Source organism: Meriones unguiculatus, chromosome X, assembly GCF_030254825.1.
Source record: "Meriones unguiculatus strain TT.TT164.6M chromosome X, Bangor_MerUng_6.1, whole genome shotgun sequence".
Taxonomy (NCBI): Eukaryota; Metazoa; Chordata; class Mammalia; order Rodentia; family Muridae; genus Meriones; species Meriones unguiculatus.
In genome coordinates this window covers 38,536,653-38,680,831 of record NC_083369.1, presented here as the reverse complement: position 1 = coordinate 38,680,831, position 144,179 = coordinate 38,536,653, and the positions used below count along the sequence as shown (strand labels likewise).

Sequence of the window (144,179 nt, the reverse complement as noted above, 5' to 3'; positions counted from 1 at the left end):
CATCTGGACAGTGTCTCTAGACAGAGATGGCACAGACAGAGACTCCCCTGTCCACACTTGATCTGTGTCCTCTGACACAGCTCCCTGCCAGCTCTATCGTCATGCTTTCAATCGCCTGAGCTGATTGTCCCAGAGACCATCAAAGTCTCTCCCTTCCTTCCTGATTATGGGGAATTCAACATCCCATTAGACATATCTGTAAATTTGTTCCTTTAGAGCTCCACTTATATCCAGAGTACTTAAAATCTCCCAAAAGGAAAGCTTAGGATTCTGTAATGAGCTGCTTCGATTGGCACCTCGGGTACTATGGGCAGATATCTTAGACCCATGGTCTGGACCCATGTTGCTTCTTTGCTTCTTCTGCTTGTAAATAAGCAGCCCAGGAAGGCTATATGTTGCCCATCTTTTTTATCCCAGTGATAGATGATATTAGAAAATGCTTAACAACCCCTCCCCTGACTCTCAGAATGACCCATCAGGGTTAAAAACACAGGACCCCAACTCTCAGATGACCCATCAGAGAAAAAAAAACATAGGACCCCAAAAAGGCAGCACTAAAATAAAAAAGACCCCCAAAATTGTCTAGTAGCTGACTTAACTGCCTTTAAAAAAGCAATGATTTTAAACAAAGCAACTGATTTATTTAAACAAAGCTTACTTCTCCAACCATCTCTATGTCACCCTCCCCCCACCCAATTACAAGTTTTCACTGGCCACAGAGAACAAAGACCCTGACTTTTCTCCTTGGCAAAAGAGAAAAAAAGGCCTCACTTTTGCCACCTCCACCTGTGGCACTGTCCCCCATAAAACAGCTTTGTCATCATAGAGACCAAAGTGCCTTTAATTTCAGGGTTGCTTGAAACAATTGCTCTTAGAGTGAAAACTATCATTCCACCAGCCACTCCAGCCTTAATGGTCTAGGACCCAGGAACCTCCAGCAGTAAAAACCTTTACCTGTTAATTTACATTTAACTAGGCAATCCCCACCCTGGTACCTTCTCCCAGCTACAGATTTAAAGGAGCTATGCCAAGCTTTCCATGAGAATAAGATTCATGCCCCATGGACCAAATCTACTTTAGAAAGTTTTGATAAAAACTTTTCAACCCCTCAAGACTGGAGAGGGCCTTTCCACTGGCTATCTTGAAACCAGAAATCAACTGAGGAGACTCTCCCAGATTTTATACAAGCCAGTTTAGACAGAAAAATAATGGACCTTTTTCCAAAGCAATGCTCCTAAGCAGTTTTATATGGGAAGGAATGACCCCAGAGCACAAGCAAACCTGCCAGGGACTAAGACATAAACATTATGACATAGGGATTATACCTCAGATATTGGGAGTGCCTCCTCCCTGTCCCAAGCTTTCACAATTACAACACAACCTAATTCAAAATGTTTTGAATATTAAAAAAAGAAAAAGAAAAACCTATACGCTGGAAGAAAAATTGCCCAAAACAAAGATTTAGTTGCCTTCAAACCTCCTAAATTAGCTAAGTGAAGTCACATGTCCAGCCTTCTCCTCTGCCACTCCATGGCTGCCAATAACACTAATGCCTCAATATCCCTCCACAGCTTGTGCCAGGAGCTTAGTCCATGCCAACTCATCATAACATTGTTTTAGAGGAAAAATGATTCAGATGAAAAACACCCTACTAGTCAACAATCTTCAAACTGATGCTATTTCCTTCAAGAAAGCAAGACTCCATTTTTAAAGCCTCCCTGCCTTATACAGTCAGTTTCTAAAATGTTACCAAGACACACAGAGAACCCTTTTGCACAGGTCACACAATGAACATACAGTTTCATCCCTCAGCTACGTTAAGTAAGTGACATAAATGATAAGGGATGCTGGGCCAGGATTGAGATTTCTCAAACACTTGACCCCTACTCACTGCAGTGCTCACCCAGTGATGCCAATGCCAATGAAGCAGAATGATGACATTCAACATGTTGTTGATTCCTTTCCTTCATTACCCATTCCAACATCTCTAACCTCTCTCCTAGGCCTAACACATCACTGATGCACTGTCAATCAAACTGCTACTAGCTTAAGTTGTATATTACTTCCTTTCTCCCTACAATGTAGAGGAAAATAACTTCCTGCAGAGACACCCTCTGCAAGGATGTCCCCGCCCCCCCTTGTAATTATTTTACAGACAGAGATGAGAGATATTCATTCCTCCCTGGACCTGCCACCCTTCCTGGATTTGCTTGGACCATGACAGATACCATTATCCAGATACCTGACCAGAGACCCTTAAAACAAATGCAACCAGGAGGTGAAATCTATGAAAGACATCCCTGAATTTCTCCGGTGACAGATGAACTCTCTTGCTGGGGAGTTCACCAAAACAAAAGGAAAATGGATTTAATCTGTTGTAGGGACTTGCATGATGACAAAAAACAATGTGACTTTTATATAAATGTATCAAATGCTTTTAAAACCAATGTTAATACCCTCAAAAAAACTCTGTACACACTATTGAGATTTCAAGCCACTAAAAAATTAAGTTGGTTTGATACTATTCTCATCTCCTGCCTCTCCTGACTTCATGGGCTGTTGGAAGGTAATTCTCATGCAGGAGGAAAACCACAGATTAACCCAACCTAAGACCCACCCCATGGTAGAGAGCCATACCCTGACACTAATAATGATGCTCTGCTATGCTTGCAGACAGGAGCATAACTTGACTGTTGTCTGGTAGGCTCCAACCAGCAGTGGATCAGGAGAGATGCTGTGATTTGCAGCCAAGCATGGGGCAGTACTCAGGGTCCTGTGGAAGTGTTGAGGACCTAGAGGAGAAGTAACCTCACAAGAATACCAAGAGAGACAGCTAACCCAGAACAAATGGAGGCTTTCAAAGACTAGGATATCAACTAAGGAGCAGGCATGATCTGGACCTAGGCCCCCCGAACAGGTGGCTTGATCTGCATATGGTGTGCCGGATGAGTGATGGGAGGTCCTGTTTCTGACATGTTTCTGACATGGACTCTATTGCCTGCTTTTGGATCACTTCCCCCTGGCAGGGCTGCCTTGCCTGGCCTCAGGCTATGAGAATATGGTCAGTCCTGATGTGACTTGATGTCCTGGGGATGGTTGATACAGAGGGTGGTCACCCCCTTTTTTTAAGGGGAAATGGAGAGTGGAAGAGGGTGACTTGGAGGAGAGGAGGGAGGGAGCACTCTTGGGATGTAAAGTAAATAAAATGAAACTTAAAAAACTCAATATAATATGCACAAACTGAATCCAAGAACACATCAAAAATACCATCCACCATGATCAAATAGGCTTCATCTCAAGAATGCAGGGATGGTTAAAAAAAATTCCTGACTGAAAGAAAAAAAAAGAGAGATGATCATCCTATTAGATACTGAAAAAGCCTTTTACAAAATCCAACATCCTTTCATGATAAAAGTCTTGGAAAGACCAGGGATACAAGACCCATACCTAAGTATAATAAAGTCAATATAGAGCAAGCTTATAGTATATATCAGACTGAATGGAGAGGAACTTAAAACAGATCCACTAAAATCAGGGACAAGAAAAGGCTGCCCACCTATTCAGCAAAGTAGTTGAAGTTCTAGCTAGAGCAATAAGACAACTAAAGGAAATCAAGAAGATACAAACTGGAAAGGTAGAATTCAAAGTATATCTATTCACCAATGATATGATAGTATACATAAGTAACCCAAAAATTTCACCAGAGAACTCCTGCAACTGATAAACATCTTCAGCAAAGTGGCTGGATACAAAATTACTTAAAAAAAAAAAAACAAAACAAAACAGTAGCCCTCCTTTATACAAAAGACAAATGGACCGATAAATAAATTAGGGAAACAATTCCCTTCACAATGGCCACAAATAGCATAAAGTACCTTGGTGTAACTCCAGCCAAGCAAATAAAAAACCTGTAAGACAAGAACTTCGAGTTTCTGAAAAAAAGAAACTGAAGAACATGTCAGAAGATGGAAAGAACTCCCATGCTCATGGATGGGTAAAATTAACATAGTAAAGATGGTAATATAACCAAAAACAATCTACAGATTCAATACAATTTCCATCAAAATATCAACACAATCCTTAACTTCATATGGAAAAAAAAAAAACAATCCTGTATAATAAAAAGTCTTCTGGAGGTAGCTCCATCCTTGATCTGAAGGTATATTATAGAGCAACAGTAATAAAAACTGTATGACCGGCAGAGAAACAGACAGGTAGGTCATTGGAATCCAAGAGAAAACCCAGAAATAAACCCATATACCTAAGAACACTTGGTTTTTGAAAAGGAGCCAAAACCATGCATGGAGAAAAGAAAACATCTTCAACAAATGATGCTGGTCTAACTGGATGTCTACATGTAGAGAAATGCAAATAGATACAGATTTATCACCCTGCACAAAACTCTGGTGGCCAGGCAAAAGTGTCAGTGCCAGAACTTAGCAGCATTTAGTTGAGGTGTTGGCTGAGAGGGTCCTGTGCAAATTCCCCACACAAGCCAAGTTAACCCTAGGACAGAGGGTTGCTTTCCCAAACCTAACACTTGGCTCCCCACTGCCAAGAACAACATCCACACAACATATGGGACATAGAGAGTTTGGGCTAGTGCGTGCCCGGAGTGTTTTCAGTGCAGAAGGGGACTCTGCAAGGTCCTGTCCCCAGCTGTGATCAGGATGTACTGTATAAGAAAAGAATCTATTCACAATTTTTTAAAAGAAAGGAAATACTAATTCAAAAGAAGAAAACTAATATTTTAACAGTTCTGGTTCTGGGTTACCTCACTCACAATGATCTTTGGTGATTCCACCCTTTTGTCTGTAAATTTCCTGCTGTCATTCTTTTTAGCAGCTGAGTGGTATTCCATTGTGTAAATGGATGTGAGGGTTGGCGCATTTTTGATCTCCCACCTTCATAGAAGCAGGAGACACTCACCGTCGGGCATTTTGCAAATGCTATACCCAACTTCCCCTCAGACTTATCATCAGTGAGGGGGACAGGGTAAAATTTCACCATGTTTTGTGTCAGTAAGTACACTCCCCAGGTGCAGACTCTTGCAGCTTGAGGAAACGTTGGAGTGGAGGGATTCTATCCCTTCATGGAGAGGGACCAGGTAGAGAGTGGCTTTTCCTTCTCTTGACTCAGGCATCAACTATGGTGTGGGTTCAAAAATATCCTTGTGTTGCTTGAGACATTTTCTAAACTTCCTCACTGCCTCATCCTATTATCCTCTTTCTTCATCACCCCCCCACACAGCATTCAATTAAAGGTAGAAAAAAAATGCTTACAGTTGTGAATGAATGAAAAACTCATTGGGAAATGTATAATCATTGAATCCTTGGTATGACAACTCTTCCATTGCAAAACATGTAAGAAGGGTAGGCATGGCCATTAATGAAAAACTCATTGCATACTTGGTATCAGCAACTCTTCCATTGCAAAACTTGTAAGAAGGGCAGGTATGGCCTACCTAATATGCCAATACGCAAAAGGTTCACATAAACACCAGCCATGGTATTTAAGATCATGTAGAATGCTTGTGAGAGCTTGTAGAATCTCAACAGTTGGTGAAAGACAGGGCATTCTGACTCTTTTTGGAGTTTTGTGTTAAAACAGAAGATAGGGCGAACCATCTTGTCTCCGGTATCCTGATTATTCATGTTCCTCCAATGCACAGTTTTCTAGACTCTTGGACCTCTCACTTTTGCATCTATCTCTGCTCTACAAGCAGAGGAGCTACACCTCGTGGAAAGAACACTGCACATTTCAGCTTGAGATATTACACCTTTGCTGTTTACTCCTCATCCATAATTGCGTGCATTCTTTTTTAATGTTTTAGAATTTTAGAACAGTCTCTTCATAATTCTCTGAATAAACTTTTCCCACAGTCCTGATCAGTGGCAGTGAGGAAATGTCTGTGACTTTCCCAGGCATTTTGTGTAAAAAAAAAAAAAAAGAAAAGAAAAAAAATATATATATATCCATCATAGCCCCTCTCTGCCCATTCACCTTCACTCTCACGGTCATGAACTTTACCATGTTTGTTGATGCCTTGTAAGGCATGAAAACAGGTTGTTCGACAATAACCCCCTAAGAAGAGGTAGGATGTTCTTCTTTAAACAAATAGCAAAAGGAGGAGGATCCAGAAAGGGTGTTCAGGAGCAGCATAGACAGCAAGGTCCCAGCCAACCAAAGAAAGGACAGGGTGCAGGTCTGATCCCCCCCCTTTTTTTTTTTCAGGCCTGATCCTTACATGGTTAGTCTTCATTCTCAGACCTGCACAGAATAGAAAAGAACAGGATGCTCATCAGGTGCCTTGATTTCTCCTTAACAAGTAGCATGAGATAGATAGAAATGCTACAGGCTGAGAGAAGCCAGAGCATGTAAAATGACTGGGACTGGAAGATAAACAGATCTGTCTGAACATAAAAACCTCTTGTTACTTAAGGCCATCATCTACTCTGATGATCTTTTCATAAACATGCACACAATTTTCTGCAATTTGGTCAGCATTGACCACTTTTCCTCAGAGAAGTATTTGGAAATATCTTGGGAGGTCTAGAAAAGAAGGAAATGTACATTGTGCCAGCCACTCTTCTGGACATGTATGCTATTCAGCCCAGGCTGCCTTCTCTGTTGAGAGACTTCCATAATCTACCCAGAAACTTGAGATTATCTCTCCTGAAAAATGTTAGGAATATGAGAGGGACATGAGCACAAGAGCTTTTCCCCAAAAACCATTCTGGTTGAGTTAACAAACGAATTTATTACCAGGTCACCCATCTATTGTCCTCAGGGATGCTTTAGACAGACAAAATGAGAGTGTATGTGTAAACAGAGATACAGTGAGGCTTCAGGATTTCCTATGAGACTGCATTTCTTGTCCCAAGCACCTTTGTCTCCACTTTCTGAGAAAACTTCCTACAATGGCTCTTGTTCACTCAGTTGCCAATGGCCAAGTCCTGCTTGGTAACCTCACCTTACATACACTTTTTTTGTTTATGAATATCTTCCCCAGGTCTATTTGAACAAGACTGATTAGTCTTCACAGCACTAGATATAATATTATGTGGAAGAACCAGACTTATTATCTCCAGGCAAGGCCACAATGTTCCTATAGAGGAACACAGCATGGAGGAGCTGGAACAAACAGCCAGTACCTGGAGTTGGGCTGTACTCTACTTCACCCTGGTATTACATTTCCCCATGACAGTCTCCAGGAGAGCTAATAGTTAGAAATGACAGGGATTCTATTAGAGTGTAGAAAATTATCTTGAGACTGTGAGAGTGTGTCCCATGCCATGTATTTTAAAAGAGAAATAAGCTAGATTTCAGGCCCAGATACTACACGTTCTCACCCATATGAGGAACAAGAAATCTAACTTCATAGAAATAAGCATTAAACAGTTGTCAGTGGAAGTCTGGCATCAAAGAGTTCAATAAAAACACACCAGTTGATGAGCATCAAGTATACATAGAGATGATCAATAACTTCTAGGTTTTTTCAGTACATTTACTTGATTGTTCACAATTATTTATGATAAAATTTTCAAGTAAGAAGAAGACAGGAGAGGTGTAGACTCCTGGGCTGATAATACAAGGGTATTTCAAGCAGGAATTTCGTATGTTCCATACTTTGCTGAGCTACAGTACAAGGTCAAAGGCAGTCTGGACAATGTATAATGATATAGTGCTTCAAAAGGATGGTTGAAATGGAGCTGAGTACTTAGTGCTCGAGTACTTTGCTTAGAATGTGTGAGATCCTGGGTTCAATCCCCAGTTGAACCAGAAAATAGTAGAAGAGGGAAGTCACGGAAATGATAAATGGTTGCATGCAGAGATATTAATTATATGCATTTGATGAACACACAGTTGCATACCTGTAACTACAACAGGGTAATCCAGTAATAATCCAGCATTATGCGGTAATGTAATATGTGATCTAAAAGAAATCATGGGCAAAATTCAGAACAAATTCTGTTAAGTAAACTAGTCTTAAGGTAAACACCTATAATCCTAACACTTAAGATACTGAGGTAACAGAAAGGCACATGGTATGTACTCACTAAGTGCATTTTAGGATATAGTAGTGGACAAGCACACTAAGAGGCACAGACCCGAAGAAGATAAGAAACATAGAGGATCCAAGTGAGGATGCATAAATTTCACTCAGAAGGGGAGATAGAATAGACAGAGGTAGTGGCTGAAGACAGAAAACAAGGTAGGAGATGGGGCACAGATCGTAGGGTGGAGATCAGACCTGGGGAGATTGAGCACAAGAGGACAAAAGGCCTTTAGAGAAAAAGAAACTGAGGGTGCAGGGATTTCTGTGAAAAGCTGGAGACCTAAATCAGGTTAGGCTCCTGAGAGTATGTGGAGGGTGGGTACTCAAGCAGAGACTCCTAGTCGCAGAGGCCATAGAGACTGAAGAGGACTCTCTCTAACTATACAAGTCTCCTAGCAAAGGATGGGGAACACCAACCCACCCACCAAAACTTTGACCCAAAATTTACCCTGCCTAGGAGATTTGCAGGGATAAAGACAGAGCAGATAATGCAGAGATGGAGGGAATGCCCAACCAGCGCCTGGCCCAACCAAAAACCCACCTGATGAAAGAGTGCCAACCCCTGACACTATGAAGGATTCTCTGCTAAGCTTGCAGATAAGAGCCTGTCAGAGTTGTCCTCCGAGAGACTCTACCCAGCAGTGCCTCAGAACAGATGCTGAGACTCACAGCCAAACTTTGGGAGATGCATAGGGAGCCTTGGGGAATAGTGGGAGGAAAGAAAAAAAGACCTGGGGATGACAGGATCTCCACAAGAAGACGAATAGAGCCAACTAACCAGGGCCCAGAGGGGTTTGCTGAGACTGAAGCATCAACCAAAGATGTTGCATGAACTGGACCTAGGCCCCCTACAGAGATGTAGCAGATGGGCAGCTTAGGCTTCATGTGGGTCCTCTAGTAATGGAAGTAGGGACTGCACTGGACAGGGACTCACTTGCCAGCTTTTTGATCACTCCCCACTGGTGGGACTGCCTTGCCAGACCACAAGGAAAGAGGCCACGCTCAGTTCTAATGCAACATGATGAACTGTGGAAAGGGGGGGATAGAGGGAGGGAGAGTGGGGCTGGCAGGGGAGGAGGGATGATGCTAAAATAAGGATATAAAGTGAACTAAAAATAAAGGAAATTTTTAAAAAGATGCTGAGGTAAAAGAATAGGGTTTTCAAGGATATCCTGGGATCCATATAAAAGACTTAATGAAATGGAAGAGCAGCTAAAGACAAACAACTCTGTGTTGAAGAGGCAACAAAGTGACTGTAAAAACACAGTATATTATTTTAGTTACCTTTGTACTCTGTGTATGTGTGTCCACACACTTACATGACATGTGATGTATGTGGAAGTCAGAGAACAATTTGCAGAAGTCAAGTTTCTATTTCCACCATGTGGGTCCTGAGAACCCAATTCTGGTTGTCAGGCTTGGTGGACAGCACCCATGAAAGATTTTATTCGTATTTTTACTAAACAGGAATGCTTTCCACCTATTCATTCTATTTTCTTTTTTTGAATGTATTTTTAAATTATTTTTAACATTAGCATCTAGGCAGCTGGCTTTCATGCAGCTCTATTCATACATGAGCATTAAATTAGAAGTTTCTGGTTTCCTTGAAGACTCAGTTTGGTCATGAAAGGGTTAGACTAACTGTGTAACCTATATGTCTTCTAAAGCCTATAGTTTTGAGTTTTAGGTCCAGGTTAAGCTAAAGCCTCTTAGTACCTTCCCAGAGAGTGAAAGAATGTGACCCTATCTGTGAGAACAGATATAAAAAAAGGGCAAGCAAGCAATGACCTTCACTCAGCAAAAGAATGACCAGACCCTTGCCTTTAAGATAGTGTTTCTTAGCAACAAACCTAGACTTCTTCTGAGTAGCTTTTGACCTCCAGCCAAAAGTCTGTAGCCCCTAATCTTCAAGGATGAGCTAACCACCCCCACCTTAAATTGCAGCTGCATCCACACTTGGCAGGACTGCCAAGCTTGAGCACCTAAGACTAACCAATTATCTTACTTTATAGCTTCTTCATCCAATCCTAAATTGCCAAAACTACAACTTCAAATTTCCTGCAATTTTTCTTTTAAAAACCTAAAGGCCTTTGTCTCCCGGTGCCACTCTTTGCTGACCGGCGGGGGTGACCCCGTTGTACAATAGTTAATAAACCTCTTGCTTTTGCAACGAGTCTTGGTCTGGGGGAGTTTCTGGGAAGGGCGCGATTGAACTCCTGAGCTGTGAGACCCCAGGTCTTACAGTCATGAGATGTTTTGTTACAGGTTGAGGATGTGATGTTTGGCCCCGCCGGTTGGCCTGTGAAAGGGCACGTGGTGTTTTGCTGTGATCCCTCCCACGAGAGGGGAATGACATTGGCCAGCTGAGAACAGCCATGGGTGGACTCTGAGGACAGGACATATATAGAGACCCAGGCAGAATGACACAGCACTTTTTAGATCAACATTACCGTGCTGATCTTCATGCTTCAACACTTGACTTTGCAGAGAGAAACATTCCAGGGAGCTTCTCTGGGCAATCCAATTGAGTCTTGCAGCTTTCACTGACTTTGTGTTGCTCCTTGGTGTTGGTCTTTGGACTGGACTGCTGGTATCCTGATGTCTGAGTCTGGTAATTCCCTAACGATCCATCAACCCTGATCAACAGGAAGTAGATAAAAGAGGACTACAGCCCTTTCCCCCCACTAATCTCCTACCTAAGGTTGCAGGGTAGGTGGCAGGGAGGTAAAGGTGCTTAAGAATCCTAAATAAAGTAGGTTTGGTGAAAAATCTAAACCTACAGTGCATCATCATTCTTTTCTCATATTTCAATTCCTATTATTCTTTCCTGTAGTCTCTTCTTTCTACGGGCTGTCCCTTAAGTTTCCCCTATGGGCCCCTTTCTGTTACATTTGTTAGCTACATTGTATTAAATATAGGTTCAGTGTGTGAAAAACAGCTCAAGACATTTAGCTGTCTTTTTTATCACTGAAAATACATTTTCATCTCTCAACCTTCTCCTTAATTTATAATGACTTTTTTAACAGTTCCTCTTAGGATATAGTATGGATGTGATGACAGGACGACAGAGAAATACTGGGCTCAAGGTATTCTCCTGCTCTTCTCAGGTAACTGAGATTACAATCTTGTGCTCCAGGATCCAGATCCATGTGTAGTTTTTGTTTGTTTGTCTGTTTGTTTTGTGGGCATGTTCTGATACTGTAAGACCTGGGGTCTCACAGCTCAGGAGTTCAAGATCACGCCCTTCCCAGAAACTCCCCCAGAAAGGTGAAATAAGTTTCAGTGGACTCAAGCCTACTTGTCAATAGGTTGACTAGTTGATAATATGTTTATTATCTAGTCTAGGTTCCTAGGAGATAATATGTTTACCACATCTTCCACATGCTGATGGTGCCTGCACTGCTTGTGAATTCTGGATACATTACTCTCCATATCTGAGGTCGGATTGGTTGTCTCCCTCTCTGTTCTTGTCAATTTTGCTTCTATTTCCATCAGACTAAGAACATTTTGAATTATATTAACTGCCCTCCTGGATAAGCAGACTAGGTTCATTAATCCCATCTTCAAAAGCTTGTTCCAGAAAAAGGTGGCATTTCTAGAATCCAGACATTATGGCATAACATATGCCATCATTTAGAATCCATTTCCCAATACAGTATATCTAATGAGAAAGTCAAAACCTTGTCATGATGCTCAAAAAAATCACTGTGGTGGGGAAAAGGAAGTGGAATTATTTTATATCTCACAGTTAGGAAGCAGTATAGCCTGGTAGGGGGGAAAACACAACATAAGATTTGACATTAGAAACTTTTGGATTTGTGTCCCAAATCCTACATGGAACAGTGACATAAATACATTTAATTTTCTAGAAATTCATTTTCTCTACTATGAGAATACAATCAGAGAAAATAAATACTAAAGGAATTTCACTTTTAGAAACAAAACAATTAATCTTTTAAAAATAGCTTTATAAAATTTATTTATTCCTACAGAAATTTTACACATACACTTTTTTTTAATATATATTTGAGTACCCACACTGGTCTTCCCTCCTTAGGCTAACACTCTCAGCCTCTCTTTTCCTAGACCCCTTAAATTTTCAGACCTTAAAAAACATACTAAAGGGTGTGTCTTATTCCCCATAGACTGTTGGATGCTCCAAACAACATATATATTGGTTTTTCAAGACAGGGTATCTGTGTGTAGCCCTGACTGTCCAGGAACCCTCTCTGTAGACCAAGCTGGCCTCAAACTTAGAGATCCACCTGCGCAATTCAATGCACAATCCACACCCTCCTGGCCCTATTCAGTTTCTTTGTGTGGCCTTTCTAGTGTGAAATCCATAGTTTAACCTATCTTCCCATCATCCTTTGAAGAGTCACAGACATGTGTCATTGGAGTAGGGACCACTGCTGGGAATAAGATAAATGACAACTGTCAGTTTGTTTGGACAGTGAACAATAGTGAACACTAGATTTACAACTGGTCAAAATGCTGAGAATAAGTACCTAAAGTTCAAGAGTGTCAGATGTGACAGTTGAAAGATTATAAGACTTCAGGGAAGTGAGGAAAATGGTATCTTGTAGACATGGAATGACTGAGGCACTCCTGGACTCACGGAGGCTTTGGTAGCCTCCATAAGACCCACACATGATCAAGCCAGTCACCATTGAAGATGAGGAGCAAATGACATTTGACGGTCTCTGAATGATAGAGGGTCATGTTTATTTAAGGGTATGTTTCATTCTGAGTTGATCATGACCTAGTGGGAAGTGATGCATCCCAAATTGGAATCAGTGGACTATAAAACACAAACATAAACACACACACACACACACAGGACACAAAGTAAGGAGTAGGTGGGATTTCAAACCTGCCTGGAATTTAAGTTAAGAGACTATTCCAAAACAAAGCATCACCAAACATAGAGAAATACAAATGGTATTTGGTACTCAAATACAAGTTTTGCCACTACATATTAGCATTCATAGCACTGCTGTGCTGGCAAGCTTGAACATATTATTTAAAAAAAAAAAAGTAGTCATCTGTCGCACCCATCCAGCAATAATAGCAACATTCCTGAAAGATTTACCAAGTGACCAAACAGTGGCATAAACATTACTGGATCAACCAACTATCTTTTGCTTGAGTTTGAGGCCTGCTCCAGGAGATGACACCCATAATTTTAAGACCCTTTGAGGCTCCCCCATATTCTAGGTTGCTGTCTTCATCTCTCCCTATAGATATGGAGAGTGGACAGCCTTGTCTTGTTCCTGATTTTAGTGACATTGCTTTAAGTCTCTCTCCCTTTAATTTGACATTGACTACAATATCCAGGTTTGCTATAAATGGTCTTGATTATGTTCAGGTATGTTCCTTGTATCCCTGATCTCTCCAAGACTTTTATCATGAAGGGGGGGGGGGGGTTGGATCTTGTCAAAGGCCTTTTCTGCATCTAATGAGATGATTGTGTGGGTTTTTTTTTTCTTTCAGTTTGTTTATACAATGGGTTGCATTTATGGAAATGAACCATTCCTGAAGCTATGGGATGATAGGCCTACCTTCTTGTCAATATTTTCTTGGATGTATTTTACTGAGAATTTTGGCATATATATTCATAAAGGAACTTGGGTTCTTTGTTGGATCCTTATGTGCTCTGGTTATTGGGGTAACTATGAGCTCATAAAGTGAATTGGGCAATGTTCTCTCTGTTTCTAGTTCATGGAATAGTTTGAGGAGTACCAGCACTAACTATTCTTTAAAAGTGTTCTAAAATTATATACTAAAACCTTTGGCCCTGGATCTTTTTGATCAGGAGATTTTAATTATGGCTTCTATTTCAGTGGACCTAGTAGATCTGTTTAAATTTCTTATTTTTTTTTAGAATTGCCAATTTAATACAGTAAAAAATTTTTAAAGTATGTCATGATTTCCTGAGTGTCTAATTTTATTTTCCCCATTATGTTTCTAATTTTGTTAAATTGGTCATGTGCAGTAACAGGAACATGGGGGGGGGGGGGTGACAGGCACAATTGCAGCACTCGTGAAAGGACAGCAAAAGTATAAAGAAAAAGAAAACCCAGAAATTCAAACAGAAAAAGGAAAGAATTTAAACAGAAAAGACAGAGAGCAAGGAAAGACAATGAAGCACAGACAACAGTCTGAGAATGTAAGCATGGAAGAAAGGAAGGGAGCCATGATATACAGGGATGAAGGAAAGAAGTATATATATATATGTTTTATATATGTTTTCTTGGTGGAATTCCTGGGGACCCTTAGGCTAGAAGCCCTAAGGCAATGTTTTATTTCAATAAATAATGGGTAGGTATAGGTGAGAGTCCAAAACTTACTCATGAAGCCAAGGACTCTGTTGTGCCCACAGGTAATTGGGAAGTCTCTTTTTATTATTATTAAATTTATTTATTTATTCAGTTTTGAGAAATGGGACCATCCCAAATTAGAAAGAAAAACAACTGGACCTTGAATAAGGGCCAGCTAAAAAGAAAGAGCAAGTCAGGCAATTTAGGGGAGGACTGTCCTTGAAGCTGTAAGCGGCCTGCTACAGAACCGAGAGATGGGAGAAGAGGGGAGGACTGTCCTTGGAGCTGAGTTCCCCGCCACAGCTGCCAACCGCATAACTGCTATCTTTTCTGCTAACTAATCAATGTAAAGGCCTGAAATAAAAACTCTGTGCTTTGTATGCTCGGGGTCATCTCCTGCTTTGAAGGGACGACCCCCATCGCGATCGGAATAAACTGCCTTGCCTCTTGCTTTTGCATGGAACCGCGGTCTGTGAGTCACTTTGGGGGAGGGAGCGGTACGGACCCTGCACCGGGAGTGCAGGTTTTGCATGTGGTGCGTCGCCCGGGAAACCAACGCGACCCTTCCCCCACCCTCACCAGACGAGTTTGGAGGTCAGGTTGAAACAGGTTAGTCATTTTGTTTGTTTGACCTCAGGTTTCTGCAGATTCTGTTTTGTTCTGTTTTTCTGGTTAGGCGCCTGTCTGAACCGTCTTGGTTGTCTGATTAGGCTATTTCGATTGACGGGCATGTCAGATAGTCGAAAAGCCGGGAAGCTGGAGGACGCTCCAGGTTCCATTTGTTGGGAGGTTGGATCAGAGACGGTCCTCCTCCCGTCTGAGTCTGATTTTCGTAGGGACCGGCTGGGGAGCCGTTCCGTTAGGGCACTGTGGTATCACCCACAAGGGCGTCCTTGTCTGATTTCTTGTTTGGTTCTTTTTGTCTCTGTTCTTGTTGCCTCTCTGACTTTTCTGACGGACGATTTCATTATGGGACAGACGGTGGCTACACCCTTATCTCTCACCCTTGACCACTTCTCAGAAGTGAAATATAGGGCACATAATCTCTCAGTGGAAGTTAGAAAAGCAAAGTGGCAAGCCTTTTGCTCCTCGGAATGGCCTGCTTTTCAGGTTGGATGGCCACCGGAGGGCACCTTTCACCTTGGCACGATTCTTGCTGTTAAGACTAAGACTCTCCAAGCGGAGGGGGGCCATCCTGATCAGGTACCTTATGTCCTAACCTGGGAGGATATTGTTCGCCATCCACCCCCCCTGGGTGCGCCCCTTTGTTCTCCCCACAGAGACTCCATCGACAACTGTTTGTGCTGTTAAGGAAGAGGAGAAAAAGAAAGTGCTCACTTCTCCAGAAGCAGACCTCCTCCTTTTTGACCTTCTGCCCCCTTATCCGCCAGCCATGGCCCCTACCCCTGCCAGTTCCCTGGCCGGTTCTCCTGCCAGACCTCCGACCGTTTCCCCTGTCAGTTTCCCGGAGGCTGTCAGTTCTCCCTCGGGGCCTAAGGCGGGGCTAGCATGCAACTTTCCTAGTCCCCTCTCACGTCCCTCAGCAGGAGCTGTCGGTCCCGCAGTGCTGCCACCGCAGACACCATCAGCGCCGCAGACACCGCCAGAGGTTCTGCTGCACTCACCAGCTGACCCTGCTCAGAATGAAAGGGGCCCAGCAGCTGGAACGTGAAGCCGCAGAGCAACCCAGCTGGACGCCGTGGCTCTCCCGTTGCGAGCCTATGGATTTCCAGAGGGGGATGGGCAATACCCCCTTCAGTACTGGCCTTTTTCCACAGCTGATCTCTACAATTGGAAGGCTCACAATCCCCCTTTTTCTGAGAACCCCCAAGCCTTGACTGACTTGTTTGAATCTGTCCTTTTCTCTCACCCGCCCACTTGGGATGATTGCCAACAGCTTTTACAGACACTCCTGACTACTGAGGAGAGGGGACGAGTTTTTTTAGAAGCAAGGAAGAATGTCCTGGGGGCAGATGGGAGGCCTACAGTTCTCCCCGACGAGATTAATAATGGGTTTCCTCTCTCTCGTCCTGATTGGGATTACAATACACCAGAGGGTAGGCAGCACTTGAAGGTTTACCGCCAGACTCTAATGGCGGGTCTCCGTGGGGCTGCTCGAAGACCCACCAATTTGACTAAGGTAAGAGAAGTGGTCCAGGGGCCGGAGGAATCTCCTGCAACCTACTTAGAATGGCTGATGGATGCATTCCACCGGTTTACTCCCTATGACCCTGCTTCAGATGAGCACAGGGCAACAGTAGCTGTATCTTTCATAGATCAGTCAGCTAGGGATATTCGTAGAAAACTTCAGAAATTAGAAGGTCTGCAGGATAAGTCGTTGAAGGATTTAGTGCAAGTAGCAGAAAAAGTCTTCTATAGTCGAGAAACAGAAGAAGAAAAAGAAGAAAGGAAACAGAAAGAACAGGAGATAAGAGAGAGAGAGAGAGACAAGAGGCAGGATAAAAAATTGACTAAGATTCTGGCCACCATAGTTCAGGAAAGTCTGAAAGGGAGAGAGTTCCTGGCAAACGTAAGGGCCCTTTGTCTAAGGACCAGTGTGCCTACTGCAAGGAGACGGGACACTGGAGGAGGGATTGCCCCAAAAGGAAGAAGAAGCAGCTGAATTCTCGAGCCACAGGGACCAGGGTCCTGACCTTAAACAATGACAGCAATTAGGGAGGACGGGGTTCGGTTCCCCTCCCCGAACCCAGGGTAACCCTCAAGGTGGAGGGGAAGCCAGTCCATTTTCTAGTGGATACTGGCGCTCAGCATTCAGTTCTGTTGCAAGACTCAGGGGCTAAGAAAGAAAAAAAAATCATGGGTTCAAGGGGCCACTGGATGTAAGCAATATACATGGACTACCCGAAGAACAGTGGACCTTGGAGTGGGCCGGGTATCCCACTCATTCTTAGTCATGCCTGACTGCCCATTGCTGGGATGGGATATCCTGACCAAAATAGGAGCCCACATCTATTTTAACCCAGAAGGCCCACAGGTTACAGATAAAAGAGGGGATCCTATTCACGTGCTTACAATTCACTTGGAAGATGAATACCGGCTATTTGAAAATTTAAAAGAAGGGGAAAAAGACATTGACTGGTGGGTAAAAAAAATACCCTGAGGCCTGGGCTGAAACAGCTGGCTTAGGGAAAGCAAGAAAGCAACCGCCAGTCCAGATAGAGCTAAAACCTCAGGCAGCCCCAGTTGCAGTGCGGCAGTATCCAATGTCTAAGGAAGCCCATGATGGGATTCGCCCTCATATACAGCGACTCCTTGACCTAGGGGTTTTGAAAAGGTGTCAATCTGCTTGGAATACTCCATTACTGCCGGTCCGGAAGCCTGGGAGCAACGATTATCGGCCTGTGCAAGACCTGAGGGAAGTTAACAAACAGGTTATGGACTTACATCCAACAGTCCCCAACCCGTATAACCTGCTGAGCTCCCTTCTCCCTGACAGAGCCTGGTATACTGTTCTAGACCTTAAAGATGCATTCTTTTGTCTTCAACTTAGCCCTGCCAGCCAAGACATTTTCGCTTTTGAATGGAAAGATCCTGACTCCGGGGTCTCGGGCCAACTAACATGGACTCGACTTCCCCAAGGATTTAAGAATTCTCCTACCATATTTGATGAAGCCCTGCACCGAGACCTGGCACACTTCCAGGCCACAAATACTCAGGTAACTCTTCTCCAGTACGTAGATGACATCTTACTAGCTGCAGATTGTCAGAAAACCTGTCTCAAAGCCACTGGCCAACTGTTACAAGAATTGGGCGAACTCGGCTATAGAGCATCAGCAAAGAAGGCCCAGATATGCCGGAAACAGGTCAGTTACCTGGGGTATATACTGAAGGAAGGAAAAAGATGGTTATCGGAGGCTAGAAAAGAGACTGTGTTTCATATTCCCCCTCCACAAACTACAAAACAACTGAGGGAATTTCTTGGTACAGCGGGGTTTTGCCGATTATGGATTCCTGGGTTCGCTGAAATGGCAGCCCCTCTGTATGCCCTTACAAAGGGCAATGACTCTTTTTCCTGGGGAAAAGATGAACAGGCTGCATTTAATAATATTAAACAGGCTTTAATATCGGCTCCAGCCTTGGGACTTCCTGATGTCACTAAACCTTTTCATCTCTATGTGGCCGAGAACCAGGGAATGGCTAAAGGGGTGTTAACTCAAAAGATTGGACCCTGGAAGAGACCGGTAGCTTATCTATCTAAAAAGCTTGATCCAGTAGCAGCAGGATGGCCGACCTGCCTTCGGATAATAGCAGCAGTCGCTGCATTGGTAAAGGATGCTGACAAGCTGACCTTGGGACAAGATCTTACTGTTTATGCCCCTCATGCCCTTGAGAGTGTTGTCAGACAGCCACCTGATCGCTGGCTCACGAATGCGCACATGACTCATTATCAAACTTTGCTTTTGAATAATGACAGGATTACTTTTGCCCCAGCAACGGGGCTAAACCCTGCCACCCTGTTACCAGATCCAGAGATTCAGCCCCCAGAGCATGATTGCTTGCAGGTGTTGGCGGAAGAACAGGGATGGCGAAAGGACTTAAAGGACCAGCCTCTGCCAGATGCTGAGGTGACATATTACACAGATGGGAGTAGCTTTTTGGAAAATGGAAAAAGAAAAGCAGGAGCAGCGGTGGTGGATGGACACAAGGTAATATGGGCCCAAGCACTGCCTGAAGGCACCTCTGCTCAACGAGCAGAACTAATTGCCTTAACTCAAGCATTAACTTTGGGGAAAGACAAAAAGATAAACATCTACACTGACAGCAGGTATGCCTTTGCTACGGCCCATGTGCACGGGGCCATCTACCAGCAGAGAGGCCTATTGACGTCAGCCGGTAAAGAAATTAAAAATAAAAATGAAATCTTGGCCTTGCTCAATACCTTACTACTGCCCACCAAGGTAAGCATAATTCACTGCCTGGGACATCAGAAGGGAAATTCCAAGGCAGCAAAGGGAAATAACATGGCTGATCAGGAGGCTAAAGCAGCTGCTAGAGGAAGTCCTGCTCCAATGATATTAACTACTGAATTGCCAGAGAAGGAACAGCTAAAATACTCGGAGGATGACCTGGAGCAAATACAGAGAAAACAAGGGACATTTGATGCTAATGTGGGAGCATGGATTGACTCCAAAGGTAAGGTCATTTTGCCACAGGAAGATGCTAAGAGACTAATAGCACAAATGCATCAATGGACTCATTTAGGGACAAGAAAATTGACTGAAATTGTTCTCCAATCTCCTTACTGAATACTAAACCTCACTGCTCTAACCAAAAAAGTGACTCAGACATGTATCCCTTGCCAAAAGGTAAACATAGGGAAGAATTTCCAAAGCTCGGGAAAACGGTTAAGGGGAACTAGACCTGGAATGCATTGGGAAGTGGACTTTACCGAGATCAAGCCGGCCAGGTATGGAAATAAATATCTTCTAGTCTTTGTAGATACCTTCTCAGGATGGGTGGAAGCTTTTCCCACCAAGAAAGAGACTGCTCTGGTTGTAGCCAAGAAGATTTTAGAAGACATTTTTCCCCAGTTTGGAGTTCCAAAGGTAATCGGGTCAGACAATGGGCCGGCCTTCGTTGCTCAGGTAAGTCAGGAGGTGGCCAGATTTTTGGGGACTAATTGGAAATTACATTGTGCATATAGACCCCAAAGTTCAGGACAGGTAGAAAGAATGAATAGAACTCTAAAAGAGACCCTTACTAAATTGACCATGGAAACTGGCGGTGACTGGGTGGTACTCCTCCCTCTGGCTCTTTTTAGGGTCAGGAATACTCCTTCTTTGTTGAATCTCACGCCTTTTGAACTATTGTATGGAGTTCCTGCTCCCTTGACTCTCCTGGGAGACCCTCTTGACATAACTAGTGGTAACTCTGACTTGTTGTCCAGGTTAAAGGGACTGCAGCTTATTCAAAAAGAAATCTGGAACAAGGTTGGCAGTGCATATGCGCCAGGATCCTTAGAGGTGCCACATCAGTTCCAAGTTGGAGACTTGGTTTATGTTCGGCGACACCGTAGTCAAAATTTGGAACCCCGGTGGAAAGGTCCTTATTGCATCCTGCTCACCACCCCAACGGCTGTGAAGGTAGAAGGCATTGCTGCTTGGATCCACGCATCACACGTCAAACCCGCTCCAGAGGACTCCACTTCTGACTGGAAAATCCAGCCCAGTGACAATCCCTTAAAACTTAAACTTGTTAAGAATGTTAGCCGTGGGTGATATCCACAAACTGCTGGTGCTTTTGGCTCTGTTAAGCACTTACAATACTTGCTTGGGCTCCAGTCCTCACCAGCCCAAACTTTTGACTTGGGAAGTAACTAATCAGAGACATATTATAATTTGGTCTGTTTCAAAGATAGCCCCACCCTTCACATGGTGGCCGGACTTGTACCCTGGCCTTTGTAAAATGGCTCTAGGAGCACCTGCTAACTGGGATTTGCAAAGCCACCTAGACTCCAACGTGGTTCCTGGGGACCATAGACATGGGTCTTTTAGTGAGAGAAGGGGCTTAGATCCCTGGGGGGGGCTGCGGGACCACCAACCACCGCAGTATGCTGCGAGTTCTAACCTTTTATGTATGTCCAGGACCTCACCAGCAACCTAAAATGGTAAACAAATGTGGGGGGAGAAATGACTTCTACTGCAAGAATTGGGGGTGTGAAACCACTGGCGATACTTACTGGAAGCCTACCTCCAGTTGGGATTACATTGTTGTTAAAGCTAATTACAGTCATGCCCAGCCCCCAGACTGGGGACCAAACAATAGGTGGACTAATCAGCCAATATGTACCACCTGGTGCCACCCCCTGCTAATCCGGTTCACAGACGCTGGAAAACAGATTTCAACTAACTGGGTGACGGGGTTCACTTGGGGCCTACGAATATATAAGGAAAGATATGATGATGGGTTACTTTTCACCATCAAATTAAAAATAACAGCCCCATCTGCTGAAGTAGGGCCAAATAAAGCTGGCCCTCACCTGGTTCCCCCAGTGAAAGTGGACCCCCAGACTATAGCCCCACGTCCAACAACCCCCTCACTGACTCCTAACTCAAAAATGGGTAAAGATTCTTCTTCCCCTAAGCCTCCTGGACCATACATTACTTCCCTAGCACAGGGGGCCTTTCAGGCCCTAAATAATACCAACCCCAAGGTTACTGAGTCTTGTTGGTTATGCTTTGGAATTGCTTCCCCATATTATGAAGGAATTGCCTTTACAGATGAGATAAGTACCTCCCAAGAGGCAACAGCCTCCCTAGCAAAGGGAGGCTAGACTTTTCCTGTCTGCCGTTTCAGGGCAAGGACTCTGTGTAGGTAAAGTTCCCCCCAGTCATCAGTTTTTATGCAACCAAACCTATGATGTTGCAGGTCTGTCTGGGTACCTCATACCACCAATCGATGGATGGTGGGCCTGTGCAACAGGGATCACTACTTGTGTCAGTACTCAGGTGCTTGTCAGTTCATCTGACTACTGTGTCCTGGTCCAGGTAATCCCCCGAGTCACCTATCACCCGTATGAAGAGCCCTTCCAATACTGGGACTCTGTGGGGGAACCGCTGATATGAACAAAAAGAGACCTGGGAATTTCCTTAGCCATAATGCTTGGGGTCGGGCTAGGAGCAGTAGGGACAGCAGCTGGAGGGTCGGCTATAGCCCTCTGACATAGCGGGTTGAATGAGCTTAGGGCAGCTGTTGATGAGGACATAGAAAGATTAGAAAGCACAATTAGAGAGCTCAAAGATTCCTTACAGTCATTATCAGAGATGGTGTTACAAAACAGAAGGGGCTTAGATTTATTGTTTTTGCAACAAGGAGGTTTATGCGCCGCCCTAAAAGAAGAATGCTGTTTCTATGTCGACCATACTGGACTTGTCACTGAGACCCTAGATAAGGTCAAAGAGGGCTTAGAAAAGAGAAAGCGAGAACGAGCCCAAAGCCTAGGATGGTTTGAAGGATGTTTTAATTCCTCTCCATGGATGACCACTTTAATCTCCACCTTGCTAGGCCCTTTGCTAACTCTTCTCCTGATTGTAACTCTTGGCCCCTGCATTCTTAATAAGCTAGTCAATTTTGTGAGAGAACAGATCAGTACTGTTCAGGTCCTTATGCTTCGACAGCAGTATCAGCAATTAGAGATGCAGGCTGAATCTAGCCTGTAATTTTTTTTTTCAATGCAGTTTATTCAGGAACATTGAACAATCCTCGGACCCCGGGGAAAGCCAGCCCCCAGCTTAAATAGCCTCTGGGTAGCCAGCCCAGGCGTGCCACGGGGGCAATGCAGATAGGTCCACATACATGGAAGCAAGCCAGATCCTCAGCCTTAGCCAAATGTGGAGTTGTTCGTGACAGAGAGCACTCACCATCGGGAAGGTGGAAGGCAGAAACCAGCTCCATCTTTAAGGCATAGCATTCCGCAGCTCTCTACAGTTCCCCCTTTTTGTTTTAGACGCATCAGGCAAGAGTAGAGGTCTGATCTCTGATATTAGAAATAAATTGGGACTTTGTACAGATGTTCATTTAGGTGTCATCCACCCAAAGAGCATCCGACCCGTCTGATACCTTTTTCTCAGAGGCAGGACCTGGGGCATCAACCCGCATGCAATCAGACATGCTCTTCTCTGGGTCCAAAGCGGCTGACCCTGAGTGCAGTGCTTAGCCTCGCATCCTGAGCGTATCATTTTAGCTTTTTATGGTATCCAACCATGCTTGGGGAGAATGTCCTGCTTCAATGGCTGTAAAGGCCTGAATGATCATGGCTGCATCACACTGTTGTGAGACTCTAATCTTGCATATATACCACAGGCAAACCAAGGAGACCAACACCAGAAGGCCTGCTAACACTCCCATGCCCGCCCATTCCTTCAGATGATTCATCTAGCCTGTAATTTTAGGGTTAAAATTATGCCAAAGAAAAAGGGGGGAATGAGAAATGGGACCATCCCAAATTAGAAAGAAAAACAACTGGACCTTGAATAAGGGCCAGCTAAAAAGAAAGAACAAGTCAGGCAATTTAGGGGAGGACTGTCCTTGAAGCTGTAAGCGGCCTGCTACAGAACCGAGAGATGGGAGAAGAGGGGAGGACTGTCCTTGGAGCTATGAGTTCCCCGCCACAGCTGCCAACCGCATAACTGCTATCTTTTCTGCTGAAAGGGTTAGGCTAACTTTGTAACCTATATGTCTTCTAAAGCCTATAGTTTTGAGTTTTAGGTCCAGGTTAAGCTAAAGCCTCTTAGTACCTTTCCAGAGAGTGAAGAAATGTGACCCTATCCGTGAGGACAGATATAAAAAAAAGGGCAAGCAAGCAATGACCTTCACTCAGCAAAAGAATGACCAGACCCTTGTCCTTGAGATAGCGTTTCTTAGCAACAAACCTAGACTTCTTCTGATTAGCTTTTGACCTCCAGCCAAGAGTCCGCAGCCCCTAATCTTCAAGGATGAGCTAACCACCCCCACCTTAAATTGCAGCTGCATCCACACTTGGCAGGACTGGCCAAGCTTGAGCATCTAAGCCTAACCAATTATCTTACTTTATAGCTTCCTCATCCAATCCTAAATTGCCAAAACTTAAACTTCAAATTTCCCGCAATTTTTCTTTTAAAAGCCTAAAGGCCTTTGTCTCCCGGTCCCACTCTTTGCTGACCAGCGGGGGTGACCCCATTGTACAATGGTAAATAAACCTCTTGCTTTTGCAACGAGTCTTGGTCTGGGGGAGTTTCTGGGAAGGGCGCGATTGAACTCCTGAGCTGTGAGACCCCAGGTCTTACACTGCTAACTAATCAATGTAAAGACCTGAAATAAAAACTCTGTGCTTTGTATGCTCGGGGTCATCTCCTGCTTTGAAGGGACGACCCCCATCGCGATCGGAATAAACTGCCTCTTGCTTTTGCATGGAACCGCGGTCTGTGAGTCACTTTGGGGGAGGGAGCGGTACGGACCCTGCACCGGGAGTGCAGGTTTTGCAGTTTATATCCTGATAGCAGGCCCCCTCTCCTCCTGGTGCCACCCTACAACAGTAGGAGGGTATGAGGGATTCCAATGTATGTTGCCTACACATCTGTACCTAGGTTGCTGACTCCTGGGGAGATATCTCCTCCATATCCTGACAAACATGGCTGCCACAGGAAATCCAACACTATACTTTCTGTGTAGCTCTGGCTATTGCTATGAGGCACTGTGATCCTCTGACACTGGTTCTAGTTAGTCATCTGGACTGGACTAAATGAAGCCCTCTCTTTTTCAGTCTAGGGACTAGAGTCTCCTTGCATACCTTAACCCTTCACCCTCAGTTCTGCTGAGAACCAGCACACTAAGGCATTGGCACAAACAGGAAAGCAGTTCCTCTTGATGGCAACAATGTTTCAACAATGTCAAGACCATTCAGAGAAGTCCTCTCCCTCTGCCCTTCTCTGCAGAAAACAAACAAACAAAAAAGTACACTTTCCACTAGATTCCGAGATGGCTAAATTCAAATTTGAATGTTTCTGGCCAGATAAACCTTGGAATCTTCCAGTATTGATATCTGGGAGGTCACAGAACCCACTGGTTCCTCAGTTCCACTTAAACAAGAAAACATGGCATTCTCTCAAGTCCTAAGGACCATACAGAAAAACTAAATTGGAAACCCCCAAACTAGAAACAAGAGTCAGAAGAAGCTATAGAAAGAAAACCTTGGGCAGAAAATGGCCAAGCAGAGCACAGCCTTGGCACTCATATCCTGTCAGCAACAATCTAACTGGTCCATATGAGCATGATACTCTGCAGGACTCTTGACACAGAGTGTCAGGGTAACCCATAGAGTATCTAGTTCTCCCATGGGGGTGCAGACATTATATAGCCATTCCACAACCAAACCTCTAGTTCAAGGCTGCCAGACCCCTTTCCCACACTCACACACTAGGCTCCTGAAAGAGAGAGTGCATAGGACAGAGAAGAAGGTGGGAGGCTGCTACAAGAGAGATAACGCCTACCCATACAGGCTTTAGGACCAGCGATGTATTCATACCGGGTAGAATGAAATGCCAGATTGTACAGAGAACAGAAAGCACACACATAGTTTCCATTCAGAGAGTTCCAGTTCCTTGGACCACGGACCAAAATCAGATTAACAGGGACATCTGTAACCCAAACTCTTCTTGTCCAGAGAACCCAACCTGTGAATTCTAGGACCCTGTCTGTGCATTCAAGTATATCTGTCAGCCATCTTCCAAAGCTTACATGAGATTTTGTGTTGAGTCACCTCTGCTGCTGATGAAAGATTATGCTCTTAGGATCCTCATCTGGCAACTGGAAAATACCAAACAACTATTAGCCCATCTCAGCAGATCCTCAGATGTGGCTCCAAGCTACCAGTTTCAGATTTCCCAAAAATATCATGATCTCATTGTCTGTGAACAACAGTTCCCTACTCAGCCACTGTAAGTCAAAACATTTCCCCTTATTTCCTTTCTCCAACGGGCAAAGATTCCCTCTTGTACATGAGCCTTTCTTTTTCATGTGCATGTAGCCAGGTACAGATGTCTGCAACTCTCCAAACAGTTGAAAAAACAGGCTCCCTGGTGGTATTTTTGTAGACCCAAGAGCACCTAAACACTAACAGAGAACACAGTCCTCAGCACCATATCACCATACCAGCACCCTTTCCTTGTGCAGTTCCATTTTGTCTAACTTTGCCAAACTCAAAATAAATCCAGTACCTCATCTTCATTTCTTCTACAGATTTGAACACATGCAGAAGAATAAAATCAGTGTAGGCATGAGGAAAAGGGATGGCATTTCTCTCTCTCTCTCTCTCTCTCTCTCTCTCTCTCACACACACACACACACACACACACAAGAAGCACAGAATGGGAACAGAAACATGGGGCCAAGGGAACAAGTAAAAAAGGAGAATAGCTAAGAAGAAAAGCATAGAAGAAGGATGGGTCAAGGGAGAAACAAAAGGGGAATGAATAAAGGAAAGGATTGACAAATATGTAAACTCTGTGCAATTCCTAGGGATCTCCAAGCCCATGAACAGAGGCCATAATCCCAAAGGCAGATTCTGATTCCAGGAAATTAGTAGAGAAGGGGGTTCAAAAAAACTGTCATGAAGTCATGGACCCTGTTCTGTCCACAGCTACTTGTGCTGTTTCTGCTCCTTGATGGTGATAGGAGGGTATGAAGGAGTCACAAGGCAGTTGTCCACATATCTGCTCCAAGGCAGCTGTGTCCTGGGCAGAGAGCTCCTCTACACCCTAACAAACATGGCTGCCACAGGAAATCTAAACCTGCACTTTGTGTGTTGACCTAAATCTGTAGTAGGTAGCTGTGTGGCAGAAGAGAAAAAAAGAAAGGTTACAACTCATAGAGGGCCATGATTCCTTTAGACAAAGAAAATAAACATATAACTGAGTGGCCCTGAAGGAGTGGGATGGGAAGAAGTTTAGATTTTAACAGACCAAGAGATCATAATGGGTGTTGAGCAATTCTAAGGAGATTCTTAGTGGTCCTTATCCAGGCCCCAAAACGCAGGGAGGAGCTGAGATGCAGTGTTTTTCTTTGAATATATTACTCTCTCAAGATAACCATCATATACAATCCATCTTTTCAGGGCATATTTTTTGGGGATGCTCCCAGCCAAACCATGACACAGGCTGTGAAAGATGGCCTTCAATTGGCACTCTAACCCATGCCCAGGGTGCCTGATGATGCAGGCTGTGGGCTGTGAACAAGATGAACAAAATGTTTTGGTGGTGAATGTCCTTTCTCCTAAGAATCTGGACTCTGGACTAAGAAACTCAAGGCCTCAGAGGCAAACACAATAGAGTAAGTTTCCCTCTGTGTCCACCAGGGACTTGCCTTCAGCAAGGTTTGGAGCAATTTCTCAGCATAGGCCTTGGATGATGCACGTGTCTGTCTCTGCTGTGATACATGTCTGCCTTCTTTTTTGCCCAATGGTCTCTAAGATCTTGGTTGTGTAGTGCATCCAAGATGTCAGCACTATGCTGATAAGACTGACTGCCTTGGGGCTTACCTTATATCCTTGGGTCAAGAGAATAGCTGGGGGTCCTGGGCCAGTGTTCAAGTCAGGATGTTGCCATTGCATAATGAAAAGATTTCAGCTATGCCTCTGTTTCCAGTGTCCATGGTTTTGGTTCTGAGGCCTTTCTCCTGTGTCCATAGGAGAACTGCCTTCAACAAGCTTTGAAGCCATTTTGTGGCCTGAGCTCTGGTTGATGCATATACTTGTCTCTCCTCTGTCAGCTTCCCACCTTCTTGTATGTAAAATGGTCTCTAAAAGCTTGGATATAGCATAGCTCCAGTGTCAGCATACCCCTGATAAGACATATGGGTTGACCTTGACTTTGCTGTCAAGATGACAGTTGAGGGTGCTATATCAAAGCTAGGGGATTGCTGGTGAGAGGACTTGGGCCCAGTATCTGTGGTTTTGTTTCTGAGGCTTCTGATCTCTCTTTATGCTAAGAGTGGGGTTCCTTTTGGCTTACATATGTGTAATCTCTGTGCTTTGATTCTGCCATTGCCACTAGTGGAATGCCTTGGTCCAGTGGAACTGAGAACCCTGTGTGTAATCTTTGACCCCAAGGCAATGGAAGACCTACCTGTGGTCTGAAGTGCTTAAGATACTGGGGTTGTCACCCAGATACCTGGTGACGAGCAACTACCTGGGTGTTTTGCTAAGCAAAGGACCCAGGATGTGTACCCATGTAAAGAGTAGGTTGGCACTTCTTGGTGAAATACTACCTATAGTTCTCCTCCTGTCTGGGGGCTGCCTCGCAGCAGACCACGAAGTCAGGAGGGACTAGAGACTGAGAAGCTTGCCTGGAATGGCTGGCGAGAACTGTACAGGGATCATACCCCACGGAAAGTTGGCTAGTTCAACTTTACTTCCAGAGAACAAAGAATATATACTCCTAGGGGAGTGGTTAGGGGGCTCCAAGAATAGGTGTCATAATTGGTTGAAATAAATCAAGTATGCTTGATTTGCATTATATAGAATGCTCCAATCATAAGAATAGAATGTGAGTGCTTGTTTAACGTATAGATAAGTGCAGGGAGGGGAGAGCTAGCAGGGAGCTGTGTCAGAGGCCATATATCAAATGTGGCTAGGGGAATCTATAATCTAAAGGCACTCTCCAGATGAAGTCAGGTAGAGAGCAGGGACCCCTCTGAGGGGAGGGAGTTCAGCCTTTAGCGCCTAGCTTGTAATGGCTATGCAGCCCAGGCAAGAACTGCAACCTCAACCAGCAGGCTACCAACAACAACTACCAGGGCTGATGCCCCTAATACTTTGCTTTGCTTTGCTTGACTTGGCTTGAGAGCACCGGAGTCTGCGTCCTCTTGGGCAGGGAAAAGGATTCCTTCAGTCTTAGAAGTCCAGGGGGAGGTAAGGTCCTGGTGATCACTTGGCCTAGTAGACATAGGAAGCAATTTCCCAGTTCCACTGGTGGCCATGTTTGGAGGGGCTGGAAAACTACCTGCCCAGCAGTTTACATGTGGGTCTCAGGGATATGGAGAACTTGCCTGGCCTCCCTTTCTGTCTTCCTAGCAGAAAACAGAGAGTGTCCAAGTATACACAATCGCCCAACAAGGGCTCTAGCCACTTTACGGGTTTCCCACTCCCAATAAAGCTCAGTTCTTAGAACCACAACCTGACCTGGATATTCTGGCCTCTGCCCATAGGATTGGTAGTACACAGACTTTACACCGAAAAATTTTTGTTTGTTTGTTTGGCTTTATTTGTTTCTTTGCTTTTAGATAGAGGATTTCACTGTGTAGCTTTGGCTGTCTTAGAACTCACTGGGTAGACCAGGACAGCCTCAAACTCACAGAGCCTCTGCTTCTCAAGGGCTGGGATTAAAAGTGTGCTCCACCACCACTAGGCTTAAAGGTTATTTTTTAATACTTATTTCTTTCAGTTCTTCAGATTATGATATAATTACATTGTTTCTCCCTTCTCTTTCCCTCCTTTAACCCCTCCCCCCCATATAACCCTCCTTGATCTCTTTACACTGTTCAAGTCTCACCAATATGACAGTTTAAACATGAGCTGAACAAGGACAACAATAGACATGGCAAAGAAAGTCCATGAGGGCTCAGCTCTACAGAAAAATCTACTGGCAACAATAGAATGCTGTGAGTAGGAGCAATGTTTTCCCCAGGGAAGAACACACAGATTGCTTATCCAATTATTATTCTCTCTTTCTTTCTTTTGAGGTTATAACATAATGACATCATTTTTCCTTTCCCGGTATAAGATGAAATAAATTCCTCCTAACAAGGTCTGAAGCCATTTGGGGGGCCTCAAACCCAGTTAGGTAGATGCTTGTCTCTCCCATTGCAACTAACCAACTTTTTTATGCCCTGTGGTCTCTAGAAGCTTGGGTGTGGTGTGGATCCACAGTATTTGTGCACCCTGGGCAGGCTTGGCCATCCTGTGCATCCCTCTGCATCCTAGGAGTCAAGATGACAGCTGAGGATCCTTCACCAATGCCCAAGGTTTCCACTGCACAGTGAGAAGACCTGAGTTTAGCCCCTGGGCTGAGTGTCCGTGATTTTGTATCTAAGGTTTCTGATCTCTCTTCTAGAAAGGGATGAGATTTGTTTGCTTGTTTGTTTGTTTGTTTGTTTGTTTCCGATACTTATATGACATGGTTCCTATCCATTGAGGGAGTATCTTTATCACTAGTGGAATGCCATAGTAAAGTGGAAGTGGGGACCAAATGGCATCTTTGTCTCCAAGGCAGAGTCATTTGATTCATTCTGAGAGGCCCGTATCTAGCCAGAAGTGGCTAAAATACTGGAATACCCAACAATGTAGATTGGGATATTTCGCTCTGTAGAAGGACCAGCTAGAATATGGCAAAGCATTATTATGAACATTCCTCTTATATTCCCATTTTAGAATTTCAGTTCTATGGCCCTATAGTTGACTCAGCAGCAAAAGCATGTTTCTAAAATAGCAGACTCTTCATCCTGTGGAAGAAGCACCATGCTTCTCAATTTCATCCCTAACCCTAAACCAGCAAGAGATTTGATTTTTACTCCTAAGCAGAATTCATGATTAGAATTATCTGTAATTTCATTTATAAACTTACACATAATTGAAGTGGTAGAGGCTCCCAACAAATCTATGATGATGCCTTCCAACAACCTTTCCCTTGATATTTAGAACTGGATTATTAAAGGAGACTTTGTTTGCATGGATTATATTGATTCCTAGCAGCTCTGAGAAATTCCAACTCTAACTTGGTTGGCAGAATTGATTCTTTCTTCTTCTTCTTCTTCTTCTTCTTCTTCTTCTTCTTCTTCTTCTTCTTCTTCTTCTGTTTTATTGAGACAGTGTTTCTCTGTGTAGAGCCTTCGATATCCTAGAGCTCGCTCCATAGATCAGGCTGGCCTCAAACTCCCAAGTGCTGGAACAGAGAGCTACCTGCTTCTGTCTTCGAAGTGCTGAGATTAAAGGCATGCAACACCACAGCCTGGCATGATTATTACTCCTTACATGATTCCATATATCCTTAATTTGGTTGCTAAATAAAAAATGTGATTCCATAACAGATACTGGACTCAGTTAATGTCTCTTAATAAACCTTATGTTACAGTTTCCATCAACCAGATCCTCATAAAAGACATTATAGACACAATAGCTGATGTTTCTATTATAGCCAAACCACTGATTTTTTAATTGGCATGCGCAATCTTTAATTGTAGAAATTCAAGGGGTTAGTGACAAAACTAATTTCCTCCAAAGTATAGAAAACTTATGTGCAAATTCTCAAAGCAAAACCACCATTTTCAATTTTATTCTCTATATATCTTTCCCTATTAGGATAGAACTCCTGTCTCAATGGAGTTGTGAAATCTCTGTACCTGAATATCCTCTCTCTAGCAGCTACTGAAAAACAGCTAGCCGATATCCTTGGATAGAATGGTCTCTTATTTGAGAACAACAATGACCAATTACGGGGAACAGACTTAAACATTTACTTTAGCTAATCCAAGAATGTCAGGAAAATCATATTGACCATGCGTTGGCACCTGGTATCTTCTGTGTTCCTCAAAGTTTGGTAAATGGAGGCTTTTACATAACCCCCTGATCTCCATGTTTTTGATGGTTCATCTATTATCTAAGACAGCCAAAGCAAGTTCTAGTACATCTCCCAGCCATCAACACTCACCTCCATTTCTTTGACGCTCTTCAACTTGAACTTCTGCTTCCTTCCATGGTCACTCAAGACTATTTATTATATTACTGTTATTGATTTAAAGGATTGCATCACTCTTACATCATGGTGATAAAGGTATGTTTTTTCAGTGCCTACTTCTTAAAAAAAGCACTGATGTCTTGCTTTCAGTGGAAAGTACTTCCCCAAGGAATGAACAATAGCCCTAGCTTCTATCAGTGTTGAGTAATAAAGCAATACACTCTAAAACACAAAAATTTCCCCATACAGAGCATCAAAATGCACTCATTTGAATATAATAATAATCTCAGAGTACACAAAACCTGTCAATGTCATATTATATAAAATAAATGTAAATGCTTTGTCCTGGTATAATTTAACCAAGAGTGATCCTGTATTTGAATTCTTTGCTTCTCTCTCCCCCTATCTTCCATAGTTTCTGCTGATCTATTACATGAATCTGGGTCTGTACAGGCCTGAATGCAGACTTGTGAATTTATCTTTCTCTGACTATGTGTCAGTCTTTGTATGTACCTGTGTGCCTGTCCCTAAGTAATGACCATCTCTTTCTCCCTTTTTAAACAACACAGAATAGCATCATATTATAAGAAAATTAGGGATACTTTAAAGACATATTTAACAGAGGTTTTTTTTTTTCAAGTGAATAAGTCACTGATTCCAACTGATCTAGATAAAAAACAATATTACAAATAGCATTGTTTTTCAAGCAATATCTATTTGTTGCATCCAATATTTATTCATTTTATAAGAAAGCTTTTGTCCTATTTACTGATTTCAGAATATGACTATCATAACATATGCAAACACACATGTGTCACACTGTGGGTCAGGGGCATAGAAGAGAGCATGTCTTAAAATATCAACTGTATGATGTGCTATATGTATATCAGATCAGGTTACTTGGGAAACTCAAGGTAAGCAAGGATGGATGTTGCACTTGTCTCTTAAACTCAGGTTAAACAAAAATGATGAGTACAGTAGGCTAGCAGTCTTAAGTCTGAAGTGACTTCAAAATATATTATTAACCCTGGATGTGAGATTAAACAACAATTTTAGTCTTTTAGAATGCAAAAGAGATTTTTATTAAAAATGTCTCACCCTTGGAGTGGACTTGGCATAAGTGTAGCTTGGCATTCTCAGTGTGATACTACCTTGAAGCACAGTTGCCTCATAGATGCCCAAAATATTTCCCTGTTTTTTTTTTTTTTGGTTTTTTTTTTTTGGTTTTGGGGGTTGTTTTGTTTTGTTTTTTGTTTTTGTTTTTTGCCTAGATTTAAGGTCTCACAAGAATAGGATAGCAAGTTTCTGCAGACTTGGGAGTCCTTGAGAGAAGGAAGGTCCAGGTTGACCTGTGGCAGCTTGGACCAGGACAAGCTTCTAAGGCAGGCAGGACTCTAGATTCCAAGACCTGGGAGACACATATACATCTAAGTCATGTGACAGCCATATCTTCCAGGGAAACCAGTTTCTCACTGCCCAGAGGAATGCACCTACATTAATGGATGTGCTGAAATTTCATGGGATTACTGTGCTGACTGGCCTCCTAGCACACAACATGTACTCTGACACAGGGTCTTCAGCTCCTTTCTGAACTACCCAGTCCCTTTCACAGCTAATTCGATGGAGCCACACTTTTTGCTGAATATCCTGGAGTCTTCCCATGGTATTTGGGGCACATGAAAAGCGTTTTTTTATCTTTCTTTTCTCTCTTTTCTCTCCTTCCTCCCTGCCTCAAACCCTCTGTCTTTTCATGTGTGCCTAGGCTTGGCCACAGGTAGGAAGGTGTGTGTCTGTGGAGGATGCAGAAAGAAAGATACACGTCTAGGAGATAATTAGGGGCCGTGGAAAAAGGAAAGGTGGTGAAGTATCCTGAGTGGTCCTCTGGTGATTGGGATGGGGTGGGGGTAGGCTAGGAGAGGAGAGAGATTGTCACAGAATTGGAGATAGCTCATTATGATTGCCTGCTTATGTGTAGGAAACGCTTAGGGTGGGAGCCCAAGCCCAGGCCTTGGCAGGCAAGAGGGCAGGTGGGATGGAATGTTTCTCCTTTAGGTATGTCCTCATCCCGACATCAGGTTGCTGGGCATCCTGACTTTTCAGCAGAGGTTGTGAATGAACGCTGCTGTCCTCTAGTGGCCTCTTGTTTGAAGGACATGCTTCAGGATCCACCTGAACCCAGATGAGGGGTGGGGGGAGTGCGGTGCCTGAATACGCTGGCCTGGGACCATGGAAAGAAGAAACAAAGGTATTAGCAGCCCTTCTCATCTCCTATCATACTCCTGGCTCAGGGTTGTGACTCTAACAAGAACTCTGTTGCCTGCATTTCGATCGCTTTTCCCTGGCGGGGCTGCCTAGCCAGGCCTCAGGAGAAGAGGACTAGCTCAGCCTTGATGCAATTTGATGAACTGGAGTGGGGGGCGGGGTTTTCCCCCATTTGTGAGTAATAAGGAAGGGGGATTGGGGAAGAGGGAGGTGCTATGAACAGGATGCAAACTAAATAAACAAATACATTAATTTAAAAACAAAAACTAGAGCCTTCACAAGTGAATATAGTTGTCTGTGCTTTGCCCTATGTCCATCCTGGAGCCACTGGGAAGCCAGTGCTGGGCCTAGGGACCCCTGAGGTGGGTTCTACTTAGATCCAAGGTCCCCTGTCATCTAAGCAGAATACACAGAAGAAGGGGGAAATAGTTCCCCCAGGTGGGCCTTCTCTTCACTTAGCACCTGGTCTAAACAACCCTGGCCTAAGCTCTATGTGGTAAAAAGGATTCTCTTAGGCTGAGCCCTAAGGAAGAGAACATTCCACTCCTTTTTCTTTCATGATTTTTGTCCTCTTCAACCAATGTTCCATGTAATCGGAAAACTTGATACCCACCACTCTCTGAAGATAAAATAAATAAATAAATAAAACAAACAAAAAACCTAGAGCAACCACCCCTGGCCCAGGCAGAGGGGGTGGTCTCTGCCAGACAACACAGTCTGGACAGAACTGGTTTCCTCTTCTGTCCAACACTGACCAAGGAAACTTTAAACAATTTTCTCAATTTTTTTTTAGATTTATTCATTTATTGTGTTTACACTGTCTGTAGGCACACCTGTGTGCTAGAAGAGGGCAACAGATCTCATTATAGATGATTGTGAGCCACCACGTGGTAGCTGGGAACCTCTGGAAGAGCAGCCAGTGCTTTTAACTTCTGAGCCCCTAGGTTCTTTTTTAAAGGAATAAAAATAGCTTCTAAAAAGATCTTCTTTGCCATCCCATCAGCTACAGATATTAGAAAAAGGTTATAAAAGTTTGAGGCATAAGTAGGTTCCAGTTGCTGAAGGTAGCTCAAAAAAGTGTTTAACAACAGAGAACTGACTGAGACAAAACAGTTTGCATAAACTGAAAGTCAACATCCCTTTCTCTGATGATGAGACACAGTTAGATTTATAGACAGCAAAATTTTGGTGTCTTACCAACTGTCAGAAGAATATCTCCTAGTTGAAAGTTCTTCCCCAAATCAAAATATACAGTTGGACTGTTTCTCAGACTGTCAATGAAGATTCTTGGGGTTATAGACAGAAACCAACTTCCCAGTAGTGGTCCAATACCAAGCTTCTATAATTGTTTAACTAGCCAGTTCAGCTACCCCCCTCCAGATTTAAATACTACCCAATGACCCTAAAAACAAAAGGAGAAATTGCATTCTATGTTTCCAGGAAACAGACAGGCATCTTCGTGTGCTGTGAATCACCCTGGAATATATCTCTCCTTACTGTGAAGAAACATAAGACATCTGATTCTCAGGAGTCAGATTCTTCCAGAGAAACAGGTTTACAGTGTCTTGAACCCCAGAAGTGCATTCTTCAGCCTCCCATGGGCAGAGGTGAGTTTACCTATCTTTGATTTTTAAATGGACAGACCCAGAGAGAGGTCACAGCAAGCAATGTATATGGATCAGGTTGCCCCCCAAATTTTAAAGTCTCCAACCCTGTTTGATGAGACACTAACTGCTGGCCTCCTTCCTTTCCATCAGAGGTTTCCTGGGAAGATAGATTATAAAAATGCCACTGAGGAACTGCTGCCAGGGTTACAGATCCTGGGCCAGAATGTTAGCTAAGAAAGCCCAACTTTGTACATCAGAGACTACCTATTTTGGCTACCAGCTGAGAGGAGACAAAAAGGAGCCTGTGTCAGAGGAGGATTGTTGCCATCCTTCAGGTCCCAACTCCAAAGACTAAGAAACAAGTTTAGGAATTCCTAGGCCCAGCTAGGTTTTGCTACCTCTGGATACCAAAATTTGTAGAAAAAGCAAGTCCTCTCTATATATACCAGCATACAGGGAACACTGAGACCCTAATCTGGACTGAGACTAAACAAAAGGCATTTGAGGCCTTTAAAACATCTCTGACTTCAGCTCTAGCCCTAGCACTTCCAAATGTCTCAAAACGTTTTCATTTGTTTGTCCATTAAAAAAAAAAAAACATTACAAATGGGGGTTTAACCCAAACTTTGGGGCCATGGAAATATCCTATGGCGTACCTATCCACATGATTGAACCCTTCTGTAACAGGTTTACCCACCTATTGTAATTCTGTGGCGGGGCTACTACTAGTCTAATGCAAACAAACAAACAACTTAACTCTGGGTTAATATCTTATATGCACCACACCTCACAATGTATTTGAGGCCCTCCTCTGAGAAACACCAGACTGCTTAATGTCTAATGACTCTATGACCCAGTACCAGGTCCTCCTACTGGACCACCTTGTAGTCCAGTTTCAGAAACCCACTGCCATTAATCCGTCTTGTCTGATGATGTCCTGCGGGCGCTCATCCATGACTGTCACTCGATGCCAATGGGGCCTATTGATATTTTGGTGATATACCCAACCTGGTGCTGCCCAAGACTTCATGGTTAAAAAAGAAATGGATAGCTCAAACACACAGGTAGATGAAGGACACCAGAGGGGAAGGATCATTCTCCCAGAAACAAATGGTAAGACTGTAACTAACCTTCACAAGGGATCTGGGTCCAGAAACCCATACTCATCTTGACCTTTGCTCACTGACACCCACTTTAAATGTCTTATTGTACTGGAAAAAGTATATATGTGGGATTTTTATCTTTTGATATAGGAAAATAGAGTTTGCAATTCTATGCATGCCCTGTGGCTGGCCCTCCTAGTTGCCAGAAACAGAGTTTTTCATTGCAAAACTTGGAGGTGTAAAGCAGAGGCTTCCTAAAAACAAACAAATGAATATATAGAAAGAAAGTTTTCCCTTGGGAAAACTATAGAAAAATAAAATCCAATGACCATAAAATGAAAAATTTGAAAATTCTTTTTAAAAATGTTCTTGCCTTTAGAAAACAGGGAATAGCTGGGTAATCAGACTATGTGTCACAGGATTGGACCCTGGGAATAGAGTTGATCATAACCAGGCAGAAAATGACCAGGGTTGCTGGTTGTGCTTAGCCACCAAGCCCCTGAACTAACTAACCAGACTGTCAGTCCACAGACCACGCTTACTGTCACTGAGAGTGTAAGACCTGGGGTCTCACAGCTCAGGAGTTTAATCGCGCCCTTCCCAGAAACTCCCTCAGACCAAGACTCGTTGCAAAAGCAAGAGGTTTATTAACCATTGTACAACGGGGTCACCCCTGCCGGTCAGCAAAGAGTGGCACCGGGAGACAAAGGCCTTTAGGTTTTTAAAAGAAAAATTGCGGGAAATTTGAAGTTGGAGTTTTGGCAATTTAGGATTGGATGAGGAAGTTATAAAGTAAGATAATTGGCTAGTCTTAGGTGCTCAAGCTTGGCCAGTCCTGCCAAGTGTGGATGCAGCTGAAATTGAAGGTGGGGGTGGTTAGCTCATCCTTGAAGATTAGGGCTGCGGGCTCTTGGCTGGAGGTCAAAAGCTACTCAGAAGAAGTCTAGGTTCGTTGCTAAGAAACGCTATCTCAAGGACAAGGGTCTGGTCCTTCTTTTGCTGAGTGAAGGTCATTGCTTGCTTGCCCCTTTTTTTATATCTATCCTCACAGATAGGGTCACATTCTTTCACTCTCTGGAAAGGTACTAAGAGGCTTTAGCTTAACCTGGACCTAAAACTCAAAACTATAGGCTTTAAAAGACATATAGGTTACAAAGTAAGTCTAATCCTTTCAAGAGCAGTCCAAAACTAAAGAATTTATAAATGAATGAAAACTAGAGGATTTATAAAGGGATGAAAAGGACTTACAAGTGGATGAAACTTGTATAATATCCAAAACCTATAACCTAGCTGTTCTGCCTTATGGATTAACTCATCAGGATAACAGCAATATTACCCAGCCCCTGAGACTACTTGGTGGGCATGTACTAATGGTTTAACTAAATATGCCTCTTCTGGTGCTTTCCAAACTGAGTAGACAGGTTGGTCAGGACCCAGAAGTGTTAAAACAACACTTAATACTCTCTTAAGGAAGTGGTCCTACAAAACTGAAGAGGCTTAGGATTACTCTCATGAGATAAAGGAAACTATGTCTGGCTTTTGGAAAAACCTGTTGTTTCTATTATAATGATCAGAAGGAAAGAAAAGAAAGAAAGAAAGAAAGAAAGAAAGAAAGAAAGAAAGAAAGAAAGAAAGAAAGAAAACATCTTGCCATGGTTGGAAACAAACAAACAAACAAAAAAACCCAAAGGAGAGAGAGAAAGACATTTTTAGATGATGATACCAGTCTCTGTTCTTTGGTCCCCTTGGCTAACTACTTTGCTATCAACACTGGGTGGGCTTTTAATTCAAATTCTGGTTGAATTACTGGTGAAGCCCTGAAATTTAAACTCTGTGTCCAGTTGTGTGTCAATTCAGTAAATTAGTGGTCCTTAAAACCAACCACACCTCATTTAGTTATTATTTATTTATTTATCTATCTATTTATTTATTTATTCATTCATTCATTCATTTTTATTTATTTACTTACTTAACATCCTGATCCTATCCACTTCCCTCCTCTCCTTCCGATCCCTCCTCCCTCTTTCCTTTATTCCCCCTCCCTTACTCCTCAGAAAACAGGAGCCCACCCTATACCATCCCCAGCACATCAAAACCCATCAGGATTGAGCACATCCTCTTCCCCTGTGGCCTGTAGAGGAAGTCCCGCCAGGGGGAAGTGACTGAAAAGCAGGCAACAGAGTCCTTATCAACCAACCACACCTCTGTAGAGCAGCATGAGTCCACAGTTTGCGTTTGCGTCATTCTCTGAGACCAGTGGGGAATGTTACAGGACCCCAAACCATAGTAAGCCCTACTCAACATCTCCCACCCCAACCCCAGCACTTCATTGTTGGTTATTTTGTTGATCTTCACCTTTCTAAACTGAGCTAAGACAGATGAAATCTCAAGGTTGTTTTGAATTACATTTCCCTAATTACTGGGGAAAATGAACTTTTTTTTTTTTTTTTAGTTATTCCTAAATATTTTTCACCATATTCCTGGCCCATATTTTATTTTTTATTTTTGAGAATAGAATTACAATATTTGTCCCTAACCTTTTCCCCTATAAACCTTATATACCACTCCTGGCCCTCCTTCAAATTCATAGGCTCAATTTTTTAATATGTCATTTGGGTATTTGCTTTTTATTAAGTTCAATACATATTCTGGATATTAATCCTGTCTGATAAATACCTAGCAGAGAATTTTTCATATTTTATGGGCTTCCCTTTCACCTAGTTGACTATTTGTTTAGCTGTACATAAACTTAATTGCTTTTATGAAGTACTACTTCTCAGCACTAATCTTGGGCAAATCCGGTTCTTTTCATAAAAGCCTTTCCACAGTGGGGTATTCACTAAAGAAGACAACTTGGACATGGGTTTAAGCTGATAGAAAGTCTTTCTTAGCCGACTAATGACTACACTGGGTGTTCAGGATCTCAGTGTAGCCATGAGCCTTTCTCAGGGTGAACTTTTAAGCAAAAACACATGTGCTGAGTTGACATACTTCAATATAGCCACTGTATCCAGAGAAAAAGTCTGTTTTTTTCGTTGTTGTTTTGTTTTGTTTTCCTGTCTGATTACCAGAGGATCTACCACATGCACCTGGGCAAAACTTTCTCAACCCATAGGAAGCCTTCCTTTCCTTGAGGACCAAGCCTTCAGAATTACACCACCATAGTGCCCAGAAATTCTGTGCTGTACTTTAGAAGAAGACGACCTTCATTGACACTTGGAGACACCACCACCACTGCATTCCAACTCGCCCTCTCTAACAAGAGCCTTAGAAGCATCTGCTCTGGTGCTTGAAACAGAGCTTCCTTGGGTTGGGCCTGATCTGAGTTCACAGAGGTGTCGTGCTGGCAACATCCAAGGATGGGATATGCCACAATTTATAGTGCTACCATGTAATTCATCTGCTAGGCTAAGCCACAGGTATATACACACATCCCAGAATAAGTCCAGACCTTGTACCCACTTTGGCTGATTCTGAGGTATTGAGCCTTACTTGGCTTTCACTACAAAACAACCTGTCTTTCCCAGTGTCTACTCTGAGAGGTGTACCCTAAATGCTACACTCTGTGCCCTCTGTGGCCTTGCTTCTTGGCTCTCTGAGGATCTCTGTACAGCTGACACAGAGGTTATACTAAGCACCCATGGATACATGAAAACACACACATATGTGTAAGAATACACACAGACACACAGGCACAAGCACAGGTAAACACACATACCAATCAGGGCCATGGTGGGGGAGCCTCAGAAAAATAATCATGGATGTGAATACCAAGCTCTGCGCCCTGCTCCCTCACTTAGCAACCAGGACATTCTTATTGGGACCTGATCAGTTATAACACTCTTGGTCATATAACCCAAAGAATGCTTTATCCTACCACAACAATATTTGCTCAGCTATACTGATAACAGCTTTATTCATAACAGCCAGAAATGGAAACAACCTAGATGTCCCTCAACTAAAGACTGGATAAAGAAAAATGTGGTACATTTAAATGAATGGGGTATTACTTGGCATTAAAAAAAAAAAAAGACATCATGAAATTTGCAGACAAATGGGTGGAAATAGAAAAGAAAATCATCCTGAGTGAGGTAATCCAGGTCCAGAAAGAGAAATGGTATGTATTCATTTATGTGGATATTATCTGTGCTCGATTGTTTTTTGTCAACTTGAAACAAGCTAAAGTCATCTGAGCACAGGGAACCTCAATTGAAAAAATAACTCCATAAGATCGGGCTGCAGGTAAGCTCGTAGGACATTTTCTTAGTTAATGATTAGTGTGGAAGGGTCCTGTCCATTGTTGGTGCTGCCATCACTGTGCTGTTGGTCCTGTATATTCTCTATAAGGAAGCAGACTGAGCAAGTCATGAGGTGGTAGCCAGTAAAACAGCAGCTTTCCCTGGCCATCAGCTCCTGCCTCCATGTTATTACCCTATTTGAGTTTCTATTCTGGGTTCCTTCAATGATAGACTACAATGAAGATGTGTAACATAAACAAATCCTTCCCTCTCCATTTGCTATTTGGTCATGATATTTTGTCACTGCAATAGAAATACAAAGACATTAGACATTAAATAAATTAATCAGTTTACAATCCATAGAACCACAGAGGTTAGATATAGAGGAAGTGACTGGGGGTAGATATTGAAAATATCATCTCTCAATTTTACCTCAATTCCAGCTCTCTCTCCCTGCATTCCCCCCTCAACCCTATCTCTCCCCCTCCCCACCTGATCGTTTCATTCTTGCCCCACCTCACCTCAGTCCACCAATAAAATCTATTCTATTTCCCCATAAGAGGACATCCACCCCACAGTTATGGACAGAAATCAACCTTCTTGCTCAAGATCATGCTGGCTGCCAGAAGTCCAGCCCCCAACTTTTTTTTTCCAAAAAGGAAAGAGAAATGGTATGTATTCATTTATGTGGATATTATCTGTGCTCGATTGTTTTTTGTCAACTTGAAACAAGCTAAAGTCATCTGAGCACCTACATGGAGCCTTCACCCTTACATTTTCGTGTCTTTGATGTAGGAAGAAACTCTAGAGGCTAACAAAAGGGAAATGGTAAGCAGCAGCCCAGCCACAAATTCTTTGATATACAGTCTGCCCTGTCTGAAAGATATACTAGGGTAATGGTGGCACAGAACTGGTGGGAGTAACCAACCAATAACTGATTTCACCTAAGACCCACAAAATAGATCTCATACCCAACACTGAATGGGTGACCAAGAACCTAAAACTAGATATCCCAGGGACCTAGGGTACAATAAAAAAATACTAGACTAAAAAAAAAAAAAAGAAATGTAGTCATAAAATGACTCTAAATGATAATCTTATCTACTTATAGATCAGTACCTTATTCAGTCATCCTCAGAGAAGCTTCCTCTAGCAGCAGATGAAAAAAAATACAGAGACCCACAACCAGATATCATGCAGAGAGACAGACACAGACACAGACACACACAGAGAGAGGGAATGAGAAAGAAAGAGTCCTTGAAACACACAGTTCTACATGGGATGTCTCCATCAAATCCCTCCCTGTAGGGCTCAGGGAACTCTTCAGAAGAGGAGGCAGAAAAAGTGTAAGAGCCAGAGGGGATGGATGGCATCAGGAGAACATGGCTCTCTGAATCTACTGAGCAAGGCTCATATGAACTCAGAGAGACTGAAACAGAAAGCACAGGGCTAACTCAGGTCTGCACAAGGTCTTCTGTGTATGTATTATAGCTTTCAGCTTTACATTTTTATGAGATTCATGAGTATTATAATGAGGAATTTTCTGACTCATGCGCCTGCTCTTGGGGCTCTTTGCCTTCTGTTAGGATTCCTGGTACAGCTTCAAAGTGATGATTTTTGTTTTATCATATTTTGTCGTGTTTGGTTGTTAACTCTTAGAAACCTGTTCATTTCTAATGAGTGCCAGAAAAGGAGTGAATGCAAAGGGGAGGAGAGGTGAGAAAAGAACTGGGAGGAGTAAAGGGAGGGAAAACTAAATGGAATAAACTGAATGAGAAAAGAATCTATTTTCCATTTGAAAAGAAAGGAAAAAATGAGTCAAACATGGCAGAAGGTCTCTTTCAGTCCCACATTTCACCTCTGAAAGATTGGGTTTGATGGATTCTTGGTGAGATGAACCACACAAAAATTTAAGTGAACACATTCACTGAGTAACAGAGACAATAGTGATGACATCATTTGCACTTGGAAATAAGAGTTTACATGAGCCTTTAAAGTAACCTACACAACAGAGCCTTAGGACTGGTTAAATAAGTGAGTGATAACTGCAGCTATGCCAGCTGATCTGTTTGATGGTAGCAGGAAAGACAGATGTTACAACATGTACTTCTGACTTCCATATGTATGCTATACACCCTGCACCAAAACATTAGATAGATAGATAGATAGATAGATAGATAGATAGATAGATAGATAGATAGATGGATGGATTGGTGACAGATAGATTGATAATTGAATACCTAGCTACATGTATATATATATATATATATATATATATATATATATATATACACATATATATACTCATAGATTATAGATAGATCAACAGATAGACAGAGGGATGTACAGACGGACAGAAATAGAGATGATATAGAGATAGTTGCAGACATACTTACCTATGTACATAGATGATAGATAGACAGAGATGTAATGATAAACTAAACACTAAAAACAGGTTGCCTTTTACTTCTCACACCCATACTAAGCATAATTTACTACCCCAAGTAAAGACATTGTAAATACTCAGCTACCAGCACTCTAAGTACTGAGTCCCTAGCACTCTAAAGACTGAGTCCCCAGCATTATAAATACTCAGCTACCACCACTTTAAGGACTGAGCCTGCAGAACCCTAAAGACTGAGCCCCCAGCACTCAGCCCCAGCAAGTAAGTACTGAGCCAACAGCACCCTTATAATGCTAGGGGCATGGTCCTTTGGGTGATGGTGGCTCAGTTCTCACAGTGCTGGTGGATTACGGTGCTGGTGGCTGATTATTTACAGTACTGGGGTCTTAGTTTTTAGGGTGCTGTGAGCTCAGTCTTTATAACGCTAGGGGCTCAGCCCTTAGAATGCTAGTTACTCGGTTTCTTACAGTGCTGTAGGCTAAGCCCTTAGAGTGCTGATGAGTTAGTCCTTAGGGTGATGGTGGCTCAGTGAGACCACCAGGATTCCAACTCCAGGAACAAGATCATAATATTTCCCACCCAAGAAACAGCCTAAAGATAACCACAAAAATGTGAAGAGACATCTGTTCTAGGCAGACTTATCTTATCTTGTAGTAGAACATTCTCAACACAAGAAGGCCAGTCAGGATTTAACCCTTGTGACTTCCCTGCCATCCATCAATTTGGGCTGGTTTAGACCAGTTAAGAGAGCCTCCAATCCCTAACTCAAGCCCTAGCTAGCCTTAGCCAAGCATAGATGCTTCTGACCTGTGCCAATCACAATAAAGATGACCTACCTGTCCCTTAAATTCCCCAAGTTTCCTAGAGTTTCTAGGGTTGCCATGTTGCCTGGATGGTGGCCCCAGTATGCTGGTCTTCTGCAGAATAAACGCCTTTTGTTTTTTGCATGCTACTTGAGTCTGGGGTCCTTCTTTCAGCATCTTCTGGATGCTAACATATTGCGCATTGGCCAGGAATTCTTTGAAGCCCCCTACTCAAGACGTTTAAGGGGAACCTTTGACTTCCCCGCGGATAAGTAAGTCAGTTAGGAGAGGCATGGTTTGGTTTATGTTTTGTGTTTCTTTGTGTTTTGTTTCTGATGTTTACTTTCTTTGTTTTGGTTTCCTTTTGCAAAAGGAGTTAGAACAGGCCCTTAGGATTAGGGGATGTACTGGAAAATCTCCAGCCTGAGGTATGGAAGACTTTCCTGTCACCTCTTTGAGAGAACTTGAGGGTTCTCATTTGGCTTTGGTTTTGGATCCTTCTCTGGAAGAATGTGATAGCTCTCAGTTGTTCTTGGGGTCCTCTTCGGAAGAGCGTGACAGCTCTCAATTGGATCTGGATCCGGCAAAGGGTCTCTCTTCCTACCAGAGCTCACCAGTTGACCTAGATTTTTTGGTTCTTGTCTTCACTTCCCAGGGAACATGTGTCTGTGTGTAGTTGTTTGTCTGGTTGTGATTGTTGTCATTTTATTGTTGTTCTTCTTGGAGTAATAGAATGGGCCAAACACAGACTACTCCCCTGGCCTTTCTCTAATCTCACCTTAAGGATTTCAGGCAGCTAGCAGATGATAATGATCTGTTTGTCTGCCCTAGGAAGTTAACCACCTTTTGCAGTAGTGAGTGGCCAACTTTTAAGGTCAGGTGGCCGGAGGATGGGACATTCCATCTCCCCACAATTACCAGGTCAAGGAAGTCCTCTTTGGGAGGCCAGGACATTCCATTAGGTGCCCCACACAGTTATCTGGCAGTATTTGGTGGAAAGCCCTCTTTCCTGGCTGAAATCCTTCCTCCCCCCACTCCAAGAGGCTGCCAGTCCTCCCTCCTCCCTCCCTCCGGTCAGTACCTGAGGAAGAGCTGGATCCACCTCCCTTTGCACCCCATCAGGACCCCTCGATGGAGCTAGATCAGGCAGGAGGACAGGAAGACAGTGGGGGAGAACAGGGGACAGAGGCCCAGGAGGGAGGGAGGCAGACGGGGGGGAAGCAGAAGCAGAGCAAGAGAAAGAATGAGGGACAGAGACTCTTCAGACTTTCAATGGAGGTCCCTACACACGCGATCACATGCTGAGCATCAACCAGACTCCAAAGTAGCCTTATCTTTGTACCCAGTGCCCTACTGAATGAGAATGGTGACCAGTTTCAGATCTATGTCCCTTTCCCCACTAGTGATTTATATAACTGGAGGGCCCAGTTATACAAATTTTCTGAGATGCCCTCAGACCTCGTTGAAATCATAGAGTCCATAATGGTGACACATCAGCCCACATGGGACAATTTATGGTCTGACTCGCTTGATGAAATCGATAACCAACATTTCCTAGAACCTTTACAAGCCATACACGGGATGCAGAAAGGTCTCTGGCCATTCCTTAGAAACATATGTGAATCTGTACCCCCTGCTAACCCACATTGCTTCAAACCAGGTGACAACAAAGTCTGGGTCAAAAGCCTCAGCCATAAGACCCTAAGTCGCTGGAAGGGACCTCACACTGTGATCCTGACTACGCCAACGGCTGCTAAGGTGGATGGAATCTGGACCTGGATACATCACTCCCACATGAACCCAGTAGGAACTGAGACCTCCAATTAACTGAGACTCAGATGTGAAAGGATACCATCTGAGGACGAACTACTATAGAGAGTTACACCACAGCCCTTTGACCCACTCAAACTGCGGCTTCAATGCTCTTGATCCTGTTTGCTTGAGCTAAGACTTCAAAAACCCTTGCTTCCCACTACCATTTGAATACTCCCGGCTCTACCTTAGAGATAAACAAGACAGATAAAACACACCTTGCTGTACCTTAGAGATAAAACAAGGCAGATTAACAAGGAATTCTCCATGGGACTCTGAAGGACCTCATCAACTTGCTCTTCATGACCATTCTTCTTGGGAACCAGACTGCTTCAGACACCAACCTGCACCCAGCGGTTACCACCAAATGGATATGAGGCCCTGAGACTTCCCCAAAGGACTTGGGGAGAGAGGTACAGACCCTGATATTGACTGGTCCACCGAGTACCACCTTTCCCATCTTCCACCTTGATCTCTGTACCTTGGCAGGCTCCATGTGGAGAGACCTGGGTGGAGGGTGGGGCAAAAAAAATTGCCCGTCATATCAGGACATGGAGGAAGTCCTGGAAACTTGTAGAAGGATGACTGCAGGAAACAAAAACTCTCCACTATCCAGTTCTATGTCTGCCCAGGGACAAATAACTATGGAACTTGTGGTGAGACAGAAAGTTTCTTTTGCTGTAGGTAGAGCTGCAAAACCAATGTACATGGGTACACATTAATAGGGATCTTATCCAAATCAGCGAGACAAATAACTGAACATCAGTGGGAAAAAGAAACCCATCTCCTTTTCAATAATAGAGAAGGGACAAGATAGCAGGGGGTGGGAAGCCAGAAGAGTTTGGGGTCTAAGGTTATATGAGACTGGGTATGATAGGGGAGTTCTCTTTCAGATCCAGAAACAAGTTGTTCCAGCTGACTCTCTGCCTATAGGGCTATAAGACCAGCAGCCTCAGCAAGGACAGTCCCAAGACCCTTCCCAAAGACCTCAGCATAGGCCTTATAGTTTTGGGGTCCTCTCTTTCTCATGAACTCAGCCTCACCCCCAGTTGTCATACCCTTCCCTGGGTCCTTTGATACATACCTCTGTTTTATTTAGGCTGCTTAATTTCACTTTTAATTTTATTAACTCCACCACTGACCACACTAGAGAAGAGTGTTGGCTCTGATTAGACCCCAGACCTCTATACTATTCTGGCTGGGCTACCACAGGAGGAAGATGGAGAGATTTCCTGTAGCTGAGGTGGATCATTTTAGAGAGAGCTTATATTGGCCAGTGTGACAAAAGACCTCATAGAAATGACTAAAAGAGATGTTAGCTCACCACAGAAGGGAGGTCATGGTACAGAGCACTTCATATCCTGGTGAGACAGGAAGCAGAGGAAAGAGAATACAGGAAGGGGCCAGGCAAGAAAGAACTTATAGACATGCTCCCAATGACCTAATTCCTGCAGCAGACTCCAGCCTGTCACTACCTCCTAGTAATCCAAAACATAATCATTTGAACTTTTATTGCTTTATTATTATTTATTATGAATACAAACAATGTAAATACCAGTTCTGCTACTGAGGACTTCTGCAGCTTGCAGTTATTCATTTCTGGCTTTAGAGAACTGTTTTAAGAATTAGATAAGACAAACTGGGATGCGTGTCAGAGGTGACAATGAGCAGTGGTAGTTCCAAGAGAGAGTTCATTTCTTTTTCCACATTCTCATTTCAGGCCACTACATCCTGTCAGTCTCTCCTCAGCAATAGTTGGATTCAGAAATGGGTAGATAGTTCGTACATGTTGTCAGACTGCCAATTTCACTTAGGTCCTTAGCAAGTATGAAGATATGGATTTTCCATCTTTTTTTCCTATCTGTCATGGAGATAGGGTTTCCCTTGGTGGTGTAGGTTCTCTCTGTAGTAAAGGCTGGCCCCAAACAATCCACCTGCTTCAGCTATAACTCAAAAGTACTGGAGTCTGGGGTGTTAAGCACCATGCCCAGGCAAAGATGAATCTTTAACACCTGCAGATCCACGTGGAGCTGTGCTGCAGCCACTGACTGAGAGAGTTTCCTGCATTTTCTAACTCAGGAGGGACTGATGTTCATTTCCTCTAACACATTAATCTCTGGGATGATTAATTTTGTATGCTCTCCTTCATTTTTCCACAATGGCTCCTTTACAGATGACTTCTTCCACATGTAGGCTGCACTTGTCGAACAAAATGTATAGATTGCTGACATGGGACTTACATGCGTATAATTAATATACAAATTATTTCTTTCTAACAGTTGTGTGCTTAGTTTAACACTGCACGGTTTTACGCAATGCATTTTGTGGGTTATTTTGTTATGTTTATGTTTCTTTTTTCTTTTTTTTTTCAGCCCTAGAAATTTGTATTTTCAAAAATATAGCCTGGCTAGGTTTATAATTACATCTTGAAGTTTTTACAGGCATAGAATTGGCTTCTGTCATTAGAACCAGTAATGTGATGGAATAGAAATCAGTTTAGATGTTTATTTCTTATGGAAAAGATTCATAGTTTTAATATAGCCCCAGGTAGACCTTCTTTTTGTCTTAGATTTTTGTATCATTCTGTGCTTTCAAAAGGCATTTAGGAACTGTGAAAGTTATGTATTTTAATGTACTGCCAGGTGAGTGCATTCGACAGGCTGCTCACATGTAGCTCTTCACTGGCTCAGGATGCTGAGAACCTTGCGAACTGTTAAAGGATAGCAGCCATGAAACCAACCATTAAAGCTGTAGCAAGTTCGACCTTAAAAGTAAGGAAATACGGATCCAAGATGGCGGCGACCTGCGAGCACCGTTTCTGAGAGGCTGAGGATTTGAAACTCCAAAATTGGTGAGTGGAGGGGCAACTGAAGCCAGAAAATCAATGTTGTGCCTTCCTGAAAGAGATGGGACATCACAGGAGCGGAGAACATTTAAATTCAGGTCAGGGGCAGACTTCTCTGGGAATGGAGAGGGGCACTTCCCTTGTTCAGGCCTTCATGGGAGCCGACCCACAGCACCAGTGATGCTGAGCACAGAACTCATTGCCTGGGGACAAGACAGCAGAGTCAGTGCTCCTAGCCCCTCAGCCGCAGCTGCCAGCTGTACCTGCCTGCCGAGTACCTGCCTGCTGAGTCCCTGATCCGAGGTACAATCCTTCCCGGGTCCACGTCTGCAAACAGCAGTGCTGACTCAGCAGGACCTCCCAGCCAGTGACTGTATGGGCTGCCCAATCCCTCAGTGGCAGATAGCCAGCTGTACAGCCATCAAAGTCCTGAAGACTTGCAAAACAACCCAGGTACACCAGGCGCTGGGCCACCTAGCTCTGTGGACCACTTTTTTTTTTGTGGCTCCCCAGGACTTCCCAGCAGGCACCTCAACACTCCAGTTCTGCAGCCACAGCTGGATTCCCTACTTCAGCAGCTGCAGCACCACTGAGCTGACTGAGCTCATCCTGCCACATTTGACTCAACAGGTCCATACTGGCCAATAGAGAATAAGAGGAACCCCTGTGCTTTATAATTTGACCTGCTAAAGAATGAGTGCACCCTCAAGTGCCTAGAAAGCCCCAGATTCAAGGTGCTTCTAAGCTAGCAGCCAGACATCATATCCCTCTTCCCCACACATCCACTGTGGGAAACTCTGCAGATCTGCCAGTGGAGTTTAGGCAAATAACTCCCGGAGCTCAGTTAGAGATGAATACCAGTAGCTTGTAGGCCACTGATATACTCAGGGAATTTGCACCTGCCATCATCACCAGCGCTTGCGATACCTTTAGTGCCTGCAACCCCTTCGGTGCCTGCAAGGTACCCCTCCCTCACACTGGAGGCCTCTACATTCTCTAGCACCCTCTCCCTCAGGGCACACTTCCAGGCACATACACACACACACACACACACACACACACACACACACGCTTGTCTGCATTTGTCCTTCTGTGCCCACAGACTTTCCTCCCACAGGTACAGCTGAAACACCAACACACATGCTGAAACCACAGGACCTCTCCCATCTTCCTGAAGAATTTTCCAGACAACAGAGAAAGATGGTACCAGTCTGAACTACAGAATCCAAGAACAAACAAGGAAGGTAACAGATAAACAAATGGCCAGAGGAGGGTGAAAAAACACATACAACAAAAATCAGAAAATTATGGCTTTACTGGCAACACCCAAAATCAATGGGTACTCCAATTCATCGGAAACACAGGAAAATGGCTTTAAAGATATTCTTATCCAGTCATTAGAGACACATAAGGAGGAAACAAACAAATCACTCAAAGAAATTGCCACATAGATAGAAGTAAATAAAGAGGAATTGAACAAAGCTCTCAAAGAAACACAGGCAAATATAGCCAAACAAAGAGACATAAGTAGAGGCACAATTAGTGGCATATAGAGAAGAAACAAACAAAAAGATAGAGGCCATCATACAGAGACAGGAAGGCACATCCAAACAGATGAAGGAAATGGTGCGAGGCATAAAAATAGAATTAGAATGAATAAAGAAAACACAAACAGAAAAATCCCTGGAGCAAGAGAACTTGGACAAAAGATCAGGAACCACATAGGTAAGCATCACCAACAGAATACAAGAGATGGAAGCGAGAATCTCTGGTACTGAAGATACACTTGCAGAAATTGACACTCCTCTCAAAGAAAAAGTGAAATCAGGAAAGGCCCAAACACAAAACATCCAAGAAATCAAAGACATCATGAAAAGGCAAAAATGTAAAAATAATACGAATTGATGAAAAAGAAGATTCCAGGCTCCAAGGTCCAGAAAATATCTTCAAGACGATCATAGAAGAAAATATTCCCAACTTAAAGAAAGAGATGTCCATAAACATACAAGAGGCCTACAGAACACCAAATAGACTAGACCAGAAAAGAAACATCTCACGGCACATCATAGTCAAAACACTAAATCTACAGAACAAAGAAAGGATGTTAAAAGCAGCAAGGGAAAAAAGGCCAAGTAACATATAAAGGTAGACCTATCAGAATCACGCCAGACTTCTCATCAGAAACTATGAAAGACAGAAGGTCTTGGGCAGGTGTCACGCTGCTTTTAAGGGACCACAGATGCCAACTCAGACTACTATACCCTGCAGAGCTTTCAATCAACATAGATGGAGGAAGCAAAATATCCCATGACAAAACTAAATATAAGCAATTTCTACACAGCAAAACAACCCTACAGAAGATACAAAAAAGGAAAACTCCAATCCAATAAAAATAACTATACCCAAGAAAACATAGGATGCAGATAATTTCCCAACAAAAATTAAAAGAAAACAAGTAATGAATCACAGTAAGACCACAAACTCCACATTAAAAGGAACTAACGTTCATTGGTCACTATTATCTATCAACATCAATGGACTCAACTCTCCAATAAAAAGACACAGACTAAAAGAATGGGTGCAGAAACAGGATCCAACATTCTGCTGCATCCAAGAAACACACCTCTGCAACAAATACAAACACTACATCAGAGTAAAGGGCTGGAAAAATGTTTTCAAGCAAATGGACCCAGAAAACAAGCTGGGGTTGCTATCCTAATATATAATGAAATAGACTTTCAACCAAAATAAATCAAAAAAGGTGAGTAGGGGCACTATATTCTCATCAAAGGAAAAATCCAACAAGAGGACATCACAGTTCTGAACATCTATAACCCAAATACAAGAGCACCACTTGGATACTGAACTACCATGGGCTACATCTGAGCAGGGGTTGTAGGTTATATCCATACATAGTCCTTGGTCGGAGATACAGTCTCACAAAAGACCTCTGTGCCCAGATATATTTGGTTCTTGTGGAGCTCCTGGCCTCTCCTGTCCCGACCCACAGGACTATCAGCGTGGAACCTGGAGGGGAGTGTGGGAATGGGACGCAAAGAATGAGACAAGACAGAATTCTGATCCAAGTCTCGGTTTATTATACTTTAGGTTACAGCTTATAAAGAGTAAGAATGGGGAAATCGGGGGAGGAACTAGTTACAGTGAAAATCACAAAGCAGGATATTCTCGAGGAAATTCTAAAAAGCAGGAGGACAGTTCTCATACGCATACCTTGCCAAATCTAAACGGTTGAACAAACCTCTACAAAGCTCAAAGCAGCACCTGCGGTCCAGGGATGGAAACTCACTATACCATGCAAGGCGCAATGTGCATCATTCTATGGCTCCACACAGTCTCCAGGTCATACTAACTCCCCCTTCTTTCATATGATTCCCTGCACTCTGCCCAAGGTTTGGTTATGAGTCTCAGTGTCTGCTTTGATACACTGCTAGGTAGAGACTTTCAGAGGCCCTCAGTGGTAGGCTCCTGCCCTATTACTTGTTTTCTCCTACATCCAATGTCCACTCTATTTGTCTTTCTATGTGGGTTTGATCATCTTACCCAGGGTCCTCTTTCTTGTTTATTTCTTTAGGTGTACAGATTTTAGTATGTTTATCTTATCTTATAGGTCTAGTACCCACTTATAAGTGAGTATATACCATGTGTGTCTTTCTGTTCCTGGGATACCTCACTCAGGATGTCTTTTCTAGATCCCACAATTTGCCTACAAATTTCATGATTTCCTTGTTTTTAATTCCTCAGTAGCATTCCACTGTGTAAAAGTACCACAATTTCTGTATCCATTCCTTCATTGATGGACATCTGGGTTGTTTCCAGGTTCTGGCTATTACAAATAAAGCTGCTACAAACATGGTTGAGCAAATGTCCTTGTTGTGTACTTGAGCATCTTTTCGATATATGCCTAGGGGTGGTATAGCTGGATCTTGAGGAAGTGCTATTCCTAATTGTCTGAGAAAGGCCAGGTTGATTTCCAAAGTGGTTGGAACAGTTTACATTCCTACCAGCAATGGAGGAGGGTTCCCTTTTCTCCACAACCTCTCCAGCATGTGTTGTCAGTTGAGTTTTTGATCTTAGCCATTCTGATGGGTGTAAGGTGAAATCTCAGGGTTGTTTTGATTTTCAGCTCTCTGATGGCTAAGGATGTTGAGTATCTCTTTAAGTGTTTCTCTGCCATTCTATATTCCTCTACAGAGAATTATCTGTTTAGCTCCGTACCCCATTTTTTAATTGGATTGCTTGATTTATTGCTTTTTAACTTCTTTAGTTCTTTATACATTCTGGATATCAGCCCTCTGTCAGATATAGGGTTGGTGAAGATCCTTTCCCAGTCTGTAGGCTTTTGTTTTGTTCTGACAATAGTGTCCTTTGCTTTAAGAAGCTTTTCAGTTTCATGAGGTCCCATTTATTGATTGTTGATCTTAGAGCCTGCGCTGTTGGTGTTCTGTTCAGGAAGTTGTCTCCTGTGTCAATGAGTTCTAGGCTGTTTCCCACTTTTTCTTCTAACCAATTTATAGTGTCTGGTTTTATGTTGAGGTCTTTGATCCACTTGGACTTTAGTTTTGTGCATGGTGATAAATATGGCTCTATTTTCATTTTTCTGCATGTAGACATCCGGTTGGACCGGCACCATTTGTTGAAGATGCTGTCTTTTTTCCATTGAATGGTTTTGGCTTCTTTGTCAAAAATCAAGTATTCATAGGTGTGTGGGTTTATTTCTGGGTCTTCTATTCAGTTGCATTGATCCTTCTTTCTGTTTCTATGTCAATACCATGCGGTTTTTATTACTATTGTTCTGTAGTACAGCTTGAGATCAGGGATGGTGATACCTCCAGTTGATCTGTTGTTGTACAGGATCGTTTTGGAAATTCTGGGTATTCTGTTTCTCCATGTGAAGCTGAGAATTTTTTCAAGGTCTGTAAAGAATTGTGTTGGTATTTTGATGGGAATAGCATTGAATCTGTAGATTGCTTTTGGCAGAATGGCCATTTTCACTATGTTAATCTTACCAATCCATGAGCATGGGTGATCTTTCCATCTTCTGTTATCTTCTTCAATTTGTTTCTCCAGAGAATTGAAGGTTTTTTTCAAACAGCTCTTTCACTTGCTTGGTTAGAGTCACCCCAAGGTACTTTATGTTATTAGTGGCTATTGTGAAGGGTGTTGTTTCCCTGATTTCTTTCTCGGCCCTTTTGTCTTTGGTATACAGGAGGGCTTCCTTCTGTTTTTTGTTTTTGTTTTTGCTTTTGTTTTTTTTTTTTTGAGTTAAATTTTGTATCCAACCACTTTGCTGAAGGTGTTTATCAGCTGAAGGAGTTCTCTGATTGAATCTTTGCTTTGACTTTAGAATTCTTTATGAAACTTATTTCATAAACAAATGCTGTACAATGAGTATTTAGGCCCTTCTTCAAATGTGACTATTAATATGGCTTCCTATTATGTTACAAGTCTCAGAGGAAAACTCAAATGCAACATATATAGAAAGTGTTTTTTGTAGTTGGCTGAAACTATTTTAAACTGTAAGGAAATATTAAATATACAGTAATATAATATAGTTTGACAATTCTTAAAAGTCAACAATGTCAGTTGTCTTGCTGAATTGAAAACAACTATTATTAATCAACATGGTTCCCAAACATAGCAGAGTCTCTGGGTCTTTGGAATATCAGAGTACTAGACACATCCCTGCTGAATCAATGTCTCTATAGGTGAGGTTGGGAACCTACAACTAAAAATACAACAAGGGAAGTTAAAACTCTTCTGTATGAAATATCCAGTGCCATAGAAGAATAAAAGTGTGCCTCATTCCTCAAGGACTCCACCTACAGTTTCAGTGGATGTCTGTTATGTGAAGATAAAGTGATGGGCTACCTGGAGAAGACACAAACCACAGACCAGTGCAGAGGTGAGTGTTAGAAATTCAGTGTATGACTGAACAACTTGCTACTAAATGACAGCTGGGTTAAGGAAAAAATAAGGAAAGAAATTAAACACTTCCTAGAACTCAATGAAAATGAAGGCACAACATACCCAAATTTATGGGACACATTGAAAGCAGTGCTCAGAGGAAAATTTATAGCACTAAGTGCCTTCAAGAAGAAATTTGTAACATGTCATACAAGTAACTTAATGGCCCAACTGAAAACCCTAGAAAAAAAAAAAGAAGCAGATACACCCAAGAGGAGCAGAAGGCTGGAAATACTCAAATTCAGGGCTGAAATCAATCAATTAGAAACAAATAAAACTATTCAAAGAATCAATGAAACAAAAAGCTGGTTCTTTGAGAAAATCAACAAGATAGACAAACCCTTAGCCAAGCTAATTAAAAAGCAGAGAGAATCTATCCAAATCAGCAAAATCAGAAATGAAAAGGGGGACATAACTACAGACACTGAAGAAATCCAAACAATCATTAGGTTATACTACAAAAGCCTATACGCCACAAAATTTGAAAATCTAAATGAAATGGACAATTTTCTTGATAGATTCCATCTATCAACATTAAATCAAGATCAGGTAGAAAGACTGAATAACCCTATATCCCCCGAAGAAATTGAAGCAGTCATTAACAGTCTCCCCTCCAAAAAAAGCCCTGGGCCTGATGGCTTCAGCGCAGAATTCTACCAGACCTTCAAAGAAGTGCTAATACCAATTCTCCTCAAACTATTCCACAAAATAGAAAAAGAAGGAACACTACCAAACTCATTCTATGAAGCGACAGTCACCCTGATACTCAAACCACACAAAGAGCCAACAAAAAAAGAGAACTTCAGACCTATCTCTCTTATGAACATTGACGCAAAAATACTCAATAAAATACTTGCAAACTGAATCCAAGAACACATCAAAGATATCATCCACCATGACCAAGTAGGCTTCATCCCAGGCATGCAAGGGTGGTTCAACATATGGAAATCCATCAATGTAATCCACCACATAAACAAACTGAAGGAGAAAAACCACATGATCATCTCCTTGGATGCTGAAAAAGCACTTGACAAAGTCCAACACCCATTCATGTTTAAAGTCTTGGAGAGATCAGGGATACAAGGCACATACTTAAACATAGTAAAGGCAATATACAACAAGCCTACAGCCAACATCAAACTCAATGGAGAGAAACTTAAATCAATCCCACTGAAATCAGGGACAAGACAAGGCTGCCCACTCTCTCCATATCTCTTCAACATAGTACTTGAAGTTCTAGCCAGAGCAATAAGACAACTAAAGGAGATCAAGGGGATACAAATTGGAAAGGAAGAGGTCAAAGTGTCACTATTCGCAGATGATATGATAGTATATATGAGCGACCCCAAAAATTCAACCAGAGAACTCCTCCAGCTAATAAACACCTTCAGCAAAGTGGCAGGATACAAAATCAACTCAAAAAAATCAGAAGCCCTCCTGTATACCAAAGACAAAAGGGCCGAGAAAGAAATTAGGGAAACAACACCCTTCACAATAGCCACTAATAACATAAAGTACCTTGGGGTGACACTAACCAAGCAAGTGAAAGACCTGTTTGAGAAAAACTTCAAGTCTCTGAAGAAAGAAATTGAAGAAAGTATCAGAAGATGGAAAGATCTCCCGTGCTCATGGATTGGTAAGATTAACATTGTGAAAATGGCCATCCTGCCAAAAGCAATCTACAGATTCAATGCAATTCCCATCAAAATACCAACTCAATTCTTTACAGACCTTGAAAAAAAGATTCTCAGCTTCATATGGAGAAACAAAAAACCCAGAATCTCCAAAACAACACTGTACAACAACAGATCATCTGGAGGTATCTCCATCCCCGATCTCAAGCTGTAGTACAGAGCAATAGTAATAAAAACTGCATGGTATTGGCATAGAAATAGAAAGGAGGATCAATGGAACCGAATAGAAGACCCAGAAATAAAGCGATGTACCTATGAATACTTGATTTTTGACAAAGCAGCCAAAACCATTCAATGGAAAAATGATAGCATCTTCAACAGATGGTGCTGGTCTAATTGGATGTCTACATGCAGAAAAATGAAAATAGATCCACATTTATCACCCTGCACAAAACTAAAGTCTAAGTGGATCAAAGACCTCAACATAAAACCAGATACGCTAAATCTGTTAGAAGAAAAAGTGGGGAACAGCCTAGAACTCATTGGCACAGGAGACAACTTCCTGAACAGAACTCCAACAGCAGAGGCTTTAAGAGCAACAATCAATAAATGGGACCTCATGAAACTGAAAAGCTTCTGTAAAGCAAAGGACACCGTCATCAAAACAAAACGACTGCCTACAGATTGGGAAAGAATCTTCACCAACCCTTTATCTGACAGTATATATCTAGAATTTATATATATATATCTAGTATTTATCTAGTATATATAAAGAACAAAGAAGCTGAAAAGCAACAAACCAAGTAATCCAATTAAAAAATGGGGAACATAGCTAAACAGAGAATTCTCTGTAGAGGAATATAGAATGGCAGAGAAACACTTAAATAAATGCTCAACGTCATTAGCCATTAGGGAAATGCAAATGAAAACGACCCTGAGATTTCACCTTACACCCATCAGAATGGCCAAGATGAAAACTCAAGTGACAACACATGCTGGAGAGGTTGTGGAGAAATGGGAACCCTCCTCCATTGCTGGTGGGAATGTCAACTGGTATAACCACTTTGGAAGTCAATCTGGCGCTTTCTCAGACAATTAGGAATAGTGCTTCCTCAAGACCCAGCTATACCACTGCTAGGCATATACCCAAAATTTGCTCAAGTACACAATAAGGACATTTGCTCAACCATGTTTGTAGCAGATTTATTTGTAATAGCCAGAACCTGGAAACAACCCAGATGTCCATCAACGGAGGAATGGGTACAGAAATTGTGGTATTTTTACACAATGAAATACTACTCAGCAATCAAAAAAGAAGAAATCATGAAATTTGCAGGCAAATGGTGGGATCTAGAAAAGATCATTCTGAGTGAAGTATCCCAGAAGGAGAAAGACAAACATGGAATATACTTACTTATATAGACCCAAAAGATATGATAAACATAATGAAATCTATACACCTAAAGAAGATAATCAAGAAAGTGGACACAGGATATGATGATCAATCCTCATTTAGAAAGACAAATGGGATATGCATTGAACATATGACAGGAGTCTACCGCAGAAAGCATCTGAAAGACTCTACCTAGCAGTGTTCCAAAGTAGATACTAAGACTCATAACCAAACCCTCGGCAGAGTGCAGGGAATCATATGAAAGAAGGGGAGTTTGATGTGGAAAGGATAGGAGCTCCACAAGGACCAAACATATCTGGGCAGAGGGTCTTTTCTGAGATGGACACTCAACTAAAGACCATGAGAGGATAAAACCTAGAACCTCTGCTCGGATGTGACCCGTGATAGCTCAGTAATCAGTTGGTTTCCCATAGTAAGGGGAACAAGGACTATTTCTAACAGGAACTCAATGACTGGCTCTTTGACCTCCCCACCTCCCAAGGGAGGAGCAGTACTGTTAGGCCACAGAGGAGGACCTTGCAGCCAGTCCTGAAAATACCTGACAAAACGGAGTAATATGAAAAGGGAGGAGGTCCTCCCCTATCAGTGGACTTGGAAAGGGTCAGGGAGGAGATGAGGGAGGGAGAGTGGGATTGGGGAGGGAATGAGGGATACAGCTGGGATACAGAATTAACAAAATGTAACTAATGAGAAAAATAAAATTAAAAAAAATAAAAATAAAAAATTGTAATAAATAAATATATAAATAAAATTAAATTTAAAAATAAAAATTAAAAAAAAGAAATTCAGTGTAGGTTCCCAGAAAATTGCTGACACAAAATTACCCTTAGAATGCGTTTCATTAAGAGAGAACCCCAAACCATGGAGACCCACCATCAGGCCTTGAATAGGGAGAACAGTGCTAGGGAAGAGCAGCTGCCTCATGTCACATAGAAAGCTCTGAAAAGACAGACCAACCATTCAGGACCAGAGGAAAATGAGGCCTCTGATACTGAGGCAGGTAACAAGTTTCATTCCCACAACTGTGTCTGATCTACTCTGTGTGGCACAAAGGAGGCACTGACTAGCTATAATTTCAGGTTGTCCTGGATGAAGTGGTTGCTGAACCTGGGCTCAGCTGCTGGTGGGATGGTGACTGCAAGACCATAGCACAGCCTGCTTTCTTATCAACTCTCTTCCCTAGAGAGGACTACAGAGAGGGAGTGGCCTGATTCTGAGATAGAGAAAGGAAGCAGCTGAAGGGTCTTTAGCTAACCAGTGAGAGAAACAGGAGCAAGTAGGTCACCTTACTAAGGTAGCAGCTACAAAGTGAGTTAAAGGCTGGACAAAGCAGGCTGGATTTGTTCAAGGAAGACATTGACATAGGGACTGACGTGGAATCAGACTGTTGTGAGAATGGCATGTGTGAGAAGGCAGCAGACAGACATGACTGTGTAAGCCTATGCCCCTGTGGCTGAGGGAATGCATTGCCCTGATGTTAGCTCAGACTGTCAGCTTCCACATCAAGAGCCTTAGGTTTGCCAGCAGGCAGCCAGCAAATGGCAGGTTAGGTGTCTGCACAAAGTCTTATTAAACTCTCAGCTGCCTGAGAATAATGCACCATGGCGGCAGAGTTTTAAATGGCAGAGGGTCTCTGCCTGTCAGGCATGTTACAGGTAGATACTTTCACTTGTCCTCCATGAAAGCTTAGTATCATTTTAGTCTGTTCTAGTCAACTTATAGACCTCATTGCTTCAAGTTCATTGGGTGTTTGGAGCAGCTTCCTTTATTCTGTCTGCTCTCAGAGTCATGTTAGTGAGGAGCTAATGCATTTTCAACCAGCTTAAGCAGCTGAAGGGTCTGCTCTGTAGCACATCCAGACAGCTGCTGCTCACTGTCTCAGAGCTGCGGCTATGGCAGGAGACTCCCATTTTTGTGTGTGTAGGTTCCTAGAGGTGAGGGCAGTATGAGTTTTATGATCTGCTTGCCTAGGCTATCCCAAAGTACAGGACTTGCATGTTGACAGTTGTTCCTTTTATATTCGAGATTTCCTTCCAGTTTAGCAGGAATATTGACTTTGTATACTCAAACACCTTTGACGTGAACCTATGGTGTTTGTTTGTTTTCCCCTTAATTCCTCCCAGAATCTTTACAACAGACATATGCTACAATACCGTAAGGTAGCCAGAAATCGCCAAATGCCGTCAGACAATCAAAACCTCTGCTCTGAGTTGGAAAGTCCGCAAAGCTCAACCTGCTTGGCCAATTTCCGTAAGTCTCAGTTATGTCTGTGGCAGCTTCAAGTCTGCTTGGCCATGGCTCCATTTACCTTTCCAGGCTCCCTCATGGATCTGGAAAGCAGACAGCTATTTGGTGACCTAGACAATTCCCAGGTGGTGAAGTCAGGGCAGTTTGACTCTGATTCATGTTTCACTTTTCCTCTTGTCCCAGGCTAGCCCAGGCTTGTCTTTGTGGAGACATCAGGGCAACCAGAGTACGAAAGAGCCTCACTGTTACGCAGCAGGTTAGATATTAACAAAATGGAGGACAAGGCAAGACCTCTCTCCTTCATAATTAGCAGGATGTAAAACCAAGGACTAGAGCAGCAGAGCTCTAATTACTGTCTTTGGCCCTGGGTGGAGGTGTGACACACTCATCTGCCCAGAGGTCATTGATAGATAACTAAACTTGGTTCTGGAGCCCTAAATATTACAAGCTCTCTGCTTAGCAGTGGACTTTCTGATTAGAGGACAAAGACATATGATGATTCCTCCTCCTGTTAGACTCAATCCAAATGGTCCCTTTGGCCATTGTCCACTCTTACCCCTAGAGAATGTGTTCCAACTTACTAGGATCTATCGTCTACTCTGGGTTGCCTGGTAGAGAGCTCAGCATGACAGATCCTTAGGGTCTATGGGAGGGACTGGGAAAGTGAGGCTGGGGACCGTCTAGAATCCTGAGAAGTTAAAAGAACAGATCAGACCTGAGGTGCCCAGAGAGGCGGGCACAAAATGCAGGGGAAGCTCAGTCCATAGTGACATCTCACCTGTTGATCTTGGAGGTACACAGCAGGGAAGGAAGAAGTTGATGAGGTCACCAGAGCCTAGAGTTTCCCCCTGATCCCAGACAGAAAACCACTGAAAGAGCTTCTGGCTCAGGTGGCACACACCCTCTTCAGCCCCCGATACCCCCTCCTATGCTGGCAGCTGCTCCTTTCCATGCCTAGCTCTCCGATCTGGTCAATTAACTTAGTTTTCCCTACAGTTCAAATGAACAGCCCCATCCCCTTCCCAAACCCCATCTGTGCCTCTCAGCATCACCAGATCTCACCCTCCTACACACACACACACCTCACCTCCTGAGAAGAAAGTTGTGCAGGATACAAATGGTCATCCTCACACAGAGATTCTTACAGGGTCCCTCATCACAGGACCCTGGGGGTACCCTCAGCACTGAACAAGATACTCCCAAAGTGCACACCTGTGGTTTGCCCCCATAAAACCTGTTTTACAGCACACTGCTCTCTGACTGCCACCTGGTCCACTGCTCAGGCGTCTCTGCCTTTCTCCTCATTCTTCATCCAGACTCAAGACTTAAGGTCCTGACAGGCTTTCACGCCAGCAGCAATCTCCTGACAAGCCTACGTGACACTCAACATGAACCACAGCATCCTTGGTCTCTGTGTCACTTGGGTGGTGACTGGACACCTTGGTAGTGGCTGCAAGGACAGTGCCTACAGGCTGCCAGTCTCAGCTCCCATGGGAAGACAGATGTCTGCTCCAGCCCCAGAACAGAGGGAGGCTGGCTCCCTGGAACCCTGAACTCAGGGAACCTGCAATGCCTAGGAGCCACTGAGATACTTCTAACACCAAACCATAAAACACCACAAAACCATAGCTGTAGCACATGGGCCTCTAAGCCAGCTTTGTGCCAGGCATGAACCCATTCACTTCAGAGCTCAGAAGGCCTCAATAGGTAGAGACTGAGCTGGAGCCTCAGAACCTAGCACCGCAGAAAGTGAGAGGCTGGTGCAGCAGTGGACACTGTTCCTCCTCCCTCAGTCTATTCTCCCCAACACACCTCAGACACAACTTTGAACAGAAGCCTCTTCCAAAAACAGTACAGATTCCCCCTAACCTCAACCCTGTACTCTTCCTGTGGCCTTTATGGCCACACCTGAGTTGGGTGTCATGCTAACCTCTAGCTACACACCATGCTCTCATCCAACATTTCAGATCCTTGTACGATCAACCCATGTACCTGCCAGTTCCCCTTCCACAGTAAGGACAGAGGCCAAGAGCATCTCTACCATCTGTCCTAGGCTCCAAGGCCAGAGGAGTGAACCTGAGACAAACCCAGGCCAGCAGGCTCCAAAGCCTAAATATTCACTGTTAGGATTTTAGAACTAAACCTGCTCCTGGTTTGCCTAGCAACTTATGATGTCATTCTGTCACTGGCCAGGTGGCCACACCTAGAAGGCATGGTTACCTTCCCCCTTAAAGGGACCAGCCCGCTATATGGTCCCTCTCTTGGTCTCTCTTGCTCCCCTCTCTTGCTCTCTCCTCTCTTGGTCCCTTCTCTCTTGCTCCCCTTCTCTTGGCCTCTCTTGGCCCTCTCCTCTTTCTCTGTCAGGGCGCCCTCCGTATCTCCCCCCGCATCATGTCCTGCTCTTTTTCCTCTCCCTCTCTTCACCTCCATCTAATAAACCACTTTCATATAAAATCTGTTGTATGCCTAATTGTCATTATTTAATATGACCCATAACCTTACATTCACCATCCCAACACCACCACGGGCTTTTCTGCCACCCATCTGGAGACCACAGAAAAAGTTTACTCTTCTCCCAGCTTCTCTCTCTGGCTTCTAATCCCACACAATTTATTCAATGTTTCTCTAAGCTCTGACCTTCAAATTCCTACCTCGAAGGTCTCGCTCAAGCTGTCCCTCCAGCTTGAACATTCCCTTCTCTCCTCTACTCCACCTACTCATCCTCTGGGCCAGCCCTGAGGCTGCCAATTCTATCCGACCCTCCCTGATGATGCCCCTTTCTCCTATTCGCCTGTTTACATCCATCTTGTCTCTCCCACTGAACAACCCTGAGTTCCGGGTGCTATGCTTAGAGGATTATAAGTGAGACCTACTCCCTGCTGTTGGGGGCAGAATTGTGTCAGGTCCTCCCCCAAGGTCCATAAACTGAAGTCCTAATCCAGGACCTGCAAACTGCAGTGGATTTGGAGTAGGACTTCTAACAGTGACTGTCAAGGTGGCCTTAACCCAGTAATATTAGTGTCCCAGTAGGAAGGAATGCTCACATCCCAAGTGCAAAGAAAGGGTCAAAAGGAGGCTGCTGTCCTGGGCCTGCGCTGTCATGGTCTTTTGTCACAGAGCCACAGCAAACTGATACACCTGCCCTCAAGGAACCTGATCTGCACCAGGGGTTATGACTAAATTCCCATACAGCTCAGGCAGAAGCCATGATGCCTCTATACAAGAAACAGAGACAGACAGCCTGACCTTGACCCTCCAACACAGAGAGATCACCTTCTGTCCCAGAGGAGGCTCTCTGCATTTATACAAAATGACACTGGTAGAGATACTTGGAGTGGCGTGTGCTCAATTGACCCAGAATTATCTGTGTACACCCACCACCACCACTTCCAGGAGACACAGCACATGCTGGTGGGAGGTAACGGGTCAGTCTGAGAAGCAGAGATGGGACCTGGCTGTGGAAAGTTCCCACCCCAGTAAAACCATGAGTCATATTCAAATGTCATATGGGAAGGAGGTCAGGTGGGCTGTGCTTAAAATATGCCCAATCAGCAAGCAAACTCCCCCAAAACAGTACTGCACATTACCACGAGGCTGACAAGAAACTGCCACCTGTCAGGTGGAGCCTAGCACTATATTCTACTTCCCACCTTCACTATGTATAACCTCTCTGCCCCCAAGGGCAGTGTGGACACCCGGAGGCCTGTGTGGGCTGAATTGAAAACCCTGGTCAGTTTCCATGATGCATTCACCTCACATATACAATGTGTTTCCCATGTTCTATCTCTGCCATTTCAATCAACAAATAAACATCTGCTGGTGATGTAGCTCAGTGGTTGGGCACTTGCCTAGCATGTGTGAGCCTTGGACTGAACGCTCACCCCAACAAAACCCACCAGGTCCAGTCATCACAGTCAACCATGAGAGCCTGAGCTTGATCATCAGGACCCCTATGATACAAGAAGAGAATCAACTTCCCAAAGCTGTCCTCAACCCCAATATGTGTGCCATGCATGCTCTCACCCACCCCAAAGTGTGATTAAGAAAAACAAGAATATGGGGCTGAAGAGCACTTGCTGCTCTTCCAAGAGACCTGAATTTGTTTCCCAGCCCCACAGTCATCAGCTCATCATGTTTCAGGGTGGAACTTGGATATCTGGCCCTGTGCCACCAGTGCCTGTCCACAGTGGGGACTTCAGCTTCCAAAGAGGAATGCAGTCCTGGCCTCCAGACCCTTCAAGGGACCTGTCCTGAGAGCCTAATGCCATGGCAGATGGGACTCAAACTCTTCAAAGGACCACTACAGCCAATTGACACTTCAGTGGCACCCAAAGACATGCCACTGAGCAGTGAAAGCTGTTTTTGATGCTGGCTTCAACCCTTTCAAACAGAAAACCCTCAACCCTTTTATAAACTAGATGATGACACATTTGAAGCAGGAAGATCAGAAGTTGGCAAGCAAAATCCATAAACATAATCATACATTCTATTCTAAAATACTGTAATATGCATAACAGTTCTCTTTTATTAGGAAGAAAATATACATGATGGTGGGCTTTGTTGGGAGATAGACACTAACATTCTTGGGATTGATTGATGAAAACATGGGAACTGGGAGAGAAGATGTCCTTGAATTCTTGAACTATCCCTCTCCAGAGTTTGTGTTTTCAAAGGACCTAGAGGTAAGCCTGGTGAGGGAGAAGAAATTTAACTCTTGGTTTGTTTCTGAAAATTGGACAGATGCTTGTTCATTAAATTTATAAATATTTTTAGAACTGATATTGCCTAAAATACTTTTTTTTTCTATTGTGTTCATGAGATTCTGTAAGACTTCATGGTGGCAATTTTGTATATGCCAGAAAATATTCATATCAAACCATATGCTCAGCTTCAAAGTAGAAAAGTGAAAAGTTCTGGCAGATATTTTGAGTTATTAATAAAAGACATAGTCTACAGAAAACAAAATGCAAAAGTGAACAAAAATAAGGAGGTAGCACATAGCATAGCATATCAGGCAAGTCAAAATAAGTAGGAAAAAGAAAACAAATTTTTGGTTCCAATATAAAATATACATCTAAAATATTCTAAGTTGTCAAGTATTTTTTTACTTCTAATAATTACAGTTAATAAATTGTATATAAATATCCTAAGAAATATATTCAACATTCTCAGCCTTCTGGGCAAAACAAATTAAAACTATTTTGGGAATCTATCTTTTTACAGTCAGAATTCCTATCATCAAGAAAACAACTGACAACAAATGCTGGCTAAGATGTGGGAAAATAAAGTCCCATGGGAGGCAGTGGAACTGATGCAGCCCAGATGGAAATCTGTGGGAGAGTTTCTCAAAAAAAACTAAAAGTTGAACCACCACCATATGACCCAGATAGAACCCCTGGATATATTACCAAATGACTGTGTATTCTCCCACAGAGATACTTGTACATACATGTTTAGTGATTCACAAAAGCAACGAAATGGAATTAGCCTTGTTGGCATAATGTTCTTTTGGAATTTATACACCTTTCCTTTGTTCATTCAAATGCAGATTTCTCTGTCCCACTCTCCGGTTTGAATCCAGACATTGCATTGCATTGCATTGTGATACTTATTCTAAGCATCACCTGTCTCAACTTTATGTAAACATGCCAAAATAAAACAACCAGCTACAATGTTGAGCAAGGGAAAGGAAGGAGTAGGCAGGAGAAGGGAGGAGCCAGAGGATAGGAAGGTGGGAGGCAGAGGATGAGAGAAGGGCAGGAGAGAGCTGGGAGAGCAAGGCTGGAGCAGAGGTCTTGGACCCATGTGGAGAATGAACAGGACCTAATATTTCACAAAAAGCAAGTATAATGGGTGACTCTAAATGTTAGGAAACTATGAGGTCCTGGAGGTTTAGGATGGAGTAACTATTTCCCAGTATTGTGTTCTAGGTTAATTAAATAAATCCCAGTCTCTGTGTGGTGATTTGGTATACAGCTGTTTAGGACTAACAGCAATGTTAATAAAAGATAAACCAATAGTAAATATTAATCAACACCTACAACATAACCTAAAGAACCATTAACTATTGAATGAATTTTAGAAAATGTAGTGTGCCCCACCATTCAACAAGGACATTTGCTCAGCTATGTTTGTAGCAGCTCTATTTGTAGTAGCCAGAATCTAGAAACAACCTAGGTGTCTTCAACCAAGGAATGAATGCAGAAATTGTGGCACATTTACACAATAGAATACTACTCAGCTATTAAAAACAAGGAAATTATGAAATTTGCAGACAAATGGATGGAACTAGAAAAGATCATCCTGAGTGACGTAACCCAGAAACAGAAAGACACACATGGTATATACTCACTTATAAGTGGATATTGGTCATATAATATAGGATAGCCATACTAAAATCTGAACCCTTACAGAAGCTAAAAGAAGGAGGACCCTAAGGAGGATGCTTATATCTCATTCAGAATGGCAATCAAGATAGACACCAGAAGTAGTGGAAGAGAAGAAGCAGGATGGGAGCCTACTATAGAGAGTTCTTTGAAAGGCTCTATCCAACAGGGTATTGAAGCAGATACTGAGACTCACAGCCAAAGTTTGGGCAGATCTCAGGGAGTCTTATAGACTATTTCTAACAGGAACTCAATGGCAGGCTCTTTGACCTCCCCACCCCCCAAGGGAGGAGCAGTACTGTTAGGCCACCGAGGAGGACATTGCATCCATTCCTGAAGATACCTGATAAAACAGGGTCAGATGAAAGGGGAGGAGGTCCTTGTCTATCAGTGGACTTGGAAAGGGGCAGGGAGGAGATGAGGAAGGGAGGAAGGGTGGGATTGGGGAGGGAATGAGGGAGCAGGATACAGCTGGGATATGGAGTTAACAAAATGTAACTAATAAAAAAAATAAAATTAAGAAAAAAAGAAAAGACCCTGCGTTTCTTGCAAACTACACTGTTGTCCAGATGAGCTACAAAAGCTAAATGATAATAATCTGACACATTCATTTTCAAGTTTAAATACCTAAGACTTCTAGGCAAACATGATGTTACTTTGTATAGTTACAACGAACACAGCTTCTAAAAACAGAAATGGTGATATATGACTTTTTAGAGTTTCAATATTTGCACACACGTACATGAAGAAGCCCAAGCAATCATAAAATATAATATGCATTAATTGTATTTTATTTTTACCAAATCATCTTAACATAAAAAAATTAAGTCACATTTGACCCCCCCGCCCCCGAGGCAGGAGTGGCCTTGCTAGGCCTCAGGGGAGGATGCTTCAGCCAGTCCTGAAGAGATCTGATAAGCTAGGATCAGATGGAAGGGGAGGAGGACCTCCCCTATCAGTGGACTTAGAGAGGGGCAGGGAGGAGATGAGAGAGGGAGGGTGGGGTTGGGGGGAATGAAGGAGGGGGCTACAGCTGGGATACAAAGTGAATAAACTGTAATTAATATAAAGAATAAAAATAAAAAATGAAGCCACATGAAATAAATGATACCCAGTTTGAAAGTAACAAATGTGTTCTAGGAAAACCTTCTATCAACTTGAGTCAATTATTCTCTTCCCTTTCAGGCTTTGCCTTTTACCTTTACTAATTTATTCACAAGCCTTGCTTACCCAAGGACTCTGAAACCATTTAATTTTTCACTCCATAAAGGTAATTAATGCTAGGATTTAGACATTTAAAAACACATGTGGAGGATTTAATAACATTGTTGAAATTACAATGTTTTAAGTGGTTATTCCTTTTCTTTCCTCCACAAAATAATTGTAATACAGTCTGATACTAAGATTATCATTGCTGTTTGAATTATAAACAAAATAATTGGCAAAAGGCAAACTGTATGCCAGTTCAAATTAGGCATAGCATATAGAATATCAAAACACACTGCTTTTATTTCCAATACAAAACTAAAATGACTGCTTTCAATTAGCCAAACACAAAACTCATTCAGACACACATTTTGTTAAATATCTTGAGTCATTTCTTTGGAAGTCTTTCTGGAGGCAACATTTGAACAGTGGAGAAACCACCTCCATTCTATTGGGCTGATTTCATCTGTGTTACCACAGCTAACACGAGAGTGGAAGTGCTCACTGGTTACACAAAACAAAGAAACAAAGTGGTAACCAAACCTCAGTGAAATGAAATTCTCATTTGCAGAAAGCTCCAATACACAGTTTTATCATTTTAACAGATATTATGGTATCTCTGTGTCAGTCAAAATCAATCTGTTTCCTTATGCAGACTGTAGTTATATTATCTATGAGTTATTTCATTTTTAGAAGGGATGCATGTGTATTTTTTCTACCTCGTTTTTGTTCATACCACTCCTTACTGTTTTATAAATCACTATCCCACTCATTTCAGTAATCTGGACTTCCATTAATGTGTCAGTATTTTAAGAAGTAATTTATAAAAATAATGATAACTCTGTAAAAAAAATTGGAAACTGTAGTAGTTATCACTGTGACAAAATAACTGACAGAAACAATTTGATAGAGGGAAAATTTATTTTGAATTCAGTTACGTAAGAGGTGGGGAGGCATGGCTGAGGAGCACCATCCCTAAAAGAGAAAGTGTATGGTAAAAACTAATCAGATGGTCGAGGATAGGATGCACAAAAACTATTAAAAACCAGGTCTGTCTATGACTTTATGAAGCCCTGCCTCCTAAAGGCACCATAGCCTTCAAGTTAGTATGACAGGCTTGGAATTGGATGCCCAAAACAGAAGCCTGTGGATGACATTTCACACCCAAACTATAATGGATTTAGAAGTTAAATTCATCATGTGTGTGAAAGTGCCAGTTATGAATTTCTTCTCTATTTTTTTTTCATTTTCTTGTGATATGAGAAGTATAACTGGCACAATGCAGGTTGCAACAAAAATGTCTTAAAGGAGAACTGTGGGGCTGAAATATCAAGAATATCTGGTCATTTTTTCTTATTATTAATTTATTTCTTTTTATATATGGCTGTTTTGCCTTCATGCCTGTATGCCATGTGCATGAAGTGCAGTTCAAGGCCAAAAGAGGGCGACAGATCCCTTGCAACTGGAGTTAGGGTTGGCTGTTAGCTGCTATTTAGATGATAGGAACTTAACTAAACTCTTCTGTAAGAGTGACAACTGCTCTCAACTGCCATCTCTCCAGCCCACAATGAAACAGCACAGGAACCTATAGCTCTTCGTGGATCAGCTTTCCATAGTCAGATTCTCAGGCCATATGCTACCTACTAACTGACCTATCAGGTCTGGTCTGTGCTCTCTAGTAATTATCTCTGCCTGTGGAGACTTTTAACTGCTGTTATCTTTCAGGAGATGTCAATCTTGATGGAATCAGATACTAATTTACTGTTATGTTTCTACTCTCCTTTGCCTAGATATGAAAACAGTTTCTTTTAGGACTTGCTATCCCCATACATTTTAGAGTCTTCCTTAGCCCTTGTGGTACTTAACTACCTTCTAATTGCTAGTCATTTTAGATTACTCTTCTCTATTCAAATACTAGTGGTAGGACTGGAGAGATTGCTCATAGGTGAAGAGGGACTTCAGCTCTTCTAGAAGACCTAAGTTCATTTCCTAGCACCCAAGCTGGGCAGCCAACAATATGACTGTAACTGCAAAACCATGGCATCAGACACCCTCTTCTGGCAAAATATAGGATTAAACACACACAGACACACACACACACACACACACACACACACACATGAAAACAAAATAAGTCTTTAAAATAAATAATGGTGCTGTTTCTTTTCCTCTGAGTTACTAAAATATAGAAGATTTTATTCCACGTGACATGCATCAGATTTTCTTATTGACAAAGCTGACACAGTGTAATAGAAAATACAAAGCAAAACATGATCAGTATGTATCCAATTGTACTTACTTTATAAAGTAAGTTTCACTTGAAGAGACACTACTTAAGCAGTGAGATATGATGGTGTAAGCCTGTAACCCCTGCACTTGGGAGGTGGAAGCATAAAAATCAGGACTAAAATGCCAGTCTTTGCTACAGGACATACCATTTCAAAAAAAAAAAAAAATGTAACCTAATATCAGTTGGCTGTAATGAATAGTAAAAACAATGACTAAATTACTTAAAAGAAGGAGACCAAAAGCCAGAGAAACAGATTTTTTTTTTCAGTGTGAGATGTGTAAGTAATTTGAAAATTCAATCAGTAGAGATATTAAAAGGTGCATGGAAAACTAAGTAGGTGGGAGATATCCCTTAGTTGCTACTTAATCCACACATCAGTAAGATGCCAGGAAGTTGCAATTGAGTGATTACGGTATTCTTTCTTCTCATTTTTTTTTCCTTTTCGAAAGGATTTGTAGGCCAATACTCATTTTGATTTCAACATGCAATTACATTTTCTTTGCTTGAGTTCCTCTCTATTACAAACAAAACATCCTGCTCTCAAGCAATTGTTTATTTGTTTTTCTGCTCTGGTCTCACTGTTTGTTGGTGGTCTTAAGCAAGATAAATTATGAGAAACTTTAGTCTGTAACACTGTCAAGATATTAGTGCTAGTTCAGTGTCCAAGTGGCTTCCATAGTAATGGGAAGAGGGACTGTCTCTGACATAATCTGATTGGCCTGTTCTTTGATCACCTCCCCCTGAGGGGGGAGCAGCCTTACCAGGTCACAGAAGATGACAATGCAGCCACTCCTGATGAGACCTGATAGACTAAGATCAGAAGGAAGGAGAGGAGGACCTCCCCTATCAGTGGACTTGGGGAGGGGCATGCGTGAAGAAGAGGGAGGGAGGGTGGAATTAGGAGGGGAGGAGGGAGGGGTTTATGGGGGGATACAAAGTGAATAAAATATAATTAATAAAAGTTAAAAAATGATAAAAAATATATTAGTGCTAAAGAAATGTAAAGAAACAAAGTAGATAGCATCAAGAATACTGATCCTGGCTCTACAGGAAACTACTTCCATTATCTTTTTATTTCCATTTTGGGAGATGAAAAATAGGTGCATGATAAAAGGATAGAAGTAAGGTGGTCCTGGAAACTCATCTGCTGATAGTTAATAAGGAGGCTTTAACCACAAAGTTTAGAGTAATCTGATTAAAAGGTTAAAGAATCTTTAAATAATATTTCCTTTTATTGAAAATAGGTTATTTTCTCACAACGGTTTCCCCTCCCTGAACTCCTCTCAGTTTCCCCTCATCACATCTTATCTAGGTCTACTGTTTCTTTCTCTCATTAGGAAAGAATAAGATTCTAGGGAATAATCATAAAACATAATAAAATAAAATGTAATAAGATAAAACAAAAACAATCATATTAGAGTTGAGCAAGGCAAACAAGTGGATCCAGGAGAAAGCACAGGAAGCAAAGACCCACTTGTTTGCACACTCAGGAATCCCATATAAATACTAAACTGTCATATTCACAGATCAGAGCCTTATTCAGCCATCATCAGAGATGATTCCTCCTGCAGCATATGGGAACAAATACAGTGACTCACAGGCAGACAATATGCAGAGAAAGAGAGATGTTGGAACGCTAGGTCCTAAGTGGGATGTTGCCATCAAATTTCTCCCCTTGGGGTTCAGGAAACCCTGAGAAAGAGTGTAAGAAGTAGAGGGATTGGATAACATGAACAAAAGCAAGGCTTTTTAACTCAACATTATCAAAGCTCATTTGAACTCACAGAGACTGAAGCAGCAGTCACAGGGCCTGGACAGGTCTGCACCAGGTCCTGTGCATATGTATTATGGATTCCAGTTAAATAATATTTTTATTTATTCTTTAAAACTTCATGTTCTAAACAATGTATTTTGATCATATCATCAGTCACTTTCTGTCTCTAACCCTTCCTATTATCCCCTGGCCATCTGTTTCCCTCAACTTTCTCTCCTTTCTACATGTTATTAACAAATGCCTGAATGCAATCAGCACTGCCCATGCATGCATAGATATGGGGATATCCACTGAAGAATGAGACTTCCACTTTTTCCAAAACATTTCCTGTATTCACGGAAAATGTAAGGGGAAAGGGTGAATAATTCTGAGAAAAAATGTAAACAGAGATATTATTCTTTTGAAAATATTGGGATACTTGTCTCAGGTTGGTATTGTTTGACTAGCAGACACTACTTATTTGTTAACAGACGACTGCCAAATCAGGAATGACAAAATTATTAGTATGAGACTATTTTGATCGCATACCTTTGTCAATGATGTGATAACTGAAATTATCAGTTTTTCCACAGAGGATTCATATTATTTATCAATTATCATTTCTCTAGAGCACGTGCATGCATGCACGCACACACACAACTGTATAAAACATGAATTTGCAAAAACTAAAAATATTTAAAATTCTTTATAATTTTCTGTTGTATTAATCCAAATTTTCTTGTTAAAAGCCTCTGGATTAACTATCAGCAGATGAGTTTACATGGCCGTCGTGTGTGTGTGTGTGTGTGTGTGTGTGTGTGTGTCTGTGTGTCTGTCTGTGTGTGTCTGTGTGTGTGCCTGTGTGTATTAATATTAAGCCAGAAAGATGTCTCAACAGTTCAAGTTTTGCCACCAAGGCTGATGACTTATGTTCAGTGTCCAGGATCCACTTGGGAGAATGAGAGGACCAACTGATTCCCACAAGTCCTCTTACCTCCACACTCACACAAGGCCACACATTCCCCCCCCCACACACACACAGACACACACAAAATAATTTAACATTAACTTAATAGTTGAAGGCCATCTTGGACTATGTACTGAATTTTAGTCCAGTGCAAACTTTGATACTAATATATATACAATATACAAATACATATACAATATATATATCAAAATATATATACATACATACAAACATATATATACACCCTGTGTGTGTGTCCCAAACCATCATCATCTCTCTTCGGAGTTCTCCCAACTGGAAGACATTCCCCGGACTCCTCATCAATTGTTGTACATTGTCGTACTTTCCGTCTTTTCAATGACCTTGGTGACTCAAGGACCTCATATATGTGAAATCCCACAGTCTCTGTCCGTGACAGGCTTAGTTCATTCAAACTGAAGGTCTCAGTTCATCTATGTAGTGAATGTGCCTGAATGCCCTTTCTTCTTTAGGGCTGGAACCCAGAACAGTCCTGTACCTGACTTGGCATGTTGGGCCTCACAGGCAGCCCTGTTCCTTCTTACTTGTCACAAGCTGTTCCTGTAGAGGAACTGTTGATGAGCGTCCCTCCTCCCCATCTGCTCTTTCCCCACCTCAGCCAAGCTACAGTAGACACCTTCTTGTGTGTGTGGCTCTGGCCTTAATATGGAAGTCCTGAATGGAAATGGGTCACAATTTCAACACATAGTTACCAACACATAATTACTCATTGTTCTGGTTGTCACCAAGAATCCTTGTTCCTTCTGGATGGGCACTCCAGGTCGTGTTTTTGTTGTTGTTGTTGTTGTTTTTCCCCCTCCAAGTGCAGGGCCTAAACTGTAGGGACTGCTCACTCACATCCTGCTAGGTTAGAGATTTTGAAGCAAGAAATGGTCATGTTGGCCTCTTCCTCATTCATTCTAAATTGGTTTCATGTTTCTAGACTTTGGCCACCCCATGCTGGATTCTGCTGTTTCCAGAATCTATCACCCTCTCTGTGGCTAGCCCTGTTCCCCAGGACAGAATGGTGGAGGGATTCTTGGAGGAAGACTTCTTTAGCATGCACTGTGGCATTGTGCTATATTCCTTTGGACTTGAGAGTAACCTCAGTTACTTCTTTTCTCTTCCTCTCCACACCTCTTTTTGCAAAATTTTATGTGTGTTCATCTAGAAGCTAGAAGTCTATGGCATGTGTCTCCCTCTAGCACTCTTCACTTTATTTTTGAGACAAGATCTTTCTCTGAACCTGAAGCACACCGATGGACTATGTGTGCTAATCAGTAAATCTCTGAAACCTGCCTCTCTCCACCTGGGGTTTACAGCTGTGCTCTGCCATGCTAAGCTTTTTTACATGGGTTCTGGGCATTTGAACTCAAGAACAAATGCTTACACAGAAACATCTCCATACTAAACCTCTCCACACCATTTTTTGTGGACTGTTTCTCACCACATAGAAAGGCTACCCTAGACATTGCAATATCTCTGCTCCAGTCTCCAAATGAGGGGATGACACACACACCCACCACCTCATCTGAACAGTGGGTCTCCAATGAACAGTGCTTGAGACAACTCCACAGAGTGTCTAAGACACCAAGGCAGCTCAGGAGCCCTCTGCAGAGGCCAAGCCCCCTCCCTCACAAGTCACACCTGGAGCTTTGAGGGCCAGTGACCAGCGCCTTCAAAGTTCCCCAAACCCTGCCGTACAGCAGACATTCAGTATCAGCTCTATAGAAGGGCTGATACTGAATATATATAAATTTATATATCCATGTATTTTATTTCAGACAGGGTCTCACTATATTACCCTGACTGTCCTAGAACTTACTACAAAGAAAAGGCTATTCTTAAACTCACAGAAATCAGCCTGTTTCTGATTCCTGGAGTTCTGGGATTAAAAGCTTGTACCACCATTCACAGCTTTATTTGTGTGTGTGAATGTGTGTGTGTGCCTGTGTGCATATGTGCCAAGGTGCACATAGGAAGGCCAGAGGGTAACTGTTGGGAGTTTATCATCTCCTTTTACCATGTAGTCTTGTATATTTAACCAAGGCTGTCATGCTTGGTGACAAGCACCTTCACCTGCATTGTCATCTTGGTGGCCCCAATTGGCCTGCTCTGACAAATCGAGGACACACTAGAGTCGACTATTGCTCTGCCAACTACAGATAGGAAGTAGTGGGTGGCTTGAGGAAGGGCAAAGAACCCCATATGGGTGTGTCACTGAGGAGGTCTGGACCATCATCCAAACAGTTGTGTCACTACCCAACAGGAAGTAGCCACTTAGTCAACAGATGTTTTTTCAACCAGGTGGGGTGGGAGCTGAGGTAGGGATAAGGTAGGAAATTGGGATGGGGTGTGTCCAAATCCCAGGACCCTCTTCTCCTTCCTTGGCCCAGTTCTTTGTAAGGCACCTTGGAGAGACAGAGAGACCTAAACAGGACAACCAGACCTCCTGAGAACACACAAGGACCTCCCATGGGCTCCCGTGTGAGCAAGTAGCCCCTAGTAGGTCTGTGGCAGTGGGAGCTTAACTGTAGGGCTGTCTCCCTCCCCAAAGGTATAGTCTGCTTTCTCTCTGCCAGGCTCTGGAAACTGGGGTTGGGGTTGACAGGGTAGGAAGCCCCAACTATAGCTCAGAAATGGAACCTGGTCTTGTCAGCATGTGTTGGTATGTCCACTGATGCTGGGTCTCATCCAGCCAGAGGGCACCCAGACCCCCAGCATCTATGACTATGGAGAGAGTACCAGGTGAGGTCATGGTGAGGTCTGTCCCCTTATGTGGCTGATCAGAAATGGAGCCACAGCTAGGTAGGCTTACAGCCTTAGGTCCCTGAACCCTGAGCCTTTGGGGCTGGGCTGTCTCCTTCCATTCACCTTCCCAGAGTTCCTGAGGGCTGGAGTAGGGTACTGAGGCACCCACGGTGCCTGAGATTCATAATGTCACCTTCCCTGAATTTTGTGTCCTCAAATGCATGCCAGTACATGGGTTGATCTCTCCCCCACAGAAGTCATTCAGTCCCATGGCCAGAATCAAGGAGTTGAAGCCCCAGCCCAATTTCACCCATGAGACTTCCTGAGCAAGTTTTGTGCTAATGACAGTGACACACTGGAGCTCCTGACCAGCTTGTGTGTAGTGCTGCTGGGATGGGTTCCCATGAGATTGGTGCCTGCCCTACATGAGCTGGTGGTGGCCTTGGAGCTGCCACTCAATGGGTTGGTGCTATGGATGCTGGCAATATGGGTCCCCCACCTGCCTTCCAATATTCTGCTCATGAACCTCTCCATTATGGTCCTGCTGCTGACCCTGGTGCTGGCACTGGGTTTGGCATATCACCTGCATGGCCAGTGTAAGCACTTTAGGGAGACTACCTGACCAGAGGCCATATGCACGGCTTAGTGTCGCTGCCGGTTATAGTCATCCTGGACAGGTAGCTTGCCCTGGTGCATCCTCTGCTGACTGTTGCACTGCTTAAGCACTGCCTGGAAAACTAGGCTATGCTAGGTGGCCTGGCTCCATACAGCCACCCTGACCTTGCCTCTCATTCTGCAGAGGCAGACCTTCTGGATGGCTGTCTCTGATCACATGGTGTGTCAGATGTGCTGCCCTTGGCCAAGCCACCAGCCTTCACCTGCCTGGCTGTCTTCAGCTGCTTTCTGGTGCTGTTAACAATGGACCTGTTCCATGGAGACACACCCTGTTGGCACTGGTGGCCACTCAGACTGACAACGTTGGTACTGGTCACTTTCACACCCAACAACATGTTCCTGAAACTTCACTATTGGAACCCAAGCCTGGAGGCCTAGGGAAAACTCTATGGAGTCTTAACAGCCAAACCTGGCTCTCAGCACCCTCAACAGCTTTATGCAACTTTTCATCTACTACATGTCCCATGAATTCAGGGTCAAGGTACAGGCTGTATTGTGTCTGTGTCATCAGCCTGAGGCTAGCATCTCCTCTCTGGTTTCTAGGGAGGCCAGAAGCCACGGGATTGGCATTTGCTACTCTACACTTCTGTGACACATAGCCAAGGGTAAGAAGGGGGCATTTTGTTGATGAGATCTCCCCTGAAACAATGTTCCTCCTTAATGCTTAGGAAATGACTCTATTTGGAAATGCAATTGATATGACTCTCATTATTGGAACTGAGGTCCACAGGAGAAGGGCTGGTGGCCAATGCCTTCGTAAAGTGAGAACCATGGGGCCTGGTGCCTCACACCTTTTACCCCAACACTATGGAGGTGGAGGCAAGGGGATCAGAAGTTCTGGGTTATCTTTGACTACATAGTGAATTCAGATTCGAAGCTATCCTGAGCTATGGAAGATCCTATCTAAGTAAGAACAAACAAGATACAGTAGCACAGGACAGGAATGCATGTCTATGGAGGCATAGAAGGGTTAAGAGGCCACAAGGTAAGAGATGCTGAAGGTGGCTAAGGTCACCAGAAGCCAGAAGTGAGGTGGATTCTCCCTCAGATGATCTAGGAACCCAGCCCTGGACACCCTGATCTTTTCAAGGTGCCTCTCAGAACTGTGGGACAATAAACTTCAAATCTTTGTGCTTTGTATATATGTGTCTGCACAGTGTAGGTGTGTTTGTACACATGCATGAGCCTGGGGGTCCAAGAAGAGAGCAGAGGATGATGGGTGTCTTTCTCAATTCTTTTTCTACCTTTACATATTTTAAAAATTATTTTATGTGTGTGGATATTCCGCCTACATATGTTTCTGTGCACTACATGTGTGCCTGGTGTTCACAAAGGTCATAAGAGGATGTTGTATTTCCTGAAAGTGGAGTGACAGATAGTTGCAAGCTGTCATGTGGGTGCTGGGAATGGAATCCTGGTCCTCAATGAGAGCAGCTGGTGATCTTAACTGCTGAGCCATCTCAAAAGCTTTCACTTTAATTTTTTAGACTGTGTCTCTCAGTGAATTTAAAATTCATTGCCTGTAGCTAGGCTACTCTGCCCTCAAGTTCCTAGAATCTGCTGTTCTGTATTTTACATGAGTTCTGGGGATCCAGACTCAGATCCTCATGTATGAATAGCAAGAGCTACCCACTGAGAGACCTTATCTTTCCCCTATGCTTATTTTTTAAAACCTACCTGGGTCCTTCACGTTATTCTGTTCTGTTAATTTTAAGATGCTGCAAGAGGTAAATTCCTGGGTCCATCTGGCTTCTCAGATATGCTCTTTGGGTTTCTGCACTTCACAAGGTCTCTGGTGAGCTGATGAGATGGATCAGTCAGTATAGGCATTTGCTGTTAAGTCTGAGGACCCGAGTTTGATTCCCTGGACTAACAGTGTTGAAGGAGAAAAAAATAATATTCAAGCAACTTGTTCTCTGACCTTTACACATGTGCTCTGGCATGCACATGTACACACATGACATTCCCCTGTGTCCAAGATTAGTAACCTTCCCTAACCCAACCCCAAACACAAGCTGAATGTGGGACATTGACATGTCAGGATGCCAGCTCCTGGCCTCTAAGTTATCTGTAGCCATGTCTTACATGAGAATACACTTGTGCCCTAAAGGTTAGCCCTATATTTCCTTGTTTGCAGGATGAAGATTGCTGAAGACTGCAGGGGCTCAGCTTGGACTGACTAGAGGCCTCTACAGCAGTGCTCACAGGACTTCCACCTGACTAGAGGAACTGGGTTCCTGCTATGTGGATGACACAGACTTCCCAAGCTTCAGCAGCTTTTAAGGGTGTGGGGGTATTTGAGGAGTCCACTCAGATGTGCAGGGAAGGAGAGCATATTCCAGGTGCAAGGAAAGGTGGACTCCTGTGTGGTGTCTGCTAGTGGCCTAGCACATAACATTAAATTTGGTGTGGGCTGTGCACAGGCTCTGCTAACCAAAACACCAGCTTATTGTTGGATCAGCACAGAATGTGGTAGGTCCATGAATCACCAAGGAAAGACCCCAGACTCAGATGGTATGCAAAAACAAAGAGCATTTATTCTGCAGAGAATTCCAGCATGCTGGAGTCACCTCCTTGACAAAATGGTAGAGGCCCAGGAGCAGGTTCAAAGGCCCTATAGATAGTCAGTTAGGGAATTCCGGGAATGACTAGGTGACTTTTACTTGGCAGATAGCCAAGGAGTAATCAGGATTGGTCAGGAACTTAGGGACTTTCCAAAGCCATTACTAAGTAACTATATCTGACCCAAACGAGGTGTTGGGGCCCATGCTGATTTTGGCTGCCCGTTACATGTTTCTAGAAATCAAAACTGAAACTCAAGCCTAGCCAGGTAAAGTTAAAACTAAAGCCTTAAGTCAGAGTAGAATTAAGCCCTCTCAATAGTGTGGGCACTGAGACAGCTGTGGGTACAACCTGGCATCTTGCTCTGTTACATGACTACAGGGGTGGAGGCTTCATGGTCCATGCCCTGGGAAGTTTGCAAGGGTCCAGTCATTGCTAAGGATAGCTAAGTGGACATGGCAGCTTTCAAACCTTCAGACTGAGGGCAACCTGAAGTTCAGAGAGTCAGAACCTGCTCAGAAGTTTGGAAGTTTTGGATATGTGTCTTAAGGATTTGGGGGCCCACTGGTCCCTGCCAGGGACTGAAACTTGAAAATGGTGAACTTGAAAATTTGAAAATGGAGACCAGACAGATTTGCCCAGAAACCAGGCAACACTGAAGTGCCTTCCCAGTGAACTACCCTAACCCTGCTCAGGCCCAGCAGGAAGTGGAGTCTTTCCTTTCCGGAGCCCCTCCCACCCAGCTCCTCTCTGCTTTGTGTCCTGGCTTCTCTCTCTTCTGACCTTGGCTGTTTGTAGCTTTGACCCTGGTCTATGATCTCAAGGGCAAACCCTTTCTGCAGTCAGAAGGGGATGTGTCCTTGTTGTGGAAGGATGGGCAGCAACAGAAGCTTCTACAAACTCCCTAGGACCTTTGTACCATCTACCTGCACTTGGGCCCTGAGCACAGACCTGGGGTGAAAAGGCTGTACACTCATGGCATCTAGGTGCAGGATCTTATGGGTGATGGCTGGGAGGAGCCAGGTAGAGAGCCTGCACTTGCTATAAGACACAAAAGGAGAAGAAAAGCACTTCACTGTAGGGTGAAAACACTGGCTTGCAGGATATGCTAGTCTTGGGAAACAGAAAGTTATTTTTGTGAAGTATGGAGACTTAATAACAGTGTATAAACAATGTGTCTCCTGTTTTGGTTTCACAATCTGAGTCCAGGACAGAGCCTGGGGGCACACACACTGTTAGGAAGCCTCCTCATATATTCCCTTTTAGACCTTGCATTATGCAGAAAGCATATCCAAGCACCTGTTTTCACAGAGATATCCTTTAATAAGCAGGGTAGACACATTAAGGAGGCTGCTTTTTATTCTGGCAGAAAAACTGTAGCAAATGACCTTGCAGGTGAAACTTTTAAGAAGAGAAAAAGGGGAGGGCTGTGTTGGTTTGGGTTCAGGGTGTAAGATGAAAAAACTCACTCCAGATATAGAAGCTTAAAATGAAAGCTTTATTTTTTGAGCTCAGAGAGGCAGCCAGTTCCAGCTCTGAAGTGCATTACTGAGGAGAAGCTGTGTTGCATTGGTGAGTGTCAGGACCATCCAATCAAATTTTAACATTAAGGGTTAAGCAAGGGAGTTTCTGTTAGAAGCTGGGCCTGATCCATGACACCTGGCCTCCAAGTCTTTAGTTAATCCTTCTAGACATTTGGACCAGAGCTCAGAGCAATACGGAAACAAAGAACTGGGCCAGCTGCGCTTAATTAATTAGGGCACAACAGGCAATTGGTTGTTTGACCCTACCAGCAACATAGAGAAGTTGTCCTAGAGACTCAGACAACTGTCTCCTTACAACAGAAACTGTTCAGTGATTGGGAACGTCTGGGATTGTAAATTTAGTGCTTCTCTATGATTAAATAGAATCTGAAAATGAAATTGTAGCACTTAGAATAAATATTTTGGCTTGTTCTCAACAGTGCAGTGGCATATTTTGATTGGGCATGTGTTGATATAATGTTCTTTTGGAATGTATACAATTTACCCTTGTTCATTCAAATACTGATTTCTCTACCCCACTATCTGGTTTTAATCCAGACATTGCATCACCTGTCTCTAGTTTGTGTAAACATGCCATCATTTGTTTTCTATATTGTCAATTAAAACAACCAGCCACAATGCTGGGCAATGAAGAGAACAGGGTGGGACATCCTGGTCTGGAGTGGGAGGAAGAAGAAGGAAGAAGAGAGGGGGAGCATCTGCAGGAGAGGTCTTACAAACACGTGGAGAAATGAACCAGACCTAAGATACAACTAAAAGCAAGTATAATGGGTGAAATCTGAATGGTAGGAAACTATGCAGGCTTGTTGGTTTAAGATGGAGTAACTGTTGCCCAGCATTGTGCTCTAGGTTAATTAAATAAATCCTAGTCTCTGTGTGATGATTTGGTTATACAGCTGTTTAGGAAGAACTGCTGCTTAACTGAAAAACATATCAATAGTAAATATTAATAACCACAACAGGCATGTTTGTTGTAGGGGTTATTAATATTTCCTATTGATTTATCTTCTGGTAATGCTGCTGTTAGTCCTAAACAGCTGTATAACCAAATCTCCACACAGAGACTGGGTTTTTAGTTAACCTAGAACACAATGCTGGGCAATATTTACTCCCTCCTTAACCTCCAAGCCCTCAGTTTCCTAACATTTATATTTCCCACATTATACTTGCTTTTTGTGAAATCTTAGGTCTGGTTCATGCTCCACGTCCTCCAAGATCTCTCCTCCAGCTCTGCTCTCCTAGCTCTCCTCTTGCCCCTTCTCCTCTTTCTCCTCCCACCCCTCTCCCGCCTTCCGGCTCCTCCCCTCTTTCCTGTCCTCTGGCTCCTCCCTGCTCAACATTGTGTCTAGTTGCTTTATTTTGTTCCTGTTTACACAAGAGTTGAGACAGGATTCTTAGAATGAGTATCACAATGCAATATCCGGATTGAAACCAGAGAGTTGGGGGTGGGGTGGGGGAGAAATCAGTATTTGAATGAACAAGGGTAAGGTATATACATAAAAAAAAAACAAAAACATTATACCAACACATGTTAATTAGGTGAACCAAAGGGGGCATTTTGATTGACAGACTTCAGTCCTTTGATATCTGTAGTCAACCTCAGGAAATAGACCTTGGTGTCAAGTTTTAGAGATGGAATCTAACATTTTTTAACAAGGGAGAGGGAATGGGAGAGAAAGGCCTACTAGAGCCATGCTTGCTAGGGTCACCCTCTCTCTCTCTTTCTCTCTTTCTCTCTTTCTCACACACACACGAAGGCACACTAGTGCACAAGTTCACATGTGCCACTTGTGTGCTGTGTGCTGTGTCCAGTGGGAAGCACTTCTTTCTCTTTGATTCACAATGGAAACCCCCAGTCTGCCAGCACCAGCCAGAATACTGTTTGTGGGAGACCAGAGGGCCACCTTGTATTTCTGGTGATGGTCAGCTGCAGGGTCATGGTGAGGTGAGCATTAGTCTTCACCTTGGGGAGTATTCTGGTTTAATTACTATTGCTGTGATAATCACAATTACCAAAAGCAACTTAAGGAGGAAAGGTTTGTTTGGATCAAAATCCATCATCAGGGGAAGTCAAGGCAGGAAACTGGAGGCAGGTGTTTGTTTGCCATTTGAGGTGGGTTCTGGGGCCCGAAAACAGGTCCTCTGCCAGAATAGCAAGCCCTCCTAACTGTGCAGCCATCTCTCAAGACGTTTTGGTGACACAGTTTCACTGTGTAGCCCAAGGTGGCCTTTAACCTCCTCCTGGCTCACCCTTCAAACAAGAGATTGACAGGAACCCAACACCACACCTAGTTCCTACTTTGTCAGGTAGAGAAGCTGACCCTCAGTGTGTAGGCCTGGATGCTATCTCTAAGACATGCTTCCTCCATCAATTGCCACCCTTGATCTGCATTCTAGGGATGGTACTTCAAGTCTCACTCTGTGCAGAGGTTGTGTAGCCTAGGCCAGTTGTTTCAGTTCTTTGAGCCAGTCCTTGAGAGTGAAGGCCCAGAAGGGAGCAACTACACCTGTAGAAACAGATTGATCAACTGTGCTGTTGACTGACTGTATGAATTTCCCAGGGACCAGCCCATGCAGGCTCCCTTTTCTCTTCCTAAACCCCACCCCTCATCCTCAGCCTTCAAACCACTGAAAGAGTCAGACTAACCTCATAAACTCCATTTTAAATTTTAGACCCCATGTCAAACTAAGTTCTCTCTCAGTACTTTTCCAGAAAGCAGGACACCGAAGAAATGAGGAAGTGGGCAAGTTGAGACAGACCCCTGGACCCACCCTGTTGTAAAAGAGCAACCAACCCAGATAGCCCCAATTCCCCTTCCAGATAGCCCCTAGCCTGTGACCAGATTCACATAGCCCCACTTCTCAGAGAAATCACAAAATGGCTAATCAACTCCCCCCCCCCCCCAGCGACAGCCAAATCAGCACATAGCAGCACATTCCAGGCATTGCTCATGACCAGATATCCTCCAGATGGCCAGGCCGGGATCGGTCTTGGCACCTAAAATAGACTAACCATTTTAAAGGGCAAATTTCCTATAGATCCTTTATCTAATCTAGTAATGCTAAGACATGTAACTCCCTGCCTACCCGTGCTTTTTGCTTTAAAAACCCAAAGCTTTTGTTCCTCGGGGCCATCTCCCACTTGGATGCAGGCGGCCCCAACGTGCGTTGGCTTGAATAAACCTCTTGCTGTTGCATCCATTTGGCCTCTGAGTCTCCTTCGTGCACTTTCCCGGTAATTAGGTCCCAAACTGGGTCTAACACCACCTCTCTAACATCTGCTGCTCACCCTTGACCTCCCACACTGGATTCCATGGTTCCAGGAGCCCACTCCCACCATCATCCCACAACCTCACAGGTCCAACCCTGTAGAACAGTTGGGATGTCCCTTCCCTGGCAACTTGAGCTGGTCCTCTCCTTGCTAAATTGGTGTGACTGAGTCTCCCAGGGCCTCCAAAGTCTTGCCTCCATTTCATTTAGTCTCATTCAATTTCCTTTTAGTGTGAGCAAGGAAATGAAAAATCAGCTAATGGCATCCCCACAGAACCAGACTATTGAAAATTATTGTTGTCCCCACTCAATGAACATTCTTTAGCATCTGTGAGAATAATTTACAAAGAAGCCAACATTTTTAGGTGCTAAAATGTTCTCTAGACAACATCCCAGACTCTGTAGGCAACCTGTGCCCATCTCCACAGTGACCTTGACCCATCTCTGCACCAGGGTCCCAGGACAACTGATGCAGAGAAAGTGTAGCAGTTGTGCCACCAGGTGTTTGTGCTAGAAACAGAACTGAGGTTCTACGTAGGAGCATCAAATACCATCATAACCCATAATAACAGGTCAAAGTTACTGTTAGATAAATGTCCTGTTTAAACCTAGGTATGTCCTGGCCTCTTACTGGCATAGCTTCAAACACAGCCCTCACTTAGTCACATGAGAAAATCCTAGCCAAGCTCATGTATTCCTCTTATCTCTGCCTATAAAGAGAAGAAAAAAAAATTTGCAACTGGTCTCCTGTAGTCCAGGCTGGCCTCAGTCTCCCCATTTAGTCAAAGATGACCTTGAACTCCTCACCTTCCTGCCTCAACCAGCAAACACACAGATGTCACGTGCCCCACTGTGCTGTAATTTCAACAGACGCCCTAAGCCTTCAGCAAGCACCAGCTCCTGGCCAATCCTTGCCATGTTCCGTGGATCCCCATCTAGTTCCATGGACACGAGGCTATGCTCTCAGACACTCTGCCCCATGTTCCCATCATAAACACTTGAGCCAGGTCCTTTCTGACAGAGTCCCTGTGATGGTCAATTTTTCTTGTCAGCCTGACATAATCTAGAATCACCTGGGATGTGAGGGACTGTCTGCGCCAGGCTGGCCTGTGGACATGTTTGTGTGTGGTTGTCTTTCATTGCCCTGGGGGAGGCCTGGCAGCCACTTCCCTGACCCCAGAATTCCCATGCCCTGGTGTCCACTGCCCCACCCCTCAGGGCTTCAACTTGTTTCTAGGCATTATGTTGACTTTCCTTCCCTCAGATGGCTTCCCTCCTTTGGCTGACAGAGAAACCTGTTAGTCAGTCAGCGTTTGTCTTTGCTTAGAGAAAAGTCAGAGGGAGATGTCAGTGTTACTGGTTACTTCCAACAACAGAGACACTAGAATTCTGAGTTGCCAGACATCTTGGATTACATCTTACAGTAGGGGCCCTCCAGAAGAGAATTTCACCCTGTGAACATGGCTATGCTAAAAACAAAACAAAACAAACAACAAAACACAGGCAACACACAAACAAGTCAGAGGTTACAAATAAGACTGACAGTCTGGGGCCACTCAGTGGCAGGGCACTCACCTGCCAATGGTGAAGGCTTGTGTTCTATCTCTGCCATTGCAATCAACAAATAAACGTCTGCTGGTGATGTAGCTCAGTGCTTGGGCACTTGCCTAGCATGTGTGAGCCTTGGACTGAACACTCACCCCACAAAACCCACCAGGTCCAGTCATCACAGTCAACCATGAGAGCTTGAGCTTGATCACCAGGACCCCTATGATACAAGAAGAGAATCAACTTCCCAAAGCTGTCCTCAACCCCAATATGTGTGCCATGCATGCTCTCACCCACCCCAAAGTGTGATTAAGAAAAACAAGAATATGGGGCTGAAGAGCACTTGCTGCTCTTCCAAGAGACCTGAATTTGTTTCCCAGCCCCACAATCATCAGCTCATCAGGTTTCAGGGTGGAACTTGGATATCTGGCCCTGTGCCACCAGTGCCTGTCCACAGTGGGGACTTCAGCTTCCAAAGAGGAATGCAGTCCTGGCCTCCGGACCCTTCAAGGGACCTGTCCTGAGAGCCCATGGCAGATGGGACTCCAACTCTTCAAAGGACCACTAGAACCAACTGACACCTCAGTGATAAAAGTCCCCAAAGACATGCCACTGAGCAGTGAAAGCTTAAGACTTGTTTCTGATGCTGCCTTCAACTCTTTCAAACAAACAAAAAAACCCTCAACCCTTTCATGAACTAGATGGTGACACATTTGAAGCAGGAAAATCAGAAGTTGACCAGTACACTGGGCTCTGTGACTCTCTCAGAAATCAGAGCCAGCACAAAGTTCAGTATGTAAGGCCCTGTTACCAAGACCCCGAGTGGTAGGATAAATGGACTCACACAGGGTGTCCTATTACTTCTTTGTATATTCATGCTATGGCATACACACTCTTCCAATGAGATAAATACACATGTAATAAAAAAAATAAACAAAAATAATTAATGAAGACAAATCGAAGCAGACATGTATCTTAAAGGACCCTGGCAATGCTCACCTTGTACTCTTCCTTCCTTTAGTTTCAGGGTCACCATGGGTAACAGAAGCTGCAGGCTTCCTGCAAGAGACATCAGAGAAAATTGTTGTTCATCCAGCTGCAACAGCCATGCAAAGGTCAGAGCCACCTTCTGACAACTGGAGCCAGGCCCCATGTGAGGACTGCTCCCAGGACATACTCAAGAGATGGGACCTCCACAGGAAAAGTACCCCCTTCCTTGCATCTGTATTGAAGTCAGAACACTAGCTATGGGCTCCCTTCACTCTTAAGTGTGCTTGGAGCCTCTGAGGACACAGAAGGACAAGAGCTTCTCCTCAGGGCAAGATCCCTGTCTCATCTGGCTGGTCTGACAACAGACAGGTAGGTGTGACAGCTTAGGGATAGGGCAGAGGGTTTGACAAGGCCACACAAAGCACAGAGGATTCAGAGGATGCAGTCAAGAAGGTGGATAATGGAAGGCAAGAGGAAAGAGCCCTGGGGAACTCTGGATTTGTCCTTTTGGCTCCATTGGTAGGGATGAGGTGCCAGGGTGAAGGTGGGGGACTATGACACAGCCTTTTCTGGAAAGGGTCCACATTCTAGGCTTCTTGGTCACTGTCACGTTCAGCAACTATTCAGCTTGGTTATTCTAGTACCAAGGCTGACACAATGGGTGGAGCTTGGGTGGCAACAAAACTTTACTGACATAACAGCATTTGGGTTCACACAGGTTTGGGCATCACAAAATAGTTGTGCTCTTAATATCTTCTATTTGTATTTGTGTTGTGTATGTCTGTGTGGTGTTTAGGTGAGCCTAGGCTTTAACAGCTAAGCCATCTCTCCAGCCCTGCATGATGTTTATGTGAGTTCAGGTACACATGTGCCATAGCCTTTGTGTACCATGGTGCCTATGGAGAGGTCAGGGTAACCTCAGTGTAAGTAATCACCTTCCACCTTCTCATCCATGATTGTGTATGCTGGGCTAGCCCATCCTCCTTGTACCCGCCTGCGGGACTGGTAACTCTTGGGGTCTTCGAAGAGGGCCAAGCCTGAAAGAAAAACAGGCGAGAGAGAAGAATGGGACCAAGCAGTTTTCCTTGTCAAAGTCCATTTATTATGGGGCAAGACTTCACTTTTATGCTCAAAGAATGAGGTAGTAGAATAGGAGGGAGGGGGGCGGGAGGCTATCTTCGTGATTCATCAAGGTTTTAACATTAACTGTTAAAACCGGTCAGGTGGGGGAAAATCAGGTGGGGGGATCAGTTGGGGGTGGTTCCCGGTCTCAGGAAGCAATCTATCCAGGTGGTCAAAGCTAATTGCAGCCTCTGGCGCCAGCATCCATCGTGACTATGTGCCTGGGATTCTTGGTCTCTGGCACCTCCTGCTTCTAGAGACTCTGCTTTGGCCTCCCATGTATTTATGGGGTGTGATTACTGTGATTAAGCTACTATGGCATCCAGGTTTTATGTGGCTTACAGGGAACCAAACTTAGAATGTTAGTACTGATCAGAGAGGAAATGACCCCTTCAGTGAGAGGATCTCATTACTTAGCCCTGGCTGTGCCTCACAGGTTAAGAGTGTTTGCTGATCTTGCAAGAGGACTCGAGTTCAGTCCCTAGCACACAGATCAGGAGGCTCACAACCACCTGTAACTCTAGCTCCAGCATATCCCAAACCTCTTCTGCACTAACCTCCAGGTCAAAAGCAGAGCTGGGGGCTTCTGTTTCTGGCTTCTCCCTGAAGCCTACGGATGGAGTGCTCAGCCACAGGTGCTGGGGAAAGGGAGCATCTTTGGTGGGGGAAAAACATATCATGGTCATGAGCCATAGAGGTGTTGAGCATTGGGCCCTGCAGCTCTTCAAAGTGAAGGTGTACCTGTTGCTCCCATGCCTGCTCTTTATTCACAGAGGCTTCAGCACCATGGCCTAGTCCTGTCCTGTGTCCACTGTACCACCCTCATCTTTCAGTATAGGAGGCTCCTACAACAGGCCTCTTCTCTTTAGCATTTAGACATCTTAAATTTTATGTAGTGTATGTTACTCATGTGCCATGACATGCACATGGAGGACAGGGAACAATTTATGTAATCACTTCTCTCCTTTCATCACCATATGGGAACCAGGAATTGATCTGAGGTCATGAGGCTTGGTGGCAGAGCCCTTTTCACCCTGGATTAGAGGTGACACAAAATGTCCTTTGCTGGACACACTCACACCTGCCTCTGACCCTTTGCCATCCAGACACTTAAGAAGCAAGCACCCTACCATCCTGGAGCTTTCACAATGAGATCTGGGAGAGCAAGGGGTGGAGTGGAATGCAACAAGCCTTCAGCAACTGGAGACCTGAAGCCTAGGAAAAGGTCTGTGTAGTGACCTAAAGTCATGCGACCATGTCATGTCACCTTTTTCTTTAGAAAGATAGATAGATAGATAGATAGATAGATAGATAGATAGATAGATAGATAAAACAAAGGCTCAGACAGGTCCCACCTGGGTGTGGCAGTCAGGAACAGCATATGAGGTCCCTGAGAAGAGACAAAAGCAAGTCCCAGGGTTCCATGAGCTGACTCTGCTGGGAGGGGTGTGGGGGCGCTGATGTGGACCAGGTTCCAGGGGCTTTCAGGACCCTTGAGGGGCAGCTGCTGTGAGGACATGGCTGAGGTGACAACTGGGGATTCTCAGGAAATGGGGAAGGCCAGGGAAGCCAGGGAGGCAAAGCATAGGGGCCTGTGGTAAGGAAAGGGACATCTACACTAGTGGTCAGAGCGCAGGTGTGTCAGAGAAGCTTCCAGGGTGATCAGAAAATGGGGTAAGGTCCGTGGCAGTCAGCTATTGTGAGTGGAACATGAAAAAGAGAGTGGCATGAAAAGCCACTCAAGAACAGCTCCTCAGAAAGGCCAGAGAAGTGGAGAGGAGGATGAATAGGAGAAGAGAGGAACAGTCTCTGAAGACCAGCCACCATCTTCCCCTCTGTCACACAGAGACAGCTGGGTGATCTGCTTGGGAGTGAAGGAGGGTTGTGGAGTTTCCCAGCATTCTCTGATTCTGCCTCTCTCTAGCTACCTTGAAATGTGTATCACTTTCTGCTCAAGAAAGGAGTAGCTGGATTCTTTGGGAGCCAGGGAGGAGTTCTGACACCTCTATCTGCCTTTCAGAAAAAAAGGAAGCCTTGTAGGGTGCAAACTAACTTCTCAAGAGAGTTGCATCCTTGGACTTAAATGTGTAAAAGTGACATACAGGAAATGTGTCACCCAGTCGTGGTTGTAAGCTCATTTCCAGAGGCACAGCTGCCAGCAAGCCCTCCCTTCTTTTTCTGTGGCCCCCAAGGCCTCAAGCCTCTTTGGCTTGTGTATGCCATCACGTTAAGGCATCCACCTTGCAGCTCCTCAGGTTACATGGTTACATCTCCTTCCCTGCCTTGTCTAGTCCTACAGACTGCAGAATTTTTTTGTCTAGTAAGAGATCTTTATTTATAAGTCAGTACTCAAAATATATTAAATATCAATCCAAAGCTACGTAGAAATTATGTCTGTTATTGTAGTTCTTGTTTGTATTATGATTTGTTTAGGTGTGGGTTTTTGTTTTGTTTTGTTTTGTTTTGTTTTGTTTTTGGAATTGGCCAGAATGACCCTTAGCAAGTCATACTATTGGATGAGAACTGCTGCTAACTATCCTATTCTGAGTTCTACCAAGGATTCTGAAATATTGTGAATCACATTCTGTAAGCTTAGGTTTTAATCAGACCTGCTTTATTTAGTGTTCTTAAGCAACTTTACATCCCTCCAACCCCCACAACCTTAGGTAGGAGATTAATAGGGAGAAAGGCTATAGACCTTTTTTATCTACTTCCTGCTGACGAGAGTCTGTAGATCTTTAGGGGATTACTAGAATCAACTTTCTGGATACCAGCATTCCAGTCCGTCTGAAAGCCAATATCAAGCAGGTACAGGATTCAGAAGATCCTGACAATTCCGTAAAAAACACAAGACTCAGTTGGATTGCCCTGAGTTCTCTGGAACAGTTCTCTCTGCAAAGTCAAATGTTGAAGCACCAAGATCAGTGCAGCAACAGTGATCCAAAAGGTAATCTCTCACTGTGTTTGGGCCTCTATATAGGTCCTCTCCTCACAGTCCACCCACAGATGTTCTCAGCTGGCCAAAGTCATGCCCCTCGCACGTGAGAGCACACAGCAAAACATCACATGCCTTCTCACAAGCCAAGCTGGGCAAAACATCACATGACAAAACTGAGTCTTCAAAGAAACCAGAAATTTCCACTTCACTCTCACCCTCATGACAGCCCTCAGAGACATCTGCAACCAAAGCGGTTGCCTCCTGAACACCAGCACCCATTTGTGTCTCCCGCCATCCTGAAGACTACTCCAGACTCCAGAGATGGCTGGATCCAGCCCTCTGTGCAGCTCCCCTAGTGGTCTTGAGGTGACCAGCAGTGACCTCACCTGAGCCATCTCTTCAATTCCTAACTATGTTTTCTTAGAAATGATATTATATAATTTCTCTCTCCCATGCAAAACTATCCCTTCTTCTTAGATCTAAACTATTTCTAGTATATTTCATACTATGGTATAGTGTATATATTAACTTAACTAACTCTACATTACTAGAAAGGGAGATCTAAAAGCTGCAATGGCCAAAAGAAAGAAAATTCAAAGTCCTTTTTGCTTCAATTCATCACTTTAGTGGCTGTTTCCAAACTGCTTCTCAGGGCCAATCTGGTGTCAATATCACAAACACCAGCGTTGTCCTAGTCATTGTCATCCCACCATGGACTGATGGAAAAAGGAGATGAAGTGCATGTGGCAGATGTGCACATCCATCCTGGAAATGGCACATATCACGCCCATTCACACTTCTTAGACAGTGGTAGACTGATAAGGCTGCAATGGCCATCAGGTGGCCTGGAAGGATCCGCCAAGCAATTAAGGTGCAACAATGATTTAAGCAAAAGGAGAGTAGTGGTTTTGTTGGATAGTGTGCACTTTTTACTTCATGTGGATTTACCAGACTTTGTTCCAATTTTTCTCTAACACTGGCTCTGTATTTCTTATTTGTCCTTACCATTAGTGTTGTTATTGCACTGATTACAGGAAATAGGAATAAGATTCAACGAGTGTGTTCATGCTGCTTTTTTCTGTAGGCTATGAATCCTTGCATTTGTTGTTGTTGTTGTTGTTAGGACACAGGTAGGCAGGCTCCTGTTTTCTCCAGCATTGCTGAATCAGCAATAGCTACGGTCTGGTGTGATCACTCTTCTCTTTGCTCCTCTTCTAAATGGAAAATTATAGCTTGTTACTAATTTTAATTTGCTTTACTGTGCTCACCAGCCTTCCGGCTCTGTTATCTATTTAGTTACATATACTCATCTCCAAGCCAGGGCTTTACATCCTCTGCCTACTTTTCCATAAGCTTTTGGTTTCAACTTGCTGAATGTCCATTTTTAAAAATGAAAACCCAGAAGATTTTTTAGCCTTGAAAACACTGCCTTTCAGCTTTATCTTTTCATTCCTCTCTCTGTTTCATGAAAATCTCTAGCCTTAACGTATTTGAATAGGCAAATGTCTCAAGCATGGTAGAATGTCCCTGAGTTTTCCTATAAATCTTACCATGCATTTCTGGGCTTAACCTGATTTTACAAACAGAATATTGGATGCTGCAGGCTAATAACAGTTTTAAAATATGTTCACAAAAAAAAAATTAGGCATCAACAAGTGTTCTTGTCAAGAAGCACAAAATCCTGCCTTCTGAGTCTCTACCATGCCAGCACACAAACTGTGCAAGACTCTAATTCCTGGGGGAGAAAAGTTTTTACCTCTCTAGTAATGAACCACAAGGTGCCAGTCAAATACAGTGTGTGGATTTGAGATTGATATGCTAGGCATTTGAGGACCTTATTTTGTTCCTCAAGGATATGTAATCAGCATTGCAAAAGCTCTCAAACAACACTGAGTGAGTTTGCATAATCTTTCATTCAGCAAGGAGAAAAAAAAAACCCTACTGAGAAGTACATCCCTGAGACTAAATTACTATGTCTATCTTCTTTTAGAGAGCTCAGAGAAGTTTACAAGTCATAATTAAGCCAGATAGCATTTATGAGGCTATGGGGTGAGGGCAAAACCCTGTATTGTTTTTAATGCACAAAAATCAAGGGAAGAACTGTAAAAGATTCAAAATAGCTGGTTGAAGAGAGAACAGCTGATGTCAGGGAAGACTACAGCCATGACTCCTTTTCTATACTGGTCATTTAGGGAGAGGTCTGCTCAAGCTCTCCCTCTCTTAACAAATTATAAAGAGCCCTACACTGGGCCAGTGGGTAGATAATAGGACACTATCACTTGATGGAGCTCCAGCCTTGCTCCTTCCAAAGCAGTGTCGAACAAAAGGAGATAGGAAAATTAACATCTTTGCCTGGCTTGTTATCTCTTTCTGAACAGGTGATAAGGTTTCTTGAGTTTTAAATGCTATTGAAAATTGTATTTAGAGCAATTTTTTAACTCAAGTAGGACTATCATTTTAGTTTCTCTATGAAGATATGAAACAAAGCAGTATTTAGACAGGCTGAACGAATTCAAAATACATTTTAAAATATGTACAATTAGTAGAGAATCATTTTTTCTCCAAGCAGTTAGAATTTTGCCACATTTGTTATAATAACTATCAAATTACATATAATTAACATATTTTGAATGGTAACAATGATTGCAGCAATAATCTAAATTCTGTGATATAAATTGTACAAAATACATAGACACTAAGGTCTTGATTTAGTTGTAAGCATTTTTGAGTGTGTTTTTCCTCAATGCTTCTTTTAGGAACTATGGAGATAAATTACTTATCAGTGCTTCTATTGTTTTCCAAAATTTTACCCATCCTATGAAATAGCAGAGAAAGCCTGCAGGTTCTGCCCTCAAAAGCAACCCTTCTACCTATTTACAAGTTTTTATCTCTCTTCTCTCATCCCAAAACAATCCACATTGTTCTGGGACTCCTGTCTTTACCGGTACCATTCATTTTAGGTCATTGTTCTACTACCTACCAAAATAAGCAAATTTGACAATGCCAGCATCAAAACTAACATTTACCTATCACAGATAAAACTAAATTGACACTTCTTAGGATGAGTTATAATCCATGTGATAATATAATCTGTGTCTAAGTCTACATCTGTATTTTCTATACTTCTTATGGATTGGTTGTTGATTGTTTTCTAAGACAAGGTCTCATGTATCCTAGTTTGGCCTGAAACTTGCTGTGAAGCTGAGAATGCCCTAGAAATTCTGATCTGCCCTGCCTTACTGCCTATGTGCTGGGATTACTGGCATGTGCCATCAAGGCCAGTTTTATGCACCTCAGATCAAACCTAGGGCTTCATGTAAGCTAGTAAATGTTCTTTCAAACAAGCTATGTCTCCCGTGTTGTCTGTTTATTTTGAACATTATCTTTGGTTATACACACATCCACAAATAGACCATTGAGACTTTGTACCTAAAACAATAAGATGTTTTAGATATACTGTAACTATGAAAAGCATTCCTGTCATAGCAACCCTTTACTGGAAAATAGCCAATAATATTGTTGTGGGAAGCCAACAGGCTTTGGGATTAAGCAAGGTTATAAGCAAATACAAATCAATGTATTAATCAATAAAAAGGTGATATTCTACTTCTTCTATGTAATACTATATGTAATAAAAATGTATAGCAAGTAAGACAGATTGCCATTAAAGTTACTCTGATAGTATGTTAAACTTTTCTTTTTTCCATGAAAAATGATGTGAACTTTTTTTCCCATGTAAACTCTTAGATTCCCCTTTTCAAGCATAGTTTAGTATCTGGCTATTTTAAAAATCATGTCTATTTGAGGGATAAGATGGCTGCTCTGCGCCAGGAGAACACTGCATCTGAGGAGCAGGACAACATTTTCTGTACAGCAACAAAGAGACTGAACACTGGGCCCAAAAACAACAGCAATCATGTTTTCCAGGTGAGAAGAAAACCCCACAGCATGGGAATCAATCAGGTCCATGCTCAGATCACCCAGCCAGAACCCGGAAGAGATCCCGGGTCCCACAGGCACTAGTTCGCTGGACCAGAGCCACACTCCTGTGTGTCCTGATCACCTTCCCAGGCTGACTGGTGGGCACAAAAAACAACAGAGAGTGGGAGACCCAGTCTCAAGAAAACCCCACAGGGAAGGAAGGAAACGGGACTGACTTGGGTCAACCAGTCTTTCCCTGGAAAATATCTCGCAGACCAGCGGGTACAAGCCACTATCACTGAACTGGGTGCCAGCCGCGGGCACAGACAGTTGCTGCATGCCCAGCTCTTCAGCACAGACAGAGCTGTCCTCCCCAGGGCAACAGAGACCGGGAGTCCCTGTCGGGAGAAAACCCCACAGGGAAAGAAGGAAACAGTATTGACTTGAGTCACCTAGTCTTTCCTTGGAAAAGGGCCCGCAGAACTGCCCAACCCAAGGAACTTCTGTGCACCAGATAACCTGCTGTTACCAGGAGAGCGGTACCTACCCACCACAGATTACCGCTTGGGTACTGGGGCACAGAGCCCCAAACTCAGACCTACAGAAGCCCGGAATCCCCGAGATCAACACCCAGATACTGCTCCATTAGGCAATCAGTTACCCCTAACAAAACTGACCAAACCACAGGACACACAGGTTACAGCAGCAAATCACTAAATTTACAGCAAGAAACCCAGAAGCAGGGCAGCTGTCTTCAGGACTTCTCCGGGTGAGAGGAGAGCCCTCTCGACTAACAAGGACCACAGTTACCACTCAGGTCACTGAGGTGAGCAGTGGCAACTCCTGAAAAACCCTGGCCATCCAGTGACTATACACAGAAAGCTGAGAAGGCTTCCTTCAGGAAAAAACATCTGCCTGCCAAGGGGATTCTCTCCACCACAGGATTCCAGGAACCACCAGAAACTAACAACCAACAACTAAGATTGCCCAATGGGTAGAGGCCAGCATAAAAGCTCAACCAACAAAAGAGAGGGAAATATGACATCTCCAGAACCCAGTTATCCAGGAGCAAGTAGCCCTGGACACCCCAGCATAATTGAAATTCAAGAAGATGACCTAACATCTATGCTCTTGAAGAGGATAACAGAGGAAACAAATAAAATTCGTAAGAACTAGAGGAAGATAAACTCAAACAGATTGTAGCCATCCGTAAAGAAATAGAGGAAGATAAAAACAAACAGATTATGGCCATCCATAAAGAAATAGAGGAAGTTGCAGCCAAACAGTTTATCGCCTTTAGAGAGGAAATGCTTAAGTGACTGAAAGAAATAAAAGAAACAGAGGATTGTTCAAACAAACAGCTGAAGGAATTGAAGGAAAATACAGTCAGACACGTGAAGGAAATCAACAAAATGGCTCAAGGTCTGAGGATAGAATTGAAAAAATTAAAGAAAACAAAAATGGAGGAAATTGTGGAGAGAAAGAACCTAGGGAAGAAAACAGGAACTACAGAGGTTAGCATAACCAGTAGACTATAAGAGATGAAAGAAAGAATCTCAGGTGTGGAAGATACAATGGAAAAAATAGATGTATCTGTCAAAGAAAATGTTAAATCTAAAAAATTCCTGACACAGACCATCCAAGATATTCAAGACAACATAAAAAGACAAAACCTAAGAATGATAGGAATAGAGGAAAAAGAAGATTCCCTCCTCCAAGGCCCAGAAAATATCTTCAACAAAATCATTGAAGAAAATTTCCCCAACTTAAAGGAGAGGCCAATAAGAATACAAAAGACTTACAGAACACCCAATGAATTAGACCAGAAAAGAAAATCCTCCTGCCACATAATAATCAAAACTGTAAGTATACAGAGCAAAGAAAAATACTAAAAGCTGCAAAGGAAAAAGGCCGAGTAAGATGTAATGGCAAACCCATTAGAATTACACCTGACTTTTCAACAAAGGAAAGCCAGAAGGGCATGGACGGATATCATGCAGACCCTAAGAAAACACACCATTCTCAACAAAGGACAGGTCAACAAAACAGACATTAAACAAAAAAAACAATGTCTCTAACAGAGGTCAATGATCAAATCGACCTAACAGACATTTACAGATCTTTACACCCAAACACAAAAGAATTTACCATCTTCTCAGCACCTCATGGAACCTTCTCCAAAATAGACCATATAGTTGGTCACAAAGCAAGCCTCAACAGATACAAGAAGATTGAAATAATCCCTTGTATCCTGTCTGATCACTGTGGAATAAAGCTAGACCTCAACAACAACAGAAATACCAAAAAGCCTACTTACACATGGAAGCTGAACAACTTGCTGCTACATGAAAGCTGGGTCAGGGAAGAAATAAAAAAAGAAAATTAAAGTCTTCCTAGAACTCAATAAAAATGAAGACACAACATACCCAGACTTGTGGGACACAATGAAAGTAGTGCTAAGAGGAAAGTTCATAGCACTAAGTGCCTTCAAGAAGAAATTCGAGACAGCTCATTCAAACAACTTAATGGCTCACGTAAAAACCCTAGAAAAAGAAGCAGACATACCAAAAAGGAGTAGATGTCTGGAAATAATCAAACTCAGGACTAAAATCAATCAATTAGAAACAAATAAAACAATTCAAAGGATCAATGAAACCAAGAGCTGGTTCTTTGAGAAAATCAACAAGATTGACAAACCCTTAGCCAAGCTAACTAAAAGGCAGAGAGACATCATCCAAATCAACAAAATCAGAAATGAAAAGGGGGATATAACTACAGACACTGAGGAAATCCAAATAATCATTAAGACTTACTTCAAAAGTCTATATGCCACAAAATTTGAAAATCTAAATGAAATGAGCAATTTTCTTGATCGATTCGACTTACCAAAGCTAAATCAGGACCAGGTAAATCAATTAAATTGTCCTATATCCCCCAAGGAAATAGAAGCAGTCATTGAAATTCTCACATCCAAAAAAAAGCCCAGGAACAGATGGTTTCAGTGCAGAATTCTACCAGACCTTCAAAGAAGAGCTAATGTCAGTTCTCTTCAAACTATTCCACAAAATAGAAACAGAAGGAACATTACCAAACTCATTCTATGAAGCCACAGTCACCTTGGTACCTAAACCTCAAAAAGACCCAACAAAGAAAGAAAATTTTCAGGCCAATCGACTTTATGAACATTGATGCAAAAATACTCAACAAAATACTTACAAACCAAATACAAGAACACATCAAAGATATCATCCACTATGACCAAGGAGACTTCATCCTAGGTATGCAGGGGTGGTTCAGTACATGGAAATCCATCAATGTGATCCACCATATTAACAAATTGAAAGAAAAAAAATCCCCTTAGGTGCTGAAAAATCATTTGACAAAATCCAACATTCATTCATGTTTAAAGTATTGAAGAGATCAGGGATACAAGGCACATATCTAAACATAGTAAAGGCGATATACAGCAAGCCTATAGCCAACATCAAACTGTCCAGAGAGAAATTTAAAGCATTTCCACTGAAATCAGGGACAAGACAAGGCTGCCCACTCTCTCCATATCTCTTCAACATAGTTCTGGAAGTCCTTGCTAGAGCAATAAGACAAATGAAGAAGATCAAGGGGATACAAATTGGAAAGGAAGAAGTCAAATTATCACTATTTGCAGATGATATGATAGTATATGTGAGTGACCCCCAAAACTCCACCAGGGAACTACTACATCTGATAAACACCTTCAGCAAAGTGGCCGGATACAAAATTAACTTAAAAAAAATCAGTAGCCCTCCTGTATACAAAAGACAAAAGGGCTGAGAAAGAAATTAAGGAAACAACACCCTTCATAATAGCCACAAATGACATAAAGTACCTTGGTGTAACCCTAATCAAGCAAATCAAAGACCTGTATGAAAAAAATTAAAAGTCTCTGAAGAAAGAATTAGAAGAAGATATGAGAAGATGGAAAGATCTCCCATGCTCATGGCTAGGCAGGATTAACATAGTAAAAATGGCCATCTTACCAAAAGCAATCTACAGATTCAATACAATTCCCACCAAATTACCAACACAATTCTTTACAGACCTGGAAAGAAAAATTCTCAACTTCATATGGAATAACAAGAAACCCAGAATAGCTAAAACAATCCTCTACAATAAAAGATCTTCAGGAGGTATCTTCATCCCTGATCTTACGCTGTACTACAGAACAACAGTTATAAAAACTGCATGGTACTGGCATAGAAACAGAATAGTGGATCAATGGAATTGAACAGAAGACCCAGAAATAAACCCACACACTTATGGACACCTAATTTTTGAAAAAGATGCCAAAACCATACAATGGAAAAAATATAGCATCTTCAACAAATGGTGCTGGTCTAACTGGATGTCTACATGTAAAAATGTAAATAGATCCATACTTATCACCCTGCACAAAACTAAAGTCCAAGTGGATCAAAGACCTCAACATAAAACCAGACACATTAAATCGGTTAGAAGAAAAAGTAGGGAAAACCCTAGAACTTATTGATACAGGAGACAACTTCCTGAACAGAACACCAACAGCACAGGCTCTAAGAGCAACAATGAATAAATGCGACCTCATGAAACTGAAAAGCTTATGTAAAGCAAAGGACCTGTCATCAAAGCAAAACTAATGCCTACAGATTGGGAAAGAATCTTCACCAACCCTTTATCTGATGGAGGGCTAATATCCAGTATGTATAAAGAATGAAAGAAGCGGAAAAGCAGCAAACCAAGTAATCCAATTAAAAATGGGGAACAGAGCTAAACAGAGAACTCTCTGTAGAGGAATATGGAATGGCAGAGAAACACTTAAAGAAATGCTCAATGTCATTAGCCATTAGGGAAATGTAAATCTAAACGACCCTGAGATTTCACCTTACACCCATCAGAATGGCCAACATGAAAAACTCAAGTGACAACATATGCTGGAGAGGTTGTGGAGAAAGGGGAACTCTCCTCCACTGCTGGTGGGAATGTAAACTTGTACAACCACTCTGGAAATCAATCTGGCCCTTTCTCAGACAACTAGGAATAGTGCTACCTCAAGATTTGGCCATACCAATCTTAGGCATATCCCAAAGAGGCTCAAGTACACAATAAGGACATTTGTTCAATCATGTTTGTAGCAGCTTTATTCATAATAGCCAGAAGCTGGAAACAGCCCAGATGCCCCTCAACTGAAGAATAGATGCAGAAATTGTGGTACATCTACACAATGGAACATTACTCTGCAATAAAAAATAAGGAAATCATGAAATTTGCAGGTAAATGGTGGGACCTGGAAAGGATCATCGTGAGTGAGCTGTCCCAGAAACATAAAGACACACACAGTATATACTCACTCATATAGACATGTAACATAAGATAAACCTACTAAAATCTGTACATCTAAAGAAACTAATTAAGAGAGAAGACCCTGACTAAAATGCTTAATCCCCATCCCGAAAAGCAAAGAGGATGGACATCAGAAGAAAGCAGGAAACAACCTAGAAACCTGCCACAGAGGGCCTCTGAAAGGCTCTAACCTGCAGACTATCAAAGCAGACGCTGATACTTATGGCCAACTGTTGGGCAGGGTGCATGAAATATTATGTAAGAAGTGAGAAATAGTAAGATCTGGAGAGGACAGGAACCTCACAAGGAGAGCAACAGAACCAGAAAATTTAAACACAGGGCTCTTCCCAGAGACTCATACTCCAATCAAGTACCAAGCATGGAGATAACCTAGAACCCCTGCACAGATGTAGCCCATGGCAGTTTAGTGTCCAAGTGAGTTCCATAGTAATGGCAAGAGGGACTGCCTCTGACATAATCTGATTGGCCTGCTCTTTGATCACCTCCCCCTGAGGGGGGAGCAGCCTTACCAGGCCACAGAAGATGACAATGCAGCCACTCCTGATGTGATCTGATAGATTAAGATCAGAAGGAAGGAGAGGAGGACCTCCACTTATCAGTGGACTTGGGGAGGGGCATGTGTGAAGAAGGGGGAAGGAGGGTGGGACTGGGAGGGGAGGAGGGAGGGGCTTATGGGGGGATAGAAAGTTAATAATGTGTAATTAATAAAATAAAATTTTAAAAAATTGAAAAAAGAATCATGTCTATTGTAGTGTCTCAACTTCTTGAAGCAGAGAAAGTTCTTAGTGATCAGTATAAGAAACATTTTCTCACCTTAGAGTTTTAATTTTGTTCATTTTAGTCAAATTCTCTTAACAAAGGTTTATTTTTGGACTTTGCTATGCATGACTCCCTTTCAAAGTTTTATGTTCTGATATGATGTAATTTAACTTAGTACAGCTCCACTATAAGCAGTATGACATGGGTAACATTTCATTTTTAACAACTCATATAGACATTTTAAACTTTTACATACTTTAATGGTTTTCCTTTACGTAATGATTTCCCAGAATAGCCCTTTAGTCACAGTTAAGCTTTGCTTTTAGAAATGTGTAGAAATCAGAAATAGTCCAAAGAGAAACAGTCAAAATAAATAAAAGGTCAGAAAATAAATTATTTCAGAAAAAGTTAAAAATGGAAAACATTGATATAGTGCTGAGTAAAGTCTTTCAGGGGCCCTCTAAGGTAGGCTCCCATCCTGTTTCTTGTTTTCTCCTACTTCCCATGTCCATTCCATTTGTCTCTCTAAGTGAGGAGTGATCATCTTACCCAGGGTCCTCCTTCTTGTTTATTTTCTTTAGGTGTACAGATTTTAGTACGTTTATCCTATCTTACAAGTCTAGTACTCACTTCTAAGTGAGTATATTCCATGTGTCTTTCTGCTTCTGGGATAGTTCACTCAGGATGATCTTTTCTAGATCCCACCATTTGCCTGCAAATTTCATGATTTCCTTGTTTTTAATTGCCAAGTAGTATTCCAGTGTGTAGATGCTGAGACTCATAACCAATTTTTGGGCAAAGTGCAGCAAATCTTAGGAAACAAGGGGGAGATAGTAAGACCTGGAGAGGACAGGAGCTCCACAAGGAGAGCAACAGAACCAAAAAAAATCTGGCCACAGGTGTCTTTTCTGAGACTGATATTCCAACCAAAACCATTTATGGATATAACCTAGAACCCCTGCTCAGATGTAGCCCATGACAGCTACAGCAAATCAGAGTTAATGGGCTTGCAAAACCATCATGGAAAAGAGAGCACAGACACACAGACACACAACACACTCCTCACACACTTCTTAACCACAAGGAGAGAGAAACCTCCAAGATCTATCACTAACCATGTCATTGCTTTAGAAACTTAGTATCTGAGCTGGAAATAGTCCAATATATTTGTGCTAACTTTAAAGAGGTGGTAGAAATGGATGTTCTGAGGAATGTGAAGCTCCACATTGAGAAGGAGCCCGTTAGAATTATTTGTGTGGATATTAACTTCATATCCAGCTATGCATATTCAGGACACCCTAGTATCTATGAAAATCATATGTCACTCACTATCTGCTGTTTCCAAGGGAACAAGGTAGTCAAAGCAAAGTTATCTTATTTTTCCATCTCAAGCTAACACTTATCCTTAGTCTATGACTATAAAGTAATGGAGACAGAGATGGGGATGCCATCCTAGGAATCAGGGAGTCACCAGAGTCAAAGAAAAACAGTCATATCAAATGGTCCCCATGACTCTATCTATTGTGTTCACCCAATGAAGTACTGGCACATCATGGGCCAAGGAATATGTAATTAAAACTTTAGTCACTTGACACAGCCATAGATTAGCTGATTGATGTTGGATAAATCCATGATTCCTCTCAGGAGATTTCCCTGTGGTGGTGACTTCTGTAAACACTCCACCTCTTTGGTAACTGCATCTAACAGCTGTTAGGGCAGAACATATTGGTTTTCTTAACTCTGGGCATAACTTTGCAAATCATTCCATTGTTAAACTAAACTCAAATTACCCACTTGAAATTACCATGAACTGCAGTTATCTGGGGTCCTGATGGTGTAGTACACCACTTATAGTTATAAAATTGTCCCACATACTAAACGAACATGGACACTTGCACAAACTTTCCCCTAAGCTAGAGAATTCCATTTTATATACAACCCAGTGTGGTATTGTGAGTAAAAAGAAACCTAAAAATAAACTTTACTCAGGAGTAGGCTGTGTCAGAGGGCTTAGAGGAAGAGATTGAGGGTAGAGATGATTGTGTTTAATTATATACATGTATGAAATTCTCAAGAGTAAAGAAAAATACAAAAAACAGAAAAATTAATTAAAAACACATTTAATAAATTGTAATCTTGGCTAACACAGGTATTAGCTCTCATCTTATTTTGCTTATCTGAAATTTATCTTGTTTATAAAGCTGAAATTATCATTGCTTAGTGAAGATCTAAGACTTGTTTTTTTTTTGAAATATTAAGAATATATACGTTCAAAGTGAATAAATTGTAATAAATAAATAATAAATCATTTAAAAGAATATATAGATTATTAAGATTAAGTAATTAAGATTAAATCTTGATGTGTTTATGATATTTCCCAAAAGGATTAAGTTTCCAAATTTGTCCACATTTAGGAGCCGACTGAATTCTAGTATTCAGGTAACATATTGAAAACAGGATGTTATAAGAAAGCAAGGTATCAAAACAAAATGAAATGGAAGAGTCATCATTTCCCTAGCACTCCTTCCCCAGAAAGATCACCAGCAGATGAGCTAAGAGAGTAAACGTGAATCCATGAACCCAGGCTTGCCTCTCAGAATAGCCAGTAATTTGAGGAAATGCTTTATAGATGGGAGAAAATAAAAATCGTGTGTGTGTGTGTGTGTGTGTGTGTGTGTGTGTGTGTGTGTGTGTATGAACCCATAACCCAGAATGTGTGTGTGTGTGTGTGTGTGTGTGTGTGTATGAACCCATAACCCAGAATGTGTATCGAGGTCAGAGGACAGCGTGCAGGAGGAAGTTCTTTTCTCCTACCACGTGGGTTCCAGAGATAGAACTAGATTGTCAGGTCTGGCAGTAAGCAACTATACCTACTGAGCCATCCTGCTATTCCTTAGTTATTCCTTAAAACTACCTCTCCAATGCAGCTTCCACTCCCTTCAGTGAAACTGGATGATCCACAACAATAGCATCACAGTCCTCATGCTGTGAGCATTTAGAGAACTTTGTAATAGGCTGATCAATTTTTGAAAACCACTTAAGGCTTATAATCACCCTCATTGATGTAGATACTAATAAAGAAAAGAGAATGCAAATAAGTGAAGCAGAGGAGACACATGAATTATTCAGTTACCTAACCTCAGATTTAAAAACACTCGAGCCTTCTTTACAAAAGAATTCTACAGGCTCATACAATCTGGCAGTTTTTACTAGTATGTATTATATATATCCTCTCTGCTAGAGTACAAGCTATGTTATGGGAGGCATCTTATTTTTATAAGTATATCTCCCCATCTAGCCATGTGGTAGATCTCAAAAATGGGTATAGAATAAATAAGAGATAAATATCTGTAATGTTTGTACAAAGTTAGCAAGATAGAGAACAGCACGGCAAGCGTATCCTCACCAATCTGCACACCCGAACTGTTAGCCTCTTAATCTCACTACAGACTTACCTGAAACTGAGTTCTATCAGTAATAACTCCTGAGCTATCTCATTCTAAAACATAACCAAAAGGTATTTAAATGTCTGTCTGCACATTACAAACCAGAGCTCTGCAGATCAATAAAGCTCAAATTGCTTTTTTTTAACTTTTTCTCATTTTTTAAATTTTTATTGTTAGTTACATTTTATTAACTCTGTATCCCAGCTATATCCTGCCCCCTCATTCCCTCCCAATCCCACCCTTCCTCCCTCATCCTCATCCCTCTTCCCTGCCCCTTTCCAAGTACATGATTGGGGAGGACCTCCTCCCCTTTCATCTGACCCTGTTTTGTTAGGTATCATCAAGGCTGGCTGCAAAGTCCTCCTCTGTGGCCCAGCAGGATTGCTCCTTCCTTGGGAGGTTGGGAAGTCAAAGAGCCTGCCATTGAGTTCCTGTCAGAAATAGTCCTTGTTCCCCTTACTATGGGAAAGCAATTGGTTACGAGCTACCACATGCTACATCCAAGCAGAGGTTCTAGGTTATATCCATGCGTGGGCCTTGGTTGGAGTGTCAGTCTCAGAAAAGACACCTGTGCCCAGATATATTTGGTCCCTGTGGAGCTCCTATCCTTTCCATGTCATACTAACTCCCCCTTCTTTCATACGATTCCCTGCACTCTACTGAAGGTTTGGTTATGAGTCTTAGTATCTGCTTTGGTACACTGCTAGGTAGAGTCTTTCAGAGGCCCTCTGCGGTAGGCTCCTGTCCTGTTACTTGTTTTCTCCTATGTCCAATGCACATCCCATTTGTCTTTCTAAGTGAGGATTGATCATCTTCCCCTGGGTCCTCTTTCCTGTTTATCTTCTTTAGGTGTATAGATTTCATTATGTTTATCATATCTTATAGGTCTATATAAGTAAGTATATACCATGTGTGTCTTTCTCTTTCTGTGATACCTCACTCAGAATGATCTTTTCTAGATCCTGCCATTTGCCTGCAAATTTCATGATTCCTCATTTTTGATTGCTGAGTAGTATGAAACTGAAAAGCTACTCTAAAGCAAAAGACACTGTCGTCAGAACAAAATGACAGCCTCCAGACTGGGAAAGGATCTTCACCAACCCTATATCTGACAGACGGCTGATATCCAGAATATATAAAGAAATAAAGAAGTTAAAAAGCAATACATCAAGTAATTCAACTAAAAAATGGGGTACGGAGCTAAACAGAGAATTCTCTGTAGAGGAATATAGAATGGCAGAGAAACACTTAAGGAGATGCTCAACATCCTTAGCCATCAGGGAGATGCAAATTAAAACGACCCTGAGATTTCACCTTACACCCATCAAAATGGCTAAAATTAAAACCTCAAATGACAACACATGCTGTAGAGGTTGTGGAGAAAGGGGAACCCTCCTCCATTGCTGGTGGGAATGTCAACTGGTACAACCACTTTGGAAGTCAATCTGGCGCTTTCTCAGACAATTAGGAATAGTACTTCCTCAAGACCCAGCTATACCACTCCTAGGCATATGCCCAAAATTTGCTCAAGTACACAACATGGACATTTGCTCAACCATGTTTGTAGCAGCTTTATTTGTAATAGCCAGAACCTGGAAGCAACCCAGATGTCCATCAACGGAGGAATGGATGCATACATTGTGGTATTTTTACGCAATAGAATACTACTCAAATTGCTTTTTAAAAAGAGATTCTACAGCAAATTTAAATACTTCAAAAGCAAGATCAGGATAACAAGCTGTGTTCAGAAGCAGAAAAACTCCAAAGACTCCTAAAGGTATCTCCCCAAAGAAACTAGTTTATACTCAGACAATGAACAAGTTAGAAATTATTCAGAAAATTTGGATCAGTGTCATATTTCATCTTGAAAAGAAAAGAAATGGAACTCCTGCCCAGGACTAATAGCAGCCTCAGCAATCTGGGTCCACGCACATCAATATTAATCAAGAACATGCTCTATAGACTTGATGAAGAGTCAATCTCATGGAAGCATTTTCTCAACTGAGAGTTCCTTTCCCCAAATGACTCTAGTTTGTGTCAAATTGGCATAAAACTAACCAATTGAATCAATCCCAATCAACTTGACACATAAATACATAAGTATTAAAACATAAATTTTTCTTTCTTGTTTGCCCCCAAACTGGCATGTTAATATTAATATTACAACATGAAGCATTTCAACTATTAAGAATGCCATCACCATTTAACTTCATGAGTTCTTTATATATTCTAGATATTAGCCCCCTGTCAAACATAGGATTTGTGAAGATTCTTTCCCAATCTGTTGGCATTTGTTTTGTTCAGACAACAGTGTCCTTTGCTTTACAGACGCTTTTCAGTTTCATGAAGTCCCATTTATTGATTGTTGATCTTAGAGCTTGTTCTGTTGGTGTTTGGTTCAGGAAGTTGACTCCTGTGCCAATGAGTTCAAGGCTCTTCCCCACTTTTTCTTCTAACAGGTTTAGTGTGTCTGGTTTTATATTGAGGTCCTTGATCCACTTGGACTTGACTTTTGTGCACGGTGATAAGTATGTGTCTATCTGCATTTTCTACATGTAGACATCCAGTTAGACCAACACCATTTGTTGAAGATGCTCTTTTTTCCATTGTATGGTTTTGGCATCTTTGTCAAAAATCAGGTGTCCATAAGTGTGTGGGTTTATTTCTGGGTCTTCTATTCAATTCCATTGATTCATGAGCCTGTTTCTATGCCAGTACCATGCAGTTCTGTAGTACATCAGGGATGGAGATATCTCCTGAAGATCTTTTATTGTAGAGGATTGTTTTAGTAATTCTGCTTTTCTTGTTATTCCATATGAAGTTGAGAATTTTTCTTTCCAGGTCTGTAAAGAATTGTGTTGGTAATTTGATGGGCATTGCATTGAATCTGTAGATTGCTTTTGGTAAGATGGCCATTTTTACTATGTTAATCCTGCCAAGCCATGAACATGGGAGAACTTTCCATCTTCTCATGTCTTCTTCTAATTCTTTCTTCAGAGACTGGAAGTTTTTTTTTTTTTCATACAAGTCTTTGTCTTGCTTGGTTAGGGTTACACCAAGGTACTTTATGTCCTTTGTAGTTATTGTGAAGGGTGTTGTTTCCCTAATTTCTTTCTCAGCCCATTTGTCTTTTGTATACAGGAAGGCTACTGATTTTTTTTTTTAGTTAATTTTGAAACCAGCCACTTTGCTGAAGGTATTTATCAGCTGGAGAAATTCCCTGGTAGAATTTTTTGGTCACTCATGTATACTATTATATCATCTACGAATAGTGATACTTTGGCCTCTTTCCTTCCAAACTGAGTTCCCTTGATCTCCTTTAATTGTCTTATTGCTCTAGCAAGGACTTCAAGAACTATGTTGAAAAGGCATGGGGAGACTGGGCAGCCTTGCTTTGTCCCTGATTTCAGTGGAATTGATTTAAGTTTCACTCTGTTTAATTTGATGTTGGCTATAGGCTTGCTGTATATTGCTTTTACTATGTTTAAGTAAGTGCCTTGTATCCCTGATCTCTCCAGGACTTTAAATATAAATGAATGTTGGATTTTAGCAAGAAATCAAGTAATCCAATTTAAAAATGAGGTACAGAGCTAAACAGAGAATTCTCAGTAGAGGAACATTGAATGGCAGAGAAACACTTAAAGAAATGCTCAACATCCTTAGTAATCAGGGAAATACAAATCAAAACGACCCTGAGATTTTACCTTACACCCATCAGAATCGCTAAGATAAAAAACTCAAATAACAACACATCCTGGAGAGGACATGGAGAAAAGGGAAGCCTCCTCCATTGCTCCTGGGAATGCAAACCTGTACAACCACTTCGGAAGTCAATCTGGTTCTTTCTCAGACAATTAGCAATAGTGCCACCTCAAGATCCAGCTATACCACTCCTAAGCATATATCCAAAAGATGCTCCAGTATACAACAAGGACATTTGCTCATCCATGTTCCTAGCAGCTTTACTTCTAATAGCAAGAATCTGGAAACAACACAGATGTCCCTCAACTTGAGGAATAGACACAGAAATTGTGGTAAATTTACACAATAGAATACTACTCAGCAATTAAAAACAACGAAATCATGAAATCGTGGAATCTAGAAAGGATCATCCTGAGTGAGTTATCCCGGAAACAGAAAGGTACACATGGTATATACTAACCTATAAATGGATATTAGACATATAATGCAGGATAATCATACTAAAATCTGTTCACTTAAAGAAGCTAAGGAATAAGGAGGACCCTGCATAAGATGCTCAATCCTCACTCAGAGAGCAAATGGGATAGACATTATAAGAGGGAGAAAACAAGGCACAAGACAGGAGCTTACCACAGAGGGCCTCTGGAAGACTCTACCCAGCAGGGTAATGAAGCAGATGCCGAAACTTATAGCTAAACTTTGGGCAGAGTACAGGGAATCTTATGAAAGAAAAGGGAGATAGAAAGACCTGGAGGGGATAGGAGCTCTACAAGGAGAGCAACAGAACCAAAAAATTTTGGGCCCAAGGGTCCTTCCTGAGAGTGATATTCTAACCAAGGACCATTCATGGAGATAACCTAGAATCCCTGCACAGATGTAGCCCATGGCAGCTCAATGTCCAAGAGGGTTCCTCAGTAAGGGGAACAAGGGCTGTCTCTGACATGAACTCAGTGGCTGGTTCTTTGATCACCTCTCCCTGAGGGGAGTGGCAGCCTTACCAGGCCACAGAGGAAGACAATGCAGATAGTCCTGTTGGCACCTGATTGGCTAGGGTCAAATGAAAGGGGAGGAGGACCTCCCCTATCAGTGGACTGGGAAAGGGGCAAGGGAGGAGAGAAGGGAAGGAAGATGGGATTGGGAGGGCATGAGGGAGGGGGCTACAGCTAGGATACAAAGTGAATAAATTGTAATAAATAAAGAAAAATTTTAAAAGGAGTTTAAGAAAAAATTCCATTGCCTTTAATTTTTTTTTAAAAAAAGCCTTTCATTTTCTCTAAAATATCTACGCTCTCTAAAATATCAAGGTTTTTTTTTTGTTTTTGTTTTTGTTTTCTCCTGTCTTTTAACTATAGACGGGCTTCTGTAAATAAAAATAAGTTACATACTTTTTTTCACCAGGGCATATCAAAGTAAAGCAAAACAAAAGCCCAATAGTGTAAAATTTGATGTCAGAAATCTGGGGCTAATAATCTTGTGGGCTCCAAAGGGGGTAGATAGCCATCCGCAATATACACAACTTGTCTCTTAAGCTTTGGCCATCTCTACTCTACACTTGATGCTCTCCACGGTGGTCATTCCAAATGACATATTGTCATCTCCAATATGCTGGGGACTCAGCAGTAGCAGGGGTGTACCTTTGCCAACAAGCTCTGCTCAGACATTTTACTCTGCCACATTTTGACAAGCCTCAGCTTCTCTCCATCCTCTCCTTCAATCCAGGGGCTTCTACTGCAACTGCAGTTGAACCCTCACTATTAGCCTTTCACCCTGCAAATCTTCAGCTGTGTTCCATGACCCCTTCCATGTCTTCAAAACCAGTACTATCTGTGTGACTCATACACATTACCAAGTTTGGCTACCCCCAAAAGGTACACCCTTGGTCCTTTTGGACCAATAGGGTCTGTCTGCTGACCCTAAGCAAACATTTTCTGGAAGATTTCACCTTAATGATGCTGGTCCAGGTTACCAGTAAGAATTGTCTCAGCAAGTAAAGGTTTCACTTCAGAGGATAATCATAACTCATTCTTCAGCGCCGGCTGAACAGAATGTCTAGTGGCACAGATAATCTTTAAGGGACTTTCAGACTTCTTTCTGAGACACAACCTAGACCTTCATTATCTATATTGTTCTAAACATTCTTTTAGTCTTCTACAGAACAGCCCACTGATCTCTGAACACTCAACTGCTTTTCCAAAGTTCAAATTCCAGAATAATCTTCTAAAAAACACATGGTCAGGTCTGTCACAGAAATACCCAATCCTCAGCCACTTCTGTTCGAGCCACTGCCAATGGCAGTCGCAGCCCAGCTGTGACTTTTTTTTTTCATTTTAATTTTTTTACTTTTATTTTTTATTAGAATTTATTCACTTTGTATCCCAGCTGTAGCCCCCTCCCTTATCCCGTCCCAATCCTGCCCTCCCTCCCTCTTCTCCTCCCATGCCCCTCCCCTAGTCCACTGATAAGGGAGGTCCTCCTCTGACCCTAGCCTATCAGGTGTAATCATGACTGTGTGCCTTGTCTTCCTATGTGGCCTAAAATCTGTACACCTAAAGAAGCTAAGCAAGAAGGAGCACCCTGCATAAGATGATGCTCAATTCTCATTCAGAAAGGTAAATGGGATAGACATTATAAGAGGGAGAAAACAGAGAACAGGACAGGAACCTACCACAGAGGGCCTCTGAAAGACGCTACTCAGCAGAGTAATGAAGCAGATGCTTAGACTCATAGCCAAACTTTGGGCAGGGTGCTGGGAATCTTATAAAAGAAGGGGGAGTTAGTATGTCCTGGAAAGGCTAGGAGCTCCACAAAAAGAGCAACAGAACCAAAAAATTTTGGGCCCAAGGGTCTTTTCTGGGAGTGATACTCTAACCAAGGACCATTCATGGAGATAACCTAAAACCCCTGCACAGATGTGTAGCCCATGGCAGCTCAGTGTCCAATTGGGTTCCCTAGTAAGGGGAACCGGGGCTGTCTCTGACATGAACTCAGAGGCTGGTTCTTTGATCACCTCCCCCTGAGGGGCAGAGGCACCTTACCAGCCTCACTCTTTTTTTTTAATTTTTTAAATTTTTTTTAATTAATTACACTTTATTCACTCTGTATCCCCCCATAAGCCCCTCCCTCCTCCCCTCCCGAACCTACCCTCCCTCCTTCTTTTTCACGAATGCCCCTCCCCAAGTCCACTGATAGGGGAGGTCCTCCTCTCCTTCCTTCTGATCTTAGTCTATCAGATCTCATCAGGAGTCAGCCTCACTCTTTAACTTGACAAAAATACCCAAATGTACAGAGACTAAGTGATGCATTGAGTCCCTGATTGCTGTTTTCCAACAGTGCAGTAGGAAGGATGGGAACAGCTGTCAACTCTACAAAACTGAATCCCTTGCCTTCCTGAGTACAGAGCTGGCTGCCTTCATGAAGAACCAAAAAGACCCTGTGTCCTTGAACACATGATGAAGAAGCTGAACCTCAACAGTGATGGGAAGCTATATTTCCAAGAATTTCTCAGCCTTACTGGCAGCTTTGCTACAGCATGCCATGAGTCCTTCCTCCAGGCTTTCCAGAAGCATATCTAACCTTCTCTTTTCCCTTCCAACCACCAAGTTATCACTTCATCCCCCATCCACAACTGCACAGAGCCCAACACAAGCAGACCATGCCTGCTAGCATAAATAAAACAGTGTCATTTTTCAACATAAAAAGAAATACCCTATCCTCATACAAATGTCTGTCTTAGCCTACTTCTCTTTTTTTCTTTTTATTTATTATTTTATTTTATTTTATTTTTCTTTATTAATTATACTTTACTCACTTTGTATCCCCCCTCCGTGGTTCCCTCCCTCCTCCCATCCCAATCCCTCCCTTCTTCCACCCTCTGCATGCATGCCCCTCCCCAAGTCCGCTGATAGGGGAGGACTTCTTTTCCTTCCTTCTGATCCTAGTCAATTAGGTCTCATCAGGAGTGGCTGCCTTGTCCTTTCCTGTAGCCTGGTAATGCTGCTTCCCCCGGAGGTAATTAAAGAGCAGGCCAATCAGTTCATGTCAGAGACAGTCTCTGTTCCTATTACAATGGAACCCACTTGGATACTGAACTGCCATGGGCTACCTCTGTGCAGGGGTCTTAGGTTATCTCCATGCATGGTCCTTGGTTGGAATAGCAGTCTCAGGAAAGACCCATGTGCTCAGATTTTTTGGTTCTGTTGCTCTCCTTATGGAGTTCCTGTCCTCTCCAGATCTTACTGTTTCCCACTTCTTTCCTAAGATTCACTGCACTCTGCCCAAAGGTTGCCCATAAGTCTCAGTATCTACATTGATAGTCTGCAGGGCAGAGCTTTTCAGAGGTTCTGTGTCAGGCTCCTGACTTGTTTCCTCTTTTCTCCTTCTTCTGATGTCCAGCCTCTTTGCCTTTCTGGATAGGAATTGAGCATTTTAGCCAGAGTCCTCCCTCTTGATTAGTTTCTTTAGGTGTACAGGTTTATCCTATATTATATGTCTATATGAGTGAGTATATACCATGTGCATCCCTCTGCTTCTAGGATAACTCACTCAGGATGATCTTTTCCAGATCCCACCATTTACCTGCAAATTTCATGATTTCCTTGTTTTTTATTGCTGAGTAATATTCCATTGTGTAGATATACCACAATTTGTGCATCCATTCCTCCACTGAGGGGCATCTGGGCTGTTTCCAGCTTCTGTTAGCCTACTTCTTTTTGCTGTGATGAACACCATGACCTAAAAAGGCTTGGCGAGGAAAGAGTTTAGTTCATGTTACAACTCTCAGGACACAGTCCATCACTGAGGGAAGGCTGTGCAGGAACTAATGAGAACATGGAGGACATGGAGGTACACTGATTACTGGTTTGCTCTCCACGTCTTGCCTAACTTGCTTTCTTATACCATTCAGGACCTGCTCAGACGTGAGCTGAGCTCTCCCACGTCTATATTTAATTTTAAAAAGACATGGCAGAATTCCCGCCAGGCAGATTCTATGGGGGCATTTTTTTTAGGAATCTGGGAATTCCTGTTCCCAGATGATTACAGCTTCTGCCAAAGTGACAGAAAACTAACCAACACATTCTCCATTGAGAGTAACAAATAACATTAGATTTTAAAGAAAGAAAACATATGCTTAGTTAGGAACAGGGAGCACCTTTTCATAGAAAAGCAGCAAAGAGCCTCAGTGTGTCTTGGGATTGGGGCTTTTTTAAAGACTTTAACTTTAAAATACTTGTCTACAGATTTTTTTTCAAAAGATTCCCTAGAGTCTTCTGAAAGTTTATACCCAGCATTAATACGTACTTCGTGGGCTTTGTGTGTGTGTTGTTATAAAAAAAAAATGCTCTGACATTTCTGAGCCTTGCTGTCCCTTTGAGCGAGACAGCACTGTGTGTGTTCATGACACACCTATTTTTTTTTTTTTTTTTTTGGCTGTAGTCAGTCATGTCTCCACATTTATTCTTCTTTAGAATGCCTGGGATGTCTGTCATATGTTTCTCTTGTCTTGCACAAGCTGTTGTTTTCTGCCCTTCTGCTCTTTCATGGTCTTCATGTGCTTCTCCTTACTTCTCCCTTCTCTTGTAAGCATTTTTCTTCTATTCTCTCAGTCTGTTTGGCCATTGACTGAAAAGCTGACAACTAAACTTCGTTCTTGCTTTTCCTCCTACTTATTGTACTGGAATTATCTGCCTTCAGTCTAATTAACCAAGGGCTATTAAGTTAGTTTTAATTTAAAAAAAAACAAATGAGAGGGAAAACATAATGAAACCAAAATCCATAAATACACATGCCATTCTAAAATAGTGTAATATGCCTAACAGTTCTCTTTCATTGGGAAGAAAATACACATGATGACGGGCTTTCTTGGGAGGTAGACACTAACATTGTTGGGATTGATTGATGGGAACATGGATACTAGGAGAAAAGACGGTAAATCAGCAGAAGTAGCAAGGGAGAGGGCTCTGTAGGTAAAGTTCTTTGCCACACAAGCATGAGAACCTGATTTTGAGTCCCAGCAACAACTTAAAAGACAGGTACAATGGCATGTGCTTGATTCCCAGTCACAGCAAAGCAGACACAGGAGGTCCCTAGGGTTGCTGGCCATCCGAGTATGTGAGCTCCAGATTCAACTAGAGACCTTTTCTCTAAAGATAGGTTAGATACACACACACACACACACACACACACACAGACACACACACATACCTGAACACATCCACAAAAGAAGTTCAATTCTGTTTTACAACTATATTTAAAATAATTTAGAATCTATTACATAAACAAGAACTTCAAATTTTAGTGAGATATTTCTCTTACTAAGTCTTCTCTTTTTACCTTCTTTCACCATTTTTTCTTTTCTCTTTCTTCTACACTCTAAGTTGGTATTTCTCAAAATACTGCTATAAGCTGGGGAGTGGTGGTGCATGCCTTTAATTCCCGCACTTGGCAGTCAAAGGCAGACAGTTCTCTGTAAGTTTGAAGCCAGCCTGGTCTATAGAGTGAGTTCCAGGGAAGCTGGGTCTACACAGAGAAACCCTATTTTGATAAAATGTCACCTTGTAATTTGTAGAAGAATATACATAGCTCCTGGCCTTACCCAGAGCAATTGAATGAACTCTTTAAGGTCATTAAACACCTAACATTTAAATAACTGACTGACTCTTAAGTAAATTAAAGGTGGAGGACCACAGCTTACAGTGTCCTGTTGAGCTGGATTCTGTGCTCAGTCTCTCAAAGGCCCCTCCGTAAATAAATCGTTTTTGCTGTCAGTCTCATGGCTGCTTCTGGGTGGAGAATGCCAGACTTCATTTTAATAAATTTGACGACTTTCCCCTACCCCCTTTCCACAATCTGGAATGTTCTTGTCAGAACACCCATCTGATACTATACCAGAGTGCTCTTCATTATTAATGAAAGGCCCAGACTTCTCAGAGGCTCTGTGATGAACCACATCTTCAGGAAGAGAAGATGGCAGAGTGGTCCTAATGACCTCTCCTTTGTTTCACTTTCCTTTTTGTGGTTTTCCTTTCTTTTCTCAGAACAGCTGTCACCCCACCCCTGCCACTCAAAAGAGCATCCTATAAAGGTTAAAAGAATGCATTGAAATATTTGCCCTGTCACTGACTAGCAGTGGAATGTGAAAGCAAGTTACTTGATCTCTCCAAGCCTGTTGCTCCCTATAAAATAGAAACTAAGTGATAATTTGGGCTTTGATCATGTGCATGATGGCATATTTTAGGGCCTGGACTTAGAAAGTGATCAACTACCATTAGCTGCTATTTGTAATATAAGCAACCAAAGATTGTTATTTACTTCTCTTTGTATACTGAGGTACATTTTAATTTTCCAAAGAGAATTTTATAAATACTTGAATAAAATAATATAAAGATAAAATAATAAACCTAAAGCAGCCACTGCTTTGAAAGCGCAGGTTTCACAGATCATAGAGAATCTTACTTCCATGTACTAAAACCAAGAGAACTCTATGTGGCCTGTGCTAACATATCATTGTCTGTCTTATTCTTTTCTTTCTTCTTTCCTGGGAATGTACTCTAATTAGAGCTTTTGAGATTATGATAATGGGCTTTGTGGCATTGCCTCAGATGAAAATGCAATATTAACATTGCCTCCCATGAATCCTTGTCATCATAGAATTCAGGCCATTGAGGTCTTCTCTTAGAGTTCATAAACAAGATCAGGAAACCATTAAATAATTTAATGCCCTCAAACTGATATGAATACTTGGACTCTGTGTCTAAATGTGAACTCATGTATCTTCTCTGCTCCCTGATCTGCCTGTGATAGCCCTGCCTGCCATTATTCTTGTACTTTTTCACCTTGAAATTTCCAGGGCACGTTTAGTGCATCTCTTAATATGTTCCACACTGTTCTTCAACTTCCAGTGCCATTGCTGCCCAAGTTTGAGCCCTCATTGCCTAATTTGTCACCACAGATCCATAACTCATTGCCAGACAGTTATAGAATAGCTAACCAGCTTTCTGAACATGAACTTCAAATGAGTCCCCTGCTCCCAAGTCTTTGGCAACATAACATTGCCTGTCAAATCTTTGAGCAATGTATAACCTAGTATTTCATAGTTTTTATTCTCCAAACTCAATATCTTTGGTTCAGCTCTATCTCTTTCTTTCAGAAGGCATCATTTTATTATCAAATCCTATGTTCCCTTGTCATGGTACTGTTGGATGAACTTTTAATCTCCTGGCCTGGGGGAAGGGCACTTTTGCCACTAACTTCGCTTATTAGATATTTGTGTCCAAAACAAATTGAATGTCACACTTTTCCTGGTCACCTCAACTACCCATGGTTTCTCTTCTGACTCTCAGGGCAGGGGTGCTAGTTGCTGTACTCTGAGCATTTTGTCTAAGGGGTGGGGAAAGTGTCTTTTATAGAGCTGTGCCCCTCATCAGTCATTATTAGAAAACTGTTGATATACATACACATCTGTTCCACAAATATATGTTGGATTAGCTACTGAATTATTATATTTATGCTATGGTTTACAATTACTTATGAGGTATGAAATTAATAATGCTATTATGTGATTTCTTTCTAATGCTTTCTGAGTTAGAAATGCTTATTTGAAATACAGTTTCTATTTATAATTAAATGATTTTTGCTCCCAATTCCCATGGTACATGTGTTTCAGTAGCTAGAAAGGTCTGTCTTATTTGCTGTTGTTAGTAAAATAACTAATTTTTCTGTTGTATGTGCAGAAATATGATCAACTGCAAGACTCTCTCAACTTCATGGATTATTTTCAAGATGAGAAGTTTGAATTATAGCACACTCCTTCAGAGAAGATTTTATAAATTTCTGTAAATGCAAAGATGATGAGTTTTGTTTCTTTGAATCATGTGACATTTGTTGTATATTCTATATGTCTTTGTGGCAAAATATCTTGCTTATATGCTCCTCGGATTTTCATGAAGTGCCACAGTAAAGTCAAATAAACCTTGATAGATATACATGGAGAACATGAGCTTTGTGATTCAAGAATCCTGAAGTGTATCTTAGTTATGTATTTATGCTCTTCCCACAGATAAACAGCAGCTGAATGTGTTATCATGTCCTGTCAATTTAGTAGAAATAGGCTGCATTAAAATATATTTGGACTGATCTGAAAATGGCTCAATCAGTATAGTACCTGCCTTACATGAACAAGTGAACTTGAGTTCACTCCGCAGAACCATATTTAAAATAAAAGTCAGACATGATGGCATGTACTTGTTATCCTCTCACTGTGGAGACAAAGAAGGCAGATCCCTGAGGCTTGTAAGCCAGGCAGCCAGCCTACTCATGCTAGTGAGAGACTCTGCCTCAAAAAACAAGATCTGCCACATGTCTCTTGCTGTTTTTATTTCTCTGGCACGTGGAGAACTACTCCTTTACTCACTCCAGAGAACAAAAGTGAAGCCATGTTCAAAGGGTAAAGATGAAAGGGCAGTATAGGAAGGAAGTAAAGAAGAATCTGAAGAGAACTGACAGATAATGGGAAGGTGTTGGGATCATGGGTGACCAGTGGAAAGGAAGGCAGAGGAAAACTACAAAAAATAATTCTTTTATAAGCAATTGGGTGTGATTAATTGAATTTCCCAACTGGTCTGTCCTCATATTCATGTATTTGTACCCAAGACTCATTCTCTGGATAGTACTGAACCTGCTTACACTCCAGAATGAACATTGGGCATCCCTTGAGCTAGGCCTGCTTGTAGTGCCACTCATACACTAAGGCAGCAAGCCTTGTGGTTAAGAGAACCTGGGTATGAAGAGCCCTGGTCTCACCCTTCCTAATTACATGATATGGAACAAATCATCTTATACCTCTTCATTGCCTAAATGAGGAACTGGATGGTGCTAATAATACACATTTCTAGCAATGTTCATGTATTTGAGGAAGATGACATATGTTAAGTGCTGGGCTTTAAAAGGTGGTGATTTTTTTTATTAAATAATAAATGGTGTGTGTAAGTAGAATGATGTCAGTGATACTGGCAATCAGAAATTAAATGGCTGGGATATATACAGGTAAATGTACAAAAAAAAAAGGGTACTGGAGAGCAGTTCTTAACTGGCTCAGCATTGAAGAACACTGACTGCTCCAGGAGGGAACTTAAGTTCAGTTCTTAGCACCCTTGTGATGGGTCACAACCGCCTATAATTCCAGTCCAGAGCACCCAATGCCCTCTTCTGACCTAAGCCAGCACAGCATTGCGCAGTGCAGTACACATACATACATGCAGGGAAAATAGCAAATTTTTAATGCAGACAAAAGACTCGCTAGACTCTAGAGTCCAGAGGGATGTCTTAAATGCTAGAATGTAGTAGGGAAAGCTGTCTGTTGAAGTCTTGCACCCAAGCTTTTAATTTATGCTTCTGTCAAAATTACAAAGGGAGGGGTGGGGGGAGCTGGAGAGATGGCTCAGCAGCTCAAGGCACTTGCAAATGTGAGCTTATTATCTGAACTCAAGAGCTTATTACATTTATTGGAACAGTACCCCATACCCTAAAACTATGGACAATTTTATATCAAGTAAATAATCAATTACTTTTTGTCTCAATTTAGCAAATTTATCATTCTGATTTATAATTTATGCTACTAAGAGTAGCTTGTTTAGCCAAGAGCTTCACGCTGTTGAGACCTGTATTATCATGAGCTACGGAATGAGCAGTGTTTTTCATTTAAATACCACATAGTTTTCTTAAACTGGCTGTGACTGCTAAATATGACAGAAGTAGAAGTTAGTGGAAGCTGCTGTCTACTGAGAACTCCTTTCAAAAATGAAATATATGATGGTCAAAACCCCTTCAATTTTATTGATACAGGAGACCCTATTTCTATTTTTCTTCTCTAACAAATACAGCTTCTCCTTTCTCCACATGAATGGAGAGGAACTTGGCCTTGGAGGAGACAGGAAGAAGGATGTTTCCAAAAAGATCAAAGGCTATACAGAAGGGAGTAGTTGACTCAAAAAATCTTAGATACTGATGAACAGAATTATTTAAACAGAGCTAACATGGCAGATTTGGGAAACCTCTGGGATTAGAAATATTCCAAGCCAATATCCCCAAATCCAAAGTCCCTGAAAACTGAAATACTTTGGATTCCAACTATTTGCAAAAGACATACCCTGCCCTGTCTGAGTGTGCCTGTCTCCATTTCCAACTTAACATCCTGGGACCTGTGAAAATAAATTGGGGGATGGAACTGTGGGTAAATTCAGGCTTGAGATACATTATTTAGTTTGCTTCTGCCCAGATCTCATGTTTGAAGCAGGATCATAGTGCCCACATTCTAGAGTCTGTTAAGTGAATGAAGCTTTGTCTGGAGACCTCAGATCCAAATGACTTATAAATTACAGCACTCGCATTTTTGTTGTTCCTGACTTCCAATACCGTGCCCATCTTAGTTTCTTCTCTATAATTGATAAGCACCCACAGATTTGTCCAATCTGGTTGAATATTTTGCAAACCACACCATCTGAAGATAAGGAATTAAAAACCTATTTTTTGTTAGGAATGCTCTTGAAATCAAGAGGTACATTAAATATCCCAACCAGACAGCTACAGACAACACACATTGCATTTGGTGAATTTTCAAACAAAAACATTGTTGTTATTGTTGTTTTTCCTTTTTCTGGGTAATGACGATATCAGCCTCATAAAATGTTTATTTATCCCTCATGATTTGCTCATCACCTCCCAGACTGTTGCCCACACAAACTGGCCCACAGAAATGGATCCCTTTAGGCGACAATGGTGGACTTCCCTCTGACCACCTCACAGCAGTCACTCACTAATTTCCTTACTGTGCAAATGAGCTTGTCCTCCGTGCTCACACAGCTCCTGCTGGCGTGTTCAGTGGTGTCGTTCACAGCTTATTGAAAACCTAAGATCATATCCTCAGTAGGGCAGAGGGCAGGCCTGGAAGAGGAAAAATACAGTCCCTGGCTGGGAATGTCTTTAGCACTGAGAGCTGCTCAAACACTTTGAAGGAGACTAGGGAATTTCCCCAGTCTTTTCCCCACCACAGCACCCAGACCGAGGCTGAGCCCAGAGCAATCTGCAGAGAGATGCTATTCTGGAGGCCTCTGGGAGGCCCCTGAACTTCCCTGGCGGCTGGCTGCCTTCCACCAGGGAGCCTGAGTGTCCAACCTCCTCCCCATCTGCAGCCTGCTGGCTCTCTCTCTCTCTCTCTCTCTCTCTCTCTCTCTCTCTGCTTCTCTCTGTGTGTCTCTGTCTCTGTCTGTCTGTCTGTGTGTGTCTCTCTCTCACCTATTGCAGGAAAGTGCTTCGAACAGACCTGAAAGAGAAAAGAAAATACAAGCTACTTTTTTTCTTCTTTGCCTCCTATCTAAGCAAAGCAATACAAAAGATAAGAGCCACATTGTCTTTGGAAGTCCAGACCCTCTGAGCCGCTGGCCAGGCATGTAATGTACAAAAGTGGACAGAAAAGTTACTAGACATGACTGGGGGAGGGGGTGTTGTTGAAGGAGCTCTCTCAGTAGCCAGCTGCTTCAGACTGCTTTCATTTGAGACTAAGCAACCTAAGAGGGAATCAGGTTTTTTGCCAGTGGGTGATTTGATTATCTTGAAGAGCATGATTTGTTAAGGCTTAAAAGCTGTTTTCTTTGTGGAGAAGAAAACATCAACACTGGAGGAGAGAAAGGGATGGAGAAACCAAGACAGTTTTCCTTGATCATGCACAGTTTGAACATGATGTCAGAAGCTTTGGCAAACAATCCTGTTGTTTGTTTCTTAACCTGAGTGAAATTGAAGGCTGCATAGACCACTACAGAAATGTGTTTCTGTGCAGAAACACCTTATAATTTTCCAGAGCAACTAGGTGAGGGGATCCTGGGTCTCTATTTAATGAGCCTTTTGATGCCTTTTGCTATGTATTTCTGTCCCTTCCTTGACAATCCCTGAATTCCTGAACTGTCCCCAAGACTTTGTGTTTACAAAGTACCTAGGGGCTCTTGTCAGCCTGGTGGGGAGAAGAGAAATTTAACTCTATCCAATTTCTCCTGAGCTGTCAAATGCAATTAGAGTAAGTTGGTCATGGTTTGTTTCCAACTTCCTCTCCTCAGTTGGTTTCTAATTTTCCTACCCACCCTCCTGTTACCCCCAACACACACACCTTCTCCATGGCCTCCCCACCCTCTAAAGACTTTTATTCACATGACCCTAAACACTGAAATCAGCTTTGCCTGCAATAGCCAGCACCAGCCTCTTACGTCTCACCATTGTGTCCAACAAGAGGGGGACTTCCCCCAGTCCCCTGGCAGGAGGGTTAGAGGGGCTTCTGGGGCTGGGCTCCTTGGAGGGGTTTTAGTTACCCAGAGAGTGCACAGTGCTATTGTGGAATGCCTGCAGGCTCACATTGCTGCTACAGCACTGCCTGAGCTGTGAAGGACACTGAACATGGTAGGGCTGAGAGCTCAGACCAGGAAAAAGAAAGCAGTATGCAACTCCTTAGCGGGATTCAGGGTGGCCAGGTGGCAAGGAAGCCTAGCAAACATGTTAATGCTACAGCCACGACTGCCACCACCACCACTACCACCACTCCCTGCTGCCCCTCCTATGTCCTCCCAGGCAGCAACCACAGCCCCACCACTTCCAACAGAGTATCACTATCACATCAGCATTGCTCATTGTCAGCAGTGCTCATTGTCATTTTCCTACACCTAAAGTGTGTTCCTTACCAGGTAAAAGCCTGGGTTATCCAGAGGCTCAAAAGTGCAGTTTGCGGAGGAAGAACCTTATAGCTGAGAAACACTGGAGAACCTTCCTGCTTCAGCACATTGGCTGTGATTAGGCTCAGCAAAACGTTCTTTACTTGATGGCAACTTAGCTCATTTGACCTGTTCACCTTGCCCTATCATCGTTCTCCCCATTCATTCCTGCCCTTCACCTGGGCTCAAGAGAAATCTGTGGTTGACATTACATAGTCTTAACAGGAACAAAAAGTGAGGGAAATACCTCAAGCAAACTTCTGCAGGAATGCTTGCTTGGTAAGAAGACTCCCAACGGGCTGGAGTGATGGCTCGGAGAATAAGAACACTCACTGTTCTTCCAAAGGTCCTGAGTTCAATTCCCAGCAACCAGGTGGTGGCTCGTAACTATCTACAGTAAGATCTGATGTGCAGACAGAATGTTGTATAATTAATAAATAAATCTTTAAAAAAATATTAAAAAAAAAAGAAGACTCCCAAGATCCTCATGGGCTCCCCACCTCAGGCCCCAATCTAGTCTTTATTCTGCAGCCTCCAATCAAGCAGTGTCATCTCCCAACACTCATGGGTGGCTTCTTAGCAATTTACTGTGCTTCTAGGAAGCACTGTGTCTGCAGTCGTCCTGGTAACAGCACATCAAACCCTAAAGCCTGAGTAAGTTTCTGACTAGAAGTGTTTACTCAGAGACAGCGACAACACCTCACCCAGAGGGAAGAGAGTTGAGTCAGTGGTTCTTGGTTGTCAGTCTTGGTCAGGTGACCCACTGCTTGTGGTGTTCAGGCTCCCCCACCCCCAACTGCTATGCCTTTCAGTACAAATAGGAAGCCAGCCCTGTGCTCAAAAGCGTCTCCTGCTGGGTTCCTGAAGCTCTGCAACTGCTCACAGGCAACTGCAGTCTGCCTGAGCCAAGCCTGATTCAAGGAAGATAGGAAATGCCCAAGGGAGCCCCAAAACACTCAGAAAGCACCCAGGAAGAATGGTACTGAGCAGCTCCTGAGGGAGGAGAGGGCCTGTTTCAGCCAGCATCTACTTCTTCCTGGCTGCTCTTTGCCATGTCCTCATCTGAGGTGATTCCTGTGGTTCCTGGTAAGCTCTGGAGACTGAGACACTGCTCTTCTTCCCCACAGGGCAAACATTTTTTTCTTGGGCTGCCTAGAGCTGTGACTCTGGGACCCATAATTGAACTGGCCAATGCTTTATCCTTGAATGAAACTATTCAGTTTATATTGAAATTTCCAGGCCTATTTACTTCTCTCTCCCGACTTTTCTCTGGAATTCCCAGCTAAGGGGAAGTTTGTCTCCTGAAAGAGAGATGCTGGGGAGAAGGGAGGAGGGGGAGATAAGATTTGTGTACATGTGTGTGTCACCAGCATCCGCAGCCAAAAGTAAATAAATGCCTTGAATTATCCTCAGTAAATTTATAATCTTTCTGCAAGCCTCCCAATAATTCTCTGCTCTAAACAGTTTGCAGCTGCAAAAACTGAAGGTGTTTGCCACCCTTCCTCAGGACTCTCTTTTCTCTCTTCCACCCACCATCCACCTCTTAAAATAGTCCCTTGCTGGAGGACCCTCTGTGAGTACAGGGATGAATCCGGGAGGTTTGGTGTAAGTTAGAACAGAGGGGTGGCAACTCAGACCTCATGCTCATTCCTAGATGAGAGTTTACAGTATCATAGGGGTTGGTCTGACACCCTTTTTTAATTATTGGGAATTCCCTCTGTATTTTCCTTCTAAATTTGGAGCTTTGCTTCTTCCCATCTTACTCTGGTCTCTGAGGCTAGAAAGTTCTGCTGTCATTTCACAGTGCAGGCTATAGTTCTCCACTGGACTGTGTGTAATGGCTGTGTCTTTAGCATATCATTTCTCCTTCATTCTCCCACAGATCTTGCTGGAGTGTGAAGGAAATTAGCCTTGCAAGGGGCTGAAATGAAGAAGGAAGCAGCAGTAGAATCCTCTCAGAAGGGTTTAATTAATGGTTTTGTTTTTTTTTTAATTTTCAAATTTACCAGTAGGTGTTTTTTTTTTTAATGAAATAACAATGCTAAGAATCAAGTGGAACTGAAGAACTACTACACCAGTGGCTGACCACAACATGCATACATAGCCTACACACACTCATGTGTACCCCCACGAATGCACATACATTCATACTCACAAGGAGTTTAAGCAAAAGTCTACTAACAGATATCAAGACATACACAGTGATCTCTCAAAGTCAAAGTTATGACAACCAAGTAGGATACAAAGAAGTGGAGCTTAACTGGCTCAGTATACATTATACTGGGTCTTTGGGATGGTGATTGCTCTACTTAGGCATAACTTGTTCATTTCAGGAGACCTCTAGAATCTAGAATCTAAAACATAAAAACTTTATGCAAACTTTTAGTAAAGTTTGGGTCTAAGTCCCAAGCATTGCACCAAAGAGTGTTTCCTTTCCTGGCTTAGAGTCTGTGCATGTGAATTTGTTTGCAAGCTCAGTCCCCCAGAGAGAATGTCTGAGCTGTCTTTGTGCTAAATTAAACACTGGTTTTTCTCCTTGGGAACCTGCTCTTCCATAGGCCAGGCAACAATATCTTTCTGAGACAGCCCCAGCCAGCCATTTCCTGCAGGCACATACTGGCTGGGAAGCCTTTTCACTTTCTGTCTTCTTAGCTCCTGTGTGAGTGTGGTGCAGGTGTCTAACTAGATCCAGAAGCCCTCAGGGCAAAGACTCATACTGTAATCCCTGGTGTAAGGCTGTCATATGCTGCTTAACATATAATAAATGAAAATGCCTGGAGAGGCAGCCAGATTATTCAAGATTACATACTCACATGGGAGAATTTTCCTTACTTCTCCCCCCTTAACCCTGCACTCACAACATGCAAGGGAGTGTGTTACAAACAGAAGCCATCTTCCTGCTTTATCTTATCTCGATCCTTCCTGTCCTCCTGGAGGGCAAGTTTGTGTTGCTCTAAAAATAGGTCACTATTCTACAATTTGTAGACCTGTATCTACCTGCAGAGAGAAAAAAGACAAAACTCTCTTTTCATAGATGAAGAAATTAAAGCTCATTAAAACACCAAACAAACAAACAGCAGCAACATTAGAGCTAATGAGAGAACCCAGGGATTTTCACATCTGTTCAAGCCTACAGAATGTGTCATTTATCAAGGTAACTTTATAAACCTATGAAAAAAGGTAATAATTAGCAGAACATTGGCTTAAACATTAAGATTGTATTGGTAACAGGAACATGGGACTTGGAATCTTTCTTACAGTCCCTTCAATCTCACATCTTCCTCTCCAGTGGTACTTTCCCACTCATAAAAATAATGGCTGCCATTTCTTCCTTTGAATTGTATACTGCCCCTAAGTTGCTTTTGTAGACCAGGCTGGCCTCAAACTGGCAGAGATCCAACTGCCTCTGCCTCCCAGTGATGGGACTAAAGGTATGTGCCACCGTGTCTGGCTATTTTTTGTTGTTGTTGTTGTTATTTTATCTGAGTACTGAACCCAGGGCCTTGCCCTTGCTAGGCAAGAACTCTACCACTGAGCTAAATCCCCAACCCTATTGTTTTAACAACCTATATGTGACAAAATGGCATCATGCTACACCTAGGATGTCCTTGATGAAGTTCTTTTGAAACCCAGACCCAAGAAGCTGGGCCTGCATGGAGGCTGAATATCCTCATGAAGAGAAACAAAAGCACACTCCTGCAAAGGGCACCACCACTGTCATCATGTGGCCAAAACCTCCTTCTTCTCATCACAGCCTGCTAGAAAACCATCCCAAGCAGCCTGTAGAACCATGAGAAATTGCACTTAGTTGCACTGAGCCACTAGATTTGGGGTGGCTTATAATGTCACAAAGGTTGACTGTTTCAGGAAACCAATAAAGCTGGTAGCTTTAGCCATGCTTCTGAGGATGCATTAATTTAAGATAATATAGTAAGTCCCTCCAAAGGTTGTGAGGTTAAATTAGATAATACTTGAGGAAACTGAGCAATAGTCAACACACAGTGGTCAAGCTCATGGCACAGACACTGATTTCCTTGCTTTGTTCTTCCTTTTTTAACTCCCACCCTTTGAAACCTCACTTTTTTATCATATGCATCCAAAATTCTCCCAGACTTCTTCTCCAGCTAACTATTCCTCAGAACATCATTTTTTCCCTCCTTCTGGATGACGACCTCTTATTCTTCCTAACTACCAGATTTCCAGCATTCTCGGTATACACCAGGAGTCACATCTGCCTTCGGTAGTCTACTCTTTTTTAATTAATTTATTTTTTTAATTTATTTTTATTTTTATAAGTTACAGTTTATTCACTTTGTATCCCCACTGTAGCCCTCATCTCCTCCCATGTCCTCCTCAAGTCCACGGATAGGGGAAGTTCTCCTCCCTTTCCATCTGACCCTAGCATATCAGGTCTTATCAGGACTTATCAGGACTGGCTGCATTGTCTTCCTCTGTGGCCTGGTAAGGGTGCTCCCCCCTCAGGGGGAGGTGATCAAAGAGCCAGCCACTGAGTTCATGTCAGAGACAGTTCCTGTACTCATTAGCAGGGTACCCACTTGGAGACTGAGCTGCCATGGGCTACATCTGTTCTAGGGGTTCTCAGTTATCTCCATGCATGGTTCTTGGTTAGAGTATCATACTCAAAAAAGACCCCTGTGCCCAGAATTTTTTGATCTGTTGCTCTCCTTGTGCCGCTCCTGTCCCCTCCAGGTCTTTCTGTCTCCCCATTCTTTCATAAGATTCCCTGCACTCTGCCCAAAGTTTGCCTATGAGTCTCAGTATCTCCTTTGATACCTTGCTGAGTGTAGTCTACTCTTAAAATAGGAAAGGGTTAACCTCATAAAGATGTCACTCCCTTGTACTATTATGCTGTCCTTGGAAGATTCAAACAGCATAGCAAATATATATGGCAGATATAATTGCATTTGATCCTTGAGGTCACTGAAGACTTTGTGAGCTGAGACAGAATGCAGGGAAGAAACACACTCTATCTTTAAAAGCATTCTTCTAAATTCCCACTTGCTTTTCTGTGGGAAATGACAGTACTCTGTGTGTCTTGTTTTATATCCTATCTTACCTTCACAATACATGAGTAAACAGATGAAGGGATGGTTGAGTGCTATCATATTAGGCCTCCATGCTAATTTATTAGTGATATACAGTAAGTGTGCAGCCTAGAGAGCAGGGATACCAACTAGCAGAGGAACTTAAGTCTTTCATTTTGTTGGTATTGACTTTTTCCCTCTTCTTCTATGATTGTTATTACTATTATCATTATCATCATCATTTTAAAACAATGCGAAGAACCTGGTGAGTAGATTGGGCTACCACTGAAGCCTGTTTTGATATAATATACTTTTGATACTCCCCACATATGTGGCTTTTATTTTTTAGACTTTAGTATATCCTAAATTATTTCTATTGAGGAACAATCAAAAAAGAGTTAATAAAGATGGGTTTGGTTTCTTTTCTGTGTTTTTTAAAGATATTGGTAAAAAGAATCCAAAGTAGCCTTAGTCTCAAATTTCAACCATGTCAGAGTGGGCAGAGTGGGCATTCCTTTATTAGTACCTGGGGGCAGGAGTAGACAGCCTAATAAACATGGTTGTGGGAGTAATGCTTTGTTTAATTTGTAGCTGGAGCCCTGATTTCCCCCACTGTACACCTACCAACCACTCTTGCAACATTTTTGTGAGGTAAGGAATATTCCCCAATTGGCTACCATCACAGAATGATAGCATGCAACAAAGAATATAAAGTGAAAAGTAATTCCTTCTCGGGGTTGACAGGTGTTCAATGGCACACATCAGTTGCCCCTCTGTTTGTCTCTCCCTCATAAACACGTAACAATTGAAAAGTGCAGATTGATGGATGGGATTTTATCCTTGCCACCACTTTATCTTTAAAATATGTTTCCTCTTTAAAGGGGAACTATAAAAGACAGTCACAGAGAAATTGTCTTGGGGGATGGGATTCGGCTCACTGCTATTTTTTTCCTTATCACTAAGCTGCCTGATGTAGGTGTTGGGAACTGAATTCTGGTCCTCTGAAAGAACAGTGTTTGCACTTACTCAATGAGCCATCTCTCCATACCAACCAGCTATTTTCTTAGGCCTCCCAGAACTACCTGTCCAAGGTGTTAGTACAGGATAGGCTGAGTCCTCTCACATCAATCATCAATCCAGAATATCCCCCATAGATCAGCCTAATGACTAATCTTACGGAAGCATTTTCCCAGCTGAAGTTCTTTTTTTACAACCGCCTGTAGATCATATCAAAAGGTGGGAGCCACCAAACCCAGCTTGTATATCCTTTTCTTTTTTATTTATTTTTATTTTATGTATGTTAGCATGAAGGCGTCAAATCCCTTGGAGCTGGAGTTACAGACGGTTATGAGCTGCCATGTGAGTGCTGGGGATTGAATCCAGGTCTTTAGGAAGAGCAGACAGTGCTCTTGACCACTAAGCCATCTCTCTAGCCCTTGTACATCCTTTTCTAAAGATAGTTACTGTTGATATAATTTCTCTGATGCGTACTCAATATAATTAATCTGTTTTCATTTTTCCTCCTAAAATGGCTTGTTTTGTTAGAACTTCTGTGTTATGGAATAAATGTGCGAGGCACACAAAATTATGTGAACAGATTCTTAATGAAGTATATATTAGTAATCTAGTCATACTTACCCATTCTATCACAAATATTTATGGTATATTTTGGGATCAGGTGACCTATGTAGATGTGCATGTGAACTTCACTGGGGAGGAGTGGGCTTTGATGGACCCTTCTCAGAAGGGTCTCAACAAAGATATGATGCTTAAAACCTGGAGAAACATCCATGCTGTGGGTAAAAATGTGAGCTTTCCATCACATTCTAAATAGAAGAGCAAGTGTTTCATGGTTATCTATGCTCTTCTGTGATATAGATCCTGGAAAAGGAAGAATGTGGTACATAAATCAGCATGGGTATAAGGTTCACTGAAGATGAAAATTTACATTTTCTATTACTTCCAAAAATATTTTATACATTTTAGTACTATATGTTAGGATATATCTTGAAGACGACAATACTAAAGAACCATGTTAAAGTTCTAGAAAAAATGGAAGGTAATTTTTTATGTGCAAGCTAATACAAATGTCCCTCTAAAGGATTTTAATGTGGTCCAGAAATTTCAGGCTATGCAGCACAGTAAACAAGCATAGCTGTAAATGTATTGATAAAGTTTATGTTTTATAAAATCATTTACCTCATTGTAAAATAGCTTAGCAATGTTTGCAAGTCAGACACCACAAATTCTGAGGTTTGGCTTCTCTGACAGAAGCAGGTGAGGGTGGGGCTAGAGGCACCTAGAGCCCAGAACATATGAACATAGATCAGATATATCAGTCAAGATGACATTTAACAATTGGATTCCTCAGCTTCAGAGGTCCATCAGTCCATCTTATGTAGTTCATTCTTCTAATTTAGTCCTCCCAAGTTATAGCACACAAAGACGGATCAGACATGGACAAGACACAAAACATACATGACAGGATATAATGCCATAAGATGACAAGGTATAAGGAATTACAGCAGAACAGTTTGTAAATAATGACATCAAGGTTTTCACTTAATTAGACATTGCTTTTGGTAGTCCCAGTATAATTTGGGGTCATGGGAAGTTTAAACCAACTTGCTTATATTTGTGGTGTATACCAGGATTTGTGAGTGAAGACTATCTGAGGCTACAAATCTGCCTTAAACCTATCTCCTAGTAAGGCATCTGGAGGTCCACAAAGGTATTTATTACAGCTATAAACATTCTAAAGCTATTTTAGAAGTTCTAAAACAATTTAACTTTTAAAATTGTTTGATGCAAATAAAGAATTCCATATTTAGGAATAAATTCATTTAAGAAGATCCCGTAGGAAGTTTGTTCAGAGTGTGTAAATACCCAGAAAGTGACTATTCGCATCAAACCAGAGTACAGAAAGATATAGCAGTGCACAAAGAATGAGTGCACTTTCAGACACTGGAAGCAATTCTGGGGTGTATCATGGCACAGACCTTGCAAAACACCAGATCCCTTTCCAGAAGGCCCACCTGCCGAATGAGCTCCTTTAACAGAATGGCTCCTGACATTGTAACCTGTTGTATTTTAGAATTCATCTGTTTTTGTGATCAATTGCCTTTTTGACTATGAGGTAGCTCCTTTTCTGGGAGCTTTGTCTCAGAGATATGGTCTGGGGCCCAGGGCCTTTGGAAAGGTGTTGCTTCAGATCCTCAGAACCCATCTCTTTCCTACCACATGGAGTGTGGTTCCTAGTCCAAAGTCCACTGTGGTCAGTAATGTTCTTGACACACTCTGTTTTCCCCCTTGTGCACTATTTTTTTATTAGACTCCTCTTGAGTTTGTCCTATTGTATGATAGTTTCTACATAGATGTTTCCCATTATTTCCCTAAAAGTAGTATACAAGATGCTATTCTTAAGAAGCCTACTTAGCATAAGACATAGTTTGTGCAAGACCTCCCAACCCTAGCTTTTATCCTTTCTACCTTCTACTTTACCTATCTTTTTAATCCTCTGGGACCTTCCACTCAGGACTCTGTCACTAAGGAGTGACATGCTGTTTCAGGTCACTGGTGTACTTAAGAAATAATTCTGGGAATATCTTTGCTGTGTAAACCTCATCTTTAAGTGTGCAGTCTCCTGTCCATATTTAAATTGTTTAAAACATAACCTGGGACCCGAACCTAAAAGAAACTTTAGGGTGACAACATATGTCACTCTAATGAAAAAAAAAATCTTTCTTGGCTGGTTCCTCTTTGAGCATTAGCCAGAGCTGAATTCATGCTGTCATTAAAAATGTTTTTCATAATTAATCTTTTAATTGTGTCTGGAGTGTTTTCTTCTTGAGAAGGCATATTAATTCTGGGACAGATGCATCTTCAACCTGTTAGACAATGTTTCTGAGACAAGCTATGTTTACTCAAGTCACCTTGTTGGGAATGACCTTGTTTTCTTCTTGATTATACTTTCTAAATTCTTTAAAGGACTGTACCACAACAGAATTTTAAAATTACTCATTTGAGTCATGTAGTGAACTTTCCATTGCAGTAACAGGAATAAGATTTGCTTCTGCCTTCATACCAGAACAGGTGGAAAAATTTACTGTGTACACCACAGAATGAAACAAGGTATAGCCAGATCACAGACTAAAGTTTAAGGAATTCAGCTGCAGGGGTCACCATTATGAAGAAGAACCTGATTCAGGCAGGGTGAATAATTTTGTAATTTCTCAGCATGTATGTGAATGAAATCAGACCAGCTTGGTAGGTGTACAAACTTGGGTGAGTTAGCTTGAGCCAGCGACTATTAAATTTTCAGTTAGGTGACTGTCCTATGAAAATGTGTGCCATCCTCCTTGACATAGTTAAGTCATCTCAGAAATTGGAGACACAAGCCTTTGCCTCTAGTTGTGTGTGTCAGGTTACAGTTCTCAGCAGCTAGCATTGCACAGAGCAGCAATGTCAAACGGTGGCTTTTTCATCTACCAGGGAAGGACCTGCTCTTTTTAAAAATTTATTTTTGTTTTATTAATTACACTTTATTCACTTTGTATCCCCCAATAAGCCCCTCCTTCCTCCCCTCCCAGTCTCACTCTCCCTCCCCCTTCTTCACACATGCCCCTCCCCAAGTCCACTGATAAGGGAGGTCCCCCTCTCCTTCCTTCTGATCTTAGTCTATGAGATCACATCAGGAGTGGCTGCATTGTCATCTTCTGTGGCCTGGTAAGGCTGCTCCCCCCTCAGGGGGAAGTGATCAAAGAGCAGGCCAATCAGATTATGTCAGAGGCAATCCCTCTTCCCATTACTATGTAACCCACTTGGACATTAAACTGCCATGGGTTACATCTGTGCAGGGGTTCTAGGTTATCTCCATGCCTGGTAGTTGGTTGGAGTATGAGTCTCTGGGAAGACCCTTGTGTCCAAATGTTCTGGTTCTGTTGCTCTCCTTGTGTGGTTCCTGTCCTGCTCTTTTTTAAAGTCAGTATACTTGTGTGTTTTTTTAATTATGTTTATCTTTTCAAAAAGTCGATTGTTGGTATTACTTTTTAAGTTTCATTTTCTTTATGTATTACTGCTCTAACATTTTATTCGTTTCTATTCTCCAGTGTTTCTCAGTCATTACAAATTTCATTCCTTTTGCTCAAGTGCATTCATGTGGTTTCTGTTTAGAGCAAAATCTCCTGTAGCTCATCCTTTCTTCATGCTATGTAGTTAAGAATTGTTTTGAACACCTAATCCTGCCTCTGCTGCCCTGTGCCAGGAAGATGGTCCTGCAACTCCTTCCATGCCTAGCCTGACAGGACTATGAGAAGGGGAAAGACCAGTGAATAAGTGTCCTCCAACCTCCATAGCTTTGGGGGAAATTATAAAGAGAGACCTCTGTAAGAGTTGAGTTCACTTTGAAGCTGCTGTAGTTACAGCACACACAGGGACATGGGGGAAGGAAGGTGGGAGCTTTCCTGCTTTAACAGTAGTTGCATTAGCAATGAGCAGTCGGGTAATCTATTTTAGACACTTTGCCATTTCTTATCCCGACAAGAAAATTCCATTTGTAGTATATATGTCTATCTATAGACAGGTGAAAATATTTATATTATGTAAAACACTAGTACTATGGTTTCTTAAGTATATAGTTAACAGTATAAATGCTTATGACTTTTCATATATTTTTCCTGTTATATTACCTTTCTTTCATCTTCTATATTTATCTCCCTCTTCACTCCCTAATTAGACTCAGTTTTTTGCCATATCCCTGATCAGATCACTTGACCACGCTATTCTCCTTTGTGTGTTTCACTTCCTCCTACACAGGCAGTGAAATATTTTTACTTCCTTTCTTTCTGCATTTGCTTCAGAATATGTATTGATATTGAAGATTTGTAATTAGGAACCTACAATAAGAGAGAACGTGTGATGTTTATCTTGGTCTTGGTCTGGATGACCTCAGTCCATATGATCTTTCCTAGTTCCAGCCATTTACCTGAAAAATTCTTGATCTCACTTTTTCTTTACAGATAAATAGGTAAGCAGATTTATGAGAATGCTGTCCATAGAGTTGTTTATTGAAATTTCTTCTTGGTTGTTGCTGGTTTTGTTGATTTCTTGGTACCCTTTTGAAGGCGTGATGGAACACAGTAGCTTAATGAAAGAAGCTACTGCTCAAATATTCAATCTATTGGCTCTACATTTCCTTTATCAGTTTTCTCACAGTGTCTCCAGAATTTATTCAGGCCTTAGAAGTTCATTCTTTCTCTTTCTGGTAGGCATGCCTTTGGTATTATTGTAAGAGCATGGGAGTCATTGGTGCCATGCAGAGGAAGAATTTTGTCTCTTTCTCACATGTGGCAATTCTGCATCTTGTTATATATTTCTGAGTTCCATTCCATGGTTGCATTTATGCAGCGTATATGTCTTTAGCCAGTTGTTACTACAGCATCGATTTTTCATAGATAATAGAAGCCTTTGACTGGTGATTCACAGTGACTTTGTCTGGAAGTATATATGAAAATAATATGCATCTCAATCACATATCCTATTGCAGCCTGTGATCTACACCCTATATTGGTCCAAAATCACATGACCTTTCATATTTCTAGCATACAGTTTTGTTAGTATAGATGGTAAATTATAGGACATCTTTTAGAATAATGCCTATATAAAACAGATGAACTCACATTTCCATAGTTTAAGTAAAGCCTTTTTTACTTGGCACATGATAAAACAGTTATCTTTCATAACAGGACACTGACTTTTCAGGATGTGGCCATAGGCTTCTTTCAAGAGGAGTGGAAATGCCTGGACTCTGCAAAGAGAGCTTTGTAGTTAGATGCCATGTTGGGTGAGATTCTTTTGTTTCGTGATTCCTTATTTATCATAGTTGCTACCTTTAAGTATGTTCTACAGGTCTGTTGAATTGTTTACTTGATTTTCTCATACTAATCAAAAATATTGGAGATTTATCATGTAGAACACAACACTTTATGTAACTTCATCTTGTCAATATATTCACCTCACATCTGGATGACATGCTTCTTTCAATTATTTACTGTATGTTTTAGTTTTCAGAACTTTATAGATTATAATTTGACCTGCATCTTAATATTTCCTAACATACTTGAATTTAAGGTCAGTAGTAATTTGAAAAGAAGCCCAAGGTGTACAATATTAACACAAATGTTTTTGAATGTGTTAAAATACTTTGAGAATGCAATTACAAAAGTATATTTGGAATCTGATATTATAAAACTTCTTATCTAATCAGTATAGTGACGTATTAGAAACCCATGTACTTACTAACTCCCCCTTCTTTCATATGATTCCCAGCACTCTACTGAATGTTTGGTTATGAGTCTTAATATCTGCTTTGATACACTGCTAGGGTGAGTACAGGAGTACCACAAGGACCAAATATATCAGGGCCCAGGGGTCTTTCATGAGACTGTTTCTCCAACCAAGGACCATGTATGGATATAACCTAGAACTCCTGCTTGGATATAGCCCACGGTAGCTCAGTGTCCAAATGGGTTCTCTAATAAGGGGAACAGGGACTATTTTTGACCTGAACTCAATGGCAAGCCTTTCTACCCTCCTTGCCCCAAAGGAGGAGCAGCCTTGCTGGGCCACAGAAGAGGACATTGCAGCCCGTCCTGAGGAGACTTGATAAGCTAGGGTCAGATGAAGAGGAGGAGGTCCTCCCTTATTAGTGGACTTGGAAAGGGGAAGGGAGAAGATGAGGGAGGGAGGGTGAGATTGGGAGGGAATGAGGGAGGGGGCTACAGCTGGGATACAAAGTAAATAACCTGTGATTAATATAAAAAATAAATAAATTTAAATTTTAAAAAAAGCCTTAAAAAACAAAAAGAAAGAAAAAAAGAAACCCATGTACTTTTACTATTTTCCCCAAAAGTGGTCTTAGATCTCTTCTAATGCACAGGTCTTTCATTGTCAAAACTAAAGCTGATCAACTCTCTTGAACAAAGCAAAGGTCCTGGAATGTGAACACATAAAAGACAGAAGGCAAAGAACAAGGTAAATCAGAATGAAGCATCGGCATATGCAGGAGACCAAAGGCAAGGCAGAAATCAAACCTACAGTATGGTTTGCAAAGGTCTACTCTAACTGAAATGATCTAAAAGTTCACTTTGAATGATGAACTCAAAATATGTTTTAAAGAGAAAGGAATATGGTTCATTGGCACATCCTTGAATTTTAGCAGGCCATGAAATGAACAGTATCTTAATCAAAACTAACATTCATATAAAAACTTCACAGTATATCCAAGATTATTTTTTCTGTACCATTTCATATCTGTTTATTTGCTTCATGCCAGTATTACACGGTTTTCATTGTTTTGTAGTATCATATAAAATCTGAAAATATAATTTTTATAGCTCTACACATTATGGAAGAATGCAGAGTTCTTTCTTTGTATTCGATCCTAAAGAGTTGTGAACGGATTTTATCTATATTGGAAAGACAAACTATTAAAAGTTTCTCAAGAGTTGTTTAGAGTCCTACATCTTATTGGCCTTTTAAAATAATGTCTACCCGGTTTTTTTCTCTTCTGGTCCCAGACTCTGTGGAAGACGCAGGTTACTGCGCAAACATGGCCAAGTCCGAGAACCACCCACCACACACAACCAGTCCTGCAAATGGCACAGAAATGGCATCAAGAAACCCCGGTCACAAAGACACGAATCTCTGAAGGGGTGGACCCCAAATTATTGAGGAACATGCGCTTTGCCAAGAAGCACAACAAGAAAGGCCTGAAGAAGATGCACGCAAACAACGCAAAGGCAATGAGTGCGCAAGCAGAGGCCATCAAGGCCCTTGTGAAGCCTGCAGATGTTAAACCCAAGATGCCAAAGGCCCCCAGCCGCAAACTCAGCGGACTGGCTTTCATCGCTCACCCAAGCTTGGGAAGCGGATTCGAAGCTACATGGCTAAGGGTCGTAGGCTCTGCGAATCAAAGCCCAAGGTTCAAACCAAGGCAGAGGCCGCAGCTCCAGCTCAGGCTCCCAAAGGTGCCCAGGCCCCTGTGAAGGCCCCGTAGAAAAGGGTTCTGCTAATGTGAAAACGGACGGACTGGTGTGACACACCCACCTACACACTATTTACAGATGACCAGTGTCCTATGCTGTTTTTACAAATAAACCTGAGGAAAGATATGTTAAATATATATATTGTCTACCCAAATCTAAATATCAAATTTTAAGACTATGTTAATTTACATATGAAAGCTGTATATCATCTTGTTTCCTTTGTGTTCTATATTTACATTTGTGTTTGCTTAGAAAACTAAATTTGTATATAGGTAATGTATTATTTTAATATTTTTGTTAATTATTTTAGAATGGCTTGCAAGGTTATTTGATTAAATTCAAGTTTCCAAATTCTTTCACATTCTTCCCCTTCATACAAAGCCATTTTTGTGGGGTTTTCTGTCCTTTTTTTACACCTACTGAGGTCAATTTGTACAGCCCAAGTACTCCTGGGAGTTTGGTCTGGCCTGGAGCATGGTTGAACTACCAATGGTCACATTCTGAAGCAAGCAAGCAAGCAAACAAACAAACAAAAAAACAGACAGACCACACCATGACCAACTTAAAAAGGGCTCTCCTTCTGCTAGCAGGCTTGAGATGTTAATAGGTTCTCAGGAAGTAGAGGCGCTCCGTGTCCTTCTTCCCTTGTATGTGATTTTAATTGGAGTGGACCTTGCTCCAGTCTTGTGCTTGCTATCACAATCGCTTGAATTCATAGGTGCACCTGACATGTTGTGTTCAGAAAACACTGTTTTCTTATAGTGTCCACCACCTCTGCTCCTTACCTTCTTTTGTCACTCTGTCTTTAGCAGATCCCTGAGCACTGAAGGGAAGGGGTTTGATGTATACATACCACTTTTAGCTGAACATTTTCTTATCTGTTCCATGACCAGTTGTGGCTCTGTCTTTTAGCTGTCAAGTTCTGTAAGAAGCCTAGGTTATGATGGCTCAATGAGGCCTTCATAACATAAGTGGGTAAAGCAATAGGATATCAAGAATAATTTCAATAATATATCCATTAAGCAGAATAATTGTAGTAGGTGGTCTTCCTTCTCAATTTAAGCATTCTTTTATGATTAATATGAATATGCCACAAATTATTCTACAAAATAGAAACAGAAGGAACACTGTTGAATTATTTTGAGGAGGACAGTTAACCTTAATGATTAAACCATATATTGAAAAAAACATCTATTTTATGCATAACAAAATATTAAAAATATATATTTCTGATTAAATGGCCAGTCCTAAAGAATTTTCTTGAAGTCTGAAAATCTGGGGACTCCTCCATTGTTGTGTACTTTATTTTGTGTGGGCCAGCTAGGAATAATTGATTCCTGTTGTTCATGCCCTTCTTTATTAATATTCTGTCATTTCATTAATATTACTGAATTTGTTCACTTCAAGGGTTTGCAGAGATCATTTGCGTCCATTTTTATAATGCAGTTTATTGAGTGCATTTTTTTATTATTTGGTTATATTATTTGTTACTCTTCCATTCCTGTGATAAAACACAGTGACACAGGCAACTTGCAGAAAAAACATCTATGATGGTGAGTCAAAGGTAGTAGTTTGCAAGGGACTGGAGTAGCAGTAAGAGCTCATATCTAAAGCCACAACATGAAGCAGAGAGAGCTCACTGGGAATGGTATGAAGCTTTTCAAATATCAAAGCGAGTCTCCAGGGACATGCTTCTTCCAATAAGGTGATACTTCTTAATCTTACCCATAAAACTCTGCCAACTTTGGACCAAATAATCAGATATTTGAATACATGAGGTCTTCTCATTAAAACAAGCACAGTTTATTTATTATTATGAAAAAAATTAAGTAGCTAACCTAATATAATTAATGTCAGTCTTACATTTTATAATTTATTTAATTTATATTATGAAAAATCTTCTATCCATTTGCCTTAAGGAGACTATTTCCTTAGAATAAATGATCTGGAATTTTTTTTAAACATTCCACCTTGCATATGACTCTATGTATTCATAAAATTTTGTGCTTTGCATTTCTGAAAATTTTCACCTAACTGTACTAATTCAGATAAGTATACGTTCTCCTATCTTCTAGTTTGGGGTTCTTATGAGACACAGACATTTTCACAAACTAATATGCAAGTATCTATCCAGATATTGGTATCAGGAGTATTTGGAAGTAGTGACCTGGACACTTTACATTTAAGAATGTTCCAGAAATTTCAGAGAGCAAAAGCATGAATTATGTTAAGACTGAAATATTCTGTATTCACCAGGCTTTCTGTATACTCTTGACAAAAAGTTCAAGAACTTCTACTTCTATTGAAAGAAGGCACATTATGTTGTGTACATTTTCAGAAACAGGTTTTTTAGTAGGAAAACATTCACATTACATTTTAAACCATGTTTTTCTTTTCTACAAAGAAATTTGATTATTCTGAAAACTGACATGAAATACATTATACTTAATTCTTTAAAGAATTACGTATGTGATTAAACTATATTTTAGTAAATTTTGAGAAAAAATTTTTGCAAGTGAAAAAACCCATTCTGTGTGTAATCATAATGACTCATGTTCTCCTAAACAATCGCTAGAGTTCCCTCAACAATTAATTCAATTTTTGACAAGTTACTCAATTTAGATTCGCATGACAAAGCTTCCATCTATCAAATGAGAATGTAAAGATACCATAAGATTTCTAGTTGTAAAAACTTTCACACATACAATGTTGTTATTAAAGTCTTTGCACTGAGCTTTCTGAAGAATATTTACGAAAACCCTCATCTTGAAGGGACAAGTTTCTAAGACAATGACTCAGGGTATAGTTTTACTCAGCATTTAAAATCTAATAGTACACAGAATATGCTTGCTTTCCCCCTGAACCATTACAAATGTGATAAGTGTAAGGAGACTGTTGATTATATCAAACACTTTTTTTATGTATCAGCATAAACATATCTAAGAAAAGTGTTTTATATCCAATCCAACTGACAGACCAATTAATAAACTATCATTTGTAAATTTTATAAATATAGAAAAGGGTCAATCAAGTCATCCAACATAAAGAAAGATAACATATGTGATATTGTGGAGAAACATTGCCTGTGTAAAAATGTGATAGATCCGTACATTCATGTTCAAATTTTATTACACTCATTCAAGGAACATGAAAAAGAGGTCACAAAAATACAATGCTTATAGAAAAGCTTTTTCTTCTCCAAATCTTGTTTACTATCTAATATTAAATGCTGGAGAAAACCCACATACATGTAAGGAATGTGGGAAATATGTTAGGAGATTTACATATCATACCAGACTGAGAGACAATATGACTATAAGGAATGTGGCATATGTGTCAACAGATCTTCGTGCCTTACTAGGCATAAGAAATTTAACCCAGAAGGAAGGCATACAAATGTAAGGGATGTGGCTAGTCTTTAAAAGGTTCTCAGTTCATAGAACACACCTTCACATGCATCGTAAGATGATCCTCTGCAAACAGGATTAATATAGAGTGCATTTCAAGAGTTCTTCAAATATTACTATACATAGGAGAACTCATGCAGCAAGGAAAATTTACACATGTATTGAATGTGAAGAATGTCTCCAGAAATACTCAAACTTTAGGATACAATGGAAGATCCATACTGGAGAGGAACTTTACAAATGTAAAGACTGTAGCAAATCTTTTAACCATGTGTCAAATCTTTATGTTTACCACGGGATACATATTGGTGACAAACCCATATTGGTGGGTGAGCCCCACACACCCCAGCACATGAGGACTGAGTATCCCTCCCCTGTGGCCTGGTAGGGCAGTACCACTAGGGGGAACTGATCAGAGAGCCGGAAATATAATCCATGGCAGGGGCCTATGACTGAGATGTAAATTGAAGTAATTAATAAACAAATGGAAAAAAATTAAAGAAACTCTTAAGCAGTGGGAAAAAAAACCATTGAAAACAGAAATCTGATGAAAATGTATTTGATTGAGGGGGGCCAAGTTTCTGCCCCAGTAAGCAAAAGCTGACAGCTTTGGCCATATGCTTCTGGCTTACAAGTCAAGAATATAAGAAAGGGGCTGTGGAATCTTCCCCCATACCTAAAGCGAGCTGCTGAGGCCAGGTGTGTGTCAAGGGGTGTCTCTGCACAGACACCCAGAGAGGTTTTGCATGAAGCTGTGAAGGGGAAGCCTGGATTGTTTGGGAGACCCCAAGAGGTTGGAGATGGAAGAATCATGGGATACCTGCCTATGAGTGTTGATAACAGAGTGTGGAACACTGCTTTTGTTCAAAAGAAACTTTCTGCTCTGATCACCCAGCCGAGGATATTTAGTTATAGCAGCACAAAACAGACTAAGACAATGTCAAATCTTTCTCTTTGGTTAAATGATCACCAAGTAAAGGCAAGGAATACCTTCCCAGTCCCCCCTTTTCCTCATCATACCAGCAAAGACAAAAGAGGGGGTAAACTGAGACTAAAACTGAAACAAAAACTAAAACTAAAACACAGGTAGTTGGTTCAATGATTGTAAGATCGGTGAGCCTGGTGTGGCCAACGACAGGCCTAGAGTGCCTACAGAGTGTTATATCTGGGTCTTGCACTATTCCTACTTCTCTGAGAAAGCTCAAGATTGATTTGCAAAGTGTTTGTATAAGTTTACATTCCCACCAGCAATGGAGGAGTATTTCATTTTCTCCACATCCTTGTCAGCATGTGCTGTTATTTGAGTTTTTGATCTTAGCCATTCTGATGGGTGTGAGATGGACTCTCAAAGTCATTTTGATTTGAATTTCCCTGATGACTAAGGATGCTGAGCATTTCTTTAAGTGTTCCTTGACCATTTGAGTTTCGTCTGTTGAGAAGTCTCTGTTTGGCTCTATACCCAGTTTTAAAGTTGGATTCTTTGGTTTGTTGCTGTTTAATTTCTTAAGTTATCTATATATTATGAATATTAGCCCTCTGTCAGATGTAGAGTTGGTGAAAATCCTTTCCCAGTTGGTAGGCTGTCTGTGTGGGTTTTTTTTTTGTTTGTTTGTTTGTTTGTTTTTGTTTTTGTTTTTTCTATTGACCTTGTCTTTTGCTTTACAGAAGCTTTTCAGTTTCTAGAGGTCCCATTTATGGATTGTTGATCTTAGAGCCCGGGCTGTTGGTGTTCTGTTTAGAAAGTTGTCTCCTGTGCCAATGAGTTCAAGGCTCTTCCCCACTTTTTCTTCTAACTGGTTTAGTGTGTCTGGTTTTATGTTGAGGTCTTTAATCCACTTTGACTTTACTTCATGCAGGGTGATGAGTCTATTTGCACGTAGACATCCAGTTAAACCAGCACCATTTCTTGAAGATTCTGTCTTTTTTCCATTGTATGTTTTTGGCTTCTTTGTCAAAAGTCTGGTGTGCATAGGTGTGTGGGTTTATTTCTGGGTCCTTTATTCCATTCCATTGATCCACCTGTCTATATTTATGCCAGTACCATGCCATTTTTATTACTGTTGCTCTATAGTACAGCTTGAGATCAGGGATGGAGATACCTTCAGATGTTCTTTTATTGTGTAGTAATGTTTAAGCTATTTTGGATTTTTTGTTTTCCCATATCAGTTTGAGAATGTTTCTTTCAAGGTCAATATAGAATTGTGTTGGTATTCTGATGGGAATTGCATTGAACATGTAGATTGTTTTTGGTAGGATGGCCATTTTAAAACTATTGATCTACAGGCATGGGAGATTTTTCTATCTTCTGATATCGTCTTCAATTTCTTTCTTCAGAGACTTGAAGTTTTGTTTTTTATTTTTCCATACAAGTCTTCCCTTGCTTGGTTAGAGTCACACCAAAATACTTTATGTTATTTGTGGCTACTATGGAGGGTGTTGTTTCCCTAATTTCTTTCCCAGGCCATTTGTCTTTTGTGTACAGAAGGTCTAATAATTTTTTTGAGTTAATTTTGTATCCAGCCACTTTGCTGAAAATATTTCTATCAGTTGTAGGATTTCTCTGGTAGAATTTTTGTGGTCACTCATGTATACTATCATATCATCTGCAAATAGTGATACTTTGACATTTTCCTTTCTGGTTTGTATCCCCTTTATCTCCTTTAGTTGTCTTACTTCTTTAGCAAGGACTTCCAGTACTACGTTGAAGAGATACAGAGAGAGTGGGCAGCTTTGCCTTGTTCCTGATTCCAGTGGGAATGATTTAAGTTTCTCTGTGTTTAGTTTGATGTTGACTATAGATTTGCTGGATATTGCCTTTACTATATTTAGGTATCTGCCTTGTAGCCCTGTTCTCTCCAAGACTTTAAACATAAATGGATGTTGGATTTTGTCAACTGCTCTTTCAGCATCTAAGGAGATGATCACAAATTTTACTTTTCTTTCAGTTATTTATATGGTGGACTACATTGATGGATTTCTGTATATTGAACCACCCCTGCATGCTTGGGATGAAGTCTACTTGGTCATGGTGGATATTTTTGATGTGTTCTTGCATTAGGTGTGTAAGTATTTTATTAAGTATTTTTATGTCAATGTTCATATTAGAGATTGGTCTAAAATTCTCTTTTTTATTGTGTCTTTGTGTAGTTTAGGTGTCAACGTGACTGTGTCCTCATAGAATGAGTTTGATGATGTTCTTTCTGTTTCTGATGATGTTTCCTTCTGTCGAATAGTTTGAAGAGTATTGGTATTAGCTCTTCTTTGAAGGGCTGGTAGAATTCTGTGCTGAAACTATCTGGCCCTAGCCCTGTGGGGTGTTGTAGTTGTTGTTTTGGATGCGAGACTTTTGATGACTGCTTCTAATTCCTCAAGGGATATATAGGAATATTTAATTTATTTACCTGTTTTCGATTCAGCTTTGATGAGTGGAATCGATCAAGAAAATTGTCCATTTCATTCAGATTTTCAAATTTTGTTGCATATTGGCTTTTGAAATAGGACCCAGTGACTCTTTGGATTTCCTCAGTATCTCTTATTATGTCCTCCTTTTCATTCTGATTTTGTTGATTTGGATACTTTTTCTCTGCCTTTTACTTAGTTTGGCTAACGGTTTGTGTATCTTGTTGATTTTCTCAAAGAACCAACCAGTTCTTGGTTTCATTGATTCTTCCAATTGCTTTCTTTGTTTCTAATTCATTAATTTAAGCTCTGAGTTTGATTATTTTCAGCTGTCTACTCCACTTGGGCATGTCAGCTTCTCTGTTTTTTTTATTGTGCATTCAGTTGTTCCATGAGAGGCTTTAATGAGATATGTCCAATTTCTTTATGAAGACACTTAGTGCTATGAACTTTCCTCTTAGCACTGCTTTCATTGTGTCCCATAAGTTTGGATAAATTGTGTCTTCATTTTTATTCAACTCTAGGAAGTCTTTAATTTCTTTCTTTATTGCCTCCCTGACCCAGCTGTCATTGAGTAGAGAGTTATTCAGTTTCCATGCATGGGTAGGCTTTTTCCTATTTCTGTTATTGTTGAGGTCTAGTTTTGAACCATGGTGGTCTGACATGATACATGGATTATTTATATCTTCCTATATCTGTTGAGGCTTGCTTGTTTCCAACTATATGGTCTATTTTGGAGAAGGTTCCATGAGGTGCTGAGAAGAATGTATACTCTTTTATGTTTGGGTGAAAAGTTCCGTAAGCATCTGTTAGGTCCATTTAATTTAAGACTTCTGTGTCATTATTTCTCTATTTAGTTTCTGTCTCCATGATCTGTCCTTTGGTGAGAGTGGGGTGTTGAAGTCTCCCACTATTAATGTGTTGGGATAATTGTGTGACATGAGCTTTTATCAGGTTTCTTTCACAAAGGAAGGGACCCTTGTATTTGGAGCAAAAATGTTCAGGATTGTGATGTCTTCATGGTGGATTTTTCCTTTGATGAGGATGAAATGTCTCTTCCCGTTTCTTTCGATTAATTTTGGTTGAATGTCTATTTTATTAGATATCATGAGGGCTATTTCAGTTTGCTTCTTGGGTCCATTCATTTGGAAAACCTTTTTCCAACACTTTGTTCTGAGGTAGTGTCCATCTTTGTTGCAGATGAGTATTTTTTGAGTGCAGCAAAAGTTGGATCCTGTTTCTACAACCATTCTGTTAGCCTGTGTCTTTTTATTGGAAATTTGAGTCCATTTATGTTGATAGAATATTAGTGACCAATTATTGCTAGCTCCTTGTATTGTGGAATAGGTGGTGATTGTGTGTTTGTGTACTTGCTTTCTTCTCTTGTTTTATTTTTGGTGTGAAGAAATCGTTGTCCTATGTTTTCTTGGGTGTAGTGAATCTCATTGAGTTGGCATTTTCTTTCTAGTATCTTCTGCAGGGCTGAGTTGCTGGGTATATATTGTTTAAATTTAGTTATGTCATGGAATATTTTGTTTTCTCCATCTATGTTAATTGAAAGTTTTGCTGCATATAGCAGTCTGGATTGGCATCTCTGGTCTCTTAACGTCTGCCTGATATCGTCCCAGTCCCTTCTGGCTTTCATAGTATCTGCTGAGAAGTCTGATGTGATTTTGATAGGTCTACTTTTAAATGTTACCTGACCTTTTTGCCATGCCACTTAATATTTTTTCTTTGTTCTTTACATTTAGTGTTTTATTATGTGGTGAGAGGAATTTCTTTTTTTAGTCTAATCTATTTGGTGTTCTATAAACCTCTCATATGTTTAAGGGCATCTTTCTTAAGGTTGGGGAAAATTTTCTTCAATTATTTTCTTGGGAATATTTTCTGGACCTTGGAGCCTGGAATCTTCTTTTGTGTCTATGCCTATTACTCTTAGGTTTCATCTTTTCATGGTGTCCTTGATTTCTTGGATGTTGCATGTCCAGAATATTTCCATTTTCATGGTTTCTTTGAGAGATGTATCAGTTCCTACAATTTTATCTTCAGTGCCTGAGATTTTCTCTTCCATCTCTTGTGTTCTGTTGGTAATGCTTAACTCTGTGGTTTCTGATCTTGTCTCTAAGTTCTCCATCTCCAGGGTTCCCTTGGTTACTGTTTTCATTATTGATTCTCAATCTTTTTTCATGTCTTGAATGATTTTTTTTTTCATTTCCTTCTCCTGTTTCACTGTGGATTCCTGTCTGTCCATGATGGCCTCTATTTGTTTGTTCATTTCTCCTTTATGTGCCTCTAATAACTGCATAACCACAGATTTAAGATCATTTTCCTGTGTTTCAGCTGCATTAGAA

The 144,179-nt window shown here is 41.9% G+C and overlaps 1 protein-coding gene and 3 pseudogenes across 1 annotated transcript; all 4 read left to right on the top strand.

Annotated features, from left to right (window-relative positions):
- The first annotated feature begins 14,957 nt into the window (after positions 1 to 14,957).
- LOC132649848 (uncharacterized) lies at positions 14,958 to 24,282 on the top strand. The gene is given in 5 exon segments (XM_060374474.1): positions 14,958 to 15,624; positions 15,626 to 16,871; positions 16,874 to 17,187; positions 17,189 to 17,485; positions 17,487 to 24,282. Coding segments are annotated over 5 exon segments (5,505 nt in total). The 5' UTR covers positions 14,958 to 15,108; the 3' UTR covers positions 20,619 to 24,282.
- A 50,976-nt stretch (positions 24,283 to 75,258) lies between these two features.
- Positions 75,259 to 76,596, top strand: LOC110541461 (proteinase-activated receptor 4-like; annotated as a pseudogene).
- Positions 76,597 to 76,774: 178 nt separating this feature from the next.
- Positions 76,775 to 110,757, top strand: LOC110541463 (protein S100-A11-like; annotated as a pseudogene).
- A 23,829-nt stretch (positions 110,758 to 134,586) lies between these two features.
- Positions 134,587 to 135,134, top strand: LOC132650108 (large ribosomal subunit protein eL29-like; annotated as a pseudogene).
- Positions 135,135 to 144,179: the final 9,045 nt, after the last annotated feature.